Source organism: Macrotis lagotis, chromosome 7 (assembly GCF_037893015.1).
Source record: "Macrotis lagotis isolate mMagLag1 chromosome 7, bilby.v1.9.chrom.fasta, whole genome shotgun sequence".
Classification (NCBI taxonomy): domain Eukaryota; kingdom Metazoa; phylum Chordata; class Mammalia; order Peramelemorphia; family Peramelidae; genus Macrotis; species Macrotis lagotis.
The window spans coordinates 54,287,723-54,431,901 of record NC_133664.1 but is presented as its reverse complement, the minus strand read 5'-3'; the positions used below and the strand labels follow the sequence as shown (position 1 = coordinate 54,431,901).

Below are 144,179 nucleotides of genomic sequence, written 5' to 3'. Positions count from 1 at the left end.
CATAGACAAGATGAGGAGGAATGTATGGGTTACAATATGTAACACTGGAGAGAGTAATTCACATTGATGAAATCAAAGACTTGTCCATATTGAAGAATTATTATATAATAGAACTCTACCATAAATCTTTCATAAAAAATTATTTCTGAGTATAAATTATCACCCATCAAGCTTGCTTATTTTATATAATCAAACTTTTGTCTTAAAATGAGGCATGCTGGGCTGGCTAGGTGGCAAAGTGGATAGAGCACCTGCCCTGGAGTCAGGAGAACCTGAGTTCAAATCTGAACTCAGACACTTAATAATTGCCTAGCTGTGTAACCCTGGGCAAGTCACTTAACCCCACTGCCTTGCAAAAAAAAGAAATAATTTTTAAAAAAAGAAAGAAAATGAGGGATGTTACTAGAATCATAGAATTACGGGGTAATGGTACAGGACTGAATTTTATCAGGTTTACCAGTATTTTGTGAGTGAGATATGAATAAGGAGATAGAAGATGCCCAGTGTGTATGGATAAGCAAGAAAAGACTTTGTAATCCCTTATTGAGAGAGATTCTCAATTTTTTTTTCAATTTACAGAGTCCTTAGTGTCTCAGGAATTTTTTTCTGCCACCCCAGCCCAAATGAAATACCTAATAGTTCAATTTATTATGTAGTTAGGTCAAAATTTTAAAAATCCTATGGTGCCCCTGTGAGTTCAGCACAACAACACAGTTTGGAAACTGCAGTTCTATGACCATCAGGGGAGCCCCACAACCCCAGAAGATCTAGGCCTAGGCGTCCAAAAACATATAAGATTCATATTATGCTATGAAGGATCATTAGGAAATATATGACTTTATGCAAGAATCTTCTTCAGTCTTCTGGGGGTGGGGGAGGGAAGCAAGATTAGGGAAAAAATGTAAAATTCAAAAATAAATAAATGGGGTTTTTTTTAGCAAAGAATCTTCTTCAGGATTATCCCTCTGAGTCTCATTATGTCTCTGATCCTCAGGATTTGTTGCAATATCCTGGCATCTGCACCTCCCATTTTGGCAGAGATTGGATTTTTGTCCCATACTTGGAGCTCTCTGCATTCCCCAAATCACATGTCCTGGGCTGCCAGTTACATCATTAATTCATATGACTGAGCTCTTTTCCTTCATTCCCCTGTGATTATAAATTGAACTCCAAAGATGTCAAATTTTCATTTCAAATTGGGTGTTATTTTACTTGAGGCCACTCTTACCCAAAAACCTTAGCTTTACTTTTATGAGATGAATGAGAATTGATACTAATGCCTTACAAAGATAATACAGTGAGAAATAAAAGACAAAACAGTTGAGGCTACCTCTGATCTTGTGCCTTATAAATACACTGAATTGAGCATCTGCCTTATATTGGGATCCTAGAAACTTCAGGAAATTCTAAAGGAAGAACAACTAGAATTCCTCTGAAATTCCATCATCTGCAATGGGATTTGTTCAGCATTTAGATTCATTTCTTACAGTTGCTAGACATTACTAATTGTTTATGCTAAATTCAAATAGAAATGGTCACTAATTTGTACTTAAAAATCTCTGTGAATCACATTGACTAAGAAAATTACATTAATATTATCTGTTATATTATATTTTTAAATTTTATTTTGTCAAATATCCCATAAATTCATTTTACTTTAATATAAGGCACAATCAGGGACTTGCAGAGAGTATTTGACATTTATGGTATATGCTATACTTCTGCTTGTCATGTCTTAAACAAAAGAATTAACTAGATGTTGTGTCTTATTTTTAAAAGACATTACTTGTGTTCACACAAGTCTTTTGGAGAATTCACTCCCATTATATAGGAAATTAGGGTTACAAAGTTATGGTTCCTAAGTCTTCTAACCCTCAAAAATACATGCTCTGATCCATGATGTAGCTTTTTCTTCAATGCAGATGGCTATCCTCTCTACAGAAGATACTGAAGACTTTCTGAGGTTTCTATCACAGACACTAGGAATGTGTATACCTACTTATTCTCTGGGATAGCTCACTCTTTTCAACCTGATCTTAACCCTTGTAGGTCTAGATTTCCATTGGAGGAAAACTGCCAGGCAGCTACAATCAAAGTTTTTTCAGGCCTCTAGGGATAACCCTGCTTTGAGGAGGAGAGAGGAAAGGATATAATCTTCCTACTCACTACCTTAGCTCTTAAGTACCCTCTCATATATTTCCATTTATATGCCAGACACTTACAATAATTTATGTCAGACACTCATAATAAACAAAATAATTGTTTAAATCTTAATTTTATTAGCAATGAGGTAAAAGAAGTAATACCACATATAATTATATATAAAACAAATACAGAAATAAAAAATTACATGACAATCTAGACATAAACCTGATCATATTCTCTTGCCAATAAAGTCAGTTTCTGTGAAGGAATGTGGGCAAGTTCTAAGTGTATTTCAGTATAATTGGTTTGTTTTGTCATTCTTTTTTTATTTTGCTCATTTTAAAAACATTATTCTGAGAAAGGATTCACTTGCTTCACCTAACTCCCACAGGTACTGTTACCAAAAAAAAAAGTTAAGAACCCTATATATTCTTTATTTTTTTTTACAATATTTCAGAAAAAATGTACTGAAGCAAAGCATGCAATCACTTAAATATACCTGTCAATGTTTATTGCTTTTTAGTAAATTTTAGTAAAAGGTTAAAATACCATCTTATATAACTGTATAAGAAAAAATATATAGAAAAAATGCAGCATATTTTTTACTTGAAAAAGCTTAACCCAGAAGTCAGAAAATCCAACTTGCTGCCTATTTTTAAGTTGCATGAGCTAAGAATGGTTGCTACATTTTAAATATAGTTTTATTTTATTAAAAAAAAAACATTCTTAGTTCACAGATCACACAAAAACAGGTGATAAGCTATATTTGTTCCATGAGTTGTAGATTGTAGCCCATGGTTTAGTATAAAGCTCATTAAGGACCTTAACAAATATGCCAAAATCAATGCATTCAAAAATGAGTGCAATTTGGCAATAAAATATATTATCTGATTCACTTAATAAGTCTGACTCTACATTGCCACCCACTATCTTACCTTCTGTATCTTTTATACATTATCCAATATTTTTATTATAGGTTGATTTCAAGATGAAGCATCTTCTATTATGTTTAGCTATTTCTGGTGGAAGACTTGCTGCCTAGTTAGGCTATAGGACTGAGTTTACCTCTCTCATTTACCTCTCTAGTATTTTTTAAAAGAAAACATTCATTGGCTATGTCAAAATAGCAATTTCACGTAAGCTTCAAACTTTTTGATTTATGTGCCATGATAAAAATCAATGGGTGTAAAATCTCCCACTTTAGATTTTATTCAGACATCAATATTCTTTTTAGTTGGTTATGTGAAAACTGTTAGCTATTTAAGCTCAATATAAAGCTCAAAGGGAACATGTATGTACAGGACCAAAGAAGCATTTGCTCATAATGAAATAATGGAAGAGGCTAGGAATATGATAAGGGAATATGTCAGGTATTATTACATCATGAACTTGTTAGAGGAATCTAATGACATTTCAGATTGATGCAGTGAGGAATAATTTTGGTGTTTGAGAAATGTTTCCTTTATTTTTACTTTTCAGTCAAATCAATTACTTTTTTCAGCATGAAATATATTATTAGTACAAACATAGTACTGAACACTATAAAACACTCCATTAAGAAGACAATGCAGTCTGTGATACACTTTGCTGTCATCCATTTTAATAGGATAACATTGAAGTTTTCATAGGCTCATCCATTTCTTATTCAAGGAACACAAGGATGCCTTTCAAATGAATTGTGAACTAATTGTCATCCAATGAAGACCAGGATTCCTTTCAATTGAATTTTACAGGATGAATGTGAGGAAGATTTCATTGTACTTCAATTCAAAGTGCTTACTATGAGCCAGGTAATATGCTAGGCAATGGAAATAGAAAATCAAAAAATCTTCAATGAGTTCCTATTCCACTCTTCTTTGGTTATTCATTTCCTTTATTTTAAAACTACGTATGTTCTGCAGAAGATAAAAGATCTTCCTAATTCCTGTGATCCCCTAAAACATCTTCATTAATATATAAAAATGTATGTGTGTGCATATCTGTGTAAAATGCTTTAGGGCAATGATATCAAACAGATAGTAATGGGGTCACTACTCTGTCTGACTTAATTTTAAAATGTAATACAGTCAAAAGTTAATTTTATTGTTATTTTGTTAAACATTTCTCAAATACATTTTAATCTTGTTCATTCTGCTCAAAGAAATGTTGCGGGTCATATGCAACCTGGAGGATGCATGTGTGAGTTCTCTGTTTTAGAGGATCATAGTATGTGGAATGTATGCATATATATATATATATGTACATATGTGTATATGTAACTTATGTGTAAATTATGCATATGCTTATAATGAATACCAAGGTGTCCCAAAAGATTAATACAGTTTTAAGCTCTAAGCTCAAATAACTTTAAATCACCATTTTCATAAAAGCCTTAAATAGTTTTAATCACTTCAATTTTATTAACTTAAAACAAACTAAGGTTTTTAGAAAACCCTGAATATGTTGGTTATCAAAAATATATGAAAAAGGAGTGTCAGGCAACTAGGTGGTGCAGTGGATAGAGCACTGTCCCTGCAGTCAGGAAGATCTGAGTTCAAATCTGACCTCAGACACTTAATGACTGCCTAGCTGTGTGACCTTGGGCAAATCACTTAACCCATTGCCTTGCAAAAAACATCATCTTAGGGTTTTGCTAGGTTTCCCTAAAGATAATCTGTGTGGCAGGGTGTTTTTAATTAGCAAATATAGGAATAGACCTGGATTCAGGAGAGGACCAGGTCAGAAGCAGAAGTAAGGACTTCCAACAAATCAAGTTATATGTTCATGGAGGAACCATTTCAACTTCTGGAAATTTCCTCATCTTTAAAGAGGGAATGGTAAATTCAGTAGTACCTATATCACAAGACTATTGTGAGAAAAGTCTTTATTTCTGTTGGGTAGTGATTCCCTCCTTTGCAGCATGTTTCTCAGTCTAAGACCACATCATCCACACTTTCTTATCCTATGAAGTTCTCAACCCTGTTCTCTTAAACACCCCCAAAGAAAATACACTCAGAACACTACTGTTCAGATCTTATTATCATTAATATCTATTTGTGGAGTGAAATAATTGAAAATATTTTTAAACCTTTAAAATAAGTAAATTAATTCACTTAAATCCTTTGTTAGACTAACAGCATGCAACTGATGGCTAATAGAAAAATATAGAGGCTAACTTTTGTTTGCAAATTAAATTTCTTATTATTCTTGTTAGAGCTGCATGGAACCTTAGAACATCATATAGTTCAACCCCCTCACTTAGAGGTAAGGAAACCCAAAGAGGTTAAATCATCCAGTCGAATGTAAGATCCTTGAAAGCAGGGATGATTTCATTTTTATTCCCACTGAACAACACAGTGCCTTATATAGAATTTATACTTTAAATTGTTCATTGAATTTTGTTGGCCAAAGTCTCACAGCAGACAATCTGATCTCAAACAATAATAACTAACTGATAGCATTTTATGATTTTCAAAAGGTTTTACAAATCAAATTTCATTTTATCTTTATAAAATCCATGTATTATTATTATCTTGATTTTACTGATTTTACTGATGATGAAACTTAGGTGAAGAGGATTTAGTGACTTATCCAAGGTCACCACAACTAGGAAGTATCTGAGGTCACAGTTGCATTAAGATCTTCCTGATTCCAGGTATAGTTCTCTATATACTGCATCACCACACTGCCTCTACATTCAGTACTCCTTTCAACATGAAAAGAGAGGACATGCTTAGAAAAATATTTCTATGGGACAATAATAATAATCACACATTTGTGTTCCACTTTAAGGCTCCTGACAACAATTCTAAGGAGTTGGGATTGTGAGTATTTAGCCCCATTTGCTGTTGAAGAAGGTGAGGTTCCAAGGAGTTAAGTGACTTGCCTGTAGCACTCAGACATCAGCATCAATAGTGAGATGACCCAGGTCTCTTCTAGCAAAAAACTTAGTTCTTATCATGTTAGACTTTTAACTATTATTTAAACAAGTATAATGTGACAATGCAGAGTGATTCTTGAGAGTTTATTCTTCCTCTGCCATCTGTGATCAAAAGTCTCTTTAAAACTTTTTCAGATTTATTACTCAAAGTCTTGCCTATGATAGGAAAAAAAGAAGAAAAATTTGGCACTCTTCTATTAAGAGAATATCTGCATTCATTTTAAGGAAATAAGACTCAGCTTTTTTACTTTGACAATAAAAATGTTTTAAATGGCCATAATACATAAATTCAGGTTATCAATTATTCTAACATAAGACTATAGGAAGCATGAATTGAGAGTGATAGTGCCAAGATTGGTTGGAACAACAAAACATGTTCCTCTAAAAACCCTGAGGTTTTTTTTTTTGTTTCGTTTTGTTTTGTTTTTAAAGAAAAGAATTTGGAAGATTTGTAAACTGAATCGAGTAACAAATATTGGATTTAGTGTTCACATTTTCAGAATTGGATTAGTTGAAAGCACAACAGAATTTTTAAGGTAACCAGTTGCCTTAGTAGGACCTCATTTCCCTCCATATCAATAACACATTCTGTATCACTAGTTGTAATGAGATTAGGATGAATGTTGCCTGAGATATGCAACTGGCAGCTGAGGTAGGGGAGAAGAGTGTAGTGTTCAATGGCTTTCAGATATTTTTAGAAAAATCAATCAATTATTCAAGAATTATAAGTATCATCTTCTTCTGAAGAGATATAAAAAGTTTAGTTTTACTTAATAACATATTTTTTTCTTTTCTAAAAGCTTATCTTTTTATTTATCTCTTGTGTCTTGGATTTGAAGATCAAATTTTCTCTTCAACTCTGTTCTTTTCATCAGGAAAGTATAAAAGTCCCCTATTCCATTTAATGTCCATATTTTCCTCTGAAAAAGAATGCTCAGTTTTGCTGGGAAGTTGATTCTTGGAAGTAATCCCAAGTACCTTTTTCCTCTGGAATTTCATATTCCAGGCCCTCTGATACTTTAATGCTGAAGCTGTCAAGTCCTGCAATCCTGACTATGGTTATTTGGTATTGGAATTGTTTCTGACTGCCTGCAGGATTTTCTCCTTAACTTGATAATTCTAGCTTTAATATTCTTAGAGTTTTCATTTTAGGATCTCTTTTCTGAGACTATCAGTAGATTCTTTCAATGACTATTTTACCCTCTGATTCTAGGATATTAGAGCAGTTTTCCTTGATGATTTCTTGAAAGGTGTTGTCCAACTCTTTTTTGATCATGGCTTTCAGATAGTCCAAAATTCTTAAATTATCTCTCCTGGATCCTCAAGAAATCATTCAAAACAATTTATACAGCACTTATTATATACCAGTTACTGCTCTGGGTACTGGTAATAAAAAGGCATATATGAAACATTATTCTCAAGAACTTAAAATTATATAGAGAGAAACAACACATACATATTTAAGAATACACAAAATAAATACAAAGCAATTGGCAGGGTAAAGCAGGGGCCAATGGAGAAATTAGGAAATGCTTCCTGTAGATCATTGCTTTTTACTGAAATTTGAAGGGAACTATGGATTGTAAGAATTGGAGATGAGAATGGAGAGTATTCCAAGTATGTGGGAGAGACAGTTAAAAAAACAGAGATGGGAGAAGGAGCTTGGTTTGTGAAGGGCAAAAAAGAAGACAAGTATGATTGGATCAAAGAGCCCATAAAGGGAAGTAATATATAATAAGGCTAAAAAGGTAGGATGGAATTAGGTTATTAAGGGCTTTAAATGCCCAGCAGAAGCATTTTTAGTTGATCCTAGAGACAATTGAGTGGGCCTTGAGCTTGTTAATTCCTAGAATAACCTGATCAGAGCAATAAATACATTTTTTGCTACACCTCATCCAGAATGTTAATGCACAAGCAAGGGTGATTATTGAAGGAATAAAAAGGTTTGTAGAAAAATAGTCTATAAAACACATTTTTAATAAACACCGAGTATTCTTGGGTTTTTTTAGCATTTCTAGTTTTCTAGTACTTCAAATCAGTCATTGACTTTTATTACATGTGGTAATATCCTCTATTAACATTTTCTCTCATCAGAGTTCTTTTTTTATTGAATTTCAATTAATTTTTCCAATTACATGCAAAGGTAGTTTCCATTAATCCATATGCAAGTTTATGAGTTCCACATTTTTCTACCACTCTCATTACCCTATCCCCTACCCAAAGCAGTGCATAGTCTGATAAAATTTGTACATATATAATGATGTTTAACATAATTCCATATTAGTCATTTTGTGAAAGAAGAATTAGAATTAAGGGGGAAAACCATGAGAAAGAAAGGAAAAATATATCCAAAATTTTATAAAAGTGAACCTAGCATGTTTTGCTCTGCATTCAAAATTAATAGTTTCTTCTCTGGATATGGATGGTGTTTTCCTTAGCAAGTCTTTCAGGATTGTTCTTGAGCACTGAACTCCTGAGAGGAGCTACATCTATCCTAGCTGATCAGCTCTTAATGTCGCAGTCAATATATGCAATATTCTCTTGGTTCTGCTCATTTCACTCAGTATCAGCTCATGCAAATTTTTCCATGCTTATCTAAAGTCTGGTTGCTCATGATTTCTTACAGAACAAAAATACTCCATAACATTTATATATCATAACTTGTCCAGCCATTGTCCAATTGACCTCAGAGGTTTAGATAGAGGATGCAAGGTCTGGCAAGGTCCTTCCAAGCAGGAAATGTTCAGTGTATGGCCTTGAAACTGGACTAAATATCTTTTGAACCAGGACTAGTCTAGCTTGATTGAGTGAAGCCTATCACTAGGTTAGCTGCAGTGATGAGTTCTCTAACCACAGAAACTCTCCAAAACGGTCTCTTACAATCTCAGAGGAGTTGGGCTATGCATCTTCCTTAGCAAAGGGTGTGCCAATGACAAAGAAACCAGATCCTTGTATTAAGTAATTAGGCATATATATTTCACAGCTAGTAAACAGAAAGACTCTTTTTTCCTTAACAATTTATCTGTTCTTAAGCACAAACCATTATTTGTACTATCCTTTTATAGCTTGTTGGTCCTGTATGAATACATAGCACAGTATGAAGATTCCATATTTCTTCCTTGAATGGGCTATGTAATCACATTCTCTTTTAGCTTGCACGAGAACACATGTACTTTTTTTACCATATATTATTCTTTACAATTAAAAAGGATAATTAACTCTCTTAAACATCCTTCAAGTATCTCTTCAAAATGATTATTTTTAAAACTTCAAACTTTCCATTACAAAGTTTTTTTTCTTGCTATTCTTTTGCTCCTCTTTCTGTATTTATTTTTCTCCCTAAATAGAAAGAAAATATTTACCACAAAAACACATTAATATCATTCTTAGGCTACTAATTTAAAAGCAATTGAATCAGAGAACTCAATGTAAAGACTCTCTTATCACCCGTAATTCAACCACTTGATAAATAGAGGACAAAATATAAAATCAGCATTGTAATAGTATCTTTTTTGCATAGATGGAATACCTCATTACAAATAATGTTGGAAAGTGCCATAACATAATTTTGAACTGCAAATATAAATTCTCAAACATAACTTTTTAATCTTAAATTTTAAGTTTTTTTCCTTTCTTTTATTTGTCCCTCTAATGCAAGAATGAATACAATTCATATTGTTACAACTCCCTCTACTGGCAAAAAGAAAATTTTCAGGCAATTTACAAGCAAGCAGTAATTGTCAGATTTATATGACATGGACTAGTGCATGCATCACCCTATAAGGTGTGTTTGTATGTGTGTGTGTGTGTGTGTGTGTGTGTGTGTGTGTGTGTCTGTATTTTCTTTCAAAATAAATGTGATCCATCCTATACTTATACATTTTTCACTAAAGCCAAAAAGCTCAAAAGAACAGGAAATCTTCAGAGTTAAGAGGTTCAATTTAAAGGGAAACATTTCTTAAAAACCTACTGTGTGCCAATCAAAGTGAGAATGTATGTGCTTGATAAATATTACCTCATTTTATTCTCACAACAATTATAAGAGACATCAAGGAAAAAAGATCAACTGCTTAAATAAATTTCATCTTAATTCAAGTATTTGAATTTTTATTTCCTTTTAATAATTATTTCCTTAATAGTGCCATCATATTTCCTTTATTAGATTCTCAACTATTTGAGAATAGGGACTTTATAGTAAATACATTGATTGTTGTCTCTCTCTCTCTCTCTCTCTCTCTCTCTCTCTCTCTATATATATATATATATATATATATATATATATACATATCCCAAAGCATTTATATATTCATAGGGCATTTTTTAATATTCTCCATATTTATTGATTTGGGCACTCCCTTCACTGAGGTAATTTGGAAGCTCAAGTTGACTGGGGCACTGAGAACTTAAATGTTTTGCCAATCATTACTCTGGCAGTATGAACTTGAACCCTGGTCTTCTTGACTCTAAAGCTGGTTTTTATCCCACTATACCATACTGCCTCACCACTTGGAAAACCTTATATTTATATATGGACTCATTGTACCTTCTAACTTCTCTCTGCCAACAACCCAAATGTATTACTTACTCCATTCTGACTTCATGGTCATTATTACGCATCTTTTGTCTTTAGAATAAACATCAAATTCCTTTGCCTGGATTCAAGTTTTCACCAACAAGTCCCACCTAATCAACTCAAGTTTATGTTTCACTATTTTTCAGCCCAACATGAACCTTTCCTGTCAGGCTAGTTTCCTTATTTTCCCTCCACATGCCATATTCCTGGATGCTTTAATTCATTCTATTCCTCATCAATGAAATGTCTCTACCTTCCTCACCACAAGTCCTGTAGTTTTGTTTTTTTGAGGTCCACTGCAAGTTCCCTGATAACATAAAGATTTGTGATTATAAAAGTCTACTATAAAAGTCTGAATTCATGTATCATTTATCAAAGACTTTGAGCTATCAAAAACCAAGAGTCCATTTTATCCAACCCCCTCATTTTACAGATGAAGAAAATGAAGTCCAGAGAAGCAAAGTAACTCAGCCAATGTTACCTAAGTACTATCAGAGTACTTGACACCAGAGTCTATGTTCTTTCCACTGTATCTTGTTTCTTCCTTACCCTAGAGTACATCATTTAGGCACCTGTTTGTTGTACTGGTTGCAGTAGATTACACTGTTCTTAAACTGATTTTAAATATTCGTTTTATTTCTCAAGATTGTTTCATGGTTCAATTGACAGAGTGCTAGATTAGGAGTTAGGAAAAGTTGGGTTTCATTCCTTCCTCAGACATTTTTAAATAGTGTAACTAAAAAACGTTGTACAACTTATTTCAGTTTTAGATTCCCAGCAATAAAATAAAGGCAATGATGGAACCTACCAAGAAAGCACCAGAGTTGTTGTGTGGATCAAATGAGATAATGTGAATAAACTCAAAAGCAGTAAATATATTCCAGCAATTATGACAGGGATGGTGATGATGAGCCCTTCAAGAGCAAACACCATTTCTATCATATTTTTGCATCTAATACTACTTAACACAGTTCTCTGCACCCACAAAATTCTATATAAATGCTTCTTGGCTCAGCTATTACTTTTTCTTCTCATTATCAGCCTTTATCATATTGAAATAGGCTCCCTGAATCCCTGTGATATTGTCATCTTCAGAGAACAGTATCAATTCCTGCGTGTCTCTCAATCCAGAAAGTTACTGCTTTAATAAAGCTACCCCTTTACTTAAAAGAAATTCACTGAGAAGGATTCTAATGTGAGAGTGTCCATTAATTAAGTCACAAATCCCCTCCACAGGACAACCCTCCTAGAACGTTACAGCTTTAAGGAGTTTTTCCTCCATTCTCAGGCTCAGGAGACTTCCTACCAGCCCTCCTGGGCATGTTATAGCTCTCCATTAGAATTCTAACACCAGAAAATAGTCAGCATTTTTCTAGGCTCAATAGTAACCAGATGATGTGGAAAGAGACTTAAATGAAGGCAGAAAGGCAAGCAAAATGAAAAACCCCTAGGTGGGACCAAGAATTTTTTCTTTTATGAAAGGCAGACTGACTTGTATAATCTAGTCAATCTAACAAGTATTTATTATATGTCTACTATGAATGCATTGGCATCACAAAGACAAACCAAGAACAGTCTCTGCTCTCAAGTAACTTACACTCTGTTAATCCAGGCAGTTACAACATAGAATTGGATGATATGGTAAAAAGAGTCTCATCTCTTTGTTATCTCCAGCTTATCTTGTCTCTATGTTATTTGTCCATAGTTGTTTTCATGCTATCTCCTCCATAACATATTGAGCTCCTTGAAAGCAGACTCTCTTTTTCCTTTTATTTTTTATCCCATTTTTAACAAAAGTGCTAATGAATGTTTATTGACCACTGGCAGAGATTCATGTTTGAATCCCACTTCAGGCAACTTCTCTCAGAACCTCAATTTCCTCTTCTGCAAAATGGGGATAATAGCACTTCTACTCCAGGATCATTGTAAAGGTATTATATGAATTTAGAAAGAACATTGGATCTGAGATAAAATTCTACTTTGACACTGTATCACATAACTTACCTGGACTTCAGTATCCTCATCAATAAGATAAGTGAGAAGGAAGCTGGACTAAATGTTTGAGAACCCAATGAAATAGTAAGCACCTACTAAGAGATAGGCCCTGCACAAAGTACTCATTTCCCAATCAAAATCAAGCAAAGCAATCTGTTAATTCTTCTTAATTATTTGTCACATCCTTTCTCTATCGACAACTGTTGCTCATGTCCTGGTTCTCATTACCCTACTCTCAAGTCCAGAACTATCAAATAGACTCCAAACTGACTTTCTTTACACTTTCCTTCCTCCCTCCCAAGCCCTCTTACCTGAATAATGTGCTAAAATATCATTTTCATTAGCTCAGTCTTCCAGTGGATGGAGCTTTCCATTGTTCCCAAGACAACAATCATTTTATTAGCTTGCTTCTATGGCCCAAGAGTTAGGGATATAAAGAAAGGCCAAAATAAATTTAGCAAAAAACAAACAAACAAACAAACAAATCCTCAAGGAGTTCACAGTCTGATATGAAAGACAACATGAAAACAATCAAAATAGGTAGGGAGTCTCAAAAGTCTTAGTTTTAAGTTTTACAGTCTTAAGCTAATAAAGTTGAAAAGTATGCTGACTTTTTTGTTACATTTTACATAAAGACTAAAATAGGTTAACCAACAGAAGAAAGGTAATTAAGGGAGCAGAGTGTCAGGAAAGGATTGCTGTAGAAGGTGGGATTTTAGCTGGAACTTACAGGTCCCAAGAAAGACCAGGAGACAGATATGAGAACAGTTCAAGAACACTAGATAGACAGTTAAAATTCTCAGAACTGGGAGATGGAATCGCTTGTGTGAGGAAAAGCAGTGTCATTAATTTATGGATTATATGGGGAGAGAATAAAATACAAAAAGACTGGCAGGGTAGGAAGGGGCCAGGTTATAAAGGACTTTGAAAGGCAAAAAGAACAAGATTTTATATTTGATCATGGAAGTAATAGGGAACCACTGGCATGCATTAATAATAAGAATTAACATTATAAGGGCATATAATGTGCCAGGCTGTGTTCAAAGTGCTTTAAAATTAGTGTCACAACTGATATTTACAACAATCCTGGAAGTTGGCATTTATTATCACCATTTTACAAATAAGGAAATTGAGACAACAAAGGGTGAGTTATTTGACCAAGGTCACACAACTAGCAACAGTCTAAGTCTAGTTTTGAACTCAGATCCTCAATAGCAGACCTGGTTCTCCATTTGCAACACTACCTCACTGCTATTAAATAAGGGGATGACATGACCAGAACTGCTTTAGGAAGATCACTTTGCCAACTGAGTGGAAGATGAAAACTGGAAAAGACAGAAAACTTAGGGAGAAAAATCAATAGGTTATTACAATAATCCAAAGGTGAGGTGAGAGGTTGCATTTGGATGGTGAAAATGACAAAGCAGAGAAAGGGGCATGCACATCTAGAGGTACTATAAAGGTAAAATGGACAGGTCTTGACAAGTGATTGAATGGGGCAGGAGTTGTAGAGGGATGAGAGACTGAGAAGTTAAGAAGGATACCTAACTTGTAGGAAGATAGGAGGATGACAGTGCTATCCAATGCAATAGGAAAGATAGGGTGAGTGGGGGTTCAAAAGCACTAGCACCTCTGGTATGAGGGCTTGCTGAGCCCAGGTGTTCACCTGACTCACCCAACTCTCACCTATAGCTCCAAGAAATTCTATCTAGCACAGTGGCCACACCTCAGTAAACCATTTCAGCAGGTTAAAGATAACTAACTGACCTCAAACCTGTCAGTAAGTTAAGGTGATTTCTGTCTCAAGTTTGTGAAGACTTTCCCTAGTGGAATGGCAGATGAGAACTATTTGTTTTAATGGTCATGAAGATGGCCTTGAAGGAAGCATATGAAAGGTTTACAGCTTGGTCAGACATCAAAAATGCTAAGATCATCCACTGAATCCTGATCCATCACCAGTCATTTTGACATTTGTCCTGCCACTTAACTTTGCTGACTCAGGGAGAGAGGGGGTTAATGACTTTATACAACTTCCTCACACATATCTAATCCATGACCAAGTCAAGACACCACCCATAATGTCATTAGTCCTCTTAGAAAATGAAAGATAGGGGGCAGCTGGGTGGAACAATGGATAGAGAGCTGGCCCTGGAGTCAGGAGGATCTGAGTTCAAATCCAACCTCAGACACTTAATAATTACCTAGCTGTGTGGCCTTGGGCAAGCCACTTAACCCCATTACCTTGTCAAAAAAAAAACCCTAAAACAAAAGAAAATGAAGGACAAATAAAAACACAAGCTAGTAAGTCTGAAGTGTCTGAGGCCACATTTGAACTCAGGTCTTCCAAAGTTCAAATCTAGTCTCAGATACTTTTTAGCTTTGTGAAACTGGGTAAATCACTTATCCCTGTTTGCCTCAGTTTCCTTATCTGTAAAATGAGCTGGAGAAGGAAATGGCAAACAGCTCCAATATCTTTGCCAAAAAATTCCAAATGGCATCACAAAGAGTCAAACATAATTGAAAAATAACTGATATAGGAATAATTATATTATAAAACTTACATAAAATAGACATTTAAGAGGATAAGATATGGGACAGCTAGGTGGCATAGTGGATAAAGCACCAGCCCTGAAGTCAAGGAGTACCTGGGTTCAAATCCAGTCTCAGACACTTAATAATTACCTAGCTGTGTGGCCTTGGGCAAGCCACTTAACCCTGTTTGCCTTGCAAAAAAAAAAAAAAGAGGATAAGATAAAAATTAAATACTTATTTTATCACAAAGTTAATAGAGAGCTACTAGAATTTTCTGAAAGGAGAGTTACATGGTCTGATCTATGTTTTTAGAAAATCACCTTACTGGCTATGTGGAGGACAGATTGGGAAAAGGAATGATATGTGAGGAGACCAATTGGCGAACTATTACAATAGCCTAGGTGAGAGGTGATTAGGGTTTAAAACAGGGTGGTGACTGAATGGAGAAAAGGGGAGAAAAGAAAGAGAAGTCTTATAAAAAGAAATGAGAAGTTTGGCAGTTTATTGGATATCTAAAGGGGAAGAGAATGAGGAATTGAAAATTACACTAAGGTTTTGAACCTAAATGACCAGAATTGTGGTATTCTAGACAGTAATAAGAGAGTTTGGAATAGGCAACACTTTTGAAGATTCTAAAACCCATCCATGATTATTCATCCCATGCAATTCTGTCCTATTCAAAATAAAAAGTGAAGGCAGAGCTCTTTTTTCCCAAGTCATTGCTTCAGAGCTCAGAACTTTCACTTGCCATAGCCTCATGATGATCTTCAAGTTAAGAAATATATAGGGACATGTGGAAGGACTTTTCCCCTTAGCACCAATGTAATTGCTGTGGGTTCTTATGTGCCACTTAGGCTATAATTTCCCAAAAGTCCAACAAAGGGTTCAGAAGGTGGGGGAAGATGGGAGTTTACAATGTGAAGGGAGTGGGGAGAAGTTAGGGTGTGTTGAGAAATTAAAATAGCTATAGTTGTGTTGGACAAATGCTCCACTATTGTGGAGAGAGTGGATTTACAAATCTATAGATTGGTTGGTCACATACTCTTTGAGACCTGATCACAAGCATTTAGGGTTTGAATCATAATCCCTATTTTGGAGTCTGAGGAATTCCTTGTCCTGATCTGGGTCTTAATGACCTTCCCAAACTTATCCTTTCTTGCTTTACTTTAATAATTACCCTCCACTCCAGTGAGATTGATTCTTAATATTCTTTTTTTTGGATTCTTTTTTTCAGGGCCAAGGGGTTAAAGTGGCTTACCCAAGGCCACACGGCTAGGTAATTATTAAGTGTCTGAGGTCAGATTTGAACTCACGTACTCCTAACTCCAAGGCCGGTGCTCTATTCACCGTGCCACCTATCTGCCCAATTCTTAATATTCTTAAAAAAAACCTTATTGGCAATTTTCAGCCTCCTTGACTTTATCAGTACTATTTCCTGATCTGAAATGTTTTCCCCATTGTTCTGCACATCTCTAAATTCAAATTCTACTGCAAATTTCAACAGAGGCCCCAACAGAGTCTTCATGAAACTACTATCATCGTTATAACCTATGGTGCTATTTTCCTTCTCTGAGCTATAGTACCACTCTTAGCATATTTTGTCATAACCCATAGGAATCTAAAACCATAGGGATTAACAAGGGGTCACTAGAGAGTCTAATCTTTTTGGACGTCTGGCAATGCTGGGTGAAAGCTATGGAATAGTTTTCAGAATGATTCTTTTATAGCAATAATTAGGAATTATACATATATATATATATATATACATATATATGATTACAAAAAACCCTCAATCATGTTGAAATGGTCATAAAATTAATTAAAGTTCCAAATTTATAAATTTCCTAAAATCTATCTACAATCCTTTTGGGGACCTGTGATCTCCAGTTAAAAACTTTTGGTCTAGATGACAAATGTCAGTTTTGCTTTTATGTGATGAAGTGCCTGTGACATAATACATATTTAATATAGGCTCTAACTTCTATCTATCTCTGATTGTCATTTCACATCATTTGTTCCTCAATAAACTCTAATGTCTTGTTTTGATAGGAAAGAATATCCTCTATACTCCTTTTATCCCCCTTGGGAAAAACAATCTTTTTAAAAAGCTTTCTGATAAATCCTACAAAAGGACTAAGAAAATGCTGGAAAGAAGCCGCAGAGGAACAAATGAAAAGTCACTGTCAATCTTAAAAAGCCAAAGGTCCAAAAAAGGGGAGGAAAGGATGTGAGGGTAAATCATCAAAATTGTCTTCAAGTATGTAAAACGCTATGAAGTAGAAGGATCAGTGAACTACAGTCAGAGGATCATATACAGCAGGCTGTCTGTTTTGGTACAGTCAGGGAGTAAAATCATTTTTCTATTTTAAAAACATTTTAAACAAAATATTTAACAATGCAAAAAAATCTTAGCTGTGAGGAAAGCTAAAACAATGTGTGTGTGTGTGTGTGTGTGTGTGTGTGTGTGTGTGTGTGTGTGTGTGTGTGAAGAATTGGAGAGAAATGATGCCCTGGCTAAATTTTGCTACTCTTGATTTGGCAATAGGGAAAATTAGATTAGATGGCAGGGAAATTTCCTCACAATTAGAGCTGTCCAAAATTTGGAGCACGCTGTCTCAAAAGGTAATGTGTCCACTATCACAGGATGTAATCAAGCAACGGCTTGAACAACCTTGGGAGGATGCTACAAAGCATGTTACTGGACATCTTCTAAGGTCTCTTTCAACTCTGAAAGTCTGTGAGTTTATAAAAGTCAAAGGAGAGAAGATAAATCATAGAGAACATACAGGGAATAATCATAGAAACAACTTGAAATTGTCTGACGCAGTTATAAGTGGTAATTTTGGGAGGGGGAAAGAGGTTGGACAGTTTGGGAGTTTTTGCAATGTCCCAGACAAGCTATTTTCCTCTGATTCTGAAGGGCAACCTGTAGTTAGTCAAGTCCCTGCTTAGTCAAGTCAGGTTTTGACACACCTATAGTGTACTGACTTGTACCATTACTCAATTTTTCATATCATCAATCTTTTTTTCCTTCCCCCTCCCCAACCCAGGCAGGAATCTATTATTACCTGTATAGAGTTCAGTGGTCAGGTACTAAAGACTTCTCTTAAATCATCTTGATAGTAAAAGATGAATGCACTTGAGTGAGAAGATTGAAGCAGGCTTCCAGATCTTGAGTAATATGATGGAAAAACTAAGCACCACAATGAAATTGTTAGGCACCATAGCAACCTGGCACTCAGGATTTGTCAAGCTTTGTTTTAAATGCCAGGACTCTAAATTTTAACTACTTTGGATGGTAATGAATTGCATAAAAATGAATTGCATACTTTTCTGTCTTAATAAATGGGGAATACTGAAAATAAATTTACCTTTTCTTGATGACTCAGGGTCATCATTTGAGAGAATTGATGTAAATCATTTTTTAAAACATAGAAAGTTATGTAAATGTCAGCTATTATGGTGATGGTTAGGAGCACCAATTATTGTGTGCAGCTGTAACATAGTATTGTCTTTGGGGGCTATGGTAGTATAGACACAAAATACCTACAGACTTTTGGGAAGCTCCAGTCAATCTACCTTCCTCAATGTTATCTTTGCTCTCTATCCTGAATCTACTACTTAATGTCATTGCTCCTACTTCAGCTATCCATCATTTTCTTCATTTCTTTTTGTGAGTGTCTGTTTTCCAGACCTATTTTTGCCTTGGTATTTTCTTTTGGATGGCAAGTCAATGACGTCATGTCTTCTGTAATGTTTGTACCGTTGATCTTCTATCATTGTCCTTGCTAGTACTTGAAGACTGTTTACTGATAAGCTGAAAGATCTAAAACTACAAGAATCTTTTTTTGGGGGGGGATTTGCTAATTTTTTCCCTCTGATTAGAGATGAGAAAACTGACTCTTAGAGAAATTAAGGTATTTGTCAAGATAAAGTAGGTAGAAAAGTTCCAGATTTGAATCCAATTTCTATAACTTTAATCCACTCGTTGTAGTTGAGTCACTTCAATACTGTCTAACTCTTCATGACCCCATTTGGTATTTTTTTGAGTAAAGATACTGTAGTTATTTGCCATTTCCTTCTCCAGCTCATTTTTCAAATGAGAAAGCACAGGCAAAGAAGGTTAAGTGACTTGCCCGAGGTCACACAGTTAGGAAGTATCAGAAGACATCAGGAAGATGTCTTATTGACTCCAGGACAGGTACTCTATCCAAACTCAGAGGGTTATCTCTTTACCAAGCTGATTAATGTCCAGGGGAATATCTGCCAGTCCAGCCACACCTATTAGCTGGATATGCTGGCAGCAAATCTGAAACCATAAAAAGGCAGCTTTGTGCTAACAGAGAGATGGTTTACAGTTCTCAAGTGAACAAGCCATCAACCCCTGAAGCACAGGAAAACAAACAAACCATTGCCATATACAGTGCAGCCATCCTGGAATATCTAACTTCAGAGGTACTTGAGCAGGAAATGCACTCAAAGGGAAAATATATTCCTTCTTGCCATTAAGAACTAGACTCTCCCATTAAGGTAAAACATGCTAGTAATGACTTGATTTCACATATCTATAAATCTTTGATTAGAAAGAAAGGATAACAGAATAATGTTTAAAGGATACCTAGAGTCCATATTATCTTGGGACTCTAAATACTCTGACAGTTATCGAGCATGGTGATTTCCACTGGATTGTGTCTCTAAGAAAACCACAATTTTGTTCTATTTCTTTGGAATTCTATTTTAGTTTAGTTGACTATTTATTTTGATTTCTAGCCAGTAAAACTTCTGTATTGAAAATTTAGTGTTATTTAGCTAAATACTTTTTAGTTAAATAGTGAAATCATGCCTTCAAAGGGAGCAGCTAGATGGGGCAATGGATAGAATCAGAAAGAAAAAAATCAAAACTCAAATCTGACCTAAGACACTTACTAGCAGTGTAATCCTAGGCAAGTCATATAACCCTGGAATGCTTAAAAAAAGAAAATGACAAACCACTCCAGTATCTTTGAAAAAACCCCCAACAAAAACCCCAACAACCCAACAACAGCAACCACACACACATAAACTCAAGGACAGTTGGTCAAGAGGGTCACAAAGATCAGATATTAATGAACAATAACAAAAGCATGCATAGTGGTTTCACAGAAGTTATTAATTCTGAAATATAGGTTTCAGTTGAGTTGAATATATTTTAGTATTTTGATTTTAATTATGACATCTAAGTCATAGTAACAAACATGGTTTTACATAAACTTCAATTTTCATTCTGATGGACATGTTTAAAAAGGATCATAAAAAGCAACAAAAATTGCTGTGAAGGATACAAGGAAAGGAAAAAAGTTATTTATTACTGCTTAAGGTAAGAATAATGGAAGGTTTGGTAGTGGGTATAATATTGAATTGGGATTGTAACATATCTATTAATAAGACAAAGTTTGAAGAACATTCAAGTCTAAAAAACATTATGAGAAAACTACAAAGGTAATAGAGGGAAAAATAGTTAGCCACAGTAAAATGGTAAAAATATGTTTTTGATTGGAGAAGACAGAGCTTTATCAATGGCAAAAACTGTGAAGTAAGAAGGAGGATTCATTTCTGTAAGAAAGATTATTTCCAATTTAGACCTGCTGAATTTGAGTAGTGGTTGGTGCTAGTCCTGTAGACAATTGAATATGAAGATTGGGAGTTCTAGAGAGATGTCAATTCTGGAGTTACAGGTTAGAAGTTGTCCAGAGATGATAACGGAAGTCCTGCAAGGAATATTTTTTTCTTTTCATTGAAATTTTATTTATATATGGTAATTTTTCAACATCCATTTATTGGCAATTGACTGCCCCTTCCTTGGCAGCAAACAGGCTGGTAAAAGTTATACATGTACATTTGTGTTTAACTTATTTACATATTAGTCATTTTGTATAAGAGGAATTAGAACAAAGAAGAAAGAAAGAAAACCATGAGTTAGGAAGGAAAAACATAAGAGGAGTTAAAAAAAGTATTGATAATATGCATTCAGTTTTTGTGGGATTTTTTTGGCCTGGATATGCATAACATAGTCCATAGTAGATCTCTCAGGTCTACAATCTCTGAACCACTGAAAGGAGCTACATCCATCATAGTTGATCATCTCACAATGTTGTTAATATTTTCTGTGCCTTTTATAGTGACTCTTTCCCATGCAGGTAATACCCTCTCTCCTTGCTTGTTACAATATTTTCTTGGTCCTGCTCCCTTCACTTAGCATAAGTTCATGGAATTCTTTCCAAGCTGGGAGAGAATAAATTTACCAAAGGAGAAAGTATAAATGGAGGAGGAGTCAAGGAGAACACTCATGTACTTATACACACTCATTTAAAAGGTTGGGACAATGATGAGAATTCAGTGAAGAAAAGAGAGGAGAACCAAGAAGGTATGATGTTTCTAAAGGTATATCAAGAAGAAGTCAACAGAGGTCAACGTGGATAAGTCTGAAATAGCCACTAGATTCTTGATTATATAAAAAATAAGAACAGCAGTTTCAATAGAATGGTGGGCATAAAAGCTAGAATTCAATTTAGGAGAGAATGGGCAGTAGGGAAATAGAGGTATTGTGCATGAATATTTTCCAGAATTGGTCATGAGGTAGAGGGGAGGGTGATAGTAATAAGATTGCATGGAAGAGTGAAGTGAAGTCTTCTTCAAAGCCAGTGAGGTTATTTCAAATAGTTGTGTGTGGGATATCAAATATCTCTATTATCCAATAGCTCTCTAATGGAGACTTACTGTATGCAAATAAATTCAGGTTGCCATTTATGAAATTTGGTTCTTCTTTCTTTAAGTATTATCATTTTTATACAATGATAATTTTCCTCTAATCATCTCTTCACATTAAATCCTCCCACTCTTAAAACACTGTCACAAAAGCAACTGACCTACTGACAGTTAACTGCCAACACATATCATAGCAAATCCAATTGAGCATTTTGTTTCATCAACAGTTCTCTGGGACTAAAATTGGCCTTTACAATTGATCTATGCTTTGTCACCTTTCAATGTTATCTATCTTCTGACACTGGACAAAGTGAGTAACCTCACTGGACCTCAACTTTTGCATCTCTAAAATGAAGGAGTTGGATCACTTGACTTCTGAAGTTTGTCCCAGGTTAGAGGCTACAGGACTCTAGACCTTGAGTATCTTATTCTCTTAAGTTTTTCTTTCTATGTGCCACTTCTTACAATAAACCAAGTTGCTGCTTATTCATTCAACAAATATTTATACAATACTTGCTGTATTCACAGCAGTGTGCCCTACTAAACTCAATTCTTAATGTTTAGAAGGACTGAAGGGGTTACTGTAACTTGGAAAAGAACCTAACTTACAATGAGTAAACTACTCAGCCATCAAACAGTTTATTCCACCAGGTTACCTGCATCCATCCTATCAATATGCTGGTGACAGGTTTCTTCTGACTTACCATAATCTTCCATGTCATGCTTCCAAACTCCATGTCTTTCCCGCCTACCTTCTGCCAGTCTTTTCAGTTTCCCACAAAAGGGCTTTCTTTAATAGACTAAAATTAAAGCTTTGTATACAAAAATTTGTACATTTCATATTTGCCATTGCTTCTTACAGGAAAAAAATTATAGGAATTATAAGGAGACTTTAATGAGTTAGACTTTTAAGTCCCAGAATTTATATATGTAGGGAAGCAGTTGATTTTTTTCCCCTTTTATTGAATACCAACCAACCACCAACCAACGAGCATATATCAAATGCCTAATATGTTCAAGGTACTATGTTGGTATTAAAAACAAAAAGACAAAATGGAACAGTTTTCTTCCTTAAAAATCTTGGATTCTATTGGGAGAAACAACATACATTGATATAAGTCAATAAAATATTTATACAGTGAGTTTTAGGGAACTTTAGCAGCTAGAAGGGTCAAGAAAGCTTCAAATAGGAGCAGACACTTAAGTTGAGTTTTACACGAAGCTAGGGAGTCTGAAAGGCAGAAGCAAGGAGAGAGGGTATTACCTGCATGGGAAAGAGTCACTATAAAAAGCACAGAGAGGAAATGAGACATAGGAGGAAGAGTCAGTTCTTCATTGAGCCAACTCACATTATAGGAGAGTGACCTAGACAGGTAGATTCAAGTCAGATTGTAAAGAGTTTTGAATGCAGAGGACTTTATTTTATTTTAGCCTAGAGGTAATAGGGACCCACTGGAGCTTTATGAGGAGGGAAATAGCATTATCAGACCTTTGTTTTAGAGATATCTCTTTGAAAGACAAGGATAAGATAGTTTGGAAAAGGAAGTAATGGAGGCAGGGACACCAAATAGGAAACTATTGGGAAAGTACAAATAAGAGATGATGGAATAGACTAGGTTGATGGCCATATGAATATATAGAGAAGAGGACAAATAAAATCAATGATGTGTTGGGGTAGCTAGGTGGTGCAGTGAATAGAGCACTGACCCTGGAATCAGGAGGACCTGAGTTCAAATGCAGCCTCAGACACTTACTAATGGCCTAGCTGTGTGACCTTGGGCAAGTCACTTAAACTCATTGCCTTGTTAAAAAAAACTGAAAAAAATAAAATCAATGATGTGGAGGTAATATGAAGGAGACTTACCAATTAATGGTTTATGGGAAAGAGTTATTGGAAAATACTGATGCTGAGAAAGATTAAAGGAGAAGGGGATGGCAGAGGATGAAATGGATAGAAAGTATCATGGAAGCAACAACTATGAGATTAGACAGATTTCAGGAGATAGAGGAAGATAGAAGGGCCTGATTTACCATGATCCATGGGGTCACAAAGGTTCAGGCATAACTAAACACTGACAATAATGAGGATAGAAAAAAAAACTCAGTGACAATGAAGATATAAACTCCATCAACTGGAAGGATGGTGGTACCCTTAAGATAAGAGGGGATTGGTGAGGTTGTGGTAAAAATTATGAATTCTGTTGGAGGCATGTTCATTTTGATATTCCCATGGAACCTTCAATTCAAAATTTCTAATAGATAGTTCATGATAAAAGACTGAAGTGTCTAGAGCTCTCTCTTACTCCTCTCTCTCTCTCTCTCTCTCTCTTTCTCTTTCTCTTTCTGTCTCTCTTTCTACATATTTATATATGTACATATGTATGTATGTGTGCATGCATATATATATATATATATATATATATCATCCTTATAGAGAAAAGATAATTTTAATTCATGGAATAAGATCATGGAGAGAGTATTATGAGAGAAGAGAGATCAGGATAGAGCTTTTGAGAACACCCACAGTTAGCAAGTGGAACATGGATGTTGAGCCAGCAAATGATTATGAGGACTGTTCAAACAGGTGGAGGTAAGCCAGTAGGAAGGAAGGTCATGAAAAATCACAGAGAAGACTAAGAGGAGACATTCATCAATGGTACCAAATGCTAAAAAGAACAAGAATTGTAAAGACTGAGAAAAGAACAAAAATTGTTGAGCAGATGAACCCACAATTTACTCCCACAATTTACCTGAAGTACCTTATCACTTCTCTGAAAACTTTGAAAGTTCCTAAACATTTAGCCAAATCAGATATCAATTACTTGAAGATCATCTCAAATCAGCATTAGGACCATGCATGAACTTATTGCCACTCTTTCACCTCCACCAAGGTCACAGTTTGTTTCCCAATTATTCAAGGATATATATTCACAGGGTGAGTTATCCCTATCCTTCTAGGAAGCCTTCTTTTATTGAAATCACTGTTTGGTTTCATCACATTCACACTAACAAAGATAAATGCTCACGTTCATGCAAACAATTCACAGGAAGTCCTGCCCTCCTCAGGTCTCACTCAGCTTGCACTTTGTTCTTCAGAACTCAGCCACAATGCTCAGAAGTCCCACATATGTACATCATCCCTACTCTATAATTTCAATAATTAGCTATTGAAGAGATATTTCCTAGAAGAGGGAACAAGATGGGGTAAGGGGTAGAGGGAGATCAGGAAAAAAAATGCTAGTTCTCTGTGCAACCCATTATCTAAATAAGAACTTATCCCTACTGTCTCAGATTATTGTCTAGACGATTATATCTGTCTCATGATTGTCTCAATGCCTCAAATTTCACCCACTCTTCAAAAGTACCCAAATATTAATCTGACAATGCCACTCTCCCACTCAATAAACTCCAGTGACTCTCTATTACCAGTAAAAATAAATAAAATTCTTTTGTTGAGCATTTTAAGTTTCTTGCAACTATCCCCAGCCTACCTTTCCAACAATACCCCCTCAACAATACTCAAACATTATTTACCTTCTTAAACTCTATTACCAATCAAACTAGCCTCCTAACTATTTTTCATACACAGTACTCAATTTTCCACCTCTGGACAGGCTTTCGTTCATACCTAAAATGCACTCTCTCTTCATCTCAGTGAATCTTTAGTTTCTTTCCCAGACTCAGCTTAAGACATACTTAGTTTGACATGCCTATTGAAAATCTAGCTGGAGATGTCCAATGAGCAATTTGTATTGTGAGACAGAGTTTAATAGTGCTTAGGCTAATAAATAGATAAGAAAGTTACCTGCATAAATATAATAATTTAAATGATATAAAGATATAAAGAGATATAAAGATATAAAGAGAAGTCAGGCCAGAGGTCTCAGTACAGTCACATTTGGGATACTAAGTGATCAGAATAGAAAGAGCAGTGTCAAGAAAACTCAAGAAAGAAAAACTATTCTGGAGAAAATCTTAGTTTGTCAATAGTGACTAATGCTGCAAGGAGTTAAAAATGAAAAAAAATTCATGAAAGGTCAATAGATTTAGCAGTGATGAATGGAGAGAATGGAGAGAAAAGTTTCAGCAGTGAGGGGAGAAGGCAGATATGTAGGGGAAAGGAATGAGAAATGAATGAGAGGAAAGGAAAATGGAAGCAGTGAAGAGAAAGCTTTTTCTAGGATTTTGACTATGAATGAGAAGGAGAGATTCAGGATAATAAAGAAACTGGTTTTTAGTATGTTAGGTTGTCTTTTTGTAAGGATGAAAGGGATCTCCCCATATTTCTAGGCAATAGTAAAAGAGGCAGAAATTAGTTCGGGTTTTTTTTTTTTGTCTTTTTGCAAGGCAATGGGGTGAAGTAACTTGCCTGAGGTCACACAACTATTTTTAAGTGTCTGGGGATACGGATTTGAACTCAGATCCTCCTGACTCCAGGGCCAGTGCTCTATCCACTGCTCCATCTAACCACCCTGAGATTGAAGTTTGTTGAGGGGGGGTTCTTGAGCAAGTTGAGGGAGGAATTGGAAGAGAACATTTGAGAATAATCATTGAATATTTAAAGTGTATAAGGGTAATTAAGCAAAATTTTTATCCATTTATTGGATATAGAGGAAGGCAAGAGAGTGAGAAAGAAGTCAAAAACAAGGATCACTCCAAGGCTGCAAACTTGGATGACTAGAATGATGGTTAATAAAAATAAACAATAGAAATTTCTCAACAGAAATAGAAAATTTAAGAGAATGAATACTTGAAAGGAAGAAAATAATGAATGATATTTCAGACATATTGGTACCAATGGGAACTCCAGGAAGGATGTCAGCGGGTAATTGATGTTGCTCTACTTGGATGGGTTCTCTTGGTTCACGGTGCCATCACTATTGTTCAGGCCCATAGCACCTCTTGTCACTTACTTTCTTTCCCCAAATCTTCTACTCTTCTGAATTTCCCTGTTACCATCTGAGGGCACCAACGTCCTCCCAGTCAATCAAGGTTCACAACTTTAAGTGTTCTCCTCAATTCCTCATTCTCACTCACCCTACATAGTTTGGGCCCTCATCATTTCTTTTTGTACTATTGCTCAGATTGTGGTTGTTCATCCTTTTATCTCAGAGTACTAATAACATTAGGAGGGTAAACTTGACTTGCAAGTGAATTAGATTTAAGTGAGGTGAACTGTGCATTCATCAGTCTCACTCTCTCTTCCAAAGTTATCAGAGTCCAGTGGCAAGACATAGGTCAAGATGACTGGTGATGGTTCAGATGCAAGGGAGATATTAGCCTTTTTAATCTAAAGTCTCAGGTTGTCTGAGGCAGCACCCATTCAGTCATTAAAGGTTAGGTAAGGATTGAGACAAAAGATAGCCTAATTTGCCTTCACAAAAGAATCTTTCTTACGAAACTCACTCCCTGATTCATGTTTCTCCCTACAGCTTTCTATCCTTCACCAAGCAACCAGGGTAATTTCACTAAAGTCAGTGTATTTATAAATTTTATAAATATTTATAAAACAATATTTATAAAACAAATATAAAATCCTCTCTCTGTAACTTAAATCTCTATAAATTCTTTCTGGTTTTCTAAGACTCCCCCTCCCCAGGTACTCCATGACACTTGGTACAGTTATGTGGTGCAGTAGAGTCAGGAAGGTCTGAGTTCAAATTTGGCCTAGCTGTGATACAATGAGCCTAGACAACTCTGAGGGACTTATGGTGAAGTATGCTATCCATCCTCATAGAAAGAGCTTATAGTTTTTAGAATACAGATTGAAGCATACTTTTTTTACTTTATTTTTCTTGAGGTTTCTTTTTTTTGAGGGGGAAGAAACTGTTTTCTTTCACAACTTAATTATCATGGAAATGTTTTGCATGTCTATACATTTGTAAACTATATCAAATTGCTTTCTTTCTCAATGAGGGGGACAGGAGTAGGGAAGGAAGAAAGGAAAGTAATCCAAACTCAAAGTTTTAAAAATTAATATTAAAAAAATGACATGTAATTAGGGAAAAATAAAATACTAAATAAAAAATGTTTTTAAAAAAAGAAACTTACTCACTGTGTGACTCTGGGCAAGTCACTTAATCTCTATTTGCCTAAGTTACTCTTCTAAAAAACAGGGATGCAATGGAGGAGAAAATGGCTAACCACTCCAGTGTCTTTGCCAAGAAAATTCTATGGATATGTCATGAAGAGTTAGACATGACTGAATGTCTGAACAGCCCTAACACCATGATTCTGCCCTGTGTGACACTAGCCTCCTTGCTATTCTTGGCACAAAACACTGCATTTCCTAGCTCCTGGTCTTTTTGTTGGCTGCTTGCCATGCCTGGAACTCCGTTCTGGCTTCTGTGGTTTTCTTCAAGTCTCAGCTAAAATTCTACTTACTACAAGAGGCCTTTCTCAGGTTCCCCCTTAATGTTAGTGTCTTGTCTCCGGCATTATCTCCCACTTATCCTGTATACAGCTAATTTGTACATTGTTCTTGTTATTGTTGTGTATATGCTATCTCCTCCACTGGATTTTCAGCTCCTTGAAGATAAGGACTAGTTTTCTCCTTTCTTTATATCCCTAATCCTTAGTACAGAGCCTAACACATAGTAGATGCTTAATAAGCTATCTGTTGACTTGGCTTTATTCTCTTCCATATACTCTGTGATTTACTAAAGCAATATTCCTAGGACACAGGTCTGATCATGTTACTTCCAATGCATCAGGCTTCTTTGTTGTTCAGTTCCAGTCATGTTCGATTCCTAATAAGCCCATTTGGGGTTTTCTTAATAAAGATACTGGAGCAGTCTGGCCATTTCCTTTTCCATTTCATTTGCTAGACAAAAAAGGTGAAGTACCTTGCCCAGGGTCACACAGCTGCTAAGTGTGATTTGAACTCAGGAAGAGGAGTCTTCCTGGCTTCAGGGCCAATACTCAAACCACTGAGTCACCCAGCTGGCCTATTCATCAACTTACAGCAATTCTGTATTAATTCTATGTTGAAATACAAGCTCTACAATTTGACTTTTAAGAGGCCTTCCACATTTGGACTTGAATGGAAATTTTGGGTCAAATTTCATGACTCTCATCAGACACTCCATGTTAGTATTGGTTGTTTGTTATCCTTCATTCTCAGAGAATCAAAATGACATCACTATGTTAGAGTCAAGTTACTATGTTTGACTGTGATTGGACAAATTACAGACAAATGCTCTACCTTAGATTGGGTAAAAACAGCACATTTCTTTTGAGTATCTAATTTTGAGGAGGATACACCTTTCTGAGAGGTCCTATGCCAGTACGTCCCATGTCATGAAATCAATTCCAAAGTTCTTCAGAGACCCTGAGAGTGTCATGTATCACTTCTCCTGACCATGAGCACTTGCTGTGTGAGTTCTCCATAAAATAGATTTTTAGGCAAACATACATTTAGCATTTGAACAACATGGTCAGTCCACTGGAGTTGTACTCTTTGAAGCAGAGATTGAATGCTTGGCAGTTTAGTTTGAGAAAGGAGCTCAGTGTCTAGTATCTTCTCCTGCCACATGATTGTCAGAATTTTTCTAAGACAATTCAAATAGAAGTGATTCAATTTCCTGGTATGGTACTAGTAGACTGTCCAGGACAATGAGGTCAGTGCAATGGCTCTGTAAGCCTTCTGTCTGGTAGGAAATTTAATACCTTTCCCACACTTTCCTTCAGAACCTCCCAAATATTGAGTTAGCTTTCACAATACATGCATCAACTATCAATAATTTGTATACTAAATTTGTATATTAAAAGTATACTGCCAAGGAAAGTGACCTTATTCATATATTCTCTGTTTTCAGTAACTGATGATTCCACATATGGATGGTGAAGTTGCTGGCTAGTGTAACACTTGTATTTTCTTGGTGTTAATGGTTAGGTTAAAATTGGCACAAGCAGCTGAGAATCAGTCCATTTTTTATTGTATCTCAGGTACAGAAGCTGGATTGAGTATATAATCATCTGCAAAGAAAAAAATGCACTAATACTCCTACTTTAGTCTTGGCTGTAGCCTTTTCAAGTTGAGTAACTTGCCATCAGTATCGTAACTGATCTTGAGGACATGTTCATCCTCATTGAAGGCATTTGACAACAATGCTGAAAACAAAATGCTAAAAATCATGGCAGGGGCAGCTAGGTGGTGTAGTGGATATAGCACCTACCCTGGAGTCAGGAGGACCTGAATTTAAATCTGATCTCAGACACATAATTGCATGGATGTGTGACCTTGGACAAGTCACTTAACCCCATTGCCTAAAATTTTAAAAAAAATCATGGGAGGGGCAGCTAAGTGGTACAGTGGATAGAGCACTGGCCCTGAAGTCAGGAGGACCTAAGTTCAAATCCGGCCTCAGATACTCAATAACTTCCTAGTTATGTGATCTTGGGAGAGTCACTGAGCCACACTGCCTCACAAAAATCAGAAAATAAAATAAAATAAAAAGCATGGGAGCAAGTACAAACCTTGTTTCACTCCACTGATGGCTGTAAAAGTATGAGAGCATCATCAATTATCCAGAACCCAGGCATGCACACTATCTTGGAACTGACAAACAATATTGATGAACTTCTCTGAGTAACCAAATTTTGACATTATTTTTCTTAAGCCCTCAAGACTGACAGTATCAAAGGCCTTGGTAAGCTCAACTCCATATTAGGGACATAAAATTTAATTACTAAATTCCCTAAGCTCATCTCCTGACCCATGCATAACTATTCCATTATTTTGACCAATAGTCATCCATGTCTGACATGTACTATCACTTCTGTCTCTCAGAATCTTTCTTTTCTTCAGGACTCAATAAATTGCTCTTTTCCCCTGGAAACTTTCCCTGACACACAGAGATTTTAGTTGTCTTACCCTTTACAAATCACCTTCTATTTCTTTGTACTTATGTGTATGCCTCTCCTTAATTATAATGTGAACCCCTTATGGCCAGGACTATTTTTAGTCAGTCTCCTAGTTTGACTAGAATGCCTTTCTCAGAAATTGATGCTCAATGTAGGTTTAATTAAATCAAACTCCTGCTAAGGCCTTTCAAACATATTAAAAATAGCAACAATGAAATCTGAAATAACATACTCCTGATTGAGTACCAAAACTCATATCATGGGTGCAAATAATCATATCTGAATGCTACAGCAGGAGCTGGAAAGAGGCATTTGTGCACCTCGAGCAAGTCTTAAAAATTGTGCCCTTATGTCTATCTACAGCAATATAGTAGAAGTTTTGAGCCCTTATTATTGCATATGAAATGTTATGCATCACAAAATAAATACATACATGCTATATAGTGTGGAGTTTTCTAGGATGAAAAAAAATATGCATTTGTTAAAAAGTAATATTAACAAACAGCTCTTGTGCCTCCCACTCTCTGTTTTACCCTAGGCAGTTGTCTACCCCAGTAATGGTTCTGGCTATATTAATATGAATTAGCATTCAAATTAATAAATGCTTTGAAAATAAAGCACAAAATCAAATATGAAGTCTGTTTTTAATAAGCAAAACATGTCCCCAAGCTAAGGTTGTCTTTTAGCTAGATGCATAGTATCATTTGCTATAGTAATGGTACAACGTGTTTGTCAAATTTGTATCCAACTCTTGCTGTGTAAATAGGGATATTAATTTTTGTCAACATTTTTGAAAATGATGGAGTTACTTCTTGGTAGGAATCAATTTTACATGATGGTCTTTTTGTTTTTGAGAATTTTTTAAAAATATAGCCTTTGGTTATATGAATGTTATAGATTTCCTACTGAGATTATTCTGTAAATTATAGTATTAACTTCTTTATATTAATTCATCTGGCAAATATTATTGAGTACCTTCCTTCTATGTGCATGGCACTGTCCTAGAAGCCTCAACAACAGAAATATAAAGTGTACTCTTGAGGTCTTATAGTCTCTTTAAAATGCAGTAGAATTTTCCCCCCCGACATTAACAAAGGTTATGGGTACATGTTTAGGGGAGACAACAAATGTATTCCTTTACTATGAATTTTAGATAATTCAAACAATTATTGTTGCAAGAATCAAAGTTATTTTACCATTACAAGAACGTAAAACATGCTTTTTAATCTTTTCATTTCCAATTTCTCCAATTCCCGCTTAAAGTACTTTGCTTCCATTTGTCTAAAATGCTCTAGCTGTGTGAACAAGATTAAGGGAAGTCGACATCTTACAATCTTCTGAGCTTCAACTCTGACTTACCTGACCTTCAAAAAGACAATTAAATTCTCTATGCTTGTGTCCCCAGCTGTACAAAACTGAAATGAACTTCAAGCACTGTTTATTAGTAAACTGCTTTTGCCTGAAAAGGTTACAGAAAGAACGGAAAACACAATTCTGTAAATCAAAAGCATTCTCACTACTAGCAAAGTACTTAAATTCTCAGAGAAATAAATAAATAAATATATATATATATATATATATATATATATATATATATAGCTCACCAATGCTTAAAAATAATTAGGATTAATTTCTTAACACAAAAGGAAATGACCAAATTAGTAATGTATTTAATGTGTATTAAGTACCTACTATGTGCTAGGACACATAGTATGTGCTGGGAATTTTTTTAAAAGAGGCAAAAAACAGACCTCACTCCCAAAAAAGCTCTCAGTTCAGTGGAAGAGAGAACATACAATTATAAGCAAATAAATTAAGTGGTAGAATAATTAAAGGTAATCCACAAAGGGAAGCTGTTACATAAGGAGGGATTTGAAAAAGGCTTACTGTAGAAGGTGGGAGATCCAGGAGGCAGAGATGAGGATGAAGAGGATTCCTAGTATAGGGGAGAGTCAAGAAAAATACCCAGGGTTGATACATGGGGCATGTGCAAAAAATAGCAAAGAAGCCAATGTTGTCAGATCACAGAGCACATGGGGAGGAGTAAGGTATACAAAAAAAACTAGAAAGGAGGAAGGGGCAGGTTATTAAAAAGCTTTGAACAACCCAAGATTTTATATTTGATCCTGAAACTGATAGAAAGCCATTATGAAATGATCATTAATCATCCACTTGAATGGTCAATAAGTGACATGTCAGACCTGAATTTTTAGGAAGATTGATTTAATAAATCCTTTAAAATAAAGTCCAAAAGTAAATATGAGTATCTTCTCTTAATAAGCAAAACATGCCCCCAAGCAAAGGTTGTCTTTTAGTTAGATGAATAGTATTACTTGCTATAGTAATATTATAACATGTTTGTCAAATCTGAATACACTTCTTGCTGTGGATGCTGGATTGAAATGGGGAAAAACTCCATGTGAGTAGTTCAATCAGAAAGATATTGCGATAGCAGAAGCCTGAGGGTATGCACCAGAGTGGTGGTAGTTTCAGAGAAGGGGAAATCTCTGGGGTAACCTAAGAGGAGAGTATTGCTCTCTGTAATAATCAGAAAAACAGGAAGAGGAAAGAGTTGGAGAGTTCTGGCGGAGATAGTGAGTTCTGTTTTGGACATTTAAGTTTAAGGTGTCTATAGGACATTTAGTTCAAGAAAGTCCACAGACAATAAAGATGTGAATCTGAATATTACAAGTGAAGTTAGGGTAGGATGAGTAGATCTGAAAATCATTAGAATAAAAATGATCATTTAATCCTTAGGACCTGAAATCACCAAGTGAAACAAGTCAGAAGAAATAGAAAAGAAGGCCCAGGATAGAGCCTAAGGAAGGCATCCACCATTACCAAGCATGCTCTGCATAAAGATTTATTAAAGAAGATGAAAAGTTATCAAATAAGTGAGAGGAGAACCAGGAGAACATAGTGTCATGAAAACTTAGAGAGAAGAAAGTAGAAATGATAATGAACAGCAAAAGCTATAGAAAAATCAAGAAGGTTGAAAATTCATTGACAACATTGAAAAGAGCAGTTTAGGTTAAATTATGAGATTAGAAACCAGAATATAGAGAGTTAAGAAGTGAGAAGAAAGGAAATGGAAGCACCAAGTGTTAATGGATTTCTACACCAGTTTAGCAACAAAAAGGAAGAAAGATATGAGGCAATAGCTTTTGGAGATGATCAGCTCAAGTATGAGTTTTTGAGAATGAGAGACATGGGCATGTTGTAGGCAGAAGAAGAGTAGTTAGTAGACAGGGATAAATGCAAGATAAATGGGAGAGTGGGGATGTTAAAAGGGACACTGGTGAAGACAGGACAGAATGTAATTGTGTATATAGAGGAATGGCCCTGACCTCTGCATGGCATCTGAAAAAAGACAGAAAACAGATTTGAGATTGAAAAGTAGAAGGAGAAACAGGATGACAACAGAGTGTGATATGAAAAGTTATTTTCAATATTCATGAACACAAAGTGAAACATTTATCAGTGATGGCACAATCAAGGGTATGAACATCTCTGAGTGTAGCTGAGGTGAAGTGGAAGAGTCAGTTATAGGAAATAAATATGTTGTAGGAACTAAATAACCTGGGAGGTCAATGGGAGTGTGCTGGAGCCAGCTTATTTGAACTTCCAAAAACTAATTGTTAGTTTTGCTTTAACATGAGCATTTATAACTCAGAAATGGCAAACACTATGGAGCAGGACTTGATTTATTTATTGATTGTCTAGTGTTAAGAAAGAAATAGAAAAAATACTAATAATACTCCAGACTTAAAAGCAAATCCTTTGTTTTGGACAACTCATTGGTGAACATTTACTGGAGACATATAGAGATTAGAGTCTTTGAAAGGATATCAATATATATGTTGAAGTCTCCTAGTTTAAGGGCAAGGTTGGGAGTAAATAAAAGACGGAGCCAAGCATTGAACTAATTCTAAGAGGAAGGGAAGTCATCTGGAGTGCAATAGATAACTGCCACCAGAACTTTGATTGGGTGATAAAAATGGATTGGAGTATAGTTTAGTGAATAATCACAGTAGAGGAAGAGTGTGGAAGCGGGAATAGGGATCCAGGAACATTAGGATTATTCCAACTTCTCCATTTCTACCAGTGAGTTAAGAGGTATGCCTGAAAATGAAAACAGCACCTAAAAGAGTGGCCAAGGTAGTCTTCGTCATCAGAGGGGAGCCAGATCTCCAAGAAAGCCAAGAGATGGAGGAGTAGAAAATGAAAAGGTCTCAAATGAAAGAAAGGAAGCATGCATTTCAGAGTGCACAGTGGAAAGTTTGAGTATCTTTAGAGAGGCAAATGACACTGGTGGAGTTTGAGAGAAGATTATGTTAAGAAGGATGAGAATAAGGAAGTGGGCAATGGAGAAGTAGATAACAATGTTTGAATAATGACAGCCAGAGATTCAGAATCACTGAAGATGGTGGTGGAGTGGTGGAGAAGTGATTGGCAAGGTGGGATCTTGTTAACCATAATAGAGTAATAAGTTCAGGCAGGTCATCAACATTCTCTCTCTCTCTCTCTCCTTTTTCCTCTCTCTCTCTCCCCCTCTCCCTCTGTCTCTCCATCTGTCTATCTGTCTCTCCATTCCCTTTGTCAGCCTATCACTCCCTCTCTCTTTCTTCATCACTTTGTATGTTTCTCTCTCTCTCTCTTCTTATTCCCCCCCTTCTCCCTTTCTGATCCCCCACCTTCAGTGCCCAGGCTAGCTTAAAAAAAGCCAATACTATTTGCTCTCAGAAATTCTCTTTCTTTCCTCTGTAGTCTCATAAACTTACTCAGGTTCTTGGTTTCATGAATATTACCACTGAAGTTTTCAAAGGGACTTCCCCTTTCAAATAAGCTCTGACAACCTCTTGAGGCAATCCCTTGTGTTTGTGGACTGGGAACTTCCAGGAAATTGAATTCTCACCATTAGAATTAAATATGTGCTTAAATATAATTTTGTATAATAAGAAATAGAAATGATTATATTGATAGTGCTGAGTTGCATTTAAGGAGTTTCCCATTCTATATTCCTATAAAAATATAAAAGTGGTATTTATAATAGGATTTTAAAATTTTAATAGACTACAAAGATAGTCTAGTACAAGTGGCTTATTTTTACAGATGAGAAAAATTAAGATCCAGGGGTTAAGAACTTGCCAAGCTTAAATAGACAAGCAGTAGAACCAATACTCAAACTTAAGAACTGAGGACAAATGCAGTGTTCTTTTTAGTACATTACCTACACCACATCTAAGTTGCAATAGATGTTGAATGAAATTTTTTTGGCTGAAAGAAAAGATTCTTAAAATATCTATCAAAGGAGCTGTCATTTTATAAAATGTTCATAAATGTTGACACATCTAAATTAGGAAAATTGAGATGACTACATAGAATTAAATAGGAAAGAATGTATCTTTTCAGAGTCAAAATAGACAAGTTCAGTTGTGCTTAAATTGAACTTTTTTCCTATATAGTCTTCTCCTTCAGTAATCTATCTACATTGAACAGTATTTGCCATTAGCTAGTCCATTCATATAAAAGATCCAATGCTTCTGAATGAGGCTACTTTTATTTTTTGATATTTATTCTGGTTGTAATTTAATGTTACTTATAATTTGATATTATTTTGAATAAATTCAGTTCACAAATTCTCATAATATTTACTTGGTTTGTGCAAGATTTTAGCATTGCCCACCAGTCAATATGTAACTGGTACAACTAGTGAATTTAGCACAAAAGCTTATTGTCCATTTATGCCTAACTCTAAATTATGCCTATATTTTATGAATTAACATGAATAACTTTTCAATCTCTCATTTTCTCTAAATGCTTTTTTCATTGTATTATTTAAACTTTATAAATGATATGACTTCTAATATTTATGTTTAGAGAGTCAATGTAGTATGGGGAAAGAAAATAAAATTGGAATTGGAGAGCCTGAATCTGAATCTGACCTTTGTCACTTCCTATCTGTGTAACCTTGGGAAAGTTATTTGTCTTCTCTGGGTCTCAATTTCTTTATTAGGAATAAGGGTGTTTTATATGGTATGGACCTAGATGATCTCTAAGGCACTTTCCATCTCTACATTGCATGATGTATTTGCTATTTGTTTTAGAATATACAAAGAGACACCAATATAAATCAATTTTTTGCCCAACTGCTTTTGATTTTTCCCATCATTTCTTATTTAAAAATTCAAGCAACATCATTATCATCATTATTATAAAAATTACAGATGCAATAGTTAGCATTTATATAGTGTTTAAAGTACTCTCATAACAATCCTGCAAAAGAGATATTATTATCCTCATTTCACAGATGAGGAACCTGAAAAAAATAGAGATTAAGTGACTTCACCAGAGTCATACAGTACTCTGAATTCAGGTTTTTCTGGCTCCAGGTACAGAACTCTATATCCACTGGGCCACTGATTTGCATTTTAGAATCAAGTGAAAAATAGAATACTATATTCTTTTACTTTTTAGATCTTGTTCTTCTGATGGTTGTGAACTTCCCCTTTATATATTATACTCATTTATTTTTTAAAAAATATCCAGTGCCAGATTTTTTGTTAATTATGGCTTTGGCATGTATTTTAAGATCTTCCTTTCTGGGGCAGCTAGGTGGCGCAGTGAGGGGCTGCTAGGTGGCACAGTGAATAGAGTACCAGCCTTGGAGTCAGCAGTACCTGGTTCAAATCCGGGCTCAGACACTTAATAATTTCCTAGCCGTGTAGCCTTGGGCAAGCCACTTAACCCCTTTGCCTTGAAAGATCTAAAAAAAAAAATCTTCCTTTCTGTTTTTATCATTTGAATTAATTTTTCCATATAAAATTTGTAATTATTTTGTTTATAGCATGTTGGCAATTTGGTAAGAATAACATAAACTTTGTAATTTGGTTAGTGTCTTCATTTTTAATATTGGTATAACCGAGCCATGAACAACTGAACATCTCTACAATTATTTAGTCCATTTGTTTCTTAAAAAACAAAACTTTTATATTTGTATATCTTCATTGGTGAACTGCCATAATATCTTTTTTTTTAGGTTTTTGCAAGGTAAACGGGGTTAAGTGGTTTGTCCAAGGCCACACAGCTAGGTAATTATTAAGTGTCTGAGACCAGATTTGAAATCAGGTACTCCTGACTCCAGGGCCAGTGCTTTATCCATTACGCCACCTAGCCGTCCCCATAATATCTTTTGATAAAACTTTTTTTGTTTGTTTGGTCAAGGTCATACAGATAGTAAGTATTAAGTATCTTAGGTCAAATTTGAACTCAGGTCCTCCTGACACCAGGGCCGGTACTCTATCCATTGTGTCACTTAGCTGCCCCTTGGTATAACTTTAAGTGGAATTTCTCTTGCTAGCTCTCTCATTCTCCTTGTTTATTTTCTCCAGGATGAAATGAAAAATCCTCTGTTTAGCTTTTCACGTCATTCTCTGGCCACATCCAAATCTTACTACACTTAACTCCCACAAACTCTCAATCCAGTGAAAATCTCACACATGACACTCCATTTCCCAATTGATTATCTTTCTCCTAGTTATCTTACATGCCTGGAATGCTCACCCTCTTTGCCTATTTTTAGAGATTAGGTGCAATTTACACTGCAAATAACTAGCATAAACTTGGTATTTGTCATGTTATTTCCTCCATTGCACTGTGAACTCTAAGGGTCAGGAGAGAGTTTTTGCCTTTATTTGTATCCCCAGCACTTAGCACAGTGTCGCAGCACTAAATAAAGGCTTGATTACTAGCTCATTACATATATATGTGTGTGTGTGTGTGTGTGTGTGTGTGTGTGTGTGTGTGTGTGTGTGTGTGTGTGATAATGCTCTGAAGAATTTATCTTAGGGGCGGCTAGATGGCACAGTGGATAGAGCACTGGCCCTGGAGTCAGGAGTACCTGAATTCAAATCCGGCCTCAGACACTTAATAATTAACTAGTTGTATGGCCTTGAGCAAGCCATTTAACCCTACTGCCTTGAAAAATCTAAAGAGAAAAAAAAAGAATTTATCTTCCTATACTTATCCCCTTTCTTTTTGGGGGAAAGAGGGGAGTAATTCCTATAGCTAGTATTTCCAACACTATTTCAAATAACAGAGGAAACAAATTTCCTTCCTAACTGATTAGCTACAAATGCTTCTCTCTTAGAAATAATGCTATCTCTTTGTTAAAAAAAAGACGTTGGACTAGCTCAGGGGTCCACAGGTTATAATCATAGTGACGAATTCCTTAGTCTTTTTTTTGACTAAGTTAAACATGGTGTTTACATTTTTAAATAAAATAAAACTTTAAATTTAAAGTGTTCTTAAAAATGCTAACTCTTAGGTTAAAAAATACATTGATCATATTAGGCCATTTTTCATTCTTAAACTTCTTAGTGTTAAGCTTCTTACTATAATAATTTGTAGAATAGTTATTGATCTTTCCTCCTAAGAATTGTTTTAGTGACATCCAACAATTTTTAATCTAATTCTTTACTATTTTCTTGTTAGTTTAACTATCATTTATAATTACATTTAGTATTGTTATTTTTCTGATTTATTCTTTGATTTATTAATTACTGAAAATATTTTGTCTCTATTAATATATTTTGTTCTTTTTTCTTTTTTCTTTCAATGCTCTTTAAAGAATATATTCATTATTTTTGCACTGATGATTTGCTAGTATAGTTTACCTTCTAAATTTTTATAAAGGTCCAAAATAATGCTATAAAACATGAACACTTTAAGATTCAGATTCAATAATCACAAAAATCACAATAATCACAAAAAATATCATGTATAATTTATCAAACAGTTTGTTTAGAGTTAAATTTTTCTTCTTTCTGTTAGGTTTATCAAGGTCCGAAAGAATGATACTAAAAGATCACCTACAATTATTTTATTATTACCTACAATGATACTAATGATACAAAATATCACCTACAATTATTTTGTAATTCAGTTAACTTTTTCTTTAATTATTCACATGATATCATTTGTGGTTTTATGTCTATTTAACATTGAAATTATAATTACCATTGACATTGAAATTGAGAATCAAAACAGTGTAGCAGATAGAGTATTACTTTGGGAAATAGGAGAGACTGAGTTCAAATTCTACTTTTAATTACTCCCAGGCTGTTTAAGCAAAAGCAATTCATAATATCTGTAAGTAAGACCCAGTTTTCTCATCTATCAAACAGGGATAACTATGTTTCAGAATTTTTGTGAGAATCAAATGAGATAATATATACAAAGTGATGTGCAAAACTTAAGAATGTTATATAAATATGTTATTATGTGGTACTTTTTAGTATAATGTAATTTCCTTTTTAATAATTTCCCACAGTATCTATTTTTAATAATATATATTTATCTTATCTAAAATATAAAAGTTACTTCTCTCAATGTTCTCTTTTCCTCATTTCTAAAATGGGACAATAATTTCAATAGCACCTATGTCTCAGAGTGTCTTTGGGAATCAAATGAAATTTTATATATATGTGTGTATGTGTGTGTATGTAAAAATGTAATTATTATGTAATGTCATTATTATTTGCTTATTTTAAACAAGATTTTGTTACAACAGATTATAATCTTCTAGAACAAAGTCTCAGTATTATCAATAAGCATTTTTTTAGTTAAATTGAACTGAACTATGTATTCCCATTGTACAGATATTCATGTCTATGGTTAAAGAGGTAACCCTGAACAGGGTGACTAAAATCAAAATTAGAAAATACTGACCTAATATGATAGACCAGCAATAGATTCCTCCTAATTTCTCCCTATTTTGTCATTGTCAAGTAATTCCTCAATTCCCATCTCACTGAATTTAATGTTATTTAGATGATAAAAAAATCAACATTTTGCCTCATTCCAAAAAACCTTGGTGAATCATAGAATCCTAGATATAGAGATTGAAGAAACAATTACAGGTCATCTTGTACAATTTACCTCATTTTACAGATAAGAAACTCAAGACCCAGAGAGAATGGATATACCCAAGTTTATACAAACAGAATTGTGACTCTATTGCAAGACATCTGACTTAAAATTCAATGTTCTTTCTACTGTGTCATGCAACAATGAAAAAATTGGAAGTTGGCAATGTATATCTAAGAATTATAGATCTATTTTTCATCCAAAACAATTTTCTATTTAAATTAAAATATTGAAGATTGCATTTAAGAAATTATTATAGTTCACAACTGGACAAATTGTATTAATAAAAGCCTTTAAATGCATACAATAACTAAGATTATCATTCAATCAAAAATGATCAAATAAATTTGATAAGGCACAAAAAATTGTTTAAAGAAATGATACTTCAAACTTGTAACAATTTTTTCCCCTTAAACAAAGGGATTTTCTATTCTCCCCCTACCCCATTGTTATAGTAGAGGGATTTGCATAGCTCAATGAAACTATGAGCTAGGCCATATAGGATTACCCAAGATTTAAATTAAGGAAAGTAGGGGGAAAAAATCAATCATATAAGTATGACCTAAAGAACATTCCTTATGAACATGAAGTACAAGTGAAGAATGGATTTAAGGGACTATATCTGATAGATAGTGCCTGAAGAACCATGGACAGAAGTTTGCAATACTGTACAGGAGATTCCAAAGAAAAAGAACAAAAAGGCAAAATGGCTGTCTGATGATACTTTACAAATAACTGAGAAAAGAAGGAAAGTGAAAGGTAAAGGAGAAATGGAAAGACATACAATTAAGTGCATAATTTTAGAGACAGAAAGGAGAGACAAGATTTTCTTAAATGAGCAATAAAAAAATATTAAAGGTAACAAGGTATTTTTAAACTGGCATAATAAAAGAAAATAATGATAGAGACCTAAAAGAAGCAAAAGAGGTGACAAGAATATATAGAAGAAGTATACAAGAAAGAGCTTAACATCACAAAAAAACACAATGATATGGTTACTAATCTAGAACCAGACATCCTGGAGAATGGAGTCAAGTGAATCTTATTAAACATTGCTAAAAAAGACTAGTTGGAAATTATGGAATTCCAGCTGAGTTGTTTAAAATTCTAAAAGAGGATAGCATTAAAGTAGGACCCTAAATATGCAAGCAAATTTGGAAAACTCAATAGTGGTTTAGAAAAGATCAATTTAAATCCCATTCCTAAAGAAAGGCAATTCCAAGGAATGATCATATTACCAAACAATTGCACTCATTTCAAACACCAGCAAGGTTATATTTGAGATTCTAAAAGTTAATGCTTCAACAATATATGAATGGAAAATTACCAGAAGAGCAGATTACTTTTCAAAGAGACAGAGAAAAAAAAAGACAAAATTGCCAAAATTCACTGGAATACGAAGAAAGCAAAGGAGTTCCAAAAAAAAAATCTGTTTCATTGACTACACTACAAAAGATGGCTAGTCCTTAAAGATATGGGAGTGCTAGATCATCTGTTGCCTGAGGAATCTGTGATAAACTAAGAAGCAACAGTAGAATTGAACACAGAACAACCGATTAGTTTAAGATTGGGAAAGGAGTACAACAAGAAATAGAAATAGATAGAAATTGAGAGAATCCACAATTTCCTCCTGAAAGATATCCAAAAGAAAAAATAATCCCTCAGGAATGTTACAGCCAAATTACAGAACTCCCAAGTCAAAGAGAAAATATTACAATCACCAGAATGAAACAATTCAAACATTGTGGAGCTACAATCAAGATTACACAGAACTTAGCATCATACACATTAAGGGCTCATAGGGCTTGGTATATAATATTCCAGAAGGCAAAAGATCTTGGAATGCAACCGAGAATCAACTACCCAAAAAAAACTGAACATCCTCTTCTGGGGAAAAGATGGACTTTCAATGAAACAGGGGGATTTTAAATGTTCCTGTTGAAACAGCCAGAGCTGAACAGAAAGTTTGATCTTCAAGTACAGGACTCAGATGAAGCATAGAGAAAGTGGATGAAAAGGGTAAATTATGAGGGATTTAATTATGATGAACTGCATGTATTCCTGCATGGGGAGATGATACTGATAATACCCATATGAACCTTTTCATTTATTAGAGCAGTTAGAAGGAGCTTTTATAGATGAGGCACAAGAGGAAGCTAAATTTGAAGGTATAGTAGATTGTAAAAATGGAGTCAATGCAGGAAAAGGGAATGTACTGGGAAAAAGGGAAAGGAGAGGTAGACTAGGCTAAGATATTTCATAGAATAAAAACAAGAAGAAGCTTTTGTAATAGAGTGGGAGGGGGGAAGGTGATGGAGAATGAGGGAGCCTTCATTCTCATCGGAAATGGCTCAGAGAGCAAATAACACACATATTTAATAGAGTATAAAAATCTAGAGGAAAAAAGGAGAGAAAGGGGATGTGAGAAAGGGGACAGGGGAGGGGAGGGGGGAATGTAAATGATAGAGGAGCGGGTAGATCATGGGAGAGGGTAGTTAGATACAACACATTTTCTTTTTTACTTTTTGCAAGGTGGTAAGATTAGGTGGCCTGTCCAGGACCACAGGACTGGGTGGTTGCTTGGGTCTATGGGGTGGGATGTAGGCTTGGGGCCTCCTGGCCCCAGGGCTAGTGTTTTCTCCACTGCACCACTCGGCTGGCCCACAGAACACTTTTGAAGAGAGCCAGAGTCAAAGGAGAAAGAAAATATTGTAAATGGTAGTGGGGAGGACTGGATAGAGGGCATTACAATCAGCAACAGCAATTGTGGAAAAATATGGAAGAATTCTGTGATGGACTTATGATAAAGAACGATGTCCACCCCAGAGACAGATCTGATGGTATCTGAAAAAAAAAGAAAATTCCATTCATATTCAGAGAAAGAAGTATGGAGACTGAATGCAAAAAAAAAGGACATTGTCACCTTACTTCTTAACTTCTATGTGGAGTACATCATATGAAATGCAAGCCTGAATGAATCAAAAAGCGGTTGATGGGAGAAATAATTTCAGATATGCAAATGATAGCTTTCTGATGGCAGAAATTGAAAAATTAAGAAACTTGCTGAACACAAAAGAGAGGAGTATAAAAGTTGGCTTGAAGTATAACATCAAAAAAGATAAGATTTTGGTAACTGGTCCCATCACATTCTGGCAATTGAAGGGAAAAGAAATGAAAACATTGTCAGATGTTATATTGATGGACTCAAAGATGTATTCAAAGATCTTTGCAAATAGTCATGAAAAAGCAGTCATGAAATTAAAGGATGCTTCTCCTTGGAGAAGCTAGAACAAAACAAGACCAAATGTGGACAGTATACTAAAAAGCAAAGGCATCATCTTGCTAAAATATGTCTATATAGTCAAAGCTGTGATTTTTCCAATAACAATGTATGACTGTAAGAGTTGGACTATAAGGAAAATTGAGTGACACAATGCTTTCAAATAGTGGTGCTTAAAACTTTTGAGAATCTCTTGAACATCAAGGAGATCAAATCAGTCAATAATTAAAGAAATTAATTCAGATTATTCACAGGAGGAGATGGAGGAGATGACATGCAAAGAACTATGCACAAACTATAACAAGTAAATTGGAAAAAATCAACAGAAATAGGGTACTAGAATTAAGGAGGGTCACTAAAAGCAAGATTTCAGCTGCAACCTGGAGTAAAAAAGGAAGAAGATCATTTTAGGCATCGGGGATTTGGGGGACCAGGATATGAAATATCTTGTACCAGGAAAAGCAAAGGAAGCCAATGTCACTGGATCAGAGTACAGAGAGGTATGGTATGAAGAGTTATAGTGTAAAAAAATTAGAAAAGTGTGAGGAAATGGGGAACAAGTTATGATGGGTTTTGAATACAGAAGAATTTATATTTGATGTGTCCCTAGGAAATTCTTGTGTTATGACTTGGATAGCAGGCTAATTAAACTCTTGGGCACAGAGAACATGAAAGAATTAGTTAACTGATTATGATTCAGTCTCTGAAGGTCAAAACATCAGTATCCTTCTCACCATCTCTTGAGACTTTTCCTGTACTCCCAGACATATTTTCTTTTGTTAGGGGATTCAGAATTTAAATTTATATCCCTACTATTATGGGATAATCTTTATCACAATATAAATAAGTAGATATACATATATGTACATATATGTATAGAAACATATGTATATTCATAAGTGTATATAGATATATGTATGAATGTATGTATTCTGAGAGGTGTGTGACATAGTGGACTAGAAGTCAGGGGAAACCTGGGTAAAATTCCACCTTATATACTCACTTGCTAAATAACCATCAGTAAGTCATTATAATTTGTATAATTTAAGAACTTTCTGAAAATTCTCAATTTTCCATTTTAGGGAAAACTTTTAAGACAATGGCAATAGGAAATAATTTTAGAATTGTAGATATATGGCGAAAAGGAGCCTCAGAGGCCTCTGAGTTAAACTTCATTTTAAAATATGAGAAAAACTAAGATCCAGAGAAGTTAAGCAAATCAGATTTCACAAATAGTAAATATAAGAGATGGTATTGAATCTATTCAAACCTCATAATCCATACTCTTTTCACTATTAAATACTTCTCTCTGTGTCATTTTAAAAGAAAGGGTTGGGTGACAGGGATGTGCCCTTTTATGCCCTTCAAACCTAACACAAAATGTTAATATCAATACATTGTTTCATTATTTCAGGAAGTATAACTATTAGATCCAAATATCTATTGTTCCAGAAAAAGGAATACTACATTAAAGCTTCAAAAAAAGTTCGATAAAATGAAAGAAGGAAACAATCTACCTCAGTAGAAAAATCTTAAGTACCTTTAAAATGTCTGTGTGTGTGTGTGTGTGTGTGTGTGTGTGTGCACACGTGCGCGCACACCCTGCTTGGAACAGTGGTAATAGGATCAGCCTTGGAAGAAGGAAGACCAGATTCCATCTCAGATGTATGGTGCACTGTGGTGCCCCAAGCAACTCAGATTTATTCATCTGCGTTTATTCATCTGCCCAATGCCATAGACTCCTAACAACATGAGATGTGCACACATTCTCCTCCATAAGATAAATGCAACTATTACACAATGGCACCACCTGTTGATGTATGAGCAGAACTAGAATAAACTAGAAATGACAGCACAATATTTTTCTATTAATGACCAGTTTTCAAGAATGTTTTTCTAGTATTGGTCAGTAATGATCTGCTACCCCACTGCCCTATATTATATTATACGTTATTTTATTGCTCCCTAGCACACATATCATATTATAATCTCCATTATAGTTGGTGTCTCATTCCCTTACTAAACCCTAAGCTCATGGAAGGCAGGAGCTATCATTCAATTTCATTTTTCTCTTAGCACTTAGCACAGTGTTCTCTGCACATTGATAATCATAACAAGTGGTTATTTTAAAGCATTAATTTGAAAGAAGACAGTAAGAAATCATTATACATGATGAATAATGAATATTTTCACAACAAAAATGAAATTGAGTCTAATTTAACTGGCAGAAAGTGACTGGCTGGCTTGAGGGCAATTCTAAAATATGTGCAGGCAAACTAACAAAATTAAAGAAGAGATTAAGATGAAGTCAATAGAACCCAGAAACTGTATCAGTCAATAACCTTGTTTTCTTTGACAAATGGAGAAAGTAGTAGCCAAATGCCATTAACTTCATGTATTCATAAAACATTAGAGCGAGCAACAGAAGATTCCAAGCAGTATCATCTCACAAAACATCAACAAAAAAGTAGAGGAATGTTAGAGGAAATACTGGTCTTTTAGTAATTTAAGTTCAAAACTGGAATGAAATGGAAAACCTTATATAAATTTAAACACTTAACAAAGATTCACTTAGATATGGTAGCAGAAGGATATTGAGCAAGAATGTTCAATGAGGATACTACCAGGATTCAGCAGAGGGCAACTCCTCTGCCCCGTGCTATCCATGCCAGTCTTGTCCATCAGATCTCAGGACCCAGTTGAATTCTCATGGTTTTGTGCATCAGGAGGGAAGCCAAATTGACATCCTGAGATAATTAAATCTCTAGGACAGACATCTAGCCTAACCTGCATGGAACAAGACCTTAGAACAGTCCTCCTACCACATATTATAAATGAGTCTGAAGAAATAAGTAAGGAAGATCATCCCAAGATGGTTTTTAACCTAGAATTAGAATGAACGCAGCAAATAAAATTGTATGGACATAGTATTTCTATAATCATCTACTCTTATTATTGATCTCTGCCATATTTGGATTCTAAAACCTCAGAACATGATCTGTCATGTAAGGAAGAAGAGGGCACTTAGGATCAAAAGTAGTTTCAAACAACCCCCTTCTTTTTAATATTAGGAAACCAAGGCCTTAAAAGTTAGCTTTGCTCAAGGTCTCACAGTTGGTGAGTGGCATAGGTAGATTTTAATTCAGGTATTTTTCCTTTGAATCCATACTTAAGAAGAAGAAATTGGGAAAATCAGGTCACATACCACAAAAAGATTCTACCCTAAAGGTAGGAAAGCTAAAAGGTGTGACTAGAAGTTCAGTCTAATTTCCTGGCATCATTTTCCTAGTTTGCTCCACATTGCTTCTATCTATGACTATTATGATATGTAATGATACCGAGTTAGTTTGAGTAATAGCAATTAATAGAGTGATTATAAAATATTTTGTATATGTGGAACTTTGGTGTAATAAGAAATCTGTGATGTTGACAAAGGTCATGCTTCTATAGATGTGGACTACATCAAATTTGTATCTTATGTTGTGTGGTTTTTCTATATGTCTTCCATAAATCCTTCATGGATCAATATGCCACGCTTAAAGCCATCCTCAGGGAATTTTACTCTCCTATGATACAAGTATAGCTTTATCTCAATTTATCTGTCAGTAATTCCTTGCTCTCTACTTTATAATCAGCTTATCTCCTTCCCTGGTCATATATTTCTTGGAGGGGATCCTTTGCATGCAAATCATTATTCCTAGCATACTACAATTTATGCACATGAATTTAACAGTTTTCAAAGCACTGATTAAAATTATTTTAAAAATAATTGAAAGATAAGCAATTGCTTGCCTATGTGATAATTTTTTTATCTCAATATAATTATGAAAATGGCTTGCATAGTTAGGATATCCTTGCTGAAAATGTGAGCCTGTTGTCAGGTAATCTGGGATTATTTTCTTCAGCAGACCACATCCTCAGATATTTGTGAAAGAAAAGTATATGGTATGAGATTGTGTTTACTATTTATTAATGATAAAACATGTTTGCACTTGTACAAAAATATTCATAGTAGCCCTGTTTGTGGTGGCAAAGAATTGGAAATCAAGTAAATGTCCTTCAATTGGGGAAGGGCTTACAAACTGTGGTATATGTATATCATGGAACACTACTGTTCTATTAGAAACCAGGAGGGATGGGAATTCAGGGAAGCCTGGAGGGATTTGTATGAATTGATGCTGAGTGAGATGAGCAGAGCCAGAAAAACACTGTCACCCTAACAGCAACATGGGGGTGATGATCAACCTTGATGGACTCACTCATTCCATCAGTGCAAAAATCAGGGACAATTTGGGACTGTCTCCAATGAGAATACCATCTGTATCCAAAGAAAGAACTGTGGCGTTTGAACAAAGACCAAGGATTATTACCTTTAATTTAGAAAAAAAAAAAAAAAAGAAAACCCGATATCTTCTTGTCTGATCTTGCTATCTCTTATACTTTATGTTTGTTCCTTAAGGATAGGATTTCTCTCTCATCACATTCAATTTGGATCAATGTATACCATGGAAACAATGTAAAGACTGGTAAATTGCCTTCTGTGGGGGGTGGGGGAAGGAAGTTAGGTTGAGAGAAAAATTGTAAAACTCAAAATAAATAAAATCTTTACAATTCAAAAAAATTTTGAAACATGTTTGACTCAGAAGAGAAAAATATAGTTGCAAAGGCTCTCTTCCAACAAACTTTCCACCATGCTTATGTTAACATATAAAATATTACTTGAAAGAAATAATTTCAAGGAAAACTGATTCTTTAAAATTATCTTTTATCAGTATCAATCATGGTACAAAATAACTTTAGACACACTTGTTGAATGTTTCCCATTGTCATGGAAATGTCCTATTCGTAATCCAATTTTTCAGAATTTTTCCTGTAAAAATATAAGATTAAAAAAGAAGTGGCAAACCTATCCACAATTGTCATTAATTTTTCAAATCGATAACTGTGATCAAGGGTCCTGTCCAATTTAATAAACGTAAATGTGATGATGATGATGTTTGTCCTTCATTCTTGAAGAAAACCATGACATCAGGGCAGTGAAGGATGCTGTGCTAAGTCACCAGCCTCACTTTCTCCTATAGAGTTTTCTGGATCCAGGGACCAGATATGGATCAGGACAAATGATAATGGTCCTGGATAGGAGGCAATCAGGGTTAAGTGACTTCCTCAGGATCACACAGCCAAGTTAATGTGGATTCAAACTCCTGTTCTCCTGACCCCAAAGTCAATGCTCTATCTACTGTGCCACCAAGCTACCCTAAAAGTAAATGTATATACTAAGAATATACAAATTATCCGACAGTTTGTGAATTGTAGGTTTAGGAAGAAGACACTGACTTCTACTTGAATTAAGCTAATTTGATAACAAATTGAATCATCATATATAAGGGATTACTACAAAGTTATATAAGATGATTGACTAACCATCTAAACTATAGACTGCTTAAGAGAAATAAATTTTTCAGGGCAGCTAGGTGGCGCAATGGATAGAGCACGGGCCCTGGAGTCAGGAGTACCTGAATTCAAATCCAACCTCAGACATGTAATAATAACTTAGCTGTGTGGCCTTGGGCAAGCCACTTAACCCCATTTGCCTTGCAAAAAAAAAAAGAATAAATTTTCACATCAAAGCTATTTTCATAGCTTGCAGTGGCAGAGAAGATGCTTTATTGTCTTTCAAGATGTGGAATCTAGCTATCACAATAATACCAACTTTGGTAAAAAGACATCAAAATTATTGGTATTTTAAAGTTGGTGATAATCTGCCTTGAAATGTAAAATGAACAAGTAGAAACATTTCATTAATATCTCTTTACTCGTATTTTCCTGATTCATTCTTTTAACAATAATAAGAAAAAAACAAATTAAATGCTTTCGCCTTTTGCTCTTTGATTACTACCATAATTTTCTGGTTGTCAGGGGTGGCTAGGTGGCATAGTGGTTAAAGCATCGGCCCTGGAGTCAGGAGTACCTGGGTTCAAATCCGGTCTCAGACATTTAATAATTACCTAGCTGTGTGGCCCACTTAACCCTGTTTGCCTTGCAAAAACCTAAAAAAAAAAAATTCTGGTTTCCTCTCTGCCTCAAGTCTCTCCCTTCTCTAGTCCATCTATAACTCAGTTATCAAACTGATCTTCCTAAAATAAAGGTCCAACCATGTAATTTGTCACCCTTCCATAATTCTTTTCTTGAAATTCCTGTTCATATTTTTCATCTTCTTAGATTTTACTTCTACACATATTCTACACATAATTTAATGACTCTGGGCTTCTTGAACAAGACCCTTCATCTCCCAACCATTCACCTGAAATTGTTTCTCTTTGCCTACACTTCCTGGAATCTCTATCTACCTTTAAATGTCCGTTTAAAATCTCTCCTTCTGAAATAAGCTGTCCTTGATTCCCCCTTTTATGGGTAATTTCCTTCTGAAAATACTTCCACCTTGTTTATGCATAAGTAGTGTTGTTGTTGTTTTGGTTTGGTTTGGTTTGGTTTGGTTTGGTTTGTTTTCTGTATATCCAGTCCTCCATTAGATTGTAAACTACTTGAGTGTAGGGAATGTTTTTTGTTTGTTTTCATTTGTTCCTTTCTTGAATTCTCAGCACTTAGCACAATGTCTATCACTTAGAGGGATTTAATAAATGCTGTTGACTGACTTCATATTATTTTTTAGAATAGTTTCATTCCTTTTATTTGTCTACCTATATCAATACTTCTGAATTCATCTTTGTCACCTGACCCAATGTTATTACCTTGTAGCCACACACCAAACCAATGATAATTCACAGTCAAGTTTGGGCAGGAAATGTAAGAGCAACCATTTTGCAATTTATAGGCTATAGAATTAGACTTGGAAACCTCAGAGGTATGTCACTCAGTCCGAAGTCTACCTAAGGAAGCAGAAGCCTTGAGAGTTCCACCAAAGCACTAAAAAGTAGAACCGATTTGGATTCATATTTATGTGAATGAGTTTTTTTACACCAGAATTGCCTAAGGATTCCTAGGGGTTGTGATTAGCCTAGTGACAGAAGTGAGATTCATATAAGTCCCATGGCTTCAAGTTTAGGAGGTTCTTTCTCCACAAGTTGTTTAGGGCACTGAGAGGTTAAATTACTTGTCCAAGGATATTCAATGGTAGGTGTTGTAGGCTTTGAACCTAGAACTTCTGGACTTCAACTGGCTCTCTATCCAGTATTCCACAATAAGTCACACTACCTCTGCCATTAATGCTCTTACTACTGCCACTTCTAATACCTGAAAGTCACAATTCAGTAAAATGAAGAAACTGCCACTGCTAATACCTAACATTCACTCACAATTCAGTAAAATGAAGAAAGAAACTGCTACTGCCAATACCTAACATTCACAGTTCAGGAAAAGGAAGAAAGAACTGCCAGTGGGATAGCTAAAATTCACAATTCAGTCAAAAGAAGAAAGAAAAGAATACAAAGGAGAAGTCAGATTCTTCAATGGTCAGGGACCATTTTGACAAGGTTAAAATGCCCAATTATATCTGATTATTTTTCATCCTTCCTCCTTCTGCCCTGCCATCTCTATAATGCTGTCTTCATTTTTATATTCTCTTTTGCTGAAAACTATTATTTGTACAGTGAGGAATAGAGAGCCTAGATAATATCTGCCTCGGTTTTCTCATCTGAAAATTATTATTATTATTAAGGACCATCTATTATTATTATAATTTAGGAGCATCTATCAGTATTATTAATATTTAGGAGCATCTACCTCCCAGATCGTTGTGAGGATTAAGTAATATTTGCAAAGTATTATTTCAAGAGCTATATAAATGAAAGCTATTATTATTATTGTTACTATCCAGGCAGAGCTAGGTGACACAGTGGAGGGGGCAGAACCTACAGTCATTTTCGTGAGTTCAAACACGGCCTCAGACACAACCTGGGTGCGTGACCCTAGGCAAGTCACTTCACCCTGTTTGCCTCAGTTTCCCCGTCTGTAAAATGAACCGGAAAAGGCAATGTCCAACTGTTAACAAAATCTTCACCAAGAAAACTCCCCACGGGGTCCGATGATTATTGTTCTCCTACTAATAAAATAATAATTCTGTTACGGACTAAGGCAGCGGGGCCCTTGCCTCCAGGCGAGCCTCGGAGGGCCTTCTCTGTAAGGGGATGGCGGTGGCCGAGCGCCAGAGACTGCTAGCTGGGGCTCCCGCGGCTCGGCGGCCAGACCAAAGGGGGGAGCAGGCTGGACAGCTCCTAGGAAGTCGCCCCTGCTCGGGCGTCACTTCCGCTTCCGGCGAGGGCGCGCCGCGGCCGGCGCCGGTGGGCGGGGCTCCGGGGAGGAAGTGGCGGAGGAGTTCCGGTCCCGCGGGGCTCGGCGCGGAGGCTCGGCTGACAGGCGGCGGAGCCCGGGCACAGCAGCCGGGCGCCTCCCCGCCTCTCCCGGCCCGTCCTGCGCCTCCGCCCGCTCCTCCCGCGCGTCCTCCGCCCGCTCCTTCGCAGCCTCCCCGATCCCCATGTTTCGGGGCGGGAGGCCTGGCAGCGAAGCCCCGGCGGCCGGCCCTCCACCATGTCCGAACTGACCAAAGAGCTGATGGAGCTGGTGTGGGGCCCCAAGGCCAGCCCCGGCCTCTCCGACACCATCTTCTGCCGCTGGACTCAAGGTACCGCGGGCGGCCCGGACGCCGGGCCCCGGGGAGGGCCGGGCGGCTGCGCGGCCTCCAGTCGGCCCCTTTGTGTCCGCGGGGCGTTGCACCGAGCGCGAGCCGCGCCTGGGGAAGCGCCCGGGGCGCCCCGCCGGGGGAGGGGGCTCTGCAGCCGCCGGATCGGCCACGCTCCATGCCCGTCGCTGGCCACGTTTTTCCTTTCTTTGGCCTTTTTTTTTTTGCAAGGCAATGGGGTAAGTGATTTGCCCAAGGCCACACAGCTAGGTCATTATTAAGTGTCTGAGGTCGGATTTGAACCCAGGGCCGGTGCTTTATCCACTGCGCCGGTGTCCATTTTTGTCGAAGGGGGAGCTGGCCGGACTGCTTGAGGCTCGGCTTCCACACCGGTTTCCAATGCAGATGAGTGACTTCGAAAAGTCGACCTAGTCTTAGGTTAAGAGCCCTTGGCACCGTTCCCCCCTTTTTTTTTTTTAAAGTGACTTGGGGGCGGCTAGGTGGCCCTGGAGTCAGGAGGACCAGAGTTCAAATCCGACTTCAGACACTTAATAATTCCCTAGCTGTGTGAGCTTGGGCAAGCCGCTTAACGCCATTGCCTTTCAAAAACTTAAAAAAAAAAAAACCAAGATGTAATTTACCTGCATTTTGGTCAAGGTGAAGAACTTTTTGTCAACCTTTTGTGTTTACACCAGCTTTCTACACAAATGAGTGACTTTGTTGGAATGTTTTAGGCTGAGGTTAATTAAAACTTGGAGTCCTCATCAATTAAAGAAAAAAGGGAGTGACTCATTAGATTGTTCTAGGCTGAGGTCAATCAATAATAGGCTTAGACTGTTTTAAGCTAGATTCGACCTGTTGTGTTAAAGGAGGAGGGAAATAAGAGGTGGATGGGTGGTTAGAGGAAGCTATTTAGTTTATTAGTGTATCACTGATATTCAAGGTGTGGTTATAAAAATACTGTACTTCATGGCCTGCAAAGTCTAGATGAGAGGGCAGGATTGTTTCTTGTGTCTCATTTCTTCTCTTTTGTGAAGGAGTCCAGGAGAGAGCCTAGGGACACCTTAATGTTTATCCTTTATTTTCAAAGACCACTGACATCAGGGAGGTGATGCCATGACAAGCATGTGAATTGGATTTGAGAGACGGGGGATGCTGTGCTAAGTTACCAGAGTCAGATATGGATCAGGACACCTGATAATGGGGGGGGGCAGTGTAGTCAGGGTTAAGTGACTTGCCCAAGGTCACATTGCTAATAAGGAGCTAGTATCTGAGGTCATATTCAAACTCACATCCTCCTGAATCCAATGCCAGTGCTCTATCCACTTCACCACCTAGCTACCCTCAGGTAGCTCCCCAAGTACTGAGGTTTTGTCATCATATTTGAAACTTTATTTCTTGAGATACAGATAGAAGTTTATGTTACTTTTTTTTTTAGGTTTTTTTGCAAGGCAAATGGGGTTAAGTGGCTTGCCCAAGGCCACACGGCTAGGTAATTATTAAGTGTCTGAGACAGGATTCGAACCCAAGTACTCCTGACTTACAAGGCCGGTGCTTTATCCACTACGCCACCTAGCCACCCCAAAAGTTTGTTACTCTTAAGACATTTTGGCCGAGTTTTGGATTTCTTTTTTTTTTTTAATTCTAACAATCCATTTATGGAACAAATATCTGGTCAAGAAAGTGATTATTGGGAGCAGTTAGGTGGTGGCTAGGTTGCACAGTGGATAGAGCACCCACTCTGGAGTCAGGAGTACCTGAGTTCGAATCAGGTCTCAGACACTTAATAATTACCTAGCTGTGTGGCCTTGGGCAAAGCCACTTAACCCCATTTGCCTTGCAAAAACCTTTAAAAAAAAGTGATTATTGAACATTTAAAATTGAAAACACACCCAGAATATATGTCATAAAGAAAAATATTATATTTTTCTTGGCATACTTTCAGCATCTTTGAAAATTAGAACTATAGTATTTTAGAATTAGAAGTTTAGAGATATTCTCCATCCTTTCCTCTCATTTTAGGAGAGATGATTTTTATTTAACCTAAATACCCAAAGTAGTATGTTGCTAGCTGCTTGAAATATATTTATTGATCAATGATCAATAACCAAATTAGGAATTGATTGCCTCCCTAGGTTAAGCAGCTTGTCTAAAGTCATACACCTCAAGTTAATGGTAGAATCCTAGAGTCTTAGAATTAGAAAGATTCTCAAAGGACCAAATAATCCAGTTCATTCCTGAACAAGAATCCTTTCTGTATCATACTAAGTCATCTCTGAATACTTCCATTGAGTGGGTACACACTACACTCTAAGGAAGCCCATTCCAGTTTTTGATAGTTCTAATGCCTAGATTAGCCAATATTACCCTTAATTGAGCCTAACTATGCTTTTTTTTTTTGTTCTTTTTTGGCAGCTTCTGCACTTTGGTCTGAGATCTGTCCTCCAAGGCCAGAAACTTTTATCTCTCTTTCATAGAACCTTTCACACACATAAGCACAGCTAATCACATCCCAATTTCCTCTGCCCATAACTTATCCAGCTTCTTCAGCTGATCAGTGTATGCCTGTTATAATAGTAGTGTATCACTAAATCAAGGCGTGGTTATAAAGTTACTGTATTTCATGGACTGCAAAGTCTAAATGAGAGGCTCATTTCTCCTCTGTTATGAAGGAATGGGGAGTTTTATCTTCAAAACCCAAGAGAACCTTCTTTACTAAACGGTTTCCATTTAACCTGAATCTGTTGCTGTTCTCTATATACTTAAACATCTCCCCTTGTGCCTTTGCATAAGCTATCTACCCTCCACACCTGGAGTATACTGCCTCCTCCTTAGAATTCCAAACTCCCTTCTTGCATATTTATTAGAGTGATTTCTATCTTCTCTCTTAGTGCCTTTATTGTGTGCATGCATGTGCCTGCATGCACATACTTGACATAAATAAACCTTATATCCTTGAATAAACCTTACATCTGATGTGGTAATCAGTCAGAATCTTTGAATATTGATTGTGTATTAGAATTACTTCTCTAGTAATTAATCCCATTGCCTTGCAAAAACTTAAAAAAAAAAGAATTACTTCTCAGTGTTGTTTCATCTCCAAATTTAATAAATGCTATTTTTGAATGATTGATAATCAAGCCACCAATACCTTTATATTGTAATTCAGTGATCAAAATGCTTATGATAAACATAGGACTAAGTTATGGGTTCCCTAGGGTTGATTTCAAATCATTATAATTCTACAACCATAGCTAGAATAGACCTTTCCTTACTGTCTGTGCTATTTTCATCCTATTGTTTTCATGGAATTTCTAACATGCTTTTGGAACAGATCTCATTTGATGACATATAATTGGTCTAAAAATTCTGCATTTTCAAATCTTATCTTAAACTTTATGTTTCCCTTTTAATTATTTGTCCTTTGGATCTTTGCATTTTGATAACAAACAGGAATAAAACTGGTGATAATTATATGTGGTGTTGAGTTAGGGAAATAATATATTGAAACTTTTAAAGGAAGCATTATTTTGCTTGCTTCTACCCTTACCATATAATCTGTGCAAAACTTTTTATAATGTTTTACCCCTACTGGAATATAGAAATATGGACAACTTTTGTTTTGAACTGTTAAGGTAAACTCACAGTATGGCTATTATAGTGTGAAGTAGTTTAACTGTGGGCTTTGCCAAAGATTCAAGATCATGTAGACTAGAAAGGTACTTAGAAATCATCTATTCCCAAACCACTTATACAGATGAAGAAACTGAGAGGAAGAAAGCTTAGACTGGTACCCCCAAGGAGTTTACAGTCTCTGCCTCCAAATCTATTGTTTTAGAGAATATTTTCTTTTTTCATACACACACACACACACACACACACACACACACACACGCACACGCACACACACATATGTCCTTTATAAAATGTAAAATAAAATTGGGTTTGACAACTTTTTAAGAGGACTAATAAATATGAATCATATTTTTTGTGTAGTGGTGTTCTGCATTGGACAGTTCCACTCTAATGTATTTTTAGTCCTGAAAGCCATGTCTAGCTCTCAAGTTTTCTTTGACTGTCACATTCACCTAAGTAACAGCAACAGCTTTGTCCATTTTAAAGCTTTAAGGTTTGTAGAATGCTTTCCTCTTTAGATTTGGGTGAGGTAAGAAGTACAACAATTATTATACCCATTTTGGGGGGGAGACAATTTAGCCAAGGGCTTTGTGGGTAGGTGAAATAATTGTGGCCACTCTGCTGGTAAATAGGGCCTCTTTATCTGTAGTGCCAATATTCCTTAAGTCTTGACCTGGACTTTATTCAAAGTGAAAAGTGCATACTTTTCAGCATTATCATATGAATAACTAATGGACTATTGGAATTATTTTGCAGATACAAGGTTATATTAATAAAATTGCTGAAAAGGACTTATTGGAATACTTGTCAGGGTAAATGTCCTTACAGAAATAATTTAATAAAAACAGCATTCGAATTTACAGTGTTTCATTTTCACTTAAAAAGTACTTGACAGAATAAAATCCTTTAAATATCAATTACAAACATTGTTAATGTTTCAGGGCAATTGAATATATGTATTGGGTGATTCAATTTGTTAAACTGAGATGAGGTTTGGAGTAGGCTTTTGTGTGTTCTATTTATTTTTTTTGTTTGTTGTTTTGTTTTGAGTTTCCATTTGCCAGAGATTGCTCCAAGTGGTCTTTTGGGATGTCAGAGTAGACTATAAGACTCCTCTTTGCTGCACTTTAAAATACTGCATTAGTGTTCTGACATCAACTCTGGCATTGTTTCATAAATCTATAATGGTACTTAGTATTGGACTGCTTTTAGGTCTTGAGCCAACATTAAAAAAAACAATTCATAGATTTAAATTTTTTTTTAAATAACGCCATGTTTAAATGATGTTTCTCTTCTAGAATTGCCACTGCCTGACCAAGTGGAGCAATTTTGAAATTTATTCAAAATACAGGCATCTGTGTGCCTACAACTGCACTGTAGCTGAGTGAACTTTGACTTGGTTTACAGGCAGAATTTCAGAACCAATATTTTCATGAATATCTAGAAATGAAAGTGACTTTATCAAAAACAGACATGCCATGCTAATCTAATTCCTTTTGTTTGTTTTGAAAAGTGGTTACTATTATCAGAAGAATGCTGTAGGTGTAGGCTATGATTTATTAGCAAATATTTGATAAGTAATCTTGTGAATAAGATGGACAAAAGTAGGCTAGCTGATAGGTAAGTGGGTAGGGAACTCATTAAATGACAGGATAGAAAGGCAAGTCATTAATAGTTTGAATAGTTTGATAGTAACTTGGCAAGTTATCTTTAGTGAAATACTAGAAATCTTTTCTTGTTCCTGTGGTGTTTTAAGACCTTTATTAATGACTTAAATATAGGTATATATATATATATATATATATATATATATATATATATATATATATATATATATATATATATAATATACTAGATAGAACAACAGATACAATATATACACATATGCAGATATTTATATATCTATGATACATATAGTAAACATACATGCATAGTATATGTTTTAAATATAAATTGCAAAACAGTAACTATACATATATATAACTATGCATGTGTGTGTATTTATAGTATACTTATCAAATATGCAGGTGACATAAGTCAGAAGAAATAGCTAATACACTGCATGATAAAGTTAGCATACAAAAAGTAGTTGATAGGCCAGAACAATGAGCTCTAAATGATAAAATTTGATATGACCAGCTTAAATATTCGTGTGTGTGTGTGTGTGTGTGTGTGTGTGTGTGTGTGTGTGTGTCGCAAAGGAAAACTTGCATCAGGATAAAAATGAATTAGCAACTTTCGATAGATATCCCCCCCCTTCTTCCAAAAGAGCATCAAAGCATTTAAAATGCACAAAATAAGATAAAAAGAGAGACAGGAAGGGCCATAAAATAACATTTTTTACTATTTTTAATAAAATGTATATTTTAAAGAAAAGCTATGTCAGGAATTCTTTTATTTTGCACCTCCATTGTATATTGAAATATTTATTGATGGTTCATTGAAAAGAGAATGTAAAAAATGGGGGAAAATGTAAAACTTTTTATAATCATAAAATCATAAAACCAACTTCACAAGTCTGAAACTGAAGATGGGCAGGAAAAAGTATTTTAGTGGACTTCAGACTCACTGTAAGATTTTTAATGAAAAGCTTAAAAGTTAATGGAAACTTTGGTTATATTAATAGAAGTCTAGTGTCCATGACTACAACAGTGATAGTATCATTATACTCTACTTTAATGAGCTCATATCTGCATTTTTTGTTTTTAGGAAAATCTTAGATGAAGTAGAGAAAGTCTAGAGAAAAATTATAGGAATCATAGATTGAGAGATAGCAAGGATCTTAGAGACCTCATTTTTCAAGTGACTAAATTGGGGTCTAGATAGCTTAATTGGCATACCAAAGTCAGGCAAGGTAATAAGTAAAACAAGCTGGATTTGATGGAACATCTGCTTCTTCTAACTTTAGTGTTTTCCACTATACAATAGACAATTATGATTGGTAAAAGACCTTGAGTTGCTACCATATGTTTTCCTTCTGTTGATTATTTCCATTTTATCATGTAGCTTATTTGTACAAAGTGGCATGTTCTCTCCCTTTTTAGACTGTAAGTTCTTTGAGGGCTAGGGTTATCTTTTCCTTTTCTTTATATTCCACAAAAAATTAGTAGTATTTGGTAAAAGGTAGGTCCTTAACAGATATTTATTGACAAATTCTTCCCGTTTTGCAGCAAAGAGAGGAAGATGCATTTTCTCTGCTCTTAAGCCTCAAACTTCATCATAATTTTGTGATATAAGTTTTGCTTTGTGATTTTTATTCCCCTTTTAAAATTATTGTGGTCATTTTGTATTTCTGGTACTTCCTGCTTCACTCAGTATCAGATGACAATGTATTTTTCAAGGGAACATATTATTTTTCATATGTTTGGCATGTCTTCCCACCTAAAATTTATGAAAAAGTTTATGCTATCATATACTTTTTCCTGTCACTTAAATTCTAACACAGGAGGACATGTATGAACTGGTGCAAAACAAAATAAAAACAAGAAAACAAAATAGTCAATTATAAAAGTCCAGAAAATATAATTAGTATTAATAACCAATTTGAGTAAGAAACAGATAAGTGAGTGCAGTAAATATAGTGCTAGACCTTGAGTCAGGAAGCCTGGGATTTCTTTCCAGTGGAATTCAAGGAACTGTGTGATTCTGTGTAAGTCTTTTATCTTGATTACCTTGCATTCAGGACCATCTCCAGTCCTAATTCATAACTAGTCACTGAACCCAAATGACTCTGGAGGATTTAGCACAGGAGAACTCTGATGACTTAGCACAACACTCTCACTCAAAACCAATTTGTATGCTTGTCATAGCATCACTTCCCCTAATATCGTGGTCTTCTTTAAGAATGAAGTACAAACAGCATCATTGTTATTATCATCATCATCATCATTATGACAGGATATTTGTTGAGCACTTAGCTCAGGGCCTGGCACCTAGTAGATACTTACTGAATGCTCACTCATCTCTTTTCCTACCCTCTCCTTTTCTAAATAAATAGGTGAGGGCCTTCAGATATGGAAGATGCATGCATTCTTTAGGGCATGGTTATTGTCTTTATCAGTTTGCTAAAATGTTTCTATTACAAGAAAGGATTCAGTGGAAGAGGGAAAATTATGGTGAAATACTTGGGATATGAAAACAAAAGGTAACAACAAAACAAAATGGGATTTAGATACCTCTAATGGTTTGAAACAATTCACTGCTCCTAGTTCAACATTCTGGAATCATGCAGAATAAGTGTAATAGTTTTTCTCATTGACAGCTCTTCAGTACGTAAATATTGTTTTCAGGTCCTTAAGATTCTTGTTCTCCAAGCTAAATACTGAATTCTTTTTAATGATCCTCATATGACAACAATTCTCTTGTTTAATGTTTTTACTGATGTCTGATTTTAACATTACCTTAATTTCCAAATATATTCCCTTCTCAAAAAGATGTTCCTTGTAATAAAGAATAAAAGAGGGAGGGTGGGGGAAAAGAAGTTCAACAAAACTAATAAATTAATCAGCCAGGTCTGATAGTAACTGTTCTTTCCAAAATCACCAGTGATCTATTTGCTAAATGTCTTTTCTTAAACCTCATCCTCCTTGACTTCTATAGATTTAGATGGAATTGATCGGCCTCTTCTTCTTGATAACTGAGGGATTTTCATGATACTGTTCTACCCTGGTTCTCCTATTTGACTACTCCTTCTCTGTCCATCAATGGGTCTTTATCTAGCTCCATTGACTGTGGGTATCCCCCAGGACTCTGACCTAAATTCTTTTCCTATCTCCCACTAGATCACAGATGGCAATCTCATAAACTTCATGGATTCCATTATCATCTCTTTGATGAAGATTCTCTTATGTTTATTTAGCCCTAACTTCTTTCTTGTCTTGACTTGCATTTCAAACTGCCTATAGATCATCTCGAACTGGATGTCTTATAAGCCTCTTAACTTTTAACATTTCCAAAACTGAATTCTCTATCTGCCCAAACCCTCCCTTCTTAACTTCCCCATTACTGAATGCTCACTCTTCTTCTCTTTCCCCACTCTTTCCTTCTCTAAGTAGATAGGTGAGGGCCTTCAGATATGGAAAATGCATACAGAGTTGATGACACCATCATCCTTCTAGTCATTCAGGCTTGCAGTCTAAGTGTCATCTTTAACTTTCTCTCACCCCAGTATTCAGTCTGTTCAGAAAACCTGTCTATTTTACTTTCACAGCTTCTCATTTATGACCTCCTTTCTTCTCTGACACTTCTACCAGCTATAGGCCCTCATCTCATATCTGGTTTACAGCAGTGGCCTATTGGCTTAACTGCCTTCTTCATGGCTCTGTTTAGGTCTGACCAAATTACTTTCCTCCAACTCAGTAAACTTCAGTGGCTTTTATATGAAAAGAAATTTGCAAACAATAAAGTGCTATGTCTGTGCTATTATTATTATTTTTTAATGCCACTCCACATTCTTATTTTAGGGAGCATGGTTCAGTGTGAAGATAAATATGGCTTTTAGTCTTTTTTGGTAGACTTTGAAAGATCAAAATACTGTATCAAAAGCCACCAAAAAGCTATTAAACCCCTTTTGTTCTAAACAGTGTTCTAAACAGTTCTAAACAAAGAGTGAAAAAATGAAATAGAACACTACTAAATCCTGGATTTTTAATTATCTTTTAAACTCCAAGTTGATGCTATATGTTATCTCATTTATTCTTTTCATTTTACAAATTGAAAATCAAGGCACAGAAAGGTATCATTTTATTTAGACTTAGCTACCAGTAGCTGTGTCACATATTCCTTTCCTAATCAATAGACTTAAAGTATCTGCAGCCTTTTACTCCACTAATTGATTAACTCCACAGATATTTTTCTTACCTTGATGAATGATGTTTCTTATAGAAACATTTATTTAATAATATTTTTAATCTTTTTTTTTTTTTTTTCTTTTAGGCTTTGTGTTTAGTGAATCAGAAGGGTCTGCACTGGAACAGCTTGAAGGTGGCCCCTGTGCAGTTATTGCTCCTGTTCAGGTAACATGTGCTGGTAATGATTACAGATTGCGTGAATGAGAAGTGAGAAGGCTCACTGTTAAATCTGGGGGTTGTTTTTGTAAGAGATTAGTTTGGACCTGCGATTACATTGGTTTGGGGAATTTCTCAAACAAGGTGTATTTCTGTGGATATTTCTCCTGGAATTTATAATTCCACAATTCTGAGGCATTGAAGTTAAGTCATTTGCTCAGGATCACCCAACCAGTAATGTGTCAGAGGCAGATCTTGAACCCAGATCTTCTTGCCTTCGAGGCTGAAACTCCAGCCATTATGCCTATGCCACATTGTCTTTCATATTTTGATTTACACAAATCTGTATAATTGTTAATCATGGACATTAGGCTCTTAATCAGTTTAATCCCATATAAACCAGTAGGGGAAAATTGATGATTAATACTGTGCATTGACAATGTTTATATATGCTCTTCTTTGAATACTTAAAGAGAAATTTATTTAAATTACACTTCATCATAATAGGTAATAATAGTTATTTATGTAGCATTTTCAAGTTTTCAAAGTACTTTGCATTTGTTATTTTATTTGAGTTTCATAGCAACAGTGAGGTAGGGGAATTGAGCCTCAGAAAGGTGAAATGCCTTGCTCCTGGTCACAACTAGGAAATTAGAGGTTGTCTCAAGTGTTTTTAACTACAAGACCAGCATTTTTTCCACTATAGTAAACTAATAAAAATTTAAATTATAGATTAGTTAGTAAAAAATTTAAGTACCTGCTACTGTGCTAAGTGCTTGATTTACAAATACAAAAAGAAAAGTCCTTGCCCTCAAAGAGTTTATAATCTACTGAAGAAGACACACAAAAGCAAGCTGAAAAACAGGGTGAATGGAGGAAGATTGCTGATCTGGGCTCCCTCTTACATGGAAGTTTTGGAAGGAGCTCTTCACTCCATTCTCCAATCAGAGGAGCCTTGGGCAGAGGAAATTGATATGGTATCAATATATGTGGGCTGGTGAAGTTTGTGGGAACATGATAGAAAATTCCAAAGGAGATACATGATTGTTAAGTCTCTTTGTCTTCAATTGTTTCCATGTGTTGAGAGTAATATACCTGACAGAGAAGAATGAGATATAATATATAGTGTATAATTATATTTTTTAATTTGTGTCAGTGCTAACATATAATATTAAAATTAATTGTAATGTTAAATCAGTTTGATCAAAAAGTTAAAAGAATATTTTTCCCAATATTTTCATATTGGGAAATTTTAATTCAACAGAATTTTTAAAGCAAAATGAAAAGACCTAAACAGAGCAAGGAATTAGATTACTTATACTTTAAAATTAGAGATTGACATTTGAGTTTTTGCTATGTTTATGTATTCTAATACTTACTGCTTTAATTTTATAAAGGCATTTCTTTTGAAGAAGCTATTGTTTACTTCTGAAAAGTCTTCTTGGAGAGACTGCCAAGGTATATTATTATTATTTTTTAATAATTATTTATCTTTCCAGAAAGGTTGAATGAGTTCACAACTTCACCAACAATATTTTAGTGTCCCATGTTTCCCACATCCTTTCCAACATTGATATTGATTGCCCTTTCTAGTCATATTGACTAATCTGAGAGGTGTGAAGTGGTACCCAGAGATGTTTTAATGTGCAATTCTCTAATAATTAGTGATTTAGAGCAGTTTTTCATATGATTATGGATTGCTGTGATTTCCTCATCTGTAAATTGCCTGTGTACATCCTTTGACTATTTGTCAATTGAGGAATGGCTTGTCTTTTTTAAAAAAAAACTTTGAGTCGGTTCTCTATATTTTAGACATGAGTTCTTGGTCAGAAACACTAGACGTAAAAATGGTTTCTCAATTTACTACATTTCTTTTGATCTTGGTTACAGTGGTTTTGTCTCTGCAAAAGCCTTTTAATTTAATGTAATCAAAATTATCTAGTTTGTTTTTAATGATGTTCTCCACCTCTTCCTTGGTCATAAACTGCTTCCCTTGCCCTAGATCTGACAGGTAAATGACTCTTTGATCTTCTAGTTTGCTTATAGTATTGATATGTTTCTTCCTTCCTTCTCTCTCTCATCATATTCAACATAGATCAGTCCATACTATGGGAATGATGTAAAGACTAGCAAACTGCCTTCTGTGGGGGGTGGGGGAGGGAAGTGAGATTGGGGGGGAAATTGTAAAACTCAAATAATACCTTTCTTAAAAAATAAATTTATCTTGATTTTTAAAAACTTATTTTAGTTACATTTTATCTAATCAACAAATGTATTATTAATTTCATCACTTTTAATAGTTTTTTTACATTTTACAAAATACATTTTCTCAGTTGATTAACTCTTCTTTCAGTTTGGCAGAGCAATTAGACATCTATCCTAATTTTACAGATGAGGAGTCTAAGCAGTTAAAACCTGTAACAATAATTAGTAAATAGTATATCTGAAACTCACGTGCATATATTGTTTATTATTATTATTATTATTATTATTATTATTATTATTATTATTATTATTATTATTTAGTTTTTTGCAAGGCAAATGGGGTTAAGTGGCTTCCCCAAGGCCACACAGCTAGGTAATTATTGTGTGTCTGAGGCCAGATGTGAACTCAGGTACTCCTGACTCCAGGGCCGGGGCTCTATCCACTACGCCACCTAGCCACCTCTCATGTGCATATATTCTTGAACTATATGGTAATACACTTTGCAGCACACCATTCAACCCTCTCTGAGATCTCAAAAGGAAAAATCCAGTTATTAATTTATAATTCTCATTATTTAATCTTTCATTTGAAATGAAACTATTAAGAAATGTCAGGAATGTGTAATTTTTCTAAATATATGTGTTTAATTGCTATTTTACTAACTGAATACATATTTGATTATAAATACAAAATTTCATTCAAGAGATATAATATAGCTTTTGGTAAACAAAAAAACAGTTTGTGTTAGACATAACTCTTTTAAAACAGATATGATATTCACCTCAAATTCCTTTCAGAAAGTTCTGTGACTATTCATGCAGTCTTAATACAAAAAAGTGCTTTTTTCTAGAATATTTCTAAATAACATGATTTTAACTAAAGATTTTGGTTGGCTTTTATAACATGATTCTGTTAGATGGTAGTCCTTCCATAGTTAGAGATATTACATGGTTCAGTATCAGTTGTTAAGCCTTGACTCCCAGAATCCTCTAGCAGGCACTTAATAAATAAATGTATGTTGATTGAACTTATTTTTTAAGATTATTATAAAGAAATGGAAAACTAAACATGAACAGTTTTAGAACTAAATATGATGTTCTAAAGAGATTAACCAATGATTGCTTATAATTTTGTACTATTTCTAATGCACTCATATCCAGTCATTTCCCTAAATTTAGAACACTGCATAAATTCCTTAATATTTTCCCCTTAGTTAAAAAAAAACTTCAGAAAATAAATTTTCTCTTCTTACAACTTTTCCCCTCCTTTGTTTCCAGCATTCATTCCTTCCTTCTTCTTTCACTTCTACCTTCCTTAGACATTAGAGATACTATTCAGAAAAAAAAAAATTTCAGTCCTATAATTGTTTTTTTGTTTTTACAAAAGTATGTCTATGTTATCCAGAAACAAAAAAGAATAAAACTCTCTCACTTGTCCCTTTATCATTTTACTGCCAATCCTCAACCTTAGTTCACTTCCACCATTTCTCACTTGGGCTAATTCACATGTGCTGTTGAACAAAGATAGAGAAAAATCATATAGCAGTTCTAATTGGGTTCATTACAAATTTTTGTTATAAAATCTCAACCTCCCATATCAGTTCATTATTCCTCTCTCCAAAACAGCTTTTTCTAAACCTTCTCACTCCTTTCATGGCTTCCTATTCCTCTACATTCTCATATTTTATCACTCAGGTGCCCTCTGCCACTCTCTAGTCCTTCATTCCTATCTCTCATGATAAAGTGGTCTTATTCCTTACTTGTGCAGGCAATCTCATTCCATCACATCTCCTCTAACAGATTAGCCCCTTTTTTGTTATTCTTTGCTCTTTCACTTATTTCAAAAACTATAAATATGCTCAATGTCTCCTTTAACCTGAAAACACTATCACTTGATCCTTCTATTCCTGCTCATATCTTTTGTATCTCTTGTATCTCTTTTTCCCTTTCACTCACTTTTTAACCCCTTAAAATCCGTTTTTAACTTTATCGTTTCAACCGGAATTGCTATCTTCAGTCAGTAATGCAGCCTTTTCTCAATCCTTATTCTCTTGATCTTTCAATAGCCTTTGACACTGTTCATTACTCTCTCCTTGATACTGTTCTGCTTCTCCCTAGGTTTTTGTACTCTTTCCTATTGTACCTCCCACCCTTTCTGACCTTGTTGTCTCCTTTGTTGGATCCTTCTCCAGGTCATACTCCCTAATCATTGATGTCCCTCTGGATTCTATCCTGGGCTCTCTTCACTCCTCTTTCTCTCTATTACCCCATTTAGAATGTTGTTAGCAAAGATACTAAAGTGATTTGCCATTTCCTTCTCCAGCTCATTTAACAGATGAGGAAACTGAGGTCAACAGATTTAAGTGACTTGCCCAGGATCACATAACTAGTAAGTGTCTGAGATCTTGAACTCAAGTCTTCCTGATTCCAGGCCCACTGTACCACTTAGCTGCCTTTCTGATAATGATTCTCAAATCTATCTTGCCACAAATTCTCTACTGACCTCCAGTCTTGCATCTTCAACTGCCTTTCAGATATCTCTAACTGAATGTTCAGCAGACATCTTAAACTCTATGTAAAATGGAAGTCCTTCCTGCCTCCTACCTTTCCAATCTCTATTGAGGACAGTGCATCCTCTTAGTCCATCAGACTCCCAAATTTGAAGTCCTGCTGAATTTCTCACTCTTGCTTTATATCCTAGCCATTTCCTAAGGCCTATCTATTTCACTGGGGCAGCTAGATGGCACAGTGGACCACTGGTCAAGAGGATGGGAGTTTTAATCCAGCTTTATACACTTGACACTAACTAGCTGTGTGACCCTGGGCACAGGACCGGCCAGCGTGGCGTGCCTTCATCAGTGAGGGGGCTACACTCTATGAGCAAGGCAGAATGGAAGCACCTCAAAGGAAACCTGAGATGTGTAAGTTTAGAGTAAGCTCCTAGGTATTCCCATGGACTATTTGTGCCCAACCCAGACAGAGTTGGACACACTGTTGTTTGTCTCAAACATAATGATGTCATTTTGTTCATCTTTGATAATGAAGGACAAGAACTGAACCAAATCTTTCTCATTTCCAGCATCTTTCAAACATACCCTTTTCTCTTCCCTGATAATGTGTTTATTCTGGTAAGATCAGGTTGTCATCATTTCACATATTGATCACTGCAGAAGCTGTTGGTGGGTCTGCCTTCCTCACTTCTCTCCCAACTCCAAACTCCATTCAGCCACTAAGATGATTTCCCCATAGCCAAGGTCTAATCATGTCACACCCTATTCAGTAAACTCTTAAAGACTACCCTTGGCTTCTAATACCAAGTTCAGAACACTCTATTTAGCATTCAAAGTGCTTCATGGCCTAATACCCTGCTACCTTTCCAGTCTTCAGACACCGTGTTCCACAACAGGTATATGTTCTTTGACCCATTGGCCTTTGGACCTTCCCATGAACAAGACACTCCATCTCTCAGCTCCACCTATTTTCTCTGACTGTCCCTAATGTGGTAACAGTCTTCCTAAACTGACTACTGAACTCTCCAATGTCCTTTAATTTGCAACTAAACTTTCCCCAGCCCCTGTCCATTCTTTGTCTTCCCTGTTATTTTATTTATCTGTATAAAGACACATGTACACAGAAACACTTTGGTAGTGTTATACTTTGTGATAAGATACAATGTACAATATTTGTAACAACTTTATAACTTGTATCAATTTTAGAAGAAGAACGGAAGGATCTTCTTTGTCATACCCTGTGTGATATTTTAGAAACAACCTGCTCTGACAACTCCGGATCTTACTGCTTGGTGGCCTGGATAAGAGGAAAGACCACAGGGGACACTGCAAGTATTTCTGAAGGCCCTGCAGAATCTAGTGGTCAAGAGGAACATACTTGTAAGATGCTTTTTCATTTTATTGCTAATGTTATTTCACACTTAATTCAAACTTACTGAAGTTTAAGAAGGGAAAAAAAAACAAACTGTTTTCATGGAGTATATTCATTTATGAGCCTGCATTTAGAGTCTGATTACTAACGCTTTTAGAGGACATTAACTTTCTTTTAGCAGACCTCTTTTCCCAAAAGGAAAAAAAAGCATCTATCAAATGTAAAGATGTTTTAATTCTGCTAAACTTCTCATTTATTACTCTCTTGTGCTGTTCAAGACTCATCTATTGAATTATCTATTAAAGTATTTCTTATTGTACACACTTCTTCTTTACTTGTAACTAACATTCTCCTTTGACATTCCAAAAGGTAAAGGTAAAAGGTAAAATTACTATTATACTACATTAAAAAAATATCCTGTGTGTTTAGATCTTTCCTAGAGTAAAGGAGGGGAAATTTTCCATGTTTCTTGGCAGATTATATCAATATTATTTATCTGTCATGTTTATACAAAACTGAAATTCTTCTTGAAATATTTGGTATTGTCCATAGATGATTTTAAAAGGACAAACTAAAAAAAAAAATTTAACTGCCTTCATTTAAGTAGGTCAAAGTACAGGGTAATGACATTTTTTCCCCTAAAATGGTAATCGACAAAATTCTTAGTTATTTTTACTATACGTTATTTTTTTCCTGAAGGTGAATTCTACTTCTGTACATCATAGGCAGTTGACTTTTTCTCTAAATTTATAATGTGTAATCTTCTGTTAGTCTATATTTGTTTTGTTTCAAAATATTGAATTGCTTACATGAGTCAGTTAATAGTTATCAAGACTTAATTTTTAATAAAGTCCACTCTAAAGATCACCTTACAAATTATTTTTTCATCTCGTAAGCATTTTATACTATTCCAATCTGTAGCCAAAGGAATCAAAGTACTAAACAGACCTGGAAACTCTGCTTCCCTTTCTCTTTATGAATCCCTGTCCGTCTCCTCCTTTCCCTCTCCTCCTCCTTTCCCTCTCCTCCCTCTCAAAACTGGATGCTATATTTCTAAAAAGTAAGTTTTTTATCCTTATGACATCCATCTTGATTCTTTCATAATCACACCTTTATTGTAATTATTTACCACACTTTGCTTTTAAAATTAAAATATGATGAGCTTGACTAATTAGTTATGTCTTTGACCCGGTACATTTACAATTAAGCATTTTACTGTTAAATTAATGAAAAGAAGACATTTTCTGTTTCTATTGAGAGAAGGTGCTCCTTCAAAGTATTCAAATTATTTTTGTAGTTGATATATATGTTGAAGGGAAAATTTAGTGTTTATCCTATGGGTGAAAATAATAGACTCACTTATGATTTATATTGAAACAATTACATATATTGCTTTGGTAGAAAAATTATTTACATATTTAATATAATATTATTTTGTGATATAGATGGTATGTGGGTACTCAAAGTAGTTAATTTCAAACTTAATTCTTAAATGATCATCAATCAAATACCTTCTTTTAATGAGGCTATTATAGAAGAGATTATGTGAAAATCTGAGTACTCTGGATTTTTTTAAAGTCTGATTATGGATTTATAGACTATCTTGTTTTCTGTACTATACTTGATGAGACATTTAACTTAGGTCTGGAGCTTTGAGATTGGTACTTCCTTAATTAATTTAAGTGTGTTCCAAGATACTTGCCATCATATACATAGAAGACCTGATGTCTTCTTTGTAGTAAATTGATATTCTAAAATTAAGCTTAACTTGGTATTTCATTCAAAATACTTTTTAAAAAATTTATGATAGTATTATAATATTTACAATGCTTCCCAAATTTTGGAAGATTTGTTTTTGTTTTTATATTTGTTTATATCAGGAAATTTTAAAAATTTATCATAGATGCTTAGAAATAAACTAAACATATAAAGTATTATTTCATCATAAATATTTTCTTGTACCTGTTATTTCCTTTCTTCGATGCTTTGTTCTGTTTCTTGTATTCCTGTATCTTTCCATTATTCTTGCCTGCTAAGCTTTTTTTTTTGCTTTACACTTTATTCTAAATTAACTCTTTTGTTAACTTTCATGACATATACCTCAATAAAAATCATTGGGATTATCAGCCACTAGAATTAGTCATATTTATAGAAAATTAAACATAATTTTTAGCAATTTAATATGAACTATTTGATTTTTGTTCTAATTGCATATTTTACTGTGTAAGCACACCAATTTCAGTGGCTTATGTGATGTATACTTGTGGCTTCTTAGTAAATGCACACTTGTTTGCGATATTAGAGTCTCAGGTTCAATTACAACTTTTTTTCCCTCAGAAGTGATATATTTGATACATAATGAATCTTTGTATTTATTTATTAGAATATCTAAAATACTTTTTTTTAACTATAGAATTTAAGGCCTCTTTAAATGAAATGAGGCATATTCAGTAACACGATACTTAAGGATATTGTTTCCTTTTATTTCATTATTTTAGTTTATTTATATTTATCCATTCTTAAAGAGGTAAATTGACAATCAACAATTGAATGAATTGATTTTAAGGAAACTGATCTAAAGCAGTTTTTGAACCTGTATAGACTCAGAATGCTATGTCATTTTCTAGATATTTGAGGCATGTGAACACAAACAAAATAGGGAAAATTAATAATGAAGGGGCATTTTGCAGAGAATGACAAAATTTAAAAGATATGAGAAGTAATTTTTTGTTTGTTTTTTAAGGCAGTGGGGTTAAGTGACTTGCCCAAGACCATACAGCTAGGTAATTATTAAGTGTCTGAGGGCAGATTTGAATTCAGGTCCTCCTGATTCCAGGGCCAGTGCTCTATCCACTGCTCCACCTAGCTGCCCCATGAGAAGTAATTTTTAAAAACAATCATTATTAAATTGAATTTTAACTTTTTAAAAAATAGAAATCCTATGTTTACAAAATTATTGTGCTTTCTTTTCTTTTAAAAATATATTTTTTGCTGATTGTTAAGTACAACTTAGTTAACATTGCTATCTGAAAAAAAATTAAGGGTTTGAATTTATACCTAGAATTAGAAATTGAACAAAATACTAACCTGAAATTTCTTCCCAATTCTGCAAGCCCTACTAGTTTAGCTTTATTAAAAGGACATTTATTATAAGCTACTATTTTGTAATTTGTGTCTAAAATATCTTAGTTTTAATCACAACAATTTAAATGCCAAAATGTTTTGCTTCTTTGTATAATAATAAAATTGAAGATAAATTGGTCATTTTAAGAGGGGGGGGAAGAAATAGGACACATTATGTTTGAAGCTTGAAAATATTTATAGCTTGCTGTGTGTATCTTGTGTCATTTATTTGCCATGTGTAGTGCTGAAAAGTGTCTTTTATGTATAGCTGCCTTGGCTGTCGAAGAGCTTGGCTTTGAGCGGTTTCATTCATTAATTCAGTAAGTAACATGTTGGAACATTTAAAATACCTATCTTTTGGACACATTACTTTTTGAAATTCATTCATGCTATGGAATGGGGAAAGATGTTTTAAAAACATTGTATTGAAATTGTTGAATGTGGACTTTAAATGAATACTTTGAAGATAATTTTTATGTTGTATTTAAAGGATCAAAAATAGTAACATACTAATAATAAAAATTTACCTAGATCCTAATTATCTAAACATATTTTATTCATTGTCATCTATTTTCATAGGAAAATGGAAGAAATATAATTAATGCTAAAACTACTTTTCAACTCTTTTATTACATGATAGAAGAATAGGCATGCTTCTTTATTAGAATGTACTAAAGTGAAGTTTGTATCAGAATTCATATTCTTTGAAATTAGCTCAGTTGTGACTTAGTTTCTCATTTTCATATCCATAAGAAATGCTTTTCAAATATTTCAGATTATTTCAGTTTTGTTTTGTTTTTTAACTAGAGCAGTGATTTCATTACTATAGGGAATTTCCAGTTAAAGAAGTCAAGTTTTTTTAACCATTTCAAGTATAATTCTTAGTAAATTCTCTTTTTTTTTTTTATTGTCAGAAATTTAAGACTCTTTTCCACTTAATTGGCTCAAAACAAAACTGTCTTATTTTTCTAAATTATTTCTGGAATATATGTTATTAATCCTAGACATTACCCTATATAATGCACAGATCAGAGATGTGGAAACGGTCCCTGCCAAATTGCATTTCTGCATTACTTAATTCCATTTATTAGATAAAACCAGTAGCCAGCTTATCTCTGCTAATGGATATGATTGTACAATGATGATTGTATGATACTCAGTATCTTATTTGTAATAGCTTTTTAAGCATATAAAACAATTTAAAATCTCAGCTTTCTTCCTTTTCCTTAATTATTGGTTTATATTATTTTACAAATTTGTCACTAATGTTCGTTTCTTTCTCCCCCTCAGCAAAAGGTCATTCAAAAGTTTTCCTGAACTAAAAGAAGCTATTTGGGATCAGTATTCCATGTGGGCAAACAGATTTGGAGTGTTACTTTTTCTGTATTCTGTGATACTGACAAAGGTTTGTTTAAGAAGTCAGTACTTGAAACGTTTGTTAATTTCCTTCCCCCTCCCCCCCCCATTTTATTTATTGAAGGTAATAGGGTTAAACTAGGTAATTATTAAGTGCCTGAGGTCGGTTTTGAACTCAGGACTTCCTGGCTGTAGGGCCTGTCCTCTATCCACTGCGCCACTTTTGTTCATTTCAATTGAGTACTTTCTTACCTTTCTGAAAAGAATCTGAAATAAATATTATTTAATCTCAAAGTTCAGATGTTTTTATTTTAAAGTTTAAAAACAGCTATATATACTTGTTTCATACTATGGGGGGAAATCCCACCCTCAGGTACCACAGTGAATTTACTGTTGAAGATTGCCAGGAACTTTCTAATGACCAATTCAGTGGCTTTTTGCAAATTTTTGTTCTCTTTCATCTCTATAAAGCATTTGATTCTTTTCCCCACTGTCCCTTACTCAAAACTCTCCTTAGCTTCTGTTCATTTTCACAGGTTTAATGATCACTTCTATCTGGATGACTCCCAAATTTATATCTCAAATCCTGTTCTCTCTCCGGTTCTGGTTGTTCCTTATCTTTAATTTCTTAGTGATTGTTTTCACTTTAATCTATTATTTCCTCAAACTCCCCAAGTCTGTTATTCTCCTGGCCACCCTATTTCTGCCTATCATTCTCAGTCCCACAACCTCAAAACCATAATGATCTTTAATAACTTTAACCTTTCTTCTTTAACCCCAGTATTAAATCAATCAACATGTCCCATTGATTATTTGGTCATAATATTTCTTGCATCGGTCCATTTCTTTTAATTCCCATTTCCACCATTCTAGGTCCTTGCCTCTGTAGTTATTATCTCCTCACTTTTCTCCCTACCTCAGATCTCTTTACACCCCAGTCCATCTTATATCCAACTCTAAAACTGGTTTTCCTAATTACTGTTTTGATCAAAAGCTTGCCATGTTTCTCCCCATTGTTTAGGCATTTTAAGTCCCTTTCTAATCTGGTTCCAACTTCATTCAAACCTTTCATTGCTCACCTACACAAACCCTTCACACTATGCACATTGACATATTTTTATAAGTCACTCAGACCATCCTGTGTTGAGCTTATAACATTTTCCTTGCCTAAAACTTTGTTCTACCTGATTTCTACCTATCTGTCAAACAAGGGGTACCTATGTGTGTGAAGCTTTCTCAGAACTCCCTTTCATATTTGACCCTTGTCATGTGCTTGTGTATTGTGGGTGTTCAGTTAAGTTTCTTGTAGTTATTTTGTGATTGCATGTTCCTTCAGTGCTTTTAGTATTGGAAAGGTTCAGGATACATTTGATTTTTGGCCTGTTACTACAGTTTTTTTTTGGGGGGGGTTAGATTTTTCAAGGCAATGGGGTTAAGTGGCTTGCCCAAAGCCACATGGCTAGGTAATTATTAAGTGTCTGAGGCTGGATTTGAACCCAGGTACTCCTGACTCCAAGGCCGGTGCTCTATTCACTGCGCCACCTAGCTGCCCCCTGTTACTACAGTTTTGCAGAGAGCTATTAACTTAATCCAACTACATCTTCATACTGTTTTGAGCACTTTATTTGTATCTGTTTCTTTTTGACACCATATAATCATGTCTTCCCTAATTATACAAATAGATTTAGCCTAGTCATGGGCTAGGAAGTTGTACATTTTTTTTTTCAGTATTCAACTTGATTTTTAAAGATTGTGTTAAGGCAAGGTCAGACTCAATCCTTCCCCCGACCCACCCACCAAACTCCACTCTGTAACTAATGGTAAACATTTCCTTTTACTATGGGTAAGTTCTTTTGCCAAGCACAGTTAGTCGTATTCTAAAGATATTATGTTCTATGAAATATGATATGTGGGCATCTCATTTAAAAACTAATCAAATGCCTACATCAGCAGACATATTAGATAAGTAAACAGGAGAGGCTGTGAGTCATAATTAACAGACTACTGGGCTTATATTAAGAAGACCTGAGTTCAAGCTCTGCTCTTAACACATTCTAGCTCTAACACTAGATTCAAATTGAAGGTCTTAGTGACTCCAGGCAAATTTCTTATACTGTATAAACAAATTAACTTCACAATCTATATCAGTAGTATCAGTGGAAGCAATTTCTACATCAGATTTTCCCTACCAATAAAAGTATAAATTAAGAGCTTTCATTGCCATCCCCAAAATAAAAATTAATATGTTAAGTAATTTTTCTTCCTATTACTTCTTAAAGTCAGGGCATAATTGAACTCTTTTAGCATAAGAAATGTATCTTCATTGGAACCAATTATTCTTCTCAGTTTATAGACTCTATTATAGACCCCAAAAAGCTAATTTTAGGACTTAATGTTCCTTTCTAATAGTTCTTTTTTCTTTTTACTTGAGATATCTTTTATTTCAAAAAGCATTGACTTTTTTCCTGTTTGCTTGTTTTATATTGCAGATTGATCAGTGTGAAACACTTTTAATCTAATTTTCTTTTAAAAATATGCCAATGAAATGTAATAATTGGTTTCTTTAGGGCATTGAAAACATAAAAAATGAAATTGAAGATTCAACAGAACCTTTGATAGACCCTGTATATGGACATGGCAGGTAATGAATTAAGATGTATTAATATGGTCATGACCTAACATAAAACACTGTTCTAGAAGCTAGTTAACAGTACTGTTTTTAGGAACAATGTTGTTCAGAATCATGAATTGTTCTTCTTGACTTAATGACTTAATTTTCTTATAAAATATTGAGTGAAGTTGTCTTTCACATACTAAAATATTTTACAATTTACAGAATGATATTTTTTCCTTTTGAAAAATGAAATTTGACTTTTAAAATTCTATTTTGTTTCTGTTTCATAGATGTATGTTTTTCTTTATTTTTCAAATAAAATTTACTCCTTTAAAGTGGAAATCTCTCTAACCTTTTCTGTTTTACTAATTCTTTTTTCACTTTATTTTGTTTCCTTTATTCAAAATAATTTTTGAGAATGTGGAAAGAAAACAACAAAAAGATTAATACTTTCCAAAATTAATTCCTTTCCAATACCTTGATTACGGAACATAGTCACTAGTGTCTGCCTATTTTCATGACATCACAGAATTCTTAGAGGTAATTCGTTGCATATGTTGTCAAATAGAGAAAGCTAGTTAGTAACTTTAGTTATTCTTTCTAGCTAATTTGGATCTTCTGGAATGAAAGTAAAAGGACATAATATTAAATATTAGTTTCACATTTTCTTCACTTAAATATACTATTTTTTGTAGAGGTCTTAAATTTATATAGAATATAGAGGACAGTATACATTGTGGAGTAAAGCTTGTGGAGTAAAGCTAACATGTTGATTTTAATATCAGATGACATTTTAGAAATGTAAAATTTTGAAATTAAGATAGTTCCATATTTCCCCCTAAAATAGAAAAATTCGAACTTAAATGTTATGTGCTTTTGAAATAATTTTATTCAAAACAAATATTTGCTGCTAGATTTTTGTTTATTAATTATAGGTTTTTTTTATGTTAAATAGCCAAAGTTTAATTAACCTTCTACTAACTGGGCATGCTGTTTCTAATGTATGGGATGGAGATAGAGAGTGCTCAGGAATGAGTAAGTATATTCTTTGTTATTTGTATCACTTTTTTCTTATTGTATAATTTTTGTCTAGTGTAAATTGATTATTTTTTCTGTCTGTTTTCTAGCTTTCCATTACCTTGTAAAGGACAAGAGTGTCCCAATAATAGAATCCTTTTCAGGGTCAGAGGTACTTATAATCTACCTAATTTTCTTAAATTAAAATTAGAAACAAAAATCTAAGAGAACTTAGTAAATTTTTCTTTTATAAACAAAAGTTTATAGAGAACCATTACAGATACCCACAGTTTTGGATACTTAATGTCCCATTCTTTGTAAGTTAATGTCTTTGCTACTTTAAATTTTTTAGGATATGCCTAATAAAAATTTGATTATTTCAGAAATCTTTACAGGTTTTCCCCTTATTTACTTATGTTGCAGAAGTAAGACAGTGAATATAACTTCCATGTGAAGTCATTTAATTAGTCCATCTACTCAAGGAAAGACAATTTTTCAGTTGGCCACAGTTGGAAATAGAATAGATTTGACTTTCTAAAAGACCTGTTTAAAAATACATGAGGAAGTAAGACAGTCATTGTCAGTTCTCTGAAAGCCTTTTATAAAATGAAACTTAAATTTTTATGGTTTTCTATAAGAATAAAACCATACAATAATAACTTTATATAAAAGTATATTTATAAATGACATAATTTCTGTTTTAATCATTATTTTTTACTATGAATGTGATTTTTTAAAAACAGAATATTACAAGTATGTGATGGAAATGTTTTAGTTCCAGATAGCTGAGAGAACACAGTTTCATCGAGAAAAACCACAAAAATGTATATCCTCCCTTCTAGCTAAAAGTCATCGAGTTCGAGAACTAGAAGAGACCTTCAGGATCATCTGATTCAGACTTCTTGTTTTATAGATGAGGAAACTGAAGCCCAGGATGGTTAAAGTGACTTATTTGCTCAGGGTCCTTCAGCTAGTTACAATTTTAATTCATTATTCTTTACATGATGCTACTAATCCCTATTTCTCTTCTTCAGAAACAAATGGACTCATTCCTTTGAGTCACTTAACCCCCTCCTCTCAAATATTACACTAGAAATTAGATAGTATTCAGTTCTGTATATATCAGAAATATATGGTGAGGAACATTTATTTGTTCATCTGAGTAGCAGACTTTTAGGGAAGAAGATAATGTTCATAGTTAGGATTTTCATAGTATGCTGAAGAAGGTGACTTTGTGTATATAGCCCCTTCATATAGGTAGGTCCCCACCACCAATAGGAAATCTGAATGGTTAGTCATAATAAACAGCAAATTATTAATTTATAACCCTGCAGTTCTGTGGCAGTTTATCTCATTTGATTTTCTTGTCCTAAGTTCAGGAACATTTTTCAGCATTTTCTTTTGCAAATTATGTGCCTAGAATCTAAGATTTTAAATACAAAAACCTAAATGATCCCAACTTTCAACGACCTTGCATATGAAGCTAGAGGGAGGTGGAAGGTGTTCAAGGAGAATACAAAATGTCCACCAATAATTAGAAAGTATTTGCAAGATTATTAGAGTGCTGGCAATTAGATGATATCAATAAAGACTGTTTAAAGTGTCACCTGAGCTCTACTTGGAGAGAAGCTTTAGACTCCTGGACTGAGCATTAAGAGAAAGTATTTGCAACATAGAGAACTACTTGTCCAGTGAGATATGGGAAGCTAAAATATCTTGTCCTTCAACCAGCCAATGTCCTTGACTTAGAAGGGAGAATGATTGATGTGGAAGAAGAAGAAATAAACCCAAAAAAGGAGAAGGAAGACATACTGGGAAGAGATCAAAATACCAGACTAAGGAATTTATATTTTTGTTCTGGAAGAACAAATTTGGAGGAAACTTTTGAAGATTTTGAGTAATGGATTGATAAGGTCAGGTTTGTGTCTTGGGAATATAAGTTTGACATCTCTGGAGAATTGATTATATTGGGGAAAGACTGGAAGCAGAGTTCATTGTAATAGTCTTGGTGAAATTTGATGGAGAACTGAATTAATGTGCTTATGTTATGAGATAATTTATGGAGATAAATCAACAAATCTTTGCAAAGGATTAGCTGTAGAGGGGAAAATAGCCAAGAATGACTTCAAGAATACAAACTTAAGTGCCTGAAAATATGGTGATGACTGCAATAGGAAAAAAGAAGTTTGGAGGAGGATTAGGGAAAATATTTGTTTTCTTTTATACATGTTGAGTTAGAGCTGCTTGATTGAAGATATTCAACTGTAAATTGCTATAATGTGGGATTGGAGTTCAGGAGACATTGTCATACAAGATAAAAACATTAGTTTTATAGGGTGTTTGGACAAATAACATTTAGAAAGATTTTTAAACCTTAGGAGGGCTTTTGAAATCATGTTTTGGTAGTGTTATTGTGAAATGCTAATAATTGCCTATATATATTTATTATTATATATATTGTTATTATATATTATTATTATTAGCATTTCACAATGTCATATATATATATATATATATATATGACAGGCAGAATTGCTTTTTTTCCCCTTGTGTTCATGTTATTGAGTATATTGTAGATTTTCTAATTTCACTAGAGAATTGGTGCCAGTGGTTAGTGAGTTGGGGTCAAGAGTTAATGAAAATGAGGAATGTTGACTCTTTCTGTGGGCTTTCAAACTCTTTAACCTTTTGTAAAAAATACAAATGAATAACCTTAATAAATAGCATAGATGATTCAGATGCAGACATTTTTCTCTCAAAAATCTTATAAATTAAAACGTAAAGTATTTGAAAGCAAGCTGCTAATATGAAAATAAGCCTTATTTGAGTAACTGCCTCAGTTCCATTCACCTCAGTTGGGGGATGGGGGATTTTCTTTTAAAAAAATAAAAACCTACACCCACTTTATGATGCTGGTTTTTCCCAGTTTATGTTGGATTTAAAGCAATTTAAACACTTTTGTTATAATTAATCTTATTGTTGTCTTGTGGTTTGCATTTTATCCTTTTTGAGTGTTAGCAAGAGATGAGACAGAAAAACTGGGCAAATAAGACTCTACCCAGCAGTCTGGAGCTATGATAATTTTTTTTCTTTAGAAATATTTATTAATTTTGAGTTTTATAATTTTCCCTCATTCTTGCTTCCCACCCCCCACAGAAGGCATTCTGTTAATCTTTACATTGTTTCCACGGTATACATTGATCTCAGTTGAATGTGATGACAGAGAAATCATATCCTTAAGGAAGAAAAATAAAGTAAAAGAGACTGCACAATTACATAATAAGATAATGTTTTTTTTTTTTTCCCTAAATCGAAGGTAATAGTCTTTGGCCTTTGTGTAAACTACACAGTTCTTTCTCTGGATACAGATGGTATTCTCCATTGCAGATAGTCCAAAATTGTCCCTGGTTGTTGAACTGAAGGAATGAGCAAGTCCATTAAGAATGGTCATCACCCCCTTGTTGCTGTTAAAGTGTGCAATGTTTTTCTGGTTCTGCTCATCTCACTCAGTATCAATTCATGTAAATCCTTCCAGGCTTCCCTGAATTCCCATCCTTCCTGGTTTAAGAGAACAGTAGTCTTCTATGTCATACATATACCACAGTTGGTTAAGCCATTTCCCAATTGAAGGACATTTACTTAATTTCCAATTCTTTACCATACAAACAGGGCTGCTATGAATATTTTTGTACAAGTAATGTTTTTACCCTTTTTCATGTCTCTTCAGGGTATAGATCCAGTAGTGGTATTGCTGGATCAAAGGGTATGCACATTTTTGTTGCCCTTTGGGCATAATTTCAGATTACTCTCCAGAAAGTTTGGATGAGTTCACATGGAGCTATAATAGTTTTAAACAATTAACCTTCTGTACAAAGATATATTTAGGAAGTATTAAGCTGGGAATGATTGATTCATAATAATGTCTGGAATCACCAAGAAAAAGGAAGTTTTAAAAAATGATAGTCAATACACATAGACATAGAAGAAGGGGCAGTGTGACTTTAGTGCATCAAAAGCTATGTTTTAAGTGCTGCCCTTCTGGCCCTAGCAGTCATGTGACCCTGGGAAAATCATTTCACCTACATTAGTACTCTAAACAGCATTTGAAGACTAACTGGCAGAGAAGGTGACACAACCTGCTCTGTAGAATTTCCTCATCCAATGAGTATTTGTCTATACCAGATAAATCATAGGTCTAGTTCAGTCAGAGGACCAAGCCCGTACATACATCCATAGATACCCAGGGGTGTCTGTGTGTGTGTGTGTGTGTATGTGTGGGTGGGTGTGGGTGTGGGTGTGGGTGGGTGTGTCTATGTATATAAGTTTCCCTGTGTGAGGAAGACACTATTATTTGCATTTTACAAAGGGAGACCAAGGCTATGTAGATAAAAGTGCCTGAAGCTAGATTCAAACCTACATCTTCCTGATTCCAAGTCTAATTTTTAGAAAACTGTTCCTCAAAAATAAATTTTAAAAGGTTATGATGAATAAAGGATAAACACTCAGTTCTCTAGAAAATTTGATTATTCAGAATAACTTAATTTCTCCAAGTTTCAGATAGCAAAGGTTTGCCTATGTGTAAATAGGTTGTTTAAATATTTTATAGTAGCTATGAATTTCAAATGATGATTTCATGATTTTCTGGGACAGATATAATCATTATATTGTCTTCACATTCTGCCTTGTAAGGAGATCATGCTCTTTAAGGTTACAGATTTTTTTTGCTTCTCTTTGCATTCCCAATCAATTTCTCTATCATTTTTTCTTTGATGAGACTTGCTTCTGTGGATCCAAGTTTTCTTTATCCTGCTAATTATTTCTGTTGTGCAGGCCATAAATTTTGCTTTCACAATGCTTTTTTTCTCTTTTTAACTGTTTAGGAATATCCAGCTGTGGTTCCATGCTCTCTCCACTGGGTCAGTGTTGATTCATTTTCCTTTGTCTTGCAATATGTATTCATAGATTATGGGTTTGTTGAAGGCTATATTCATTTCTGTTATTAATAGCTTCCCTGTTGGTTTATTCTTATGCTCAAGGTCTTTAACTGAGTTTTCTTCCTCCTGAGATCATTGGTAATCAGATTTTCCCCCCCCTTTTTTTTCTCCTTCTCCTTTGAATATGTTTTTCCTGGGATTTTCTCTTGTACTGGACAATTCATGTCTCATTAGAGACAGCTCAGTGACTTAGTTCACTGAGTACTGGACCTGGAGCCAGGGAGATTCAAGTTCACATTTGGCCTCAGACACTTAATGGCTCCATGACCCTGGGCCTTAGCCTTTCTGGCTCAGGTTCTTCTAATGTAAAATGGTAGTAATGACAGCAACTATTTCTTCTGGTGGTTGTGAGGATCAAATTAGATAATTTTTGTAAAGCATTTACCCTATCAAGCATATAACAGGTACTTAATGTTTGTTGACTTCTTTCCTTTCTTTACTGGCTCCAGTTCCTGAACCCAGTGCTTTTGTGGGGAACAGTTCTAATCCAAACTGGGTGTTAGCTTCTTTCTCTCTATTTTACTGGAATGCCACACTGATACAGATATGCCCTACCTAAGTTCCCTCTGATCCTTATTTCTCTGGTAGATTTACACTATGGCATTGTCACACTGCCCTTCCAACTAGAATAAGGTCTGGGGGGGGGGGTGCAAGGATGATTAAAAGTTGTTCTGTTGCCAGCTCACTTGTGCAACCCTGCAAGATACTGGCGATGGGGGAAAAGGTGCTGAGCAAGTGCCTTAGGACTTGGGAATTAGCTTTCTCTGCTGTTAGTTTCATTGTTAGGGTTTTTGGTGTCCTAGATTGTGGATTAACTTTAATTGTCTTATCTCTTTGTGTGATTTCTATTTTAGGAAGAATTTAGAGGTTATGAAGAGAGAATGAAATGCCTAATCCTCTACTTTAGTAGTCATATTTTATTTAAAATTATGAAACAATAGCTAATGCAGTTTTTAATCTTAACACTAGGTGGTAGTAATTGATTTAGAGAAATAGATTATATAGTAAAAAATTTCTGTCTCTTTCTTCCTCCAAACCTCTTTCCCCATTTTCTGACATTTTAAGCTTTAAAATAGTTTTGATCTGGGATGGCTAGGTGGTGCAATGGATAAAGCACTGGCCCTGGAGTCAGGAGTACCTGGGTTCAAATCTGGTCTCAGACACTTAATAATTACCTAGCTGTGTGGCCTTGGGCAAGCCACTTAACCCCATTTGCCTTGCAAAAACCTTAAAAATAAAATAAAATAGTTTTATTTGAGGCATGCTAAGATCTCACAAAATCATGAGATCCATTTTTATTTGACCCATTTCATTGCTTAGAAAAATTCTGGTTCAAATAAATAAGTGAAAATTCTTATTCTTCTTATAGTCTTAAACTTCTATTCTTAGAAAAAGACTTACAGACAGGAATGGAACTTAGTTTTTACTTCAAGTAAACAATATTTTATAAGGTAAAGTAAAGGAAAAACTTAACTTTCTTAAAATAACACTTAATTTTCTAGATACTTTACTCCTCTTATTAAATTATACATATTTTATCTTTCAGCCAAAAAGAAAAATGCCAACTTCCCCTCCTCCAAGTGAGAATAAAAGAAAAGAAAAGCAAAATCCTTGTTACAAACATACATAATCAAGCAAAACAAATTTCAGACTTTTTCAGGTCCAACAAAAATGTCTTATCTCCTTCTGCACTCTGAGTACTCCACCTCTATCAGGAGATGGTTAACATATTTCATCTTTTTCCCCCCCTGGAATTGTGGATGCTCATTTTGCTGAGCAGAGTTCCTTATTCTTTCAGAATTTTTCTTAACTGCATTGTTGTCATTGTATAGATTGTCATCATTCTTCACTCTGCATCAGTTCATTAAAGTCTTCCCAGATTTCTTTTTATCATTTTTTACAGAACAATAGTATTCCATCACATTTATGTATCATAACTTATGCATCTATTCCCTAATTTATGAACACCCCTTCATATCCTTTGCTGCCTCAAAAAAAGATTTATAAATGTTTTTATATAATCTGAGGTTATTTAGGTAGTATTAATTCCCCTAATTCTCCCTTCTCCTTTTTTTATTTTCTTGTTTAGTAAAATATATTTCTGTACTCAAATGTGTATGTATATAATTCTTCCTTCCTTTGACCAGTTTAGGTGAGAGAGGTTCAAGTGCCAACTTCTTCTCCAGGCCCTTCTTCTTCATTGTTTGCATAAAATGTATTTGTTTACCCTGATTATGTGAGACAATTTTCTTTAGCTTTTCCTTTCCCTGTGTCCCCTACCTAGTATATTTCTCTTCCTCTCTCTTTCCATTCTTCTCTTAAGATTGACAAGACTTTATAGAATCAGTCCTAGTCCTTGTGTCCTCTGACCAGAGTGCCAAGAAGACACATTTAAATCTCTTCATATTTGAATCTTAGCAATTCATCTTTTTTAATCTGTTGAGATTTTTCATTGGTGCGTATCTGTTTTTGTTTAGTCCTGCATTTGAACTTCAGTAGTTTCTACCAGAAATGCTTGGAAGTTCTCTGTTTCATTAAAGGTCCATTTATTTCCCCTGTAGATTTATATTCAGTTTTTATTTGTTTATTTCTATTTTATTTCAGTTTTTATTTCAGTTTATTCTTTGCTCCAAGTTTATATCTTTTCTGTAATTCAAACTCTTCACTTTTTTATAGCAATGGCTGCTAAATTATGTGCAATGCTGACTCTGGCCCTTCAGTACTTAAATTCTTCCTTCTGACTGCCTGCAGTATTTTTTCTTTTGCCTATACTTTCTGTACTTTAGCATTAATGTTCCCAGGAATTTGGGTGATTCTTTCAGGAGATGGCCAATGAATTTTATTCTTATTTAGTCCCTCTGGGCCTAAGGAACTTAAGCAGTTTTCTTTTAAGATTTCTTGAAATATTTCTAGGCTCTTTTTTTTTCAACATGCTTCTATTTTTTTCCATCTTTTCTACTTTTCACTTTTTTGTTGTCTTAAGGAGTCATTGTTCCATTGTAACTCATATAGTTTCTTGTTTAGATGAGGTGATTTGAGCTTCCTCTGCAAACTGTTAATTCCTTTTCCAGTTCTTTCTTCCATAGCTTTTATTTCATTTCTCCTTTTTTTTTTCACTCTAATACTCTCAATTCACTTGTAAACATATTTTTTAGTTTAAACTCCCATCTCTTCCAGGAAATCAAGTTGAATTACTTACAGATCTTTTGTAATCACTTTCTTCTCTTTGTGTGTCTTGAGCATCCCTGTCACCATAATGGCTTTTTATCATATCATAATAGCTTTTTATTTTTGTTTGCTCATTCTTCCAGCCTTTGACTTCCAACCTCCTACCTTTGGACCTATTTGGGTTAGACTCTGCATGTGTCTGAAAGAATGACCTGGACTGGTCCTATTGATGTTCTCTTAGGTAGTGAGTATTGTATTATTTCAGGATCTACAACAAGATTAGAATTGGGATCTGTTAAGACTGTGGTTCTTCCAAAATGTTCTGGTTCAGAATACAGTCTGATTGCTTTCCCACAGGTCTGAACTCTGCAAGTTTCCAACCTAGGATTAGATGTAAGCAAGAGTAGATGTTGCTGTTCCCAGCTTCTGTCAGCTATCTGGGAAAGGTCTGCTGACTTACATGATAGAATTACAGGCTCTGCTTTGGGGCTAGGATTCTTGTCCTGGTTATTTCTCTGCATTCTTCAGATTGGACTTGCTCTGTTTCTGGGGCTCACATCACTGTTGTTTACATCTCATTCCTCTGCTGATAAATAGCCTACAACCTGTGATTGCTCTCTCCCCAGGAACTCTACTTTGGGACATCCTCTTAATAACCCTTAAATTGTGACCTATAATTGACCATCAGACATCAGAAATGTCAACATCTTTTCCTGCATAATGTTAACATACCATGTTGTCATTGTTGAATTGACAATTTATGACTTGATTGTATTTGGAAATTTACATAACAAACTCCTTGAAACACAAACCCATCTTTTAACAGAAATATTCTTTTAGTTATATAGTTGTAATTCATAGAATACCACAATTTCTAAGAAATTGTGCATCTCCTCAAAGATAATGGTGAGTTTATGTGTTTGGCAAAAATAGACTGCAGCATATTACTAATTATTATGCAAAGGATGTCACAAGAGATATTACAATAGATATCTATCTAGGAAAGGAGTTTGGCTATTTATATATCAAAAATAAAAAGAACTGGGGTGGCTAGGTGGCACAGTGGATAAAGCATCGGCCCTGGAGTCAGGAGTACCTGAGTTCAAATCTGGTCTCAGACACTTAATAATTGCCTAGATGTGTGGCCTTGGGCAAGCCATTTAACCCCATTGCCTTGCAAAAACCTAAAAAAAAATAAATAAAGAGGACTAGATGAGCCAGTAGTGTGATGCAATGGGACCATATAATGTTAAAACTATGAAGGTTTTCCATGATGAGTAGAGAGGAGTTTCTGGATTTATACAAAAATATGAACAAGAGTTGTATGTGGTGAAAAGGCTTGGGTGGGTTGCATTCTGCACCTTTGAAAGGAATATACCTGTTATTGTGATAGGTGTTTCAGATTTTTGAAATATAATACTTTTAGAGTATACAATCCAGAAAGCACTCCTTCTCTAACATTTGAATGATTTAGAATGTTAAAGTTCTCATTATGCAACATTTTCTTTTTAGTTTGCAATAGTTTTAATGTAAAATGTTACTTAAAGAAATCCTGCATTTATTGAGATGATAATATTATAAGATGACCTTGACATTATTAGTTTAATTTCAAAATATGAGCATGTCATCTCCAGGGACTTTTTTTCCCTGAAAGTATTTTTTAGTACAAAGACCGGAAGACTGTCATAGACCTCATTACCTTATAGGTAATATCTTGTCTAAAAATACCTATTTATAATTACCCAGAACAAATGAATTAAGATGTAATTTAATGTTAAATTAGAGCTTTTTAAAAGTTAAAGATTAATTTTGTGAATACAAAGGAGTTATGATTATATAGCTCTTAATTTGAAAGAGTTTGGGGATTTTAATGGACTGAAAAGCTTGCTATATGCCCCAAAGTATGATAATTCAAGAGCAGTCACAACAACAAAAAAACTGAGGAAATATTGGACTGTAATAACAGAGAAACAGTATGAAGAACTGGTAAAACCACAATCCTATATTTTTGCCCTGATCAGATTACTTTTTGAGTATTGTTTTTAGGTGACACGTTTTAAGAAAAAAACCATTGATAAACTGAGGAACATCTAGTTGAAGGTAGCTGATAATAAGAAACTTCAATTTCATGTATAATTATTAGAAGGAGCTAGGGATATTTAGACTGAAGAAGATAAATTTTTTTTTGGTTTTTGCAAGGCAAACGGTTAAGTGGCTTGCCTAAGGCCAAGGCCACACAGCTAGGCAATTATTAAGTGTCTGAGACCGGATTTGAACCCAGGTACTCCTGACTCCAGGTCCGGTGCTTTATCCACTATGCCACCTAGCCGCCCCTGAAGATAAACTTTTAATTGGGAAATAGTAGCTGTATACAATCCAGAAATTCAAATATTTGAAGGATAGAGAAATTAGACTTGTTCTCAACCTCAGAGGATATAACTAAGGGGAAAAGGTGTAAGTAGGCAAATTTAGGTGTAGTGGAAGATGAAACTTCCTAAAAATTAGAAGTAGAATTTTAATGGCTGCCTTTGGAAAGGACTCTTCCTTCCTGGAAGTCTTTTCTTTGAAACTTGGATGGCTAGTTGTCACATACATTGTTAACAGATTTGGCTTGGATTAAATGGATATTTTTATGAAGTTTTTGCAAAGCACACACAATTAAAAGAATATCACCTGGGACACTAGTTGGCACAATGTCTTAGAAATGTACAATGGCCCTAGAATCAGGAAGAGCTGAGATCAGATCCAGCCTTAGACACTTAATACCTACTGAACTATGTGACCTTGTAGCCCCACTGCCTTGGCAAAAACCAAAAAAAGAATAACACAACACTGTCAACTTTGCCTTGTGAACTTCATTTTTTTTTTTTTTTGCAAATGGTAGTTATACATGGCTAAGGGGGGAAAAACCATGATTTAAGAAGTAGATTCCATGGATAAAGCATAAAGCTGGGAACCAGATCTCTGTTTATTGAATAAAGGGTCAAACGATGAGGAAGTGACATTCTGAACTGTTCTTTAAGAAAATCTCTTGTGACATTTGAGTGAAGAATAGAGCAGGGTGAGAAGGAACTTAAGGCAGGGAGCCCAACAATGAGACTATTAAAGTAGATTAAATAGGAGGTGATGAGAGCCTCATCAGGTCAGTAGCAGTGTGATTAGAGAGAAAAGACCATAAATTAGATATTGTGAAGGTAAAAGGGGGAATGGGGTGGAGACTGTAAAGGAGAAGGTGGATCCAGAGGAGGAAGAAATCTGTGCTGCCTGGGTGCCAAGCAAAGCATAATATGTTCACTTTTTAAAACTTTTGTTTTTCCTTTCTATTGTTTTTTTTTTTCTTTTCCCTTAGTTCTAATTGCTCTTTTACAACATGACTAATATGGAAATCTGTTAAACACAATTGTACATGTACAACTTTTACCACAGTGTGCCATGGGGAGGCAAGATGAAGGGGAGGGTGGTAGAAAAATGTGGAACTCATAAATTTGCAAATGGCTGAATGTTGAAAAACTATTTTGCAATAATAGGGTAAAATAAAATTTCAATTAAAAAAAAAAAGAAAAAAGAGAATGTAGAGTTAGGCCAGTCTGTTTAACTGTAAAGACTGACTTTGATGTATTTCTACACTAAATTGTGAGTGAATATATTCAATACTCCTATCTCTATTTTAGATAAAAGTGAAGTTTATTAACATCCATCTCATCTATCCCTTCTTCTGTGTTGTATATTCTTCACAAACACCCTAATTATGAAATTATGAAATCCCACTCCCTTCTCTTTCTACATTGATATATTCCTCCTTTTACCTTTAATTTTCTTACTTCTAAGATCTCCAGAGCCGAATTAATCTATCCTAGGATTTGTGTATTTCTTCCTTAACTCCCTCATTATTTCAAGACATTTAAGGTTTCTTGAAAAGTTTCTTCTCCATTAGTCTGTTAGCATTACATCCTTATATAGCACCTTTTATTTATTCAAATAAATTTGCCTCTCTAGGTTTCCTGGACTCTTGTTTGCAGTTCAGAGATTCTATTCAGTTGTGATCTTTCCATTGAGAATACTTGAAAGACTTCTGTTGTATTAAGGGCTTTTTTTTCCTTCACATTGGATTATGCTCATCTTTGCAGAGTAAATGTTCTTGATTGTGAATCTATATATTTTGCTTTTGGGAATTATGTTTTCCAAATTACCTAATTTTTACTATAAGCTGAGAAGTGTCTTATTTGATCTAAATATATTTAGTTGGTATTTGAACTGCTTCTTTCTGAATGTTTGCAGCATTTTTTTTCTTTGATTGTGGGCTTTAGATTCCTGATACTTTTCCCTTTGGGGGTTTCTTTCACAAAATGAGCAGTGAATTCTTTGTATCTCTGAACTCTGGTTCCAATAGAACTGAGAATTTTCATTTATAATATATCTATATACATATATATGTATATAGATTTTTTTTGCTTTTTGAATCATGGTTTTAAGGGAATCCCATGATTTTTTTAATTATCTCAACCTTTTTGTTTCTAGTCAGGTGTTTTTGTTATAATTTATATTTTTTCCAAGCTTTTAATTTTATTCTAAAATGTCTTATTTTATAGATTCATTGGTTCCTATTTGGCCTGTTCTAGTTTTTAAGAATTCCTTTTCTTTTGTAAGACTGAAAGCTGCTTATTCTCTTTCTAATTCTTTCCTCAAGAGTTTTCATTTCATATTGAGTTCTTGCCTTTTTTTTTTTAAGTTTTTGCAAGGCAGTGGGGTTAAGTGGCTTGCCCAAGGCCACACAGCTAGGTAATTATTAAGTGTCTGAAGCCTGATTTGAACTCAGGTACTCCTGACTCCAGGGCCGGTGCTCTATCCACAGCGCCACCTAGCCGCTCCTTGCCTTCTTTTCTTATGAGTGTGTATATGTATGTATGTGTGTGTGTATACATATACACATACACACACACACACACACACACCTGTGTGTTATATGTAGTATTGTGGAAAAATCATTATTTTCCCCTTTAAGTCTCTGCTTACAGTTGTTATTTGAAATAATTTTTAATGCTGCATTGTATTTTCTTTTAGTTGCAATTTTTAGTAGAGCAATTTTAGTTCCTGAATTGAGATTTTCTTCTAGGGACAGGCTCAGCTCCCTGCTCAGCTTTTGGGTGGGGTTGTCAGCCCTGCTCATTCTTGCCTTTGATACCCCCTACATTCAAAGTACTTATTTCCATCTCCCAGGGTTCAGCCCTTGCTGGATCTTTGAAGTTCAGAGTATTAAATCTTTAGAACCCTTCTCGAACCCCTGAACCCATTGGCCTGTGCTCAACTCCCCTATTCTTTCTCTTTTGTAGGCTAAGTATGTTCCTGCCCTTCTCTGGTCTTAACTTGGAGGTTACCTTGTGCTAATACTGGATTTGCTCATGGGGATTGGGGTTAGCTGACTTTTTGTGGCATTCTGCAGTAGAAGAAGTTACTTTAGTTATTAAATTTCTTGATCATTATTCCATCTGATAGAATTTCAGGGTTTTGTTGTTATAGATATGTAAAGAGTAGATAGTTGTATTAATAGCAGTTCATTGCCAACTTTTTATCTTCTAAGTTGAGTTCCTCTTCAAAAACTTAAATGATTCCTTTACAGAAAAATGAGAACTTTTCTACTTAGCATCATTTTCAGCTACAATCTTAAAATTACCTGAATGTCATTATGAACTAATTTTTACTAACTAGGTTATTTTATGTAGTTTAAACTAAATTGGTTTTGTGAATTTCAATGAAATTACCAATATATCACTTTTTTAAATTCTGAATTACAGCATTAATAGTAATACTACTAAACTGGGTAACTTTGAAATTTCTAAGACTTTAGTGATTGTATCATTTATGTCTTTGTTAGATAAGATTATGTAATTCACGTGCATTTCTTTGAGAACTTGGAAGTTCAGTATTGTTCCAGAAATAGACATTTTAATAAACACTTTTTTTTCTAAAAGGGAATTAGTTTCCCACATGATCATATTTAATATCTTAATAATATTCATAATTGTTTGTAAAACAGAAATAGAGGCTTGATGTTTTGATATACTCTGAGAATCATGGAATTTTTATCTTCAATGAGATCATTTATTCTAACTTCCTCATTTTACAGATAAGAAAACTGAAATCCACAGAAGTTATAATTTGGTCAGAGTTACACAGCTAGTCAGTAACATATACAGGACTAAAATCCAACTCTCCTGATCCTCATCCAATGCTTTTTGTATGATACTATACAATATTCCTTGCTACTCCCTTTACCATCCTATTTTATTAGATTAGGAAGGTTGGATGCCAGATCTAGTTTTAAATCACATAGTTCTTGCATGAGAAATGAATTGGTAAAAAAAAAAGAAAAAAATGACCTGATTTGGTATATGTGAGTTAAAGTATTTTGAATCTTATTTGAATTCTGTTAATTTTTATGATCAAAAGAATTACAACAAAAGATTTGCCTCTCATAAAGTTTAGAAAGGAGGGTTGATGTTTACCTTTGTCCTCTTTATAAAGTATTTCTGGTGCTCCCCAAAATTGTTCAGTTCATATGTAATGCAAAAATCCCAATTAATAGTGTAAACCAGATTTCTTGAGAACTGTTTAGAATATTTAAGATAATAAATTTCAAGTAAAATTCATAATTCAAACTTTTCATTAATTCAAAATTATATTCTTCTTGGTTGGTTTTGAATTATTGAGGTTTTATTATATTTGCTAAGTATAGATATATTTTCTATATCATAACAAATGCCCACAATTTTGGTAAAATGCATGTACACAGTAAAAAATCTTGATGATTTTTATTGGTGATGATAAAAAGAAATAAGGACCAAACTACTTAGTATTTTATAAGAATAGAAATTAAAGGTTCTATCAATTTTCAGTAGTTTACCGGATTTCAGAGGAATTTAATAAAATCCTTCTTACTGTTAGGAAGATTTTGTAGAAATGTTTGTTTAGTGTTTATACATAGTTAGAGCCCATGCATTAATTAAAACAGTGGATTTGGAGCCAGAGAATAGTAAATTCAGCTATCATTTGACTACTGAAATAACTGAAATCTTGGCAAGTGACTTAACCTATCTGGGTGTTAGAGTTGTCAGCTACAATGAGGGGATTGACCTAGATGACCTTTAAAATCCTTTCCAATTTAAGTTTGTAGTCTGCTGTTATTTCCTATAATGAATTTGCTGTCATCTGAATGAATAGTAAATGAACCTATGATAGCATTAAAATAATAGATACACACACATCTTTAAAAATCTCATCATATTGACTTCTTTCCCTTCCTTTTACACATGCCAATTTGAGCCAGAACAATATTATAACAGATAGCTATATTGTATGAACTAATATTAAAATTACTTAGAAATAAGCATTGTAACCTTATAGAGAATAAAGATTATTAATGTTGAACCAAACTGAGAAAATGTTTTGCAGATCTTTATAGTAATGGAATAAACTTTTTTTTCTTTTAAACAGAACTTCTTGGCATACATAAACAAGCAACTATAGGCTTTTTAACATTAATGGAATCTTTAAGGTATTGTAAGGTGAGTTGATTTTTTAAAAATACTTTAATAACTTCAATGTAAGTTGTCCAATTTTCGAATACCTTCTGGTGTATTCTATTGCTAGTGGATATAGGTAAAGGGTTGACCATTGCTCTCATTTCCTGAAAATAACAAATGAATCAGTACCTATATGTTAATTTATCTCATGAAGACAGCACATTTTCTACTTCCATGAGTTGCTATCCTTAAAATGAGGAGAATTCAAGTCCAGAACTTTCATATGTATTCCTAAAGCAAATCCATGGCTAGTAGTGCTATTACTACTACCTTTTTGAAGAAAAGTAAAAGAATTTGCTGAAATCTAAAATTCTTACTTTCAAATTTGCCAACTTCAAAAAGCATTCACCACTCATATTTTGTTACACCTTACCCTTTCCTTGGCAGTAAAATATATTTGTGAACTTAACTTATGAATATTTAAAATATTTATTTTACGGATCCATGGTCTCTAAAGATTTACATTTATGTAGGTGTCTTTTCTTTGAGGAAGGGGCAGGTTTAAAAAAAAATCTTTGAACTATTTTAAGTCCTTGGTGATGGTAAGATTTTATAATAGGAATAATTAAATGATGAAGTAATCTTATTTTGCTTTTCTTCCATCCTACTTATCATTCCCTTTGTGTCTTAAATTCTAATACTTCTTATTGCCTTCATTCACCAGTAATTTTAAAAAAGGCAGAATTGTCTTAAAGGTCCATAAATCTTATAAGCATGACTTTCTTAATCTAAATGAGAGTTCATTCTCCTTTCTGAAATTGGGACCCTTCCCCCTTAGCTCCCAATTACTAGTTTCCAAAGTTGGACATTCCTTTCTCACCCAGTACCAATAAGAAGGAGTTGAAAAGTATTTGTTAAATGCTTCCTGTGTGTAAAGTACCCCACTGACAATACAAAAAGAAGATGAGGGCAGCCTTAGACCACATTGTTCATGTTCTGATGGGGGAAACAAAGCAGTGGAGCTGTGAGTCCAACCGATGAAGGGACCCACAGATGCTTCATATGTACATCCAAATTTTTTGAATGTTTCTTTATTCCTGTATCTAGCTCTGCCTGTATCTCTTTGCCTTAAGGAGACCGACAAGGGCAATCTTATTGGATATTATCAGGAAATAAGATGTAGTTACCAGTAACTACCAACCAAGTGCCACATCTTTGTATTGTAGTCCTTTGATAAAGTTGGCATAAAAGATGGTAAAATATTATGTGGTATTTGTAGCTAGTAAGAAAATTACATGAAGAATATTTTAATTATTAAAATTTGATTATATTAAAATTATGAGTAGTTTTGTGTTTCCTTTTGCCAGTTGGCTTATTTTTTTTAATAGTCTATTTATTTTTCCAAGAACCTTGAAGAAAATCCATCATATAGATGATGTTTACTACAATATTATGAATACTATTTATATCTAAATCTACCTTTCTACATTAAACAAGATAGGTTTTAACAGGCAACATAGTCTAATCGTTAAAGCTCAAGAAGTCTTGAATGTAAGACCTTTCTATGATCCTTTGAGTACTGCCTGCTAGAAGTGCTCAGGTCACTTCAGCCCTCAAGGCCTCATGTTCCTTATCTGTAAAAGGAATAGCTGAGGTAGATTTATCAAGCCTTTGGCTTCTAGAATCTTCCCTCAGATTTTTGATTGAAAAATCTGCCTGACAATACAGAGGGGGTAAATACCTCCTCCACTGGTCTGATTGCGCTTTCTCTACTGTGTTATCCAGGGTGAATTTTTTTGTCCATATCTTCTAAAAATGCCTAGATATGATCCACTCAATGCACTGGAAGTCATCTCCTAGTTGTAATATTTTGTCAGTGCTGGCCCATCTCCTCATGTTACTTTTAGCCTTTTCTTTATCATTAAGAAATATTAACCTTGAACTTGAATATATATATATATATATATATATGTATGTATATATGTGTGTGTACATATATATACACACACACTACCAGAATCTTAAGAAATTTAAAAATATTTATATACATTGTTTGTTTGTAATTAATTCTCAACCCTGTGCCAAGTACTCTGCTAGACTGTAAGGACACAAACTCAAAAGTGAAAATAGTTCCTGCTTTCAAGGAGCCTATGTATGCTAATGAGACATCAGGAATATTCTTTTTCTTTTTTCAATCAGTCAGTGAGTTTTTATTACATGGTACTAACTGCCAGATATTATACAAATACAAAGAAAAAGAAAAATAGTTCCCGCTCTCAAAGTACTTACATTTTAATGTGGGAAGATAATATGAATATAAATCAGTACATGCAAATAACTTAAAGAACAGATAGAAAGACACCTTAGAGGGGGAAAGTAGTCAAGTTGTAAAAGTAAACATAAACATCCCCATACACATACCAAAGAAAGAGAAGACCTCAAGAAAAATAAAGTGAGAGGAAAAAAAAGTGTACCTCAGTCTATGTTCAGATACATCAGCTTTTTCTTTGGGATGGGTTGCATTCTCTGTCATAAGTCCATCAGAGAAATTGCTTCAACTTTTTTTCCCCCACAGTTGTTATTGCTAGCTGTATTTCCCTCCATCCTGTTTCTCCCCACCCCATTTATTATATTCTCTCTCTCCTTTCATTCTGTCCCTCCTAAGTGTGTTGTGACACTACCCTCTTCCAAGATCTTCCCTTTCTTCTTTCACCCATGCCACCCCCCTTCCCTCTGCTGTCTCCTTTCTCTTATCCCTTTCCTCTACTATTTTCCTTTCGGAAAATATATATCCAATTGAGTGTATATGTTATTTCCTCTCTGAGCCAATTCCAATGAAAGTGAAGGCTTACTCATTCCCCCTCACCTTCCCCCCCTTCCACTTCATTGCAAACCCTTTTTCTTGCCTCTTTTATATGAAATAACTTAGCCTATTCCACCTCTCCTTTTCTTTTCTCCTAATACATTTCTTTCTCTCCCATTAACTTGATCTTTATAATATACCTTCATATGCAGCTCCTTCCTGTGCCTTGTCCTTCTAATTGCCCTAATAAATGAAAAGGTTCATATGAGTTGTCAGAATCATCTTCTCATGCAGGAATACAAGTAATTCAACATCATCAAATCCCTCATAATTAGTCTTTCTCATCCACTGTATGTTTCTTTCACCTGAGTCCTGTATTAGAAGATCAAACTCTCTGTTGAACTTTGGTTGTTTCATCAGGAAAGTTTGAAAATTTCCTCTTTCATTGAATATTCATCTTTATCCTTGCAAGATGTTCAGTTTTGCTGGGCAGTTAATTCTCAGTTGTAATCCAAGATCTTTTGTCTTCTGTATGATCATATTCCAAGCCCTATGAGCCTTTAATGTAGAAACTGTTAAATCTTGTGTTATCCTGACTGTAGCTCTATAATATTTAAATTACTTCTTTATGGCTGCTTGTAATATTTTCTCCTTGACTTGGGAGTTCTGAAATATGTTTATAATATTCCTGGCAGTTTTTATTTTGGGATCTCTTTCAGGAGGTGATTGGTGGATTACCTCAGTTTCTAGTTTACTCTCTGCTTCTAGGATATCAGGGCAATTTTCTTGAAGGATTTCTTGAAAAATGAAGTCTCTTTTCCTAGACGTGACTTTCAGTCTAGTAATTTTTAAATTATCTTTCCTGGATCTATTTTCCTGGTAAATTGTTTTCCCAAAAAAGATATTTCATATCTTCTTCTAGTTTTTCATTATTTTGGTTTTCTTTTATTGTTTCTTGATTTCTCATAAAGTCATCGGCTTTCCTTAGCTCTATTTTATATTTGAAGGAGTTATTCAGAGAATTTTGGATCTCCTTTTCCATATGACCAGTTCTACTTTTTAAGGAATTATTCTCCTCATTGATCTTTTGGACTGCTTTTTTCATTTGACCTAAACTGGTTTTTAAGATGTTATTTTCCTTCAGTATTTTTTTTGTACCTACTTCACCAAGCTGCTGACTTGGTTTTCATGATTTTCCTGCATTGCTCTCATTTCTCTTCCCAATTTTTCGTCTACCTTCCTTACTGATTTTGAGCTCTTCCATAGTCTAAGCCCAATTCATATTTTTCTTGAAGACTTTGGAAACAGAAGGTTTGACTTTATCTTCTAAGTGTGTATTTTGATCCTCCTATGGGAGTAAAGTAATTGTCTATGGTCAGATTTTTTTTCTTCTGTTGTTTGCTCATTTCCCCAAGCTATGATTGATTTGATATTAACTCTTTGTTAAAGTGGGATTCTGCTTCCAGGATGGAGGATGCACTTTCCTAAACTTTTGAGGGTTTTCATGAACATCCCCCAGCAACCTCAATTCTTTCACAGTCTTATAAAGGCTCTGACCCGTGTTGTGGTCTATGAATGACCATGGGCACTCTCCTCTGCCCTGGAGCTGTGAGGAGGGTCCCTGCTCCTCTATAGTGGTACGGGACCCCAGACTGCAACCTGAATCTGAGTGTGGGCTAACAGTAGAGTCCAGCCCCAGGGACAGTGAAGAAACCTCAGCCATCTCTCCACCCCCTTACTGTCTGAGGGTTGAGTGCCCTGGAAGCAGCTGGCAGGTAGCTCCACGGGCCTGCTTCTGGTTCCCAGGGGTGGGCTGTGCTGAGGCCTGCATTGAGGTGGGCTCTGCACTCACTCTGATGTGGCAGAATTTTCCAGTTGACCTTCTAAGTTGTCCTTAGCAATATCTGGGCTGAGAGGTCTGAAAACCCCCCACTACCATGGGCAAGGCACTGTCAGGGACCCAGACACCCCCCACTCCCCGGTCTTTTCCTGGATGGCCTGCGTGGCCTGGGCTGCCCCTGAGGCCCCTTTTAACCCCAGTGTAACAGATCTTTCCTGCAGTTCTTCCAAGTTCTCTTGGCTGGAAAATTGTTTAACTCAGACTGTGGAATCTACTACTCAAGAATTTGATTAAAGTCATTATTTAGAAGTATTTGGAGTGGTCTGAAGGAGAGCTTCAGGATTTCCTGCCTTCACTCTGTCATTTTAGCACCACCTGCTAAGAAAGGCAATCTCTTAGGAATTATTCTTCCCTTGTCAGACCACATTTAAAGTACTTTATACCATTATTAACAAATCAATAAATAATAAATAAAGCATCCAGAGTACATTGACCAGGAAAATTTAAAGCTTCAAGATTATACCATGTAAAAATTATGCATGACCTTTTTGTGATTCATTTTCTTCTAAGGACACTATCATAGGAAGTTGTTGGATTCCCAGGTGAGGCCACAACAGTTGTATAATTTCACCTGAGGTTCTATATCTCTATTAAAATTAATTACTAGTAGTCAGTTAATGACATAAAGTGTCATTTGTTTATTGAATAACTTTTAGGTACAGTTATAATCAGATAATTTTAATATGTTTCTTATCAATCTTTAGTTGATGGGTTCTCATATGGAAGGTACTAGTTGGGCATAAATATGAGGGTAGAGCTTTATCAGCAGCATACATTTTTATTTTTCATTTTTAACACATTTATATACTAATGCATTTTTCTTATGTGATAAATATTAGTTTTGTTAATTACATCTTGAGCTCTTTGACATCTTGGACCATGTCTTATCCTTCTGTGATCTATACAGTAAACCAAGCATAGAAAAGACTCAACCTCAACTAATACTTGTTCAATTTTTGAATATTTTATAAATATAATGAAAAAAGTTGCATTATGAAACTTAACCCCTAATTATATAAGTAAAAATATGTTTAAATATCCAAATTATTTTTTTAATCAGTATAAAAACACGAGTATGAATTTGAAGGACAAGGAAAAATGTGTTATTTTTTCCCAGCTTGATTTGGCTATGTGCTTTTATATGAAATCTAGTGATATATAAGGTTGGTTGTTCTAATGATGCTGATTGTGATGTTGATAATATCGAACTTATATATTTTCTAAACATAGAGTCTTTTTTAGTCATTGGATACAATAGAATAATGACTACCTTTTCCATATTAATGGAAAATAGTTTTCCTTTTTTTGGACTATGTTTATATTCTGTTCAAATATGACTCTATTTCGTTAGAAGCAGCTGTATTATCTCAAATCAGTAAATTAATGAAGATATACTGCCCAAAGTCAATATATTTGCTCTGTACCAGCTGCTTAGGGGGATAGGGTCAAGAATACTGGGGGGGATATGGGCTAATTTAATTAAGTTTGGACATTTTCCTATCCCTTTTCTAATGATTTGGCAGCCAAGAAAAATAGTTGTAGAGACCATGTTAGCATCAAATGTCATTTTGGACTATTCTTAATCATTAGTAAAAAGTAAGAACTGCTACATTGGTTTATAATACTACCAAAAGCTCTATCTTTATTTATTTTTTCCAAATGAATTTTTAAGCCATGATTATGTATTACCTCTTTGTTAAGTTATCATGTACCAGATAATATGCCTTATAGAGGTAAAAATGAAACAGCTTCTATCCTTAAGAGCTTCAAGGAAACAATATTTATAAAACACATGGAAATATTGATGTAATTTATAACAATGAGCCCAAGATGTCATAGGAGAGGGGGGGCAGGAGAGGAAGAGCAGCTTGTAGATTTGGACAAGCTTCATTGAGCTGAGACTTGAAGGGAACTAAGGGAAATATTTTGCGAGAGGAAAATCATGAAATCCTACTGACCAGACCCACTACAAACATGTGCAACCTAGTCTCTACTAGGCCCTCACTGCACCAAGGCTTTCCTCTTAAACTTCCCTAATAGACTCCCTATCCCTCTCATCATAGTGGCTTTTCAGACCCTTTTCCCCATCCTCACCCATTATTCAACAGAGCAATTTGCCTCATATTTCACGGAAAAAATTGAAGCCATTCACTTTTCCCTTTCTTAACTCACATTATCATCATCATCATCACTGCAATAATAAGGTTGTTTAAAAAAATTGTAATAACTAGTTTTAAAGTTTTAGCTTTAAAATAAAGGCTTTAAAGTTTACAAAGTACTTTGAAAACATAATCTCATTTTATTCTTACAATAACCTTGGAAGGCAGGTGCTATTATCATTATTAACTCTCTCTTACAGATGAGAAAACTGAGGCAGATAATGATTAAATGACTTTTGCTCAGGATTACATCTCTGCCTTTTGTAATCACTTTTTCCTTTCACTTGCTGTGTCTTAGCCAAGGTCATGCCCAAGAACCTCTCCTGGTCAGTCTTGTATCTCTATAACTGCATCACTTAGTGTTCTCAGCAGCTTCCCTGGGTCCAGTTACCTCAGTGCTTCTTGCATTTACTTCTCCAGCTCCACACTCACACCTCCTCTCATCAGTCATCTTGAGCTGGACCTCCCCTGGATATCAGCCTCCTCATCCTTGTAGGATCTTAGCAGGGGGTCTTCCCAACCCCTGCCTATCTAATGACTGGGGAGGGCTGGGAGCTCCAGACTTTCCTCCAAGGAGAGAGAGCTCAACTCAACCACTCCTCTTTCCTCCCTAGCTGGGCCACTTTGGAGCTTCTCTGTCTTGCTTTTTGTCCATGCTGTGTACTTCATGTTTTTCTTGGATTTCTTTTGGGGCTTTTCTTCCTCCATTACATTGTAAAGTCCTCTGAGGACAGGGACAGTGCCTGGCCTATAATTGTTTAGAGCCCACTCCTGTTGTCGATCAGTCTCACCCCCTTCCCCTCTGTTCAGCTTAGTGCCAAGTCCTATAGCTTTGGTATTAGTGGCATCTCTCAAATGTTCCCTTCCCATCTTCAGCCTTGCCACCAGCCTGAGGGCTTTCTCACCTCAGACTTGGAATAGAACAGTTGCCTTTTGAGTGATCTCCCTACCTCAACCACCCACAAAGCTGTCAGATTAATCCTCCTAAAGTATAGGTCTGCATTAATTTAGGTCATTGATTCTTTCATCTTGAGGATCAAATATGAAACTCAGTTTGACATTCAGAGCTTTCCTTAACCTTTCTACCAACTAATTTTCCAATCTTATATCTTACTTCCTGCCACATACTCTTTAATCAATTGACACTGACTGTCCTCCCATGGAAGGAATATTTTTCCTTCTCATTTCTAACTATTGTCTTCTTTCAGGTCCCAATGAAAATCCCACCATCCACAAGAGACCTTTTCCAATTACCCTTAATTACCAGTTTTTGCCTGCATTTTATTATTTCTAATTTATCATATATATGTGTGTGTGTGTGTGTGTGTGTGTGTGTGTGTGTGTGTATGTATATATATATATGTATATATACATATATACATATATATATATATATATCTTGTTTGTACATAGTTGCTTGCATATTTTCTTTCCTCATTAGACTCTGAGATGGAGGCAAGGAGGAAATTGTTTCAGGCTTGGGGAATGACCTGTACAAAAGTACCTGGAGATTTATGATGTCCTCTATGGTCAGTTAGTAAATAGGCCAATCCAACTGGGTAGCAGAGTTTGAGAAGGACTCTATAACACGTAAAAATAGCCTGGGTAAAGATACTAAGGAGCCAGGTTGTGAAGAATTTAAATTCCAAAATAAAGAAGTTTATTTTTGTTCCTAGAGGCCATAGGAAACCATGGGAGTTTGGTGATCAATAGAACAATATGGTTAGACATGCTTTTTAGGAAATGCTTTGATATCTGTGTAGAACATCTATTGGAGAGTGCAGAAACTTGAGGTAGAGAGCTTAGTTAGGAGGCTGTTAGAATAGCTCAGCCAAGAGGTGGAAAGGACTTGACTTGAGTGATAGCTGTGAAAGAAGTGAGGAGGGTTGGAATATATCACAGATGGTATGTAGATAGAAGCAATATTTTGCAACTAATTTGATATCTAGGGTGACCAACTTTGTAAACCTGAGTATCTAAGAGGATAGTGGTACCCTCAATAGTGATAGGAAAGTTCAGAAAACAGAGTGAATAGTGATGTGGAACAAGAAGGAGGAAGATCAAAGTTGAATATAGACAGTATAATTTGAACTCATTTGAGAGATCAGTATATAGCCTTGGGTTATATACCCCACAGTTCGGGGTTGAAACCTGAATGATGAATGTAAAGAACATCAGCTTCTCTATTGGAATGTTCTTCAATTTGGAACAATGCCCAAAGGGCTATAAAACTGTACATACTCTTTGATCCAACCATATCATTACTAAGACTGTTCCAGAGGGATCATGGGAAAAGGGAAAAATACTAATATGTACAAAAATATTTATAGCAACTCTGATAGACTTAGTTAGCTCCTCTCAGTAACAGAATGATCCAAGATGATTCCAAAAGATTTGTGATAGAAAATGCCATCCACATCCAGAGAAGGAATTATGAAATCTGAATCCAGAACAAAGTATATCATGTTTACTTTTCTAAATGTTTTTTGTTTTTTATGGGGTTTTTTTCCCTTTTGTTCTGATTCTTTCACAACATGTATATATGGAAATGCATTTAACATGATTGTACATGTATAACCAACAATAACAACAAAAAGAATATACTCTTTTTGAGGGAAGGAATGTCTTTGGCTTTTACTTTGTATCCCCAGCATTTAATACAGCATTTAATGCAGTGATTGTCATGTAGTGAGCTTTTAATAAATGCCTCCTGATGGATTGTTGAATTGACAGAGGAAACAAAGAGGGAATGGTGAAATAGCATGGTAACCAGATGAGAACAGTATCAAGAAGTCCAGAGGAAAAAGCATTAGAGTGGGGTGGGGGAATTGGGTGAAGGCTGTCAATTACTGCCATTAGTTTTTTTTTTTAATTAACTAAATACATTATTATTTATTAATTATATATGCCAGATTTTTCTTGAGGCATTTGCAATATCTAATATTAGTCACAAGTAGTATGGTATAATGGAACTAGATGACCTATAGCTATCTCAACATATCCAAAACTTTACTTATCCTCTTTCCTTCAGAATTATCCAGCCTTCCAAACTTCTATTACTGAAGACAGTATCAGTAATACTGTGTCCCAGTCATCCAGATTCACAACTTATGTGTCATTCTCTCACCCTATCTAATGTTGTCCAGGCCTGTCAGTTTTACTTACATAGCATCTTTCATATTTGTCCCCTTCTCTCCTCTGTCATTGCTACTATCCTGCATTTCCATCACCTCATGCCAGGACTATTTCAGTAGGCTATTGGGATGGGGGGGGGGGGGGGCAAGGGGGACTCTCCTTGTCACAGGTCTCTGTCTACTCCAGGCCATCCTCTGCTAGGATACTTAAGTACTTTTTTGACCATATCACTACCATAATCAGTAAGCCCTACCTTTCTAGTCTTTCTACACTTTCCTCCACCTGGGAGATCCCATGACCCTGAGCCCTAGTTGTTCCATGATGAAGACACTCCCTGGAATACTTAGTTCACATTTCTATCTTCCAGCTGCCCCAATTTCTTCAGGTCCCAAGTTAAATCCTGCTTTTGTCAAGAAAACTTTCCCCATTTACTCTTAAGTTTCATGCCTCCCATTGTTAAATATTCCCTACTTTTCCTATCAGTGGCTTGTTGATACATATTTCTTTGTATGTTGTTGTCCCTATTAGACTGTGAGTTCCTCAAGGGTAGGGCCTGTCTTTTGCCTTTCATTGTTTCACCAGGTCTCAGCATAGGTCCTGACAAATGCTTAATAAATGTTTATTAAATTTGACTGGAGAACGAGTTGGTCTAAGAATGAGGACATCTACCTTATAGATATTGCTCAGTCACTGTCAACCATGGGCAGATAATTTAATCCATTAACTTCCATTTCCTCCTTCTTAAAATCGTGGTAGTAGCATCCCCATTTTAATAATGGTATCCACCAACATCATAGAAGGATTTACTTTGATGAAATAGTGTGTGTGTGTGTGTGTGTGTGTGTGTGTGTGTGTGTAAATAAGCATTCCATGAAACAAAGCACTGTACAAATGTTAAATATTATCCTTGTGTGCTTCTTTGTCTTAAACTCATTGGAAGAATATACATTCTTTAATATCCCTTAATTCTCATTTATGATGGTTAAAATTATAGCACCGTTTTTATTATGTTTAGCTTAGCACACTTTATTTTTTAGAACTGTTCATATGCATTATAAGTTTATTATTTCAAGAGTCTTGTTGACCTAAGATTTGTATTTTGTGGTCCATTGCCCTGCTTATCACTGTTGGGATCCTAACTGTTGGTATGCTTTGTATATGGTACTGTGATAGAATTCAAAGTACCATCCTTGATAACTTTTCAGCTTAGAAAGAGATTGTTTTGGGACAGCTAGGTGGTGTGATGAATAGACCCCCCCAGCCCTGGAGTCAGGAGGAGCCCAGAGAGATTAATTCTCAAGACTGTCCTGGTTGTTTCTAGTTGAGGTTTTGTCACTTACTTCTGTTACTGATTTAATAAGGAGTAGCAGTGTAGTATGAACCAGGTTAGAGGCACCTAAATCTGCAGGGTATCAAAATTTCTTTGGTAATGAAAGTAGTTACGAATTTTATGTAATTATTATCAGGATGAAATAGAACATTCTAACTGACTTATTATTTTTGTTTTTCCAAATTTGACCTAGGTTGGTTCTTACTTGAAATCACCAAAGTTCCCCATTTGGATTGTTGGCAGCGAAACTCACCTCACTGTCTTTTTTGCCAAGGTATGGTAGTTGGATATTTTGCTATAAAACTTCAGCTACACAGATACCAAATATGACCTTTTAAAGTTGAGATCTTTGCTAATTTTATTAGAAAATTATTAGTAAATAATTTTTATGAATTTCTAATTTATTAGAAAATAATTTTTCTGAAACATTCTTTTCATAGCTCATGGGCCCTTTCAGAAATTACAAAAATACTTTTTTGTCCTGTTGGTTGTGTTTTTGTTAGATAATTTTAGAATCACTTCAATGGCAGTTATTTACATTTTTTAATTTTGCACTTTTTGTCTCTGAAGTTTTAAAAATTTGTTGGTTATAGGAAAACTAAATGACTAAAAGAATCAAGGTACTCTACTTCCAGTAGAAATAAAAAATACTATTCAGTATTAAACAATTATATTAGTACTAGCAGAAATAAGAATAAAAATAGTGCAGAATTGACATTTTGTGGTTTGCAAGCTCTTCACATCACATTCATGAATCAGCTAGTGTGTTATTATCTCCATTTTGCAAATGGGGAAACTAAGGCTTATAGAAATTAGATACCTACTTGAAACAACATTAGAAGCAAGGTCATTTGATTCCAAATCTATTGTTCTTCCCACATGATCAGGTCTAACCCTTTTATTTAATGGTGTCTTGTTATATAAGAGCTGTGAGTTAAAGCCATAATGATCTCTTTTTCTCCTGATCATTTCTGGAACCAGTTCATTGTAAGTTTTTATTATCTATCCATGATAGATTCTTGCTGGTATATGAGCTGTATGGATTTATTTTCTAACTCCCTATGATAGTTTGTACTTGTAGATATTCTTCATCCAATTCATTTTTTCTGTTTGGGTTGTTAGGCAACTTCTTTTAGGAGTCTGTGGAGTGTTTAAGGGCTTTATATGATTAGCACTGCCATCAGCACTTGGAATATCTAAACCATCTATTGGAAATCTCTTCAGTTTTGACTCTGCTTTTGATAGTTTCCCTAATGTTAACAAGTACCTTTTCCCATAGCATGTTTCTGTTTTATGCCTTTCGATTTTTAGAACAATTTTTCAATTATCTTGAATATTACAAGCTTTAAGGAATCTTATATAATTGACATATACTTTGGATGCTGCTTGTCCTCCAATAAAGGATATAATAGAGCCACAGAAGTTATCAGCTAAGAGATCATCAAGTACAGATAAAGGAAAGAAGAAAAAAATGTCTTGCTTGTTGTTTCCATCTACTGAGAAAGTCTCTTGTCCTCCAGGAGCATGTGTTTAAAGCATAACAAAATCTTCCAGGATTTATCACAAATGACACGTCCAGAATCAATCTAAAAAATGTTTACTGTGGGAGCAGCTAGGTGGCGCAGTGGGTAGATCACTGGCCCTGGAGTCAGGAGGACCTGAGTACCAAGGTAGTCTCAGACACTTAATAATTACCTAGCTCTCTGACCTTGGGCAAGTCATTTGACCCCATTGCCTTACTAAAACAAACAAAAAAATGTTTTCTGTAATTAAGAAGTCATGGACTAGAAACTAAAGACATATTTTTCACTGTTGCCCATTGAAGATATAAAAGAGAATAAAGTACTTTAGAAAGTAAAAAACTGGCCAAGAAGGAATTTCTGTACCATAATTTACAACTTAGAGATGGCAAATTTCTATATAAAGATCAAATATACCTAAGAAAACTGATAAGATTGTAATTGAGAGATGTCTAAAAAAATCATTCACAAGGGCTTTAAATTAAAAAGAAAAGGCAAGGAGTAGCTAGCTGAGTCAGTAGATAGAGCACTGGCCCTGGAGTCAGGAGTACCTGAGCTCAAATCCAGCCTCAGACACTTAATAATCTAGCTGTGACCTTGAGCAAGTCACTTAACTACATTGCCAATGCAAAAAACAAAAAATAATTAAAAACAAAGTAAATAACACCTATATCTACCATAGACATGAGTAATAATGGTCTCAATGATGTCCAAATATGATTGTTTTACTTCACTACTTGTAAACATTCAATAACTCACCGCCACCCCCCAGCTATGGAATAAAAGCACAACTTCTTAGCCTTGCATTCAAGGCCTATCCGTTCTAACTCTAACCTAATACTAAGCACAGACTGAGTAGTTTGTTCTCCTTATCCCAAATATTCCTGATGTCTTGTCTTCTGCTTTTGTCTCTTAATCCTTCAAACTAGAATAATTATTTTTTTTCTGATCAATGCCTTTAGATTTCCCTTGCTTGAAGGTCAGACTCCAATGTTACATATTTCATGAAGTCTTCCTTTAATCTCCCTCTCTTTTCCCTCTGCCCATTTCCCTTCCCCAAACTGGAAGCTATTTCTTTTTCCTCTGATCTCATAAAATTTCATTCTTTTTGCAGATCAGGTATCCCACAGAATCCCCAGATTCCCACAGTTCTTAACATAGACATGCCATTATAGTAAAGTAATGGCTTCAAAGATTTTCTTAGGAATTGTCCTCTGGTCCTTTGATCATTCATTCCCCCTAGGTGCAAACGGATTGGATTCCGAACAACAGACATTAAAGACACAAAGACACATAAGATACTACAGGAACCTAGACAACAAAATTCTTCTGATACCCTTCTCAGAATGAGGGTTCATAGAAATTATTAATGTATATACAAGAACCCTACCTATGGACTCTTATTGATATATTAGGTCCATAACACAGCCAGAATTCTCACCAGACTAAAGTCTTTATCTCTCTATCTATGCACATATATGCATGCATACATACAAGTCCACATTCATATATCTCCCACTTCTTCCTCTCCCCTCTTCCCTATGAGTAGAATATATTATCAGTTCCAATTGTAATAAATTATAGGAGTCTGTACAGTTTATTTTATAGTGCTTGATTTTTGTTTTACAGGGTATTATTCCAACAAAGAAATCTTAGTATTCTATATTATGAAGGGGTTTTTATATATCTGTATCTTTATATCTAATTATATGTGGTTAACAACACAAGAGAGCTTAGTATTCTGTATTATGAAGGGTTATAGATGTTAATATACATATAGTTATGGCTAAAGTTTATGTATTTTATATTATTGCAATAATCTTGTTGTGAGAGTAATCAACAATCCCCCTCTCCCCCAAAAAGATGAGAAACCTCAAGAAGAATGAGAGAGAGAAAAAAATGTACTTAAGTCTGTGTTCAGATTCCAATGGCTCTGTTTCTGGGATGAATTGCCTTCATTATCATAAGTCCACTAGAGAAGTTGCTTCTATATCTTTTCCCACAGTTCCTATTACTAGCTGTATTTCCCTCTCTTCCATCACCTGTTCCCCCCTTCCCCCTTATCCCATCCCTTTCATCTCATTTTTCTCTATGGGAAGATAAATTTCTATACCCTGTTAAGTGTGTATGTTATTTCTTCTCTGATCCATTTCTGATGAGAATGAAGGTTCACTCATTCCCCCTTGCCTTCTCCCATTCCAGTCCATTGTAAAAGCTTTTTCTTGCTTCTTATGTGAAATATCTTAGCCCCTTCTTCCTCTCCTTTCTCTTCCTTCCAGTATTTTCCTTTATCACCCATTGACTCCATCTTTTTAATATATTATGCCATTATATTGAGCTCCTTCCTGTGCCTTGTCTATATATGCTTGCTCCTTCTAACTGCTCTTATAAATGAGAAGATTCATACAAGTTATCAGTATCTTCTTCCCATGCAGGAATCCAAACAATTCAACAACATTCAGTTCCTCATAATTAGTCCTTCTCGTCCACCCCCACTTTGATTCTCCTGATTCCTGCACTTGGACATCAAACTATCCCTGCACTTGGACATCAAACTATCTGTTCAGCTCTGGTTATTTCAGTAGGAAAGTTTGAAAGTCCCCTGTTTCATTGAAAGTCCGTCTTTTCCCCAAAAGAGGATGTTCAGTTTTGCTGAGTAGTTGATTCTCGGTTGTAAACCAAGATCCTTTGCCTTTTGGAATATCATTCCAAGCCCTACGAGCCCTTAATGTAGATGCTGCCAGATCCTATGTAATCCTAACTGTAGAGACACAGTAGTTGAATTGCTTGTTTCTGGCAGCTTTTAGTACTTTCTCTTTGGCTTGGGAGTTTTGGAATTTGGCTATAATATTCCTGGAAGTTTTTCTTTTGGGATCTCTTTCAGGAGGTGATGGGTGAATTCCCTAAATTTCTATTTTATCCTCTGCTTTTAGGATCTCAGGCAATTTTGCTGCATCATTTCTTGAAAAATGAAGTCTAGGTTCTTTTCCTGGCCATGACTTTCAGGTAGCCCAATAATTTTTAAATTATCTCTTCTAGATTTGTTTTCAAGGTCAGTCATTTTTTCAATGAAATATTCACATTTTCTTCAAATTTTGGGGTTTTTTGGTATAGTTTTATTTCTTCCTGAGTTCTCAGTCATCAAATCCTTTTAGTTCCATTCTGCAATTCTGCATTTGAAGGAGTTATTTTCTTTTTTTTTTTTTTTTAAGATTTTGCAAGACAATTGGGTTAAGCGACTTGCCCAAGGCCACACAGCTAGGCAATTGTAAAGTGTCTGAGGTCAGATTTGAATTCAGGTATTCTTGACTCCAGGGCTGGTGCTCTATCCACTGCGCTACCTAGCTGCCCCTGAAGGAGTTATTTTCTTCAGAGAACTTTTTTGTTTTATTTTCTAGCTGACCAATTCTGGTTTTTAAAGCATTCTCCTTATTTGCCTTTTTGTGTTGCTTTTTTGCTTTGGCCTAAGCTGGCTTCTAATTTCTTTTCTTCAATATTTTTTGTCTTTCTTTCACCAAGTTGCTGACTTGCTGCTTGCAGTATTTTCTCATTTCCTAAAGTCCCTCCACTATATCTTGAACTGTTGAACAACTGTTGAAACAGTTGTTTCACTCTGCCTTTTTTGTGGGTTCTGTCACTTTAGAGTCTGTTGAGCGGCTTTATTTAAAATTGTTTCAGAGGGAAATAAGGGACTTTCTAGCTTCTCTACACCATTTCAGTTCCTCCCAGGAAGTTCATTTTAGTGCAGTTTAATATTAATGACTTAATATATACTACAAAGTTACACAAACCTTTGAAAGGGTAATTATTTAAAATGTTAAAATACTGCTGTTTCTTAATTAAATTTAACTGAAGCGCTATACATTGCTCTAATCAGTTTTTAAAATTACTCACTAACTGAAAGAATTGCATTTGTGTTCCTGACCTGTGTCTTGAATTATCCAAAGATATTCAAAGATAAGAGGTTTTGTTATATACATAAGAGTTTTGACTTGACCCATAAGGAAATGTCTATGGGTTATAAATCAAGTGACCAAGGTAACCAAGCAAAACAACCTTCTCTTCTCTACCAGTCTGAGAAATTCTCATCCAGGAACTGTCACACAAAGTTGCCTGCCCATATGGCTTTTTTGAAAAATGTTATTATTTAATAAATGTAACCTCTGTAGTTGATGAATGAAAATAAATTCTTAAATATTGCTATAATTTACCAATAACTGTCGATTCTTCAAAAAAGTATTAACTTTTGAGGGAAGTCTTATTTTTGCCTAACTTTTCTGTACCTCAGATATGTCAGTTAAAGATACATAAAGACATTTGCTTCATTAGAAAAGATCAATTTGTCAAGAACACCATTGCAATTTTCAAGTTTTGACTTCACAACAAAATTCTAACCTTGTGTAGTAATGTTTTTGCAGCATTTGAACAATTTTGACAAGGGAAGTATGTCACTTTCATGCACTATGTTTGCACTATGTTTTGGAATTTTTCAGTTCAGCAGACTGGGCTCATTTTGGGGGACTGTTCAAATGGCCTTTCAGTTTCAGTCAAAGGTTCTTCACTTTTTTTGATATTTTCTACATGTAGGTTCATTATGAATTGAGTCATAATTCTTTATAATTATTCTTTTTTCTAAATTTTCATGGAAGATATCTTCTAATTAGAAAAGAAATTTCTACTGCTGTGGACTTGAGTTCAGCTAAACAATATCACAATTGACTTCTCCTTTAATACTTGACCATTTATAATCAGAAGAACAGAACTAAAAAAATATTATTCCAAATTCCCAAAAAGAAATTGAAATAATTGAAATTTTAAATTATGATTTTTGCATATTTATAGCATTAATACATTGGAAGTTTTTAAAAATTGAAACTTTTAAAAGACTTTTAGGACACCCTAATTTTGATCCTACACAAGAGAATGATGGGATCAAAGTTTCGGTTAATCTGGTCTTTGATGGACTCATGTGAACTAGTGAGAACCTTGAAATAACCCAAATTTTCAGATAAATGACCTAAATTATGGTAGTAGTTTTTTTAAGTAAAGAGGTCCCTCATGAGAAATGTTATGAAGTTAAAAATGAAAAAACGCTAGTGAGAATGAGGAGTTGAGAGTGATATCCATGTTTTAGAGCTTGGGTTACCCAAACAGTTGTGGTGCCCTTGACTAAAATAGGAAGTTTGTTAAGAAATGAGTCTTTTTTTATTTGTTTTTGTTTGCTTATTTGTTATTTGACAGAGGGCAAAGGGAGAGTGAAAATATTAAGTTCAATTTTGCCCGCTTTGAATTTGAGGGAGGTGTTTGGAATATAATTTATAATTACCTTGACACTGATGTCAGCCTAATTCAGTGGTATCAGTCACCTTAGTTAGTATTGAGAATCCTCAAGATTCATGAAAACTCTTTAGTATGACAGAAGACCAAGAACCCAATACTTCTAGAATTTTATACCTCTTTTTCTTCTTAGATTAAAAATAACAAATATACCTTATTTAATAATGGAGTTATTCTTTAAGTAGAGTTAAAGGATTTCATTATCATATCATCAGATCTGTCTCTAGGGTACATCAAACCTTTTCTATAAGAAATCCTCTGCTCACCCAGAAGTTTTATATATATGACTCAGAAAGGCAGTTAGGAGAGAAATTTAAAAAAATTCTGAAAACCATAGTTTACAAAAATAACCCAAACTACCTATAATTTTTTTTGAAAACCCAAAACATTATATGTATATATGTGTGTGTATATATATATATGTATATATATATATACATATATATATACACACTCCTTTTTAAATTAATAAATAATTTGTAGGTGAGTAATCATCATACACACATGTAATCAGTTAAAAGTGTTTTTGTCCAACTCGTTCCCATTTTAATTCCAGATGTTGAATATTGAAGTTAATCCAGAGATTGTTGTTACAGGTGTTAAGGAATAAAGTGGTACTTTTAATGTGATAAATTAGACTGTAAAAAGTCTTGTTTATAAGAAATTCATTTTGAAAACTAAATTGTTTAAAGAGTTAGGTAGTCATATCCATGTTCAGTCTTAAAGTATATTTTTTTCTTAACATGACAAAAATTGATTAAAGAGTGATAAAGTTAGAACACTTGATTTCAGCTTATGTAATGTTTTTTGATGCTATGAAAATTCAAAAATTAATCTCTGCTTATATATTACAGTATTTGGACTTTCAGGTTTCCTCTTTTGTTCTTTTTTTCTTTATCACTAAATTTCTTCTATGTCTCCCAATATTGAATTTGGGATTTTTGAGTTTTCTTTTATTTTCCCCTGAAGAGGAAACAATCTATCACTTTTTAAAAATACTTTTTATAGTGACTTTTTTTATTTAAAAAATGGGTTTAATTAAAAGTATCACTAACATTAAAATTACATTCATAAATGATAACTGAAATCAGTTTCTCTTTTGTCATGTGAGTGACTTAAGCCTTTACTATGTGGCATTACATATAGTTAGTGGTTCAGTAACAACAACAAAAAATGGAAACCTACCTATGGCATCTAGGTTCACTCTTCAGAAACTGGGTGACTAATTTCCTTGGAAATTCATTTCAAAGTTTCTTTTGATGTGGCAGGAAATGTTGAGTTTTCCATTCATCTCTTTATTGTACCCCTTCATGATTACATAAAGGACTCTTTGTATGTGTACAGAGTACAATCTTTGACCTTTCTTATGATGAAGCAGTTTCTCTTTCAGATTGAGGGTGCATTAAAATAAATTAAGATCTAGGCTTTATATATACAAAGAAACTAGTTTTATGCAAAAGAGAGAAACATTTAACCTTTTCTGGCTATGCTGCAATGTTCTTACTAAGTTATATATTACTGGGAGACTAGATAGAATTGTTTCGCAGTTACACTCTTTTTGTCTATTACACACTTATGAAACACTAGAAATCCATTGAAAATCTTTTGCTTTTTGTGGGTTTTTTTAAGATATTTTCAGAAATCAACAAATTCATTTTTATTAAATTTCCCTATATTTAATAGAGCAAATCTCCATTATAATATTGATCTGAAAAGAAAGCAATGTGTTGTAGGATTTCTTTGTTACAGAGAAAGATGTACTGTGATTGGTAGACCTGACAACTGGAATAAATAATAATAGGATTTTACTGTATTTTTATACCCCTGTTATTGTTGGCTTAGTACACTTCCATTTTTTGTAGGAAGAATTTGAGTATTTAAATTTAATGCTTTGTCTAAATAACAAGGACAATTGTAGATTTAGCTAAAAAGGGACTTGTTTGTGTTCATAGATTGGATACAAGGGTATTTTCTGGCCTCAGATAAGTGACTTTTCAAAATTATATCAACCTCCATCAGAGAGAATATTATAATTGGCTTTGTAAATATTTAGAAGAGTTTGGATGGAAAATTATATAAAATGCATAATCATGACAGTTTTCCAAAACCAAGTTAAAAATGACCTTTCTTAAAAACAAAACCAAAAACATGTGTTTTAAATTCTAAGCTTCATCTCCTCACTATTTAATATACTTTGGGGATATATCACTTCACTATCCAGGAAATGAATATTAATTTTCATATTAACCTAACTGAAACATAATTAAAAATGTAAATATGATGCACTACAATCACATAATGCTTTCCAAACCAAATATAATAAAAACTTGAAAATCAGGAACTTTTAAGAAAAATTAGTCATTTTGGAACAGTCAGCTTTTCACAACTGATTAGACATTTTGATGGAAAATTTTTGAAAAAAATATTATGTTTCTATTTGTCTTATGAGTATCCTGAACATAATTTAAGCTTTATGACTCAATCATCATTATTAACATGGAATCAAAGAGTATTTCAGTTGAAAAGGATATTAGGACTCAACCTCAAAGTAATGTATTAGGTTATAAAACAGTGATATACGCTTTTCATAAATGACTTTGAGCTATTTGTTGCTTCCCCAAGTGACGCCAGCCAAATAATTTTTGAGATTTTGTGCCTTTTTTTAATGTTTTCTCTCCATTCTCATTTGTTATCTCTGTCCTCTTCTATCAGTGTGCCTACTTGTAGTAGCTTTACTTCTCACTTCCTTCCTATTTGGCACTTTTAATCTTTGAGTTAGATATTGACATTTGTTAATGTTGTTGTTCAGTTGTATCCAACTCTTTTTGACCCATTTGGGGTTTTCTTGGCAAAGATACTAGGATGATTTGCGATTTCCTTCTCCAGTTCATTTTACAGATGAGGAAACTGAGGCAAACACAAAATAATGTGACTTGCCTACAGTGACAGAATTAATGTGTCTGGAGCCAGATTTGTACTGAGGAAGATGAATCTCCTTGTCTTTAGACCTGGCACTCTATCTTCTGTGCCACCTAGTAGCTCTTGTTAGAATGAGTGTTTTAAAATAAATAGCTGATGGGATATGCATATTTTAAATACTCACAGTCCTTTTGGCAGGGCTTGATTTCTGGTTCCTGTATTATCTTGTATTATCCCCTGGAAAGGTGAGGTGACCAGCTTAATTGGATTACTGTTTAATGTTTTGGTGATTTTTTTTTAAATAAGCCATTTTGTTGGAACATAATCCCTTGAAAAGTCTTTCATTTGTACAGTACAGTAAGTGGTACAGAGAAGGGACATCAGAAAGATTAAGACTTTACCTTGAATACCATAGAAATTAAATGAAAAATTCTGGAAATTTTCTTTTTCAAAGTACATTTTTAAAACTCTTTCTTTTCTTTGTATTAGTATTTTGAATTGACTTAAAATCAACCATGATTGAAATGTTATCCCTTAAATTATTACTCCTAGCATGTGTACATTTGCCAAAATCACAGATTTTTGATACTGTTGCTCAGAAACTTTAGATGAGTACCCATTGCCTTATACAATAAAAAGTTCAAAACTCTGTAATTTGATATTCCTGTCTTGTTAAAAGATGAAAGGCAAAAAAGAATTGTCTAGAATTTTGAACCTCAAAGTTCATGTTTTGAATCTTACCTCAGGTACTTCTTAGATGTTTAATCTTAAGAAAATCACTTAGGCTCTCTGAGACCCAATTTCCCTTATCAGAAAATTGAATATAATAATAGTATTTCACAGGACTATGTGGGAAGATCAAATGAGATAATTTATGTATATTGCCTTGTAAATCATAAAGAATCATATAAATGAGAATTATAATTATCTTCATCAATATCAAAACCAAACTAAGAATGTGCCTAAAATGGCCACTTCTTCCATATACTTTATTTTCTATAGATTCATCTTCCCTTTTATCTTTCTTCATTGAAATCCCAGCTATTCCTCCAAACAACTCCAGTTCTTCCTTGAAGCTTAGAATATAATTTAGATTTGAGATTTATGAAGAACAGCTTTCCCATAGCTCAGAGAATGTCACATCTTTTAGGCTAAATTATTATCCAAGGAACTGAACAAAATAAAGGAGGGGAAACTCTCAAAAATGAAATGCTGAAAACAAGTCCAATGAGATTGAAGAAAAAGGAATTGTCTAAAGATACTGATGGAAATAATGAACTTTTTATTTTATTGTTTTTCAATTGTCAGGAATTCATTTTCCTCCTCGTATTTACCCATTCACTGGAAAAAGAGAGAAAAAAAGGGGGGAAGCAGTATTAATTAATTCACTAATTAAGAGAAACTGGGTCTAAATTGACTCAGTTGTTTAGTCACAGAAAGTAGCTAAACATTAAAATAGATTATCTCAGTAGTGAGACATTTCATCCCTAGATATTTTTAAAAGTAGATCTTTTTAAAATCTATATTTTAAAATTATGTAGACCTTCATTTGACTTGTGGCAAGGATTGCAGGTCATACTGTCCTTTCAGCTACATAATTTTGGAATGTTTAGAAGTTAAATTAAAAAGTCAGCCTTATTTGGAGAAGATTTGCAAAGTTAAAGTCATCTGATGAAGATGGGTACAAGGAAGGATTACATCAGATGGTGATAAGGATTATACTGTAATAATAAAAAGTCCACTTTTCTTTGAATTAAGTTCTTCCTACCCAGTTCCTTCTTTATTCCAGGCTTTCAGTGAACTGGAAGTTTTATTCCTGCCAGAGGAGAAACCCCAAGGATAAACTCTCTTCCTCTTTACTTATAAGTTACCATATGCTACTAGAAAATCTTAGGCAGCTGTTAATAGCCCACATTTATGCTTGATTTTGAAATAATAGTAGGAGTAAAAAAAATTCTATATTGCCTATTTCTAATTGTACTGAGTAGGTAATAATATAAAACCAAACTAAATGAGATTGATGGTCAATTAAAAATTATTGATTCAGTTGTTTCAGTCATATCCAGTTTTTCCTGACCCTATCAGGATTTCTTAGTTAAGATAACTGGAGTAATTTTGCCATTTCCTTTTCCAGTTTATTCTACAGATGAGAAAACTGAAGCAGACTGGGTTAAGTGACCTGCCCAGCAGGTGTCTGTATAAAATTGTACAATACTGTATGCTATATAATATAGTTCAAAACTGGCTCTGACAGTAGTACTGTAACCTAATATACTGTTCATTCTAGTAACATTTATGAATATTAAATTCATACTGCTATTCAAATCATAATCCATTGTATTATAGTTTAAAATATATTCATATTTGTCATAACAGATCATTATAATCAGGTAGCTATATCATCAAATGAAAATTTATTTAAGTAATGATACTTTAGGGGAACAGTGAGTGTTTTATAATACTTCTAGTTCCTCACTTCTTTCGTTTTGGTTTTTAATCATTTTAGGATCTTATTAATCAAGTTAGAATGTAATTTTTATTATCATAAAGTTTTTTTTTTAATTTTCTTTGCACAAACACAGAAGGTCATTGTTAAAGTTAAAAGGTACATCTGATAATAATCTAAAGTATTTTTGGATCTTGAACTACTTACATGCCATCAATATGGCTGTAAATTTGTTCAAACATTCTAGATGTCATTTTGGAATTATGTAGGAAAAATAAGCAATCTGTCCATATCCTTTGATTCATGGAGCTCACTATCAGGCATATGCTACAAGAAGATCAAACACAGAATGTGGGAATATACTATGGGAAGTCAGCAGTTTTGTATTGGTAGCAGTTTGACCAACTAGGTAGTTGCTTCATTATCCTCAGTAAGGCTATACCAACCCCCATCACTCATCTCTTTCTCTTGCCAATGTCAGCAATGATCTCTCACCTAACATCACCTATGCATCTGTAGACATCGTTCTTGACTTTACATGAAGACAGCAGGTCTCTACAATCTTCTTTAGGAAGAGTTGCCTTTTTGCTTCTCAGTCCTTTTGCGTAATGGTTTTTCCCTTTCCCCTTTATAACAATCCTTCAATATCCTGGTACAGGTCCAGTTTCCTCAATGCTGTTTTTTGTTTTTATTTATTTATTTTTTTGGTAAGGCAGTAGGGTTAAATGTGACTAAGGTCACACAGTTAGGTAAGTGTTATGTGTATGAGGTGGGATTTGAAGTAAGGCCCTCCTGACTCCAGGGCCAGTGCTCTATCCATTTTGCCACCTAGCTGCCCCTCCCCTGTGCTTCTTAAGAATTTTTCCTTCTGTGTTTTCACATTAAAATTCTTTTTTAAGGAACACTTACTTTATTCTCAGTAACTGGAAAGAGATTCAATTAGTCAAATTATTTGCCATTTATTCAGTACCTCCTTCGCTGTGAATCTAAAGACCAAAACCATATTATTCCCTACTTCCATGAAACTTTACATTCTAATGGGAAGACAAAAAATATATGCATAACTATATGGAATAAGTGTAAAAGGACTAAATACAACGCACATGTGACACTTGACTAACTTGTATCTAATAGAGGTGTTGCTTTGATCTTTTACAATAAGTACAAGAATTAGCTGAATCCAGTGTTTGATGTGTAGTAGACCTTTAACTGACTGACGTCATTTCATGCAGGCTGAGTTTTTCTTAGTAAGAACTCCTCTGGAGAATTATGAAATTCTCTCCCCGCCCCCTTCTCCCTCATCTCTTCCCCCCCCCCACCTACCTCTTTCTCCTCTCCCTCTCTCCCTCCTTTCCCGTCTCCTGTCTTCTCTTCTCTTCTCTTCTCTTCTCTTCTCTTCTCTTCTCTTCTCTTCTCTTCTCTTCTCTTCTCTTCTCTTCTCTTCTCTTCTCTTCTCTCTCACACCAAAAGCTATTCTACTTCTGACAACATCCCTCCTTCTCCCCACCCATCATGTGTAAGCTCCTTGTGAATAAAATCTGTGTTATAGCTATCTTTGTTTCCCCAGACTCTGGCACAATGCCTTGCATATAGTAGTAAATTCTTAGAAATTATTCAATTAAATGGAATAGAATTGTACAAATTCTCAGCATTGTTTTGAATTCATGGAACTAGAGAAGTAGAGTGGACCAGCTCATTAAGATAAGAAAAATTTATTAATAGAAACATTTATTATTTTTGTTAAAGTTGAAGAAATTAATTTTAAGTGTTTTAGGGAAGTAGTTTTAGCAAACCATAAGGAGCAAAGAAGCAAACATTTTCATATCTGATAAAACAATTTGTATTATTAAGAAGTGATATTAATAGTTGAATTTATTTTCTTGCATCAAAGTTGCATTATATGGGGCCCATCTAATTAAAATTCACAAGGTTTAAGTTTAAATTTTGCATTTTGAAAATAATTGTGGAATTCCTGTTGCATTATTCCAAACAAATATTTTAAGATGTTTCATACTTCTCCACTTCAGGTGGTACATTTGTGAATCATGCTGTTCTCTTTTGAAAACCAAAAGAATCCTTATTTCTAGAATTATTAGCTATATAAAAATAAAATTACCCTGTTTAAAAGAATTCAAAATGTTTGATAATCTTTTAATAATCTAGATTTTTATCCTTCTTTTTTTCACTTTTTGTCTCTTTAGTTGCAACTTATCTTTCCCAGGATTACCACCTTCCCCTCTATTTCTTTCTTTGTCAGAAGGTTTTTTCCTAAGTCCTCATCTTCTTCAGCTCTCTTTAGAATATTTGATATTTTTTTTATCATCCAGTCCTTCTTGAAGTTTTCTCCTCCCTTGGCTTCTATATCATTCTTCTGGTTCTTTTCCAATCTTTTTAATGAATTCTTTTCTTTATTTCCTACTAACTCAAAATCCTTCAGTCACTGTGGATATTATAAAAAACTTGATTGTCTAATATAATTTCATTAATTTTTTTTAAAAATTCAATGTTGCATGGTATGAAAATAACAATTCTTGTCTTGAAGAAAGTTAGGTGCTTAGATGAGAAATACAATGAATCTACAGATAAATATAATTCAGTATCATGAACGTAAAGTAGAGGTCAAAACAAAATGCTGTGAGTAATTTTAATTAGAGGAGATCACTTTGAGTCAGGAGAATCAGAGCAAAGGCTTTATTGAAGTGATTCCAAACTGGTCTAGTTATAATAATGTAGTGGGGTTAGGCAAGCTAGTTCTCATTAATTCAGTCAGGATAAAATAAAGGAAGAGTTAGAAGTATATTCTGGGTGGAATTTATAGCATATTAAGAGGAAAAGAATAGAATAAAGTTGAAAATGTGTGAAGCCAAATTTTAGAAATCCTTATATGTGAGGCGTAGGATGTGTTTTATTAAACATAGGAGAACTGTCGAAGACTTTTTTGAGCAAGGAGCTCAAAAGGTCTCCTGGTCAGAAATATGTATTGGGAATTTTTTTTGATTAATTTTTTTTATTAAAGATATTATTTGAATTTTACAATTTTTCCCCCAATTTTACTTCCCACCCCACCCCCATGGAAAGCAATCTGTTGGTCTTTACTTTGTTTCCATGTTGTACATTGATCCAAATTGAGTGTGATGAGAAAGAAATCATATCCTTAAAGAAAAGACAAAAAGTCTAAGAGATAACAAGATCAGACAATGAGATTATCTGTTTTTTTTCCTAAATTAAAGGAATAGTCCTTGAACTTTGTTCAAACACCAGGGCTCTTTATCTGAATACAGATGGCACTCTCCATTGCAGACAGCCCATAATTGTCTCCGATTGTTGCACTGATGGAATAAGCAAGTCCTTCAAGGTTGAACATCACCCCCCATGTTGCTCTTAGGGTATATACTGTTCTGGTTCTGTTCATCTCACCTAGCATCAGTCCATGCACCTCCCATCTCTCCTGGTTTCTAATAGAACAATAGTGTTCCATGACATACATATACCATAGTTTGCTAAGCCATTCCCCAATTGAAGGACATTTACTTGATTTCCAATTCTTTGCCACCACAAACAGGGCTGCTATGAATATTATTGTACAAGCGATGTTTTTACCCTTTTTCATCTCTCCTCAGGGTATAGACCCAGTAGTGGCATTGCTGGGTCAAAGTATGCTCATTTTTGTTGCCCTTTGGATGTAGTTCCAAATTTCTCTCCAGAAAGGTTGGATGAGTTCACAGCTCCACCTACAGTGTAATAGTGTCCCAGATTTCCCACAACCCATCCAACTGGTCATATTGGCCAGTCTGAGAGATGTGAGATGGTACCTCCAAGAAGCTTTAATTTGCATTTCTCTAATAATTAATGATTTAGAGCAATTTTTCATATGGCTGTGGCTTGCTTTGATCTCCTCATCTGTAAATTGCCTTTGCATATTCTTTGACCATTTGTCAATTGGGGAATGGCTTTTCGTTTTAAAAAAATATGACTCGGGCAGCTAGGTGGCACAGTGGATAAAGCACCAGCCCTGGAGTCAGGAGTACCTGGGTTCAAAAATGGTCTCAGACACTTAAAAATTACCTAGCTGTGTGTCCTTGGGCAAGCCACTTAACCCCATTTGCCTTGCAAAAAACCTAAAAAAAAATGACTCAGTTCTCTGTATATTTTAGAAATGAGTCCTTTGTCAGAATCATTAGTTGTAAAGATTGTTTTCCTGGTAACTTTTTTTTTGGTTAGTTTTTTTTTTTTTTAGGGTTTTTGCAAGGCAAAAGGGGTTAAGTGGCTTGTCCAAGGCCACACAGCTAGGTAATTATTAAGTGTCTCGGACTGACTCCAGGGCCGGTGCTTTATCCACTACGCCCGACCCAGCCACCCCCTGGTAACTTTTTAAAAGTAATTTTTTATTTATATATTTTGTTTTTATATCATTTAAATGTTCTTCTTTGTCCCTCTACAAGCTAAAGCTTATAATAAGAAATTTTTAAATTAAAAAACCTCAAGAACACTGATCAATAAATCAATAAAAAATTTGACATTATATGCAATGTTAAACACCTAGGAACTGCCTCCCTCTCCATCCCTCTGCAATAAATGGATCGTGGAAGTTTTTTTCCTCTTATTTCTTCTATGGAACCATACTTATTCTTCATAATTTCACTATATTCATTTTTTTGTTTGTATAAGGTTCTTCTTACCTCCATTTTGCACCAGTATGTATAATTCTTCCTGTTTCTCTGAAGTCATTATGCTCGTTATTTCTTGGAATACATAATCATTCTGTTAAATTCAGTTACTCCAATTTATTTAGCTTTTCCCTACTGATTGACATCTACCTCGTTTCCAGCTATTTGTACAAAAAGTTCTGCAATAGATATCTGGAGTATTGGAGTTCTTTGTTTTTTGTTTTTTTTTTTTTGTCAGTGTCCCTATTAGTGCAAATGTTTAACCATAGAATCGCTAAGTATTTTTAACCTCTTTATTTACATGATTATAAATTGCTTTCAAGAGGGTTTATACTATTTTACTGCTTGATCAAAATCTATCAGTGCACCTAAATTTTCACAACCCAACCAACATTATTCCTGTCAAATGATGTTTTTGCCAATTTGTTGTGTGATCCAAAACTTCTGGATATTTCCTGTTTGCTTTTCTCTTATTGATAGTGATTTGGAGCATTCTTTCATCAATTACATTTCGATATTTTATGAATTTTGCTTTGAGAACTGTCTGTTCCCATTCTTTGATCATTATTTATTGGGCAATTTTGGTCTTCTAAGTCCGAGGTCAAGATGGCAATGAGGAGTTTAGGGACTTACTAGCTGTGTGACCCTGGGCAACTCACTTCACTTCTGTTTGCCCCAGATTTGTTTGGGGGGGGGGTGGTTATAATAGTTCTCCCTGGGTTGCCTTGAGTTTCAAATAGCATATTTGTAAAGCATTTTACACTGAGTCTGACATAAGATAGAAACTTTAATCCTTTCTTCATTCCTTATCTTAGATTTTAATTCTGCAAAAGCTTTTGTTTTTCATGTAATAATAATAATAATTGTGCAATTATCTCTATCCCTTGTTTCATTAAGAATTCATATCTTACCCATAGCTGTGAAGTATATGTAGCTACTTCTGATGATGATCTACTTCTCAAATTTATATTTGTATTTTTAATGAGAATTAGAATTACAGTATTACAAAAAATTTTTCAAGTGAAAATAGGTGCACTGGAGATTTAGAGTGATTTCTTACCATCTCCACACTCATGTATGAATAAATATGGTATACTGAATTTTCAAAATATCCCATATGCTGTTTGAGAATTTTTAACATAATTAATTCTATTCAGTAGAAAGAAGTAATTCATCAAGTCTGTGCCAGTAAAATATATGCATCATTAAACTGAACAAGAAAATGAAAAATATATTAAAAGTTTGAGTAATTTTTATAGGAAAATGAGATGAATTCTCATACCTTGATTAGAATAATTTAGAAGATATTATTTATTTGAGTAAAGAAAAAGCATTTTAGAGAAAACCTGGTGTCCCTTGTACAATTTAAACATTCAGTCTCTAAGCATTTATTCCAGGCTCTATGCTAGACACTTAGGATACAAAGACAAAAGTGAAAATAGCCCCTGCCTTCAAGAAGCTTACAGACTAAGCAGAGAAGTGTAAGCATGTATGTATATGTGTGTATGTGTATATATGTGTTTGTATGTATGTATGTACAGAATATATAGTGAATGATTTGAAGGGGATGACCCAAGAAGCTGGAGAGAACAAGAAAAGCAGCATTCTTGATCAATAAGTTATTAAGAGCTCTACCTGCATTTAGTAATTTGCTTGATTCTCTCGAAATAAGTTAAATTGACATTATATTCCCAGAAAACAGCTAAAATAGATGTCTGTTTTTTAACTAAATCTGTGATTTCTCTATTATTAATAAGTTCTTACTATGAAATATTCTCTACCAATGCAGAGTAGCATCTTCTTTGCTTGAGAGGTGTATTGAGAGTTTAGGGCACAGTTAGCATGGGTCAAAGTTGAGACTTGGAACTAGATCTTTCAATTTTGGGGGTTAGCTCTCTATCCCCCACATGTCCTGCCTCACCTGGACCTATATAAGAGAACAGAAAGAGACTCAGACTATAAGTCGAAGATGAATTATCAAACTGTATCTGTAGAAGGAGTTTCTAATACTGGGGGTTCCCTTTTAAACATCAAATCTGCTGCCTAACCACTTACCCTTTCCCCAACTCCTCCCCAAAAGAGTATGAAACATATGTGACTGAAGAATCATAGATGAAGTACTAAATGTCTCATTTGGAAGTTTGATAAAAGTTATGTATATTGTAATAGGGAAGTTTGTTGTGGAAGATATACAGCTATTTTTATCTTATTTGATTTAAGTTGATTATAAGACGTTCACATTGATATATCTGGTAGGCTTGTTATTTGTCCTTCATTCTCAAAGAAGATGATATTATGACATTCAAATACATTGAACTTAAGTGAGGGGTGAGACTGCAAAGTCACTAGCCTCATCTTCTCCTCTGGAGCCATCTGGGTCCAGTCAACAGATATGGATTAAGACGACTAGCAATGGCCCTGCATGAAGTGGGAGACCATCTGGTAGGCAGTGTCACACTATAAGAGTTGGTGGAACTAAAGTGGATCTTGCTTTAATTTGTTTTTCAACTCATCATTCAACCAGTACAACCATGCCTTCAAGTTCTGAACAGAAATATAAGCATATATACTTCTATATTTTGTTGTTCATTTTTACCTAAATATTAATAACAAACATTTTGAAGATTGAAACATGGTTAGGTTATACTTCTTGTTCCCAGTGAATCAATACTTGTCAAACAAATATTTACCTTTGTTGTTGACTATAGTCTGTTTAGTTTTGATAAAGAAATTTTGTAGTTACATTTGTTTAAATTGCTTTTCAGATAATTTTTAATATCCTTTCTTGTATAGAATATAAGGTCCCTGACAGCACAGATTGTTTTGTTTTTCTTTGCATCATTTTCATTTAATATGTTATTTTATACAGATATGTGTTTGTTGAATTGAATTGATTGCATTTAAAAGTTTTTACCTTTTTTAGGATATGGCCTTAGTTGCCCCTGAAGCTCCTTCAGAGCAAGCCAGGAGGGTTTTTCAAACATATGACCCTGAAGGTAAGAAACTACATCCTTTTCACTTCTGTTGACTTCATCTCTCTCTCTCTCTCTCTCTCTCTCTCTCTCTCTCTCTCTCTCTCACACACACACACACACACACACACACACACACACACACACTTCTATTCTATTGATATTCATCTCAGTCTTTTCTTAAAAATTTAACAAATTGTTAAATTGAATAAAAGAAAAATATACTTCTTGAAAAGTGGAAAAATAGAACAAAGAAAAAACACTCATCAAATATTAATTAGGTGAAAATTTTATTTTGAGCTAAACAATCTTCAACAAACTTGTATATTTCAATGCATAAGAAGATTGTTTACTTACTTAACCTCTTCCTCCAAGTAGAAGACATGTCCAATCAAAGAAATATAGTTAAGGAAAACAAATCAACACATTGGTTTTATTCTGTGTCCCTTATTTATTCTCTAGTCACTTCTCTGCCAAGTTTGGAATAGTTATACAAAGCCTTGGTTGTTTTCTAAATTTCTTTCCTTTTCTGTGATTCACCTGTAAATTGTTTTATCCTACTTCTGCTCATTGATCATTCTGATTAATATCATACAAGTCTTTCCTAATTTCTCTAAATCCATCATACTCACCATTTACGATGCTGAAATATTTCATACATTCATTGATCAACATCCACTTTGTTTCCAGTACTTTGATATAACAAAATGTACTGCTTCAAATATTTTTGTGTATCTTTGACCTCCTTGGTTATATGCCCAATTATATTATCATTGGATCAAAAGATGTGCAGAGTTTGGTGACTTTTTGGTACTGAAAGCATACTAATCTTGAAGTATACTTGGATCATTCCTAGAAATAGCTCATGCTAATTGTTTTCACTACTCCCAACTTGAAGACCATGTTCGTGTATTTATATTTTGAAAGGATAGGTTGTTAAATTTGAAAGAGCTGTCAGTACTTTTTGCTCCAATTTCATTGATTATAAAGTATACATTTATGAAAGATTTCACTTTCCAGAATAGTTGGACCAGTTCACAACTTTACCACATCTCCATCAGTACCCCCGTCCTTCTACAGTCCTACTAGCAACTTCCATTTCCTTCTTCTGAAGAAAATTCTTTTATCAATCTGGTGGATATGAATGAGGTGGAACCTTAGAATCATTTTAATTTACACACTTCTTCTTAGTAATTTGGAACATTTTCTCATGATTGTTGATACCTTCCATACAGCAATGTGAACTTATTCGTGTCCTTCTATTTAAGAGAGCTTGGAATAGCTCTCATTTTATATTTGTACAAATTGGCTGTAAATTTTGGACATTAGATATTAATCAGAAAAATTTATTTAAAAGGATTTTTTCCCCAATTAACTAGTTCTCTTTTCATTCTCTTTTCATTTTACCTGTTAGTTTTAGGTATCAAAAATTAACTATTAAGATCATAGTAGGACTCTCACTTGGGTACAGTCTGAAAAAGGAAACACTGCCTTCTGATTTAGAAGTTCTCAATTATTAATTTATTCTTGTAATACAATTTCAAACTACAGGCTTTAAATAAAGTTTATAAACTCAAAACTTCAGAAGATTTACATGAACAGATACATTGAAATGAACACAATCAGAAAAAAACTATATATAATGACAACAACATTGTAATGGAAAAAATTGTAAATGACTCAAGAACCATGATTGATATAAAATGACCAATCACAAATTCAGGTGACTGATAGTAAATCACTCCCCCAATTCATAGGAGATTATGGACTAGAGGTGCAGGAGATGTATTTTTTTCCAGACATCACTACTATGTTAATTTGTTTCACTTGACTTATTTGTAATAAGGGAGGGTTGGGAGATTGGGCAGAAAGGGAAAAACCTCTAAGGAGAGGTTTTTCATACTAAGGTGCAAGAAAAAAAGAAGAATGAAGAGAGTGTTGACTTTTTAAGTTAATATTATTAAAAAAGAAAATTTTCAAGTAAATTCCCCTTCTTACCAAGGTCGCCAATATCTTGTGCCAGATTCACAGTTTTAGGTGTGAAACAATATCTTGTACCAGATTCACAGTTTTAGGTGTGAAACATAGTTTAGGTTCTTTTTCGTATCCTAAAGGTTTTATCTCCTGAATATTCCTGTCTCATATCCCATTTTTAATCTTCTTATCTTGAAGCCACAAAATATTTTGGAAAGAATCCTAGACTTAGAGTACAGTGATATGGGTTTGAATTCTAGCTTGGCTATAACTTGCTAGTTAAACTGTTTTCTCATCTTCAAAATTCATATAGTACATATGTACTAATCACCTAAAGTTGTTAACATGATCAAGTGAAACAATGTACATGGAAAACCTTTGTAGTATGGCATAATGTGTGAGCTGGTTACTTGATGGAAGACATCATTGACACCCATTGATTGGATTAAATTAAAAACCTTAAAATTTAGAATTTTAGAATTAAAAACCTTAATACCTATATTCCCTGACATACTGAAAATGCTGACTTATGAGTCAGAAAATAGTAGGAATTTAGAATCAGTTATTGAGTAGGTAATTACTGCTCTGAATGGATTATATCTCATCCCTAACATCCTCCTAACAAAACAAGACATTGAAAAATAAACTTTCCCCCCATTTAAATGTTATGTTTTTACTTAGACGTGGCTAAGATGGTTAAATTCTGTTTTAAAAATACTTAGAATGTTCATAGCTATAGTTTTATTGAGTGTATTTGTATTTGACTTTTTGAATTCCTTAGCTTCTTAATATCTTCCAGATAACCCAACACTAAATCAGTTTTTTGTCATTTAGACATTTTATTGAGTAATAGCTTGATAACAAGCTCTGTCATGGAGCTTATCAAAAACACTTTGAAAATACAATCTCATATTAAAGATCCAAATGATATTTCAGAGAATTAAAATTTAGAATCCCACAAAAAGTGCAGTATTTTTGACAATGGTATGGATAATGGAAAGAGATAACTTTTTAAAAAATAATTTTAACTTCAGTATGTTAAATTTCAGGTGTCAGAAAGTGTGAGAGATACTTTGATAGTTTGGTGCCCTAGTAGCTAGAGCACCAGACCTAGAGTCAGAAGGACCAAAGCTGAAATCCATTCCTAAACATTTACTATTTGTGCGACTCTAAGCAAGTCACTTAAACTATTTGCCTCAATTTCTTTAGTTATGAAATGAAGATAGTACCACCTACTTCTCAGGTTTGTTGTGGAAATAAATGAATTATATGTATAAAACTTTTGGCATAGTGCCTGTATATTCCCCTCCCCTCTACTCACATGAAAAGGTATGGAATGTTTTGGTAACTATGGAAGAATTACGGGAATAAAGTTATCTGCATACTTGTGGTAGTTATCTTTTGAATATTTTTACATTGAATTTTCCAATTTGTTTATGAAGAGAAATCTTACTTCCAAGACTCTTTAATTCTTATGCCTTTTCAGTGCATTCTAACTTATAGGACCTAAAGGAGGCACATATTCCTTTATTACCCAATGTAAATTGACTCATTTATCAAGTCTTTGCAACTCAACTATACCTCCATAGTAATTACTTTCTACTTTTATCTGTTCACTCTGTAGTCCTTTTTGACTCTTGTTACCTCTCACTTCTCCATAAAGGCATATAAATCTATCATTATGCACACATATCAAAAATCAATTTCTAGACTATCAATATACATTATTAGTTATTAGTTTGCTACAAGTTTGTACAGGGACCAAGAGAGGAACCAACTGTAAGAGGAACTCAGTCATTTCAATCTCAACACTGAAACTAAAACACACGCAAAAAAAATCGAAGCTGAGCAGAAGGATGGCTCACAAATTCTCCTTGGAGAGGCAAATTAACACCACACATTACATGTAAAAATGAAATATAATTCCGGTATCTGCCACTGTCATGGAGAAGCTCCTTGCTTCTCCAAACTGAAGAGGGATTCCCTTTAGATGGTTAAGTTCCTACAGGCATTACCAATGCAGCGAAGGTTAGAACAGATCAATTGCATCAAACCCTGAAACATTTCAGAGCCTCCTCGATGGAATGAATCCATAATTATGTAAAAGAATTTGGTTTAACCATATATCCAAGAAAAACAAAGGGGATAAAAAAGTGATCATTGCCCAAAGTACAATGCACAGTAGAAGGAGTTATCTATAGCACTCATCTTTTGGTAAATGTGCATATATATACATATATAAATATACAGATTTATAATATCTATATATACATAGTTTCATAGATTTACTTAACACATCCAGGAGTTGGAGAATAGGCCAAATTATCATTGAGGAATTTCAGCATTAGTTTAATGACCCTTGAAATCTTCCCTAGGGGAAAAATTATGCAATTTTTAAAATACTGACACATAAAATTTTATCTCTAAATAAAATCTTAAATGCTAATCTTGCGGATGATGAAAGTTTAGCTGAGAGGAAACTGGGAAACCCCAGAAGGCAGAGTTGAGGAGAGAGAAAACTCAGAATAAGGAGATGATATTATAAACAAAAAAAAAAGTAACTCAAGTAATTGAAGTTCACAAATAACATTTCTGTACATTTTTTATTGATTCTTTAAAGCAGTTTTATGATATTGGAAGAGTTTATTATTATCTTCCTTTTATAGTTGAAATTTCAAAGTGACTTATCTGAAAATGCACAGCTAGAAAGTAATTCTTCTGTGAGGCAAGTAAGTTTTCTTAATACTAGTTCTTTTTTAGGATCATCTCTCACTTTCCTCATCACTTCCAAAATTTTTTAAATCAAAAGTTTCCAAATGACTACTTTATTTGCTTTTCCCCAGTTTACTCAAGTATGGATTTCACTATTTTTCTTTTATGTATTAAACACTGATTTTAACTCAATTTGTCTAATATCAGAAATTATCTAGTTTAGAATCCTAGGAGATTGATAATTATCTTAAAATGCTTATCATACTTTTTAAAATGAAGGCTGGGGAGAGGTGTGGGTGTGTATGTGTTTGTGTGTATGTGTATTTGAACTGTTTATTTCTTCATTTGGAATCCTACCAATATTTTAATTTTAGAAAGGCCTTGGCAGATCATCTTCCATTACTTACTTCCCAGCCTATCTAGTAATCCTTAATTCAACAGGAAAAATAAATACTATTCCATGTGCTCAAGGTCTAAAGAAAATTAGACAAGCTTAATGAAAATCAGATTGTGGACCTAAAAGAAATAATATAGTTGATTTCCTTGTGTAGTTAGTTCCTATCTGTTTCTATGTGGATATAAACTTTAAGGATGTGTTTTCAGAAACACATGAATGTGACATAGAGACTGACAAATGAGAAATTTTGATGAATCTAATAGTCTTTTTAAGATATTTTTCTAGACTATCAAAATTTATGATATCTTTCATATTCTTCATCTTCTGTGAATCTAGAGATCATTCTGGAACAGAAACCAGAGGAATCAATTCATAATTTAATACACTCAATGATTTTTTTTTTATTTTATCCCAGCATTTGCGTTCATTAAATTTTCTGGTCAACTAAAAGTTGACTTAAATTTTTTCATATTTCAACCATTATGGTTTAAAACATTTTTAATAAATGTGTGTGTGTGTGTGTATCCCTACAGTCATACATATATTAGGGAAGGGGGGCTGCTTCTCTTACCATGATTGTCATCCACCTAAGCATTTCTCTTCCCTGCCCTAAATATTCTTTTTTGACATCTGTGCTATTTACTTTCACCTAATAGTTTTGGATTTGCAAGGGAACCCCTATAGTTTATTTTCACTTTTATTCTATGCCTAAAAGTCTAGTTACTGCTACCATGTGAGCTACAATGATTTTCATTTAGTTAGATAAACCCTATGATTTATCTTTTTTGCAAGCATAGAAATCTCATGGGTTGTTTTTCCATTAAATCTATTGGTCTTTAATTGAATAACTTCTACTTTTATCTTAATATTTAACTTTTTAAAATTTAAGATAGCCTACAGCAATAGTGTAAGATTTAGAGAGACATGTATAACTTCATTACTAAGTCAATAAACAACCATCACTTAATTAATCTGTTCTCCTTTCCCAAGAAAAATCTTTATTTTTTCTCACCTACAATGGTCCCAAGCATTTGAAATTTTTTTTTTAACAAGGCAAATGGGGTTAAGTGGCTTGCCCAAGGCCACACGGCTAGGTAATTATTAAGTGTCTGAGACCGGATTTGAACCCAGGTACTCCTGACTCCAGGGCCAGTGCTTTATCCACTACGCCACCTAGTGGCCACAAACTTTTTTTTTTGTTTTTGTTTTTGTTTTTGTTTGTTTTTTTAGGTTTTTGCAAGGCAAATGGAGTTAAGTGGCTTGCCCAAGGCCACACAGCTAGGTAATTATTAAGTATCTGAGACTGGAATTGAACCCAGGTACTCCTGACTCCAAGGCCGGTGCTTTATCCACTATGCCACCTAGCCACTCCGAAAATTCTTAACCTCAGTTTAACTTCCTAGCAATTTACTTATAGTGTGAATATTTTAAAACTCTGTCTCCTGTTGTCTGAATTAATTGAAAGTCATTGATGGCTTGATTTCTTCCTGCTCATACTCAGCTCTCATAATTAGCTAGTGGCTTTCCTGAAAGAGAATTACCATTCTCATCTCAGTGAAGGCCCCAAACATTTCCATACATCCTTTATCCTTTTGATCATTTGTGTATGTGATTAGAAACAGAAAAGATTTAGGGGAAAAATAGTGCATCCATTCTGTCTTATCTGTGAAGTCCAACTTTGTGATTTCCTTCTAGTCTAAAAACAGTCACATTTCCAACTCCCTACTCCATCAGGACTTACTTAGCATTAATTATTCTTTGGCTCTGCATTTTCTGTGGTTTTTAGTAACTGGATTTTTGCCATTTTTTAAAATTACTCTTTTCTTAAACAGGCCATGACTTTTTTGTCTTAGGACCTTTAAAAGAACAATTCAAATAGAAATGTTTAAAATTAATTATTCGATGGTTTCCTCCTATCACTTCTACTTCATATTTTCAACTTCTGCTCAGCTCAGCTTGGCAAGTCTTACAAGATCAAAATTTTAGAGCTAGAAAAAAAATTTTAGTGGCAGTCAGGTCCAACCCCCTCATTTTACAAATATTGAAACTGAGTCACAAATTAAGTAACTTACCCAAAATTTCACTGCCAATAAATGACTGAACTAGGATTTGAGCTCAGGCCTTCCTGTCTCCCAAATCCAATTCCCTATCCACTTCTCCACTTTCTGTATATGAATGTCCAACATTTATTGGTCCTAGCTTTTATAACCTTATGGTTACATCATAAACTAATAACACCTTCAACTCTGTACAGAGGTTCCTAGATGGGATATTGACTAATAACAGTGAATTGTTTTGACTTTTTTTTAAATTTCTTTGAAGCATATTTTTATATCTTAATAGCAGAAGTATTCTTCAATTTCCCTGTTGTGCCAGTTTCTTTGAAATGTTGGTTGCCTGGCTACTAGATTACTGAAGTTTTTACATTTATATTTTGAAAGTTAGTATTTCTGGTCTCTTTCTAAAAGTGATTCCTCTACTTAAGCCCTTTTCACATATGATTAGACAGATAGTGAAATAAAGAGAAAATTCCAGGTTCTCTGTACTTTGCTGATCTCAAATTATGTGTGAAAATATTGTCAGTTGCTCAAGATAGTATTTTTATTAAGTATTTCTTAGTTTAAGAATTCTGTATGTGAAAAATAGTGGCAAAAAATTATGCCACTTTTTATATATGCAGAGCTGGTTTGGGATGTTTCTATATGGAATCAAAATAATGTTATGGAGAACTTGTTCATGTGATGCTAAGATTGGAGCACATTATGGATCAATGATGTCAAAATCGAATGGAAAAAGATCTCTGCAGACTGTATTTTGACATTTAAACCTAGAAATTAGCATTATCTTTGGTGTATTTTGTTTTTATTTATTTTTTAAACACTTTTCAATTACTTTTTAAACTAATTCAAGCTATATTTGATAATTTTTTAGGCTGTGAGTTTGACACTTTAAATATAGATAAGTCATGGGTTGTAAGTTTAGTACCATAAAACTCAACATACATCAACAACCAGAAAATTTTCTTACCATGGAATTGTCGGCAATTTCATAAATAAATGACATTTACCAAAAAGAATAAAGTGACCATTCTTGGATAGTTTAACACAATCCATCAGTAATACTAAAAAGATAACTATTAGTAGACACAAATAGTGTTGTCTATTATATAAAATATGACCCATGAACACAAACTTGCTCATTTTCATATTGAGATATCTTTTTAATAAGTTCTATCCATGTTTGGAAATTTATTTAACATTTATTAGTTCTGAACATAGCTAAGCAGAATAAATAGTTATAAGCCTTTTTTCTGCCAAGAGTTCTTCTCTAAGCCTGAATGGTTCATAAGTACTTTACTTAAATGTATTCCTTTTTAACTTTTTATTTAACTCTGTGTTAAGGTACCTTGACATGTGCATTAATATAAACTATTTGGAAGTAGATTGACTTTGAGTTTTATTCAATGATTCTCATTACTTAATCGAGCCCTATAGATATATTAGTTCAGATCAACACATGGGTTCATGTTTGTATATGAGCCAAAAAAAATAACATATTGAGAAGAAAGCAGTACAGTATGTTCCACATTTTGTTGAAGAGTAACTAAATTTTACTTTGTAGTGACTGCTTTGTTTGATTAGAGAAGCAGAGCTTTTAAATACCCTCTACTTGGCAGGATGTAAAATTGCTAAGCCCTCTATTTTATTACAAGGTAGTTTATAACTGAGAATATCCTCGGGAATGAATAAATAGATACAGAGAAAGGGCAGTGTACATTTATGGATATAAAATGATGTGTCTGTTTAAATCTGCTTTAATTTGAAAATATCCCAGAAGCTTTTCTATGTCATTTTTCCTTTCCTGAATATGTTTGGTTACTACCCATACAGTTTTCCCATCATGACAAAAAGTATTTTATTTTCATAAAATAGTCTTTATCCACATTAAATATCATTATGCACTTTAACATTGTAATACTCTTTAATTAGACCCTAGTAAAAAGGGGTGAAAAGGTGGGGAAGAATATTCATGTGTCTCATGGAACAAAAGAGTAATAGCATCCTATAACTGAAACATATAACAACTATAATTAAAAGATATGGGACAACTAGGTGGCACAGTGAACATCCCTGTGCATGGAAATGGCATCTCAGGTAAGGAGGTGCTGGGCACTGCTCTAAATGTAATCTTAATCTAATCTAATCTAAAATAAATTTCACTTTGTTTTTCCCTTTTAATTTGATTTTATGAGAATTTGTTGTGCCTGCAATGATTTTTGAAGATGTTGACTCTTCCTGCAATAACTACTAATTTAATATTATTTTGGCAGATAATGGATTCATACCTGATACCCTTCTGGAAGATGTGATGAAAGCTTTGGACCTTGTATCAGATCCTGAATAGTAAGATAATAGAAAATTAAAATTTTTATTTAACCATAAATAAAATTTCCATTAAAGTAAAATATATCATCATTAATTATGTTATTGATAGGAGTTAATATCCATATGTATAAATGTTGGTAAATAACATTCTAAAGAAATGATAGATTTGTATGAAAATGGATAAAATAGGAAGAAAGCTTTTGGTACCACATTTAACCAAAAACTAGCTTTCCTGTTAATATGTTAATACTTTTATTAGGTATTTAAAAGAATGTGATTAAAAAATTGGGTTGTTTGGGATTTGTTTGTTTGGTTTTTGAAATTACAAAGTAATTTTTCTGTTAGCTACCAAAACTTAATTTTTGAATTTCTTACTATTTTTCTATTTTGCCATTTTGAATCTGGTTTGGGCAGCTTTGGAGAAAATTTTAAGTTTCTTATATTATAAATATAGGAAATGTATATATGAAATATATAAACATAAATAATGGTGCTTTCTTTCAATAACCAGCAACCCTATATATTTAAAGCCAGTGAAAGATATTGAACACTTCCAGATAATTAAGTGATCTAAATCCTTTGACTATTCATTTTTCATTATTTTCTTGTTCTCATAGTCTTGGTATTATATAGAAGCACTTATCACATATATAATAGCCTCCTCTAAAATTTTTTTTTTTTACTTTTTGTTTCTCCTTAGGAATAATTTGCATTTTATTATACTAAGAGAGTAAGAGAGTATCAGTCATTCAAATATGAAACCAATTCTGGAAATTTGACCAGTTTCTTCTGAACAATAACATGAATGTGAAGTTCTAATGCTTTTAGGTTCTGCACGTTTTTCATCTGACAATAATAAAACAAACATTAACATGAAAAGTAATGTAACAAGGAATTTCAGCATAAGTAACATAAACAATATTGGTATTCACAGTCCTGTTCATGTTTTTTAGATGAATTTCAGATGTGATCTCTTTGAAAGTATGTAGCTATATATAAACACTTATAAACTAATCAAGTCTAAATTAATATCTCAGAATCTTATCACATTGAACTATGATTTAGTCATTTTCAGTAATTAAGCCTAGGTGGACAGGTTTATAACATAAAGGAGATGTCTGAAGGAACTCAACTATTGTAGCAAGTGGTTGATGGTGGGCTTATCAGGCTTCCTCTCAACAAAGATTGAACTAATTTTAAAGAATGAGACTACATTATAGAAACCTATTACTTTGGAGGAGAAAATTGGACTCTTGTCCTTTTGCAATTGTTGCTTTCTTTGCCTTCTCCAGTCATCATCCCCACTCCCATGTGTAACTTAATTTTAAAATTAATGCACATGTTTTACTATAATATTTGGTAATAACCTTGCTGTATGAAGAAGACAACAGTGACCTGTTTAAATCATTTTCTAATTGTAGTAAGGGGTTAAATTCAAAGGTCCTTATATCCACTGTGGATATAACTAGTATTACAACGTTTGTAAAATAATTGAGGTATTAGAATGATTTGAAGAGGGTTTTTTTAAAATAGGCTTAAATTCATGAGTCTGTCCTCATAAGCCTCTTAGTCAAACCAGCAGGTAGTAGTAGGTCAGTAGACTTAGTAATCTCAGACTCATTAGGTGGAATATGATGTTCAAGTCCTTTTCTTTTTAAATAAGACAGTAGGTAATTTGATATCCTTAGTTTATATACACAAATACACACACATACACACAAATATATTTGAAGGACATAATAGAAGATTTATAATCAAACTAGTGTAATATTTTTATGGTTTGGTATTTCAAATTACTGACTTTAAAAAAGATTTGAGGGGTGGCTAGGTGGCGCAGTGGATAAAGCACTGGCCCTGGAGTCAGGAGTACCTGGGTTCAAATCCAGGCTCAGACACTTAACAATTACCTAGCTGTGTGGCCTTGGGCAAGCCACTTAACCCCATTGCCTAGCAAAAACCTAAAAAAAAAAAAAAAAATTGAAAATCAGGTTTGAAAAACCTCATCGTATAGGGCAGCTAGATGGCACAGTGAATAGAGCACTAGCCCTAGAGTCAGGAGGACCTGGGTTCAAATCCACCCTCAGAAACTTTTAAAAAATTACCTAGCTGTGTGACTTTGACCAAGTCATTTAACCCCATTGTCTTAAATAAAAGAAAAATCTAATCGCCTGCCTTTTACCCCACTTTCCTTCTGTCTTCACCCCTTAGCAATGTTCTCCCTCCCCAGTAGATAAAACTCACCATAAAACTATAACAGTGGGGCAAAACAAATGCCATTTGTCTTCAAGGTCTTCTCCTACTTACCTAATATATCCTATCATGTTTTTGTTTCTGAACTAAGTAATTCCCTTTTTTCCACACCAGAATGTTATAGGTTAAGATTTTCTAATTTTGGTTCTTGAAAGTGATCTTGTATAAGTATTTTTTTACAATCATATTTTCCTCCAGCATTTGGTAAAGTTCAATTTTTTTTTTATGAAGAACTCACTTTTATACACCACACCCACAACAGCCTTGTGAACTAGTTAGTATAAATATGATGTCCTCATTTTTATAACTAAACAGTAGTGGCTAAAGTATAGTCAAGGGAACTTATTGATCAAATGCAAACCTTTATTTCACAGATAGAGAATTAAGGCCTAGAGAAACTGACTTGGTCAAGGTTACAGAGCTAGATACACAGCCAGTAACAAGATCTCAAACTTCAAGTCCAGTGTACTTTCCACTCTGCCGGGCAAGGAGGAGCGGGGGCTGAAGTGGTGAATGTTTTTGTGAATAGATGAAGATGTACTCTTATAATGACATTTACCTCTACAAAAATTTTTTCTTTAAAAATAGACAGAAGAAAGAAATTCCTCCTAGCAGGGGGGCAGTGCCATGGATCTAAGTTTATAAACCCTCAATTTTAAAATGACTTTTCCTAATATGGAATGAACCTTCAAAATTATCTTCACAATTTAAATTGTAAATAGTAACAGATTACTCTGATTTAAAAATAACCACATTCTGGCAAATCAAACACCATTGCTATGTATTTGTCATTAAGGTTCTAAAAAGAACTGCTCTCAGAATTTTTGGCAGTGAGATGTGTTGTAATGCCACATATTTTAATGATGTAAGAATTTAAAATGTACCAGTACCCTTATTGTTTCTGTATTTCCTGATATTGTTATAGTGTCAACCTCATGAAGAACAAATTAGACCCAGAAGGACTAGGAATCATCTTACTGGGTCCATTCCTCCAAGAGTTCTTTCCTGATCAGGTAACATAAGGAATTGTGTTAGTTGATTCCTAATATGTTGAGATCCTCAGAGATCATGCTGGTAATTTTCCCACACGTTTAAAATTATCCTACTACCTATATAGATTCTGTGTAGGTCAAGAAAGCTCTTTTCTGTTAAAGCTTCTCACAGTAAGAGTGCATGTGTTTGTGTGTGTACATACTTAAATTACATTATATTTAATGGGAAGATTGTTCTGAGTTCCAAATATTTGTGTATGCTCGGTTAGTTTTGAGAAAGAAATTGCTATTTTATACTGCTCTTGTTTATTTTGTGATTAAAAATAGCATGCTTCATAAAATACTAAAAATACATTAAAGCATGTTAAATCCCTGCATAAGTAGAATAAAAGTGAATTCTACTCAATCTGAGACTCAGTATCATCAGCCAGGTTTATAATCAGCCAGTTGGCAGCCAGTCTCCTTGTGCCAATTCCCAGGACCTGGAATCTTTGGAAACTAGATGATCTCTTTGTCAGAAAGAAAGCCAAGAGAGCAGGTGGTAGGGACTCCTTCCAGGACTCTGAATCTTATCTCTTAGATGGGGGCGGGGGGAGGGGGGTACCTAGGGAGAGATTGTCACCTTGGGGATGCTTTAGCTGTTATCGATCCTTCCCTACTCAGTCTCCTGAGGTACTGAATTCTGGGCAAATTCACTCTGCTCTCCTATAAATTCTTCCTTCTCCCTTCTATAATGTAAGATTGTGTCACTTAACAGTTACTCAGTTACCTGAATATACCTAGTTCCTTTATTCCCCAAATAATAACACAATTGTAAGTTGGAGTTAAGTGCTTTTACAAAATTACCCATATCATTTCCACCACTGTTATATAAAGGAGATAGCTGCCAAATGGAAAATAACCCAGTAAAGAAGGGGAAAAATGTTAAAGATTTAACTGCAGTTTAGAAGAGTTTAAAAGATTTTTAATTGTTAATCCTGTGTGTCAGATTTGAACACTTGATCTAAATTATAATAAATATATAATAATCTAAATTATAATTTATCACTCCTAAAATGATAAATAGTATTATGGACATAAAATTTGATCATTTTTTTTAAAATGACTAGACCACACACTTTGTAAATCTGCAACCGCCACAGAAATTTGGGAAAGGAAAAAGAATGAAGTTTTTTTTAATAGAGTTCAAATTCTAATCTATGGATTGAAAATAATCTTTTGCCGTTACTTAATGGAGGAAGATTGCAAAAGTATTTTCCAATGAATTCCAGTCTTAAAATATAAATACTTAACTCTTAGGTTTCTTAAATACATAACATCATATTCTTCCTCAGCTTTCTTTTCTATAGTTGAAATAATGATCTGATTAATGCATTTCAGAAATGCTTTCAATAATATTAAATTTTGTGTGTTATCCTATTGGAAAAATCCACAAAGGAAATTAATTTTTAAAATTTTTTTAAAAAAGATATACTACTTAATATCATTAAATTGTATCCTGTTTCCAAAAAAGTATTGGGGGCGTGACTTTGTGAGTATGGGTGGGTGTGTTTTGTATTTAGAAGTGGGTGTAAGGCAAAAGTATATGCTTAGGTGTGTTTTTTTTTAATTATAGTTTAGCACTGTCAAATAACATATATTAGATCACTTTGTGCAACATAGTCCCTATACATTTTCCTGTTCAAATGCTGTCATCACCTCACAAGCTATATACAACAGAAAATACCAAGAAGTCAGGCGAGAGTTTGCCTCCAGCAGAAGCTCACAGTTTCTATGTCAGGCAGATATATAACAAGACTAGAGGGGAATAATCACCCAGTGAATACTTCAAACAGTTGCCATGGAACAAACAGTTGAAAGGAAGAAGAAATCACTTCCCAGTGGTCAATGGACATTTCCTTGAGGATGTGGTATGTGACCTGGGTGTTGGTAGCCCTAGGGGAAAAGGGATGAATATTTCAGTTGATGATCTGGTTTTAGAAATTTTGAAAATTATGAAAGCATTTTTAAGGGAGAATAATACAATAAATGGCCTGGAGCCAAGGGTTAATGAAAATTAATCATTGAGGGGGGGCTAGGTGGTTCAGTGGACAGAGCACCGGCCCTGGAGTCAGGAGTACCTGGGTTCAAATCCGGTCTCAGACACTTAATAATTACCTAGCTGTGTGGCCTTGGGCAAGCCACTTAACCCCATTTGCCTTGCAAAAACCTAAAAAACAAAAAAAAGAAAATTAATCACTGAAATAAAGACTAGAGATGTAGACCAGAGAGTACAGAAAACCAGGTAAACAAATTTGGTCTCTGTCCTTTAGGCAGCAGGGATTAGTCACAGGTTTTTACAGGGAAATTAGGATCAGTTTGGAAACCACATTCTAGATTGCCTGTAGAATAACATTTGAAGTAAAATTCTTAAAATTCTGTCATTCTCTCTTTGACACTTTATTTTTTTATTGTAACTGCTAATCAAGATCTGACAGCCTTCAAGGGACATTCTATGCAGAAAGTCCAAAGTCTGTGCAGTGGAAAGAGCACACAACTGCAGACAAGTCTGGATTTCTGAAAACAAGTTATTTAGAAGTGAATAAAATTCTTGGGTACACTTTTCTAGATTCATCTCTTTTAAGCCTTTTCAAGGCTTGATATTTAAAGTGCAGTTAATCATTTGAAATAATTTGATTTGTGATTTAAATATGTAACGATACCTCATTTGTTATAGGATTCCAGTGTGCCAGAGTCATTTACTGTATACCACTACAATGGATTAAAGCAGTCTAATTATAATGAAAAGGTATGATTATTTAAATAAATTATTTTCAATTAGGTTTGTGGGAGAAGTATTTGAGGACATCAGTATCATAATAACCCCTACATTAGGCTATAACCTCAGAATTATATTTATTTTTCTCTTTGTTGTTATCCATGACATCTTTTGCAGATGCCATGTTCTAGTATCAACAGTGAATCTAAATTGGTTTCAGATTTTGAAGCATTATGTTTCATTGTCATAAAATAGTCTATGTTTAGGTGTATGTTAATATTTAGGATGTGTTTTATGCTATTGAATCATCATTATGGTTAGTCACATGATATGACTTTCTGATTAATATATAGATTTTTTAAAAAGGTTTGAAAGTAGAAAATTGATGCTGTTTAAAGATTACAAGTAGCACATTATTGCCAAGAGCATTCTTTTTTTAAATTCAGGATAGGGAACATGTACCACACAAAAACTGACCCAATTGGATTGGTTTGGAAATTGATTGACTCTTTTTGGTGAAATCTGGAGGGGAAAACTATACTTAAGTACTAAAACCAAAGTAGTGTTCATGATGAATCCATAATCCTTTATCATCCATATGAACTCTCCCTTCTCCAGACCAAATCATGGGCTCTCAGTGCCCTTTCATATGATGTAATTTTTGTTCATGTCTTTCTATAAACCCTCGAGAAAAGATCTATTCAGGGACTTCTTTTGATCCTTTTAATATATCTTGGATATCAGTAAAGTACCTTTTATCTCTCTTCCTATTGTGACCAACCCACCTTTTTGTCCACTCATGGATGTCCTTCAGGTCACAATTTCCTTATTGGGTCTTTTCATTACCTTTTATAAACATATGAAGGGACTAGTAAGCAAAGATTATTTTCACTTACACTTAGAGACTTAGGTGATTTGAGTTTCTGTTCATGTGAATATATATATATATATATATATTTTATGATCTATACTAGGAAAGCTTGGATGTTATTTTGTAATCTGAATGCTTCATTCAAAGTTTTATGATTTACTTTGTACTTTTTCACATGAAGCACTTTGTAGTCACGAATTAGTTATCCCTGCAAGGCAGGTCATATGTATTTTCCATATTTTATAGATGAGGCAACTAACTGAAGGGACATTAAGTGACTTTCCCCAACCACCACCACCACCACCATGTTCATGCAGAACAAAACATGAAAACTGAGTCCTGGACTCCCAAGAGTCCAGGAGTATACGTGGTCTGTTCACCAACACAGTTTCTCTCTACTAAGTCATGTCGGCTGTTCCATTAACAAAAAAAGGAGCGATCACAACAGGCGACAGATATTGACATATTTTAGAATGGAAAGCTTATAGAAATTGTTCTCAAAACACCTAGCCTATTAAATCTTGGAGGTATAATCTGTGAATGAACAGGTTAAAGGAAAGAGCTAATAAAGGTGAGATTAACTTTTGTTAGAGTGGGAACTTATGGTAGATTGGAGGAAGTGAACAAAGGAGTTTTGAACTGAATGAATAGTAAGGCGAGTTCTTTATGAAAAAGAATTTTGGGGGCTTATAAAAATTCTAAACAGCATTCTTTATAGTTTTTCATAAGTTCAATTTGAGAGATAAAAGAAAAAACTTAAATCTTAAAGGAAAAACAAACAGAAGAAAACAAGTGTTTTAACTAAAATTAAAATGTATATACATCTCACCTTAGAATATGTCTCCCAGATTGGCTAGGTGGCACAGTGAATAGAGCACCGGCCTTGGAGTCAGGAGTACCTGAGTTCAAATCTGACCTCAGACACTTAATAATTACCTAGCTGTGTGGCTTTGGGCAAGCCACTTAACCCCATTGCCTTGAAAAAATCTAAAAAAAATAAAATAAAATAAAATATGTCTTCCAAAAGCTTTAAAATAGAATAAACTTGTGCCTCATTCCCTAATCAAGTGGCATAGAACAAGACTGTAGTTTATTTAAAATAGTTCTATTGGAAAGACCCATTTGAGCTAACAATTTGTTCTCTAAGTTTTTATAGTTATGTACCATCATAAATATTTTATGCAGGTTTGTATTGCAGTAAAATGACTGATCAATCAGAGGGTTTCAAAAGTAAGATTTTGAGAGTGCCTTGTATTAGCCTCTGCCATTTTTTTGCTTGATATAGTATACTTTCAAAGAACGTAATTATTACATTCTTGACTCTTATTCATTAATGTTAATCATTATACCTGCACAAAAGAAATATAAATTAAAGATTAACTTTTCTTGAAGCATAAGCATTACATTGTTTAGAAATATGTACTTAGGTTAATAGTCTTGTTATTAGCTGATATTTCTTAATAGAGAAAATAATGTAAAGCACTGTAAGAATCTGTTTAATGAAGAAATGAAAAATTGGGTTAAATATTTTCTTTTGCTTCACATTTAGTATCTTATACATTAAGAAGTTCAAGCTTTTTATCAAGCCATCTTTCTTTCTATGATAATACATACATGTGTATGCATATTTTAGATCTATACAGGTATATACATGTATGTGCATTTATGTAAAAATGCATACATGTAAATATATTCTGACTGCTATTCCCTTCCATACAATTCTCTTTATTCTTATGTATCTTCCTGACATCCTTTTTTCCAGTTGATTTTTTAAACATATTCACCTATTTACTCTGTTCTTCTTTTTATATATATATATTTTGGCTAAAATTTGTAGAAGTATGGCCTAGTAGAGAGAGAGCACTGACACTTATTAGCCTGTATGTCCCAGGCAGTTTTCTAAATAAATTACAACTGATTGCTGATTGACATCAATAGAAGTTTGCAAACCTATAATCCTCCATGTTAATGAAGTCATAGGTCCATACCCAAAGCAAAAAAAAAAAATTAAAATTATAGATGCATTTATTGAAGCAACAGATGATTTCTTTTTGCTAAAAGGATCCAAGAGCTCCCATTGAACTTCATGACATTGATGGTTGGGGGAAGGGAGTTTTCAAAAAAAAAAGCCTTTCAAAATATATCAGTGGTTACTGTGTAAATGTCCAGGTTTTGAAGCTTTTGGTTCCATATACATGTAGCTTATAAACAGAATTTAAATAGGGATCAAATAAATGGAAAAAATTCTTCATCTGAGGCATTCTTTCTGGATAGGCCAAAATTGTTTTGTGTATTTTTTATGAGATCATATATATATTTTTAACTATTAAACTAGAACAAACCCAAAATTGTTTGTGTGTGTGTGTGTGCGCGTGCGCGCATATGCATTTCTCTTTAATTCTAGATTTTCCCTGTAAATTGATCTCAAATGCACACTCATTCTGAAGCTTAAGAACAGATTTTTCACTCATAATTCCTCCTGAGGTAAAATAAGAGCTAAGGTTTTGTATCTAACCCTAAAAATTTCCTAGATCCCTCATGGGGTTTCTCTTAAACATGTAGACTAAACCTGTAAGTGTCATCTTTGTTTAACAGGTCATGTATGTTGAAGGCACAGCAGTTGTTATGGGCTTTGAGGATCCTATGCTTCAAACCGATGATACACCAGTTAAACGCTGTCTCCAAACCAAATGGCCCTATATAGAACTTCTTTGGACCACAGAACGTTCTCCCTCGCTAAACTGATTTGCTCAAGTGTTTATAAGGAAGATGGTACATTCAAATACTTATTTGAAGGGTTGAAAATATGGAAGGTAGATGTAAAATATTACACTTCGGCTAAATGAAACTAGACACTGGTATCACTGATAAATTGTACATAATTTTAAAACACTTTTTCAGTGTTTGGGATATATTTAATTTATATTTCTTTTTAAATGTCTTCTGTTAAAGTTTATCATTTGGGGCCATTGTGACATTGACAATAAAAATTAATTCTAAGATTTAAATAGAATATATTTATTTTCAGTCCAGGATAATTTGCCATTCCTCACAGGCAGATTATAAATGTCCAGGACTGTAGTATCTGCAGACTGGATTTCAAAATTGAAAACTATATTATTACATTATAGTGCCTAGGAAAAATTGGAAAAACTTCACTTCTGCTTGTATTTTTGATTCCTCCAAGCATGTTTTATTTCTTAAATAATACTGGCTTACATCATATCATAGCTCAGCCTCAGCACTAAAATCATAAAAGTTTTGCTTTTTGGTATTTCTTTTCTAAAATCCCTTTTTAACTAAGTAGCTTGAACAAATGTTGGTCAGATGGTACACTTCAGAAATATTCCTATGTAACATAAATCATCAATTCTGTCCTCTGACAGTTGTCTGTTGCTTTGGCTTAATTATCTGGCATGTTGAAAGGCAGAAATTAAGGGGATGGTGTATTAATTTATTCAGAGATGTAAGAGAGGAACAAAAAAAAATTTCAACAGAAAAAATCTGGTTCTCTAATTGTAATTGTTCACTTTTATTGTATTGCCAAATACTCTTCTGAATTTGTCCCAACAACAATGTAAGCCAGCTTTCTTGTATATTTGTAACTGTGTTAACTGCATGAGAACATCTGCTATCACATATTACATTATTTATTATGATCCTAGTTGATGGCTCTAAATAAACAAACTTTTTTCCTGAACTGTAAATAATTTCTTTTACACTACTTATCCAAAATGAATATTTCTTCTAACATTCAGATATGTTAATACTATCTGTCTTACCAAGTAGTAGAGCTCATAACCCAACAAAAATACTAAATGAACCAATTCCAGAAGTCTAGACTACACAGGGTCTGATCCTCTAAGAAGATGTTCCCGGGGCAGCTAGCTGGTACAGTTGGATAGAGCACAGGCCCTGAAGTCAGGAAAACTTGAGTTCAAATCTGACCTCAAACTCAATAATTACCTAGCTTCATGGTCTTGGGCAGCTCGCTTAACCCCACTGCCTTGCAAAAACCAAAAGAAAAAAGAAAATGTCTCCACTCTGCAGAAAAAGACCCACAGCAATTAACATTTTTATTCAAGACTGAGTAGTTCTGCCATGGACCATATTCTTTATTGACCTTCCTGACCAACAATATACTTGATATTCTAAAAAGGTCTGACAATAACAATAATACCAGTAGTTAATATTTATATAGTGCCTTGAGGTTTGTAAAGCATTTTACAGATGAGGAAACTGAGGCAGACAAAAAACCCTTGTTTGATCACACTTGAGTTAAGTCAGTAAGGCCAAATTATTTCAGGCTCAGCTTGCCACCAAGGAGAATTCATATTTTTAAACAGCCTCATTCAAATGATCTTAATTTGTATATAAACCCCTAAGGCAAAATGTTTAGTTACTAGGACTTGGTAACATATTCAACCTGTAAGCAATACTTTTTTTTTTCATTACTCTTGTTCAGTTAGGAATTATTAACACCTGCTGTTTATGCCAGGTCTTAATTACCTCTC

The 144,179-nt window shown here is 34.3% G+C and overlaps 1 protein-coding gene across 4 annotated transcripts; it reads left to right on the top strand.

Annotated features, from left to right (window-relative positions):
- The first annotated feature begins 52,279 nt into the window (after positions 1-52,279).
- On the top strand, positions 52,280-143,365 carry MINDY3 (MINDY lysine 48 deubiquitinase 3). 4 transcript variants are annotated; one of them, XR_012469955.1, is made up of 16 exons: positions 52,280-52,621; positions 62,189-62,268; positions 63,657-63,717; positions 68,181-68,354; positions 71,738-71,789; positions 72,760-72,874; positions 75,393-75,466; positions 76,395-76,474; positions 81,337-81,372; positions 92,110-92,180; positions 103,659-103,739; positions 123,278-123,350; positions 132,740-132,812; positions 135,970-137,946; positions 138,505-138,630; positions 138,753-138,826. XR_012469955.1 is itself a non-coding variant. In XM_074192921.1 (16 exons), the coding sequence occupies exons 1-16, from the start codon at positions 52,528-52,530 to the stop codon at positions 142,408-142,410; spliced, it is 1,374 nt and encodes a 457-aa protein (XP_074049022.1). In that variant the 5' UTR covers positions 52,282-52,527; the 3' UTR covers positions 142,411-143,365. The 4 variants fall into 4 exon arrangements, 2 of the variants coding, with proteins under 2 accessions (XP_074049022.1, XP_074049023.1); XM_074192921.1 differs by lacking the exon at positions 138,505-138,630 and adding an exon at positions 142,261-143,365 and having other exon boundaries at positions 52,282-52,621; positions 135,970-136,057; positions 138,753-138,824; XR_012469954.1 differs by having other exon boundaries at positions 135,970-138,630.
- Positions 143,366-144,179: the final 814 nt, after the last annotated feature.

Coding starts and splice junctions, on each gene's coding strand:
- MINDY3 (XM_074192921.1), top strand. CDS start 52,528: ATGTCCGAACTGACCAAAGAGCTGATGGAGCTGGTGTGGGGCCCCAAG. Junction 75,467..76,394: donor CCTGTATATGGACATGGCAG/GTAATGAATTAA, acceptor TATGTTAAATAG/CCAAAGTTTAATTAACCTTC. Junction 138,825..142,260: donor AGTCTAATTATAATGAAAAG/GTATGATTATTT, acceptor TTTGTTTAACAG/GTCATGTATGTTGAAGGCAC.